The 144,179-nt window shown below is 30.3% G+C and overlaps 1 protein-coding gene and 1 long non-coding RNA gene across 4 annotated transcripts; one reads left to right on the top strand and one right to left on the bottom strand.

The window, feature by feature from the left end:
* Positions 1-65,945: 65,945 nt before the first annotated feature.
* LOC132717368 (vesicular glutamate transporter 1-like) lies at positions 65,946-137,373 on the bottom strand. 3 transcript variants are annotated; one of them, XM_060700819.1, is made up of 15 exons: positions 137,231-137,373; positions 98,434-98,920; positions 81,109-81,126; positions 77,953-78,100; positions 77,043-77,210; positions 76,336-76,454; positions 75,292-75,406; positions 74,662-74,749; positions 74,355-74,441; positions 72,986-73,122; positions 72,240-72,389; positions 71,327-71,459; positions 70,753-70,863; positions 68,611-68,738; positions 65,946-68,249 (listed from the first exon to the last, which is right to left on the bottom strand). In XM_060700819.1, exons 2-15 carry the CDS (start codon positions 98,517-98,519, stop codon positions 67,779-67,781), a joined length of 1,959 nt encoding a protein of 652 aa, XP_060556802.1. In that variant the 5' UTR covers positions 98,520-98,920; positions 137,231-137,373; the 3' UTR covers positions 65,946-67,778. The 3 variants fall into 3 exon arrangements, with proteins under 3 accessions (XP_060556802.1, XP_060556801.1, XP_060556803.1); XM_060700818.1 differs by lacking the exon at positions 137,231-137,373 and adding an exon at positions 99,825-99,977; XM_060700820.1 differs by lacking the exons at positions 81,109-81,126; positions 137,231-137,373 and adding an exon at positions 99,825-99,977.
* On the top strand, positions 86,008-91,114 carry LOC132717367 (uncharacterized). The gene is made up of 3 exons (XR_009623950.1): positions 86,008-87,150; positions 88,173-88,242; positions 90,761-91,114. It is a non-coding gene; the product is annotated as an uncharacterized LOC132717367 (long non-coding RNA).
* Positions 137,374-144,179: the final 6,806 nt, after the last annotated feature.

Raw genomic sequence — 144,179 nt, 5'->3', positions numbered from 1 at the left:
CGCCAAACAAGTAAGAACCTTTAGGTAATTTATGTTAAAAATCTAAACGTATGACAGACCTTTTCTTGGTCATTTTTGAAAATGTCATCGATTGCACTGTGTGTAAGTGATATGTTTTAAGGAATCTAGCGAATTCTAGAGTATGCTGCACCTTCATGAAGATGCATGCCAACTAGTATTTTCTACTATGTATGTCATATATCCTTAAATAATGCTTTGCAACTGGCATCTGCCTGTGTAACACACTTTGAAATATTTGGGAATTGTGTTTCTGGCCACACTGAACTATACAATTGTTCAATTTTAGGTCCCCTGCCCCCAAAAGTAAACAACTATGAGAAACAAAACAGCAGCGCCCACATTGGTAACCTGATTCAAGTGTCTTGCCAATATAAAAGGCAAGACTATTCTTAACGAGCAAAGTGCACAATAGTAATATTTTTTTCTAGAATTAATTCACCAAACGTCGTATAGAACGAGCGTTTTTATCGGTTTTAATCGCGTAATCGTGAGGCAACCAATAAAAAGCTGTATTTGACACACGTCATATCGACTGGATATCGGCGAAAACTCCCTCTGCTGATCAATGTTAATTGTTCGGCCGTGGGTATCCGACGATGGCAATTACCTTGAAGTTCAAATAACTAGGAATCATGTGAATACGTTTGCTTGTTATTGTTTCGTTTAGAATAGTTCTGCCATATTTTACTTACAAATGCTTAAAACAGAAAGTTGAAAATTGTATTTTATTGTAAAAAAAAAGCTTCAAATGTAAATTTAGCGGTTTAGCTTAGACATTCGACAGAATATTTCATACAAAAATTAGATAAACAATTGAACATATCACTTGCTTTAAGGTAGACAGACCATAGGTAATGGGCACTAAAAGGAACTGTAAAATTGACAACATAGGACAGTTGTATGTCTTCAAGGTCACCTGTATGCAAATTTTAAATAAGATTTACCGTTCGGTTTATGAGTTATGGATATATTTCTGAACTAAGACTTTGCCATTAGAAGGGCTTATTTTCAGAAATGAGGAAACTCTAAATAATCTATAATACCATCATTATGAAAAGTGTTTTCATTGTTAAGAAACAAATAATTACATTCAGGTTACAAATTACACAAGCAAAATGTTTGTTTCTAAACAAAATGTTCCTAATATGTATAAAAATGAAATCCTACCCCACTCACTTTAAACACTAATTTGACCATTTCCCTATATAGAAAAATTCTAAAGTGATCCCTCGGAAGCATTAATCACAACAAAATAACATAAGAATTGCAGACTCGGAAAGCCATATTCAAAATATCCCTACAATTTACCACAATAAGGGGCTGTTTTCAAAGTTTCCCTAAATTTTCTCAAAGGTACATTGGTTGATCATGCAAAATATAAAATACTTTTACCATGCAGTTTTTATTTTATTGAACTTTATAAATATCTGGTATCATATTTGCTATAAATTTTGGCATTATCTAGCAAATAAATACCTACAATAATTATATAATTTAAATCAAACACTTTTTTCTTCCATAAGGGATCAGAGAGGGATGCATAAATAATGTTAAAAAGAAAAAAAGAAAGAAAAAAAGTTGCCCCTTTTGAGGTTTAAACCAACGCCCCTCAATTTCACTGTAGTTGGCAAGTGATTCTAGCCTATTTGAATACTCTTCAAAGTGGAGGTAATGCATTACCCATGGTCTACCTTAAGTCAATGTGTGACTGTTGTGAAAATATAGCTTTGACGCCATACAGGTATTAGAATTTTAGCTCATCCGGTGTCAGTTGTGATATGTTAAGCTTTTAAACTTATAATTTTTGTTAGTTTTTGTTTGGTTTTACAGCGCATCAAGGTCATATGGCACCTAAACAGGAATGGCTAACCCCGGATACAAGCTTAAGCAAAACCAAAGGTTGAAACTACCTCACCTGCTGTAGGTAAGATATACTTAAAAAGATGGCTTCAATCCTGCTGCCTAAATCCGTAAAGGCAAACCCTCCGCCATAAGGTGCTGAACTATTCGATACAGTACTAAAGTGACCGATGGGTAGAAGGAAGAACGGAGCTTAAAAATAATATCGTAAAGAGAATCTTATTCCCTTTGGGGCAATAAAGGCAAAGTGTCTAGATACATTGTGCAAACGTCTTAAACATTACTGTTGAACAGGGAACGATTAAGCTATATTCAGGATTAAGTAGATTGAAACAGACGGCGTGATACGGAATACATATTCCCCACTTTTTGTTTTGTTTTACCGACTTGCCGTAAACATATTGATTAACAGAACACTTACCATAATAAAACATTGTTTTCAGTATCAGTAAAAGAGTAACCCCCTTGTACTCCTTTTATATTATGTAAGCGCCTTATTAGTTGCAGTAGTGTTGGGATTAATTAATCACAAAAAGATGCATAGAACAATTAAATGTATATTGTCAAATTGCCGCCGGTTTCATTTTGACAAATTCAACATATATTTTACGCATCATATAAATCTAAATAATATCTTAAACTCAATTGTAAACGAATATCTTTCAAAGATTAAGTGTTCCGTTATTTAACTTTGCTATAGAATGTTTAAATATATTAGTATGTTAGTGTTTGCGATTGCTAATCATTGTAAGTACTTGTTTCTATAACATATTTTTACTCTATTGATCGAATATAATCACACTAGGTTTATACATTCATATTTAATAAACAAGATAAATTTCTGTGAGAAAGAATTGTTTTCACAACATAATTATCTTTGACAAAATGAAGTTACGTTTACCTGATCTAATTATCAAATTGATTTTTATCAAATTGATTAAAGTTACATCTTTATTGTTGACCTTATGACATAGAGTAAAATGGAATCTCTAAAGAACGCCCAAAACGACAAATTTGAAATTGTTGCAGACTCGGCTTGATTGAGCCCGTTCATGAACGGTGGTTGTAACTGTAAGCTACTGTCCACTCCCACAAGCATAACTGCAAATGAAACACATTATCATTAAATATTTAGGGAAAATGATAAAATGTCTCGAAATACATTTAGAAATAAGATTGAACTAATATTATTTCCGTTGTGTGAACTTCTTTACTCGTCGATTAACGCTTACGTTGGGAAACGATGGAATTTCAGTCTCTCCAGATGACATCTGTAAGCGCCTTATGCATAATAAATAAGAATTAGGCCATTAGACTGCTTGACATTTGTAGAAAAGATCAAATAAAACAGAGAATGGAACAAACAGGCAAATGTTATTATTATTACAACAAGTTTTTATGTCACTATTCACGTGTTAGTAAGGGTAAATTTACCACTTTAGATTAAATCAATGAATGTGAAAAATATTGGATAAAAATGTCATGCTTGTAAACAATCTTAGATTAAAAGCTATGCATTTGCACATCGTCGTTCAATTTAAACGTTAACTGAACACCTTAAATACCGTGCAATACCGCCGATTACTAGTATAAAATCTCTAAAAGTCTCGTAAAAAATAAAGTACATGTACTAGCAAACTATAATATTATGGCTGCTATATATTTGTTATTAAGATTTGATATGGCTTATGTAAAATGAAAATTTATAGTACTGAAATTATTGAAGTGCGATTGCCATACAATTTAGATAATATCATATGATTTTCTTATTATTTATTTGTCATATAATTCCTTGATAATTAGATGAGAACATGTCGAAACAAGGCCGAATAAGACAAATAGTTGTTGACTGCATGAGGGGTGTTGTTTTTTTATTTCTATAAACATATGTAAACGTCTGCTAGTTTACTGCCGTTTTAGAATTATATTTTCTTTACATAATAAAAAGATTGCTTTAAGAAAACGATAATATCATATCGTATGCACTAAAACAAGAGAATAGAGAAATACGGAATCTCTAAAGAACGGCCAAAACGACAAAATTGAAAATGTTGCAGGCGCAATTTATTTGACAAAGAATTGTTTAAAATATGATAAAATCTTAATTGTTTAGCAATTTTAATTGTGTAATTTAAAAACTGCGTCGTTTTACTTTAGCAATATCAATTCACATTATATATATTTTGTTTGACATTTCTCGCAAAGATTAAAAAAGAAAGAAAAGAATAAAATACAACATCATTAGCACGAAAAGCTTTTAAATAAAAGTTTACGTGTTATTAAAGTTATTTGATATGAAAGCTTTCAAAAATAAAAATAAACTGATTGTGTAGGAGGGACCATGAAGTTGAACTTATTAATTTGCAATGTACATAAGTAAATAGAATTGGTTCCCTAGACGTTGTGAGTCAACCAAAAAAGATGAAACTATTGTATGTGCGATTGTTCCAGAACTTTCATGTAAAACTTTCATACACTCGTTTGAAAATTAGCATGAATAACATTTAGAGTTGATTCAGCTTTTGCACATGTTTGGACTTCTCTGTATGTTCATATTATAGTGTCTAAGAACATTTATATTTAATTTTAAGTAATGATTATCAAGTTGCATACAAATTATCAGAATTTATTCATATGAATTTGACCGCAAGAATAAAACATTTACAAAGTTTGTATAATGAGAGATATAAATCAGCACGAACAAAGTATGTTCAATATCAGAGGTATTTCTGATGGCAAATAGTAGTTTATAGTTGTATACGTGTTTCATTTGTATTAATTCTGAATAATTGTATTCTTAGACTAATGAAAGTCCATGAAAAGGTGAGATTTAATTGTGACGTTTTAAGACAAATTGTTAATTCGAGATTATCCTTATATTTATAAGAATTATGCCTCGTGTTTCAATAAAAAAATGTTTAGTGTACCGTTGGGGATACTAGGTTTTACATGTTTTAACCAGCTAATGGCTAACACTGTTAATTTTGCGTGTAGGAAAATTATTGCAAAGTAAATAAAAACATTCATATACAATTTTAAACATTTCTGTGCCACTTCTCTGTTTTTCAATTTATTGCAAAACATTGAATATTTACAGTGTTGTTCATTTGACGAAAAATATGTTCTTATCTAGTAAACAATAGTGGGTTTATTTCCTATAATGAGGTAGCTTTTTGAGTCTTAATAATATTGAACCAGACTGAAAAATCACAGCAAATGATGACGCATCGAATTAAAGATCCTGTATGTGTGATCAAAGTGGTAAACCACACTAAGTGAAATTATATATATCTACATAATTATGCAAAGAAAACAATTTTCAAACATCGAAGAATATGTTAAATATGTACTGCAAATATTTGTGCATATTATATGTAATCATTAAAACATATGCATTCATTTCTTATTTTTAAAATTTGACATAAACCTTATAGAAAACTTTTTTTATTACCTCCCTTTATTTACATGAAATGTTAAATTCGGTAATATCTTTATAAATAATGCTTTTTGGAACCTACAATATTGATAAGTCTTAATTTGAGCATCATATTTATGATTTAAAACCATAAGAAATATTGTGTTACAGGAACTTTAAGCTTCTATTTAAAGGGGGTACTATTTTGCACTGGACAAAACTGCAACAGCGCAGGGACCTTATGCATATGGAACTTGAAGAAGTGATTGGATAGTCGAGATAACTTGACAGTCCAGGAATGAAACATTTTTTTTCATATGATTTCCTAAAAATAAATGCACTGCTGGTAAAAAAAGTAAATTAATGCACCATATTTTGCCGATGATTTTAGGTGCCTAATCTAATATTTTGAACAGATTTCAAATACTACTATCGCATTTTGCTACTTTTATGACAAATCATTTTTCATTCATCACAACCTTCTTCAGGTAATCTTTCCATATAACCAATTTCTTCGTAGCTATTTTACGTTTGCGTAAAACCTCGCTTGTTAATCTCATTCGCTCTTATTTTCATGTATGTTAATTAATAACGATTTACTGAAACAGAATTTAAAGAGAACATTATATGAGAACCGTTGATATGTATACTCATTAATTTGTAAGACTACTGGCGATTATATAGACAGGTAAACGTCGTAAAGAAAATAAACTATACCTCTTCTTACCTGTTCATCAGATATCAAATAATCAAAATAGAAGCGTGCAGCCTACTACTTAACAAGCAAACGAATATTTGTATGTTTTTAGACGTAAGGATCTTTAACATAATTGTGAATTAAGATCCTAAATATGTATTATTTGAATCCCGTTCGTCCATGAAAAAAAAACAACACAAACGGAATGACACCCGTGGTTCACCCTTACCATAATGCTTGTAAGTAGCCATATGACCTATACTTTTTTAGTAAGACGTAAAAGCAAAAATATTATTTCGATCCAAAAATTTAATGATAATCACATTTTTCAAACTTTATTGATGAATACGTGTCTTTATACATAAATATTGTATGATAACTATTATAAAAAACAATCGTCTCAAACATTTTTCCCCGAGATCAATTAGTTAACGACGCATAAGCGATTTGTCCCGTCAAGTATATGTTTTATAAGTGATCTGAAAAGAAATGATAGCTAGAGTATTTTAACAATTGATGATAGATGGCTAATGGTCAATCATTTTTACAAAATCTCTCTGCAATGGCCTCGATGTATAAGCAGTTATTTCGCAACTATACGAGGAGCTATCCAAAAATTCGTGGACTTTCTTTGTTGCGTAAAATATATTTGGGATATTGATTTGAAATTCTTACACTGCTTAGAAGAATAAATAACAAATAAACAAAGAAAAATTCATGTTAGTAGCTTCTTATATTACAACAATATTTAATTTTACATAAACACATGTCAGCGACAGCGGCGCACTCCAAAAAGTTATTGTCGTCAACGTCATAATATTTAACGTACAATTTATGCTTCAACGTTACGCAGTCAATAACTATTACTGCTTCACAAAGTAATGTCAACCACTAAATTTTTTATGACACTTAAACATTAATGATAGTGAAATTTTATTTTCTCTGTTCGCCTGCTGTTTTTTTTTCAAATGTTTTTGTTGGTGTCATTCCCAAATCACAACAAAATTTTATGATCACGCTATTTTCTAATTTCTGCGTGTCCGTCATTTTCCCGTTGTACACAATATCGTCCTCTGGCGTTTCTGGCGATTACAACAAAAATTAACGGAAATGACGTCCATAATTTTAAAGAATTACTTAAATGACATCTTAGAAGAAATATGCGTTGTTAACCGAGTTTTCTACGTTAATTAGTAGTTTTTTAGCAAAAAATATATGATGACTAACTGTGCTTTCCTACCGTGAGCCGGGTGCCGTGTATGTGCTTATTTAAAAGCAATATAAAATCATTATTTATTAAAGCAGTTAACTGTTTGTTTTAAAACGTGTTGATAATATTCTACAATGTATGCTGATAAAATTTCATTACAATACACGTTGACGTTCAAAAGATATTTAAAAAGTCCACGAATTTTTGGATAACCCCTCGTACGTTTACCTTGGGATCTGTATGATTGAAGGAAATATGTTTGTTATCACTCGTCCGTACATTGTTTCATACAAGTGGAAATATCGCGTCAGTTATATTATAAAAAAAGATTTCTTTAAATTTTATTCAAATGTAACACGATTTCAAGTAATAAGAATGCTTTTGTTGTTGTTGTTGTTGTTGTTATTGTTGTTGTTTCTTTTGTTGCTGTTGTTTTGTTTAGATTTTAGTTTGACTGTGTAAATATATTAAAAAAGATGACATATCATTAAATAATACGTAGATTGGAAAAAGGTATTTAAAACATCTAATAACTTTCCTTCAATTAACCTTTTGTTCCTGAAATGATAAAGTACTCTTTGGCATTTTTAAGTTCCAAAAGAAAACTGCATTTCATACAGGGTTAAATGTCGACAACGTATTCTCAGCCAAAAGACGTAGGCTGACAGTGGTAAGCATCTTTTGAATAATGAATAAGAAATAAGTCATAAGGCTTCATAACATTTCAACATCAAACAAAACATAGAATCAATAAAACAGTAAAATAGTTTAGTTCAATCGAGAATTAAACTGCAGTTTTATTTCAAGTCAATACATGTGACAATTATATCAGATTTTTTCATAATATAAAACAGGTCGAAATATTATTACGATCAATTATATTCATCACTTTTTTGTGAATTAAAGTTGTATTTTAATAAATAAAAAACGTGTGATACAACGTAATGATCATGTACCCTAGCAAGATATGCATCATAGACTGAAGTGTTTTGTCCGTTTGAAAGGGGTGCAAAACGCAATTGATAATCACGAGCATAAACCATTACAAAAGAAATTAAATTGGAAAACATGAAATGAATCGCATTTATAAATAAAGAACACAGAGACATTGCAAATTGGTATTGCAGTTTCATTTTGCATTCTCCATTTTATTGTGATTCTGATAAAAACGACTTGCTCCTTTCCATTTTGAGTTTAGATCCCATTATATTGTGTTGGTGCGACGGAAAAGTTCACATAAAGATTTCTCGATTCAACCCGAATGCTCATATTTGATCTCACATAAATTGTATTTTGTGTGTGTGAAATAGAAATGTTATTATTATAGCTTCAGTTTATGTTTTTGGTTAGTTCTTTTGTTCATTTCGCATTTTTATTTCTTTTTTGCTTATCTATTTCAATTTCCTTATAAATTATAAATCCTCTTAATTTAATCGAGTTATATTAACTGCATTCTATTTTCGTTATAGTATCAATTTACGTACTTACATAGCTGTTGTTTTTTCTTTTATATTTTATATGTATTTAAAAAGTATTCAAGTGCATGCATCAATTGTAAAACATAGTATTTAACCCTTTATTTCAATGTACACCAAAGCTATAATCGTGTTCACAGTTTATATATTTTAGTTTGCATACTTAATTTTTCAATCAATTGTTTTCTTGAAGATAACTTTTGCTATTTTCTTCAATCAACAACTTCAGTACCATTAGACGATATGAATACATACACCTGTAATTTTCATCATTTGACAGTAAGCTATTTTAATGTGTTTACCTCTACCTTACTATTATCATTATAAATAGTCTGTCAGTCCCATTTCGTCACAAATTAACAAACGCCTGAATCTCTGTCTTCAGTCAATTTATTTCAGATAACAATACAAATCGTCTTATCGTCTATTATCTGAAATCAATTTCCTTAAAGAAGTCTAAGCACAGAAAAACTGTCATCCAAAGTGTTATTCCTTGATTGATGGGATTATAAATAAATGAAAGTTGTCAAGTTGTGTTTTGTTTGATATAAGTTTTCACGGAATTACAAAGTAAACAGGAATTTGTTATGTTTAATCGATATTCTGCAAGCGTCTAGAGGTACTGCTCCAATCCTGTATTGAGTTAAATCCTTATAAATAAATGAAAGTTGTCAATTTGTGTTTTGTTTGTATGACGTACCGATATAAGTTTTCACGGAATTACAAAGTGAACAGGAGTTTGTTATGTTTATTCGATATTGTACTAACATATACAAATTAATGTACTTTCATATAACAGTATACGTGCACATTGTTTTGTGATAGATCAAGCTAAACAATAATGGCGGAAAATTAAGCTTTTTGATTAATCTTACTAATTGATCTATTTTCCTTTACATCCTATAGTCCTTCATGAAAAAAAGAAAACCATAACAATAAGACCATGATACAACCCCTGAAAATGTTTAAGTTTAGAAACCATTGAATGTTTAAGTAGAAAATACATTTAACTGGTATTATAAAAAAACTACATGCTAAAATTGCACTTTTAACAAATCATCTATATTAATTAGTATGCTAAAATCATAAATTTATATATTAAACCTTTATGCTTGGTTGTTCGCAGTACGATTTGAACATTTGATGATTAATTGTCTTAAGTTATACTAAAATGATGCCTACTTATATTTAGCTGTGTTGAAATTTAGACATAAAGTTAAAAATATTAAGAATCTGATATACTGTTTAACAGAAAAAATTGTTTAATTTTACATACAGACCGAGATACAGACCACAAAAGAAACTGTGTCAATTTCCAAACTTATGTCCGAGGTAGGGTGGGAATCCCTCGAATCTCGTCGTAACCAACACAAACTTGTTCTTTTTTATAAAATGACCAAAAATCTTGCCCCTCCTTATCTTTCTGAAATGCTTCAAGTTTCCACCAATGAACAATCATATAACTTACGAAATCAAAACTATTACAGGGCTCCTAGAGCTCGTACCACGCTATATTATAATTCCTTTTTGCCATCCACAACTCGAGCCTTTAACAGTCTTCAAAGTGACGTTCGCAACTCTCCAACATTATCGTCATTTAAAAAGAGTATATCTCCTAACATTCAAAAGCCACCGAAATATTTTTACTATGGCAAAAGAAAACTCCAGATTTTCCACACACGTCTGAGGACCAACTGTAGCTCTTTGGCTGAAGACCTTTTTTCTAAGAATATCATACCTTCGCCTCTTTGCGTCTGTGGACAAAGGGAAACAACTCGTCATTTTTTTCTCGACTGTCCTCTTTATAAAAACATAAGACCTCAGTTGATAAACTGTATAAGCACATACTGTCATGTTTCACTAAAAACCATCCTGTTTGGTAACACGACACTTACAGACTCAGATAATGAGAAAATATTCCCTGCAGTTCATAAATATATTGAAAAATCGAATCGCTTTGACTCTCCAATAATTTTCAACTATCATTAAGGGTTAAATCACAGGTCATTTTTTCTGTTGTTTATTTTCTCCTTCTTTTTCTATCTCATTCTTCTTTCTATCTGAACTTATCAAACTATTATCATTATTAGTCTTATTTTGCTTTTCTTTAAATAATTGATATATCTTATATTTATTTATTCATTTTCGATGCAAGTTGTAACACATCAGCCTTCTAAGTCAACAAACGACAATTTATTTCGCCTTATTTAGCACATATATTTATTGTACATTGGGAAAAGACTTCAATAAGCATTATGTTGCTTCCAGTCTAATCCTTTTCTTGTTTTAATTGTAAATTATGTATGTAAATATGCTTATGTGAGAAAGAATAAAATATGTTTAAACCAAAAGAAACTCTTTAACCGGCCATTCTAATTGAAACTTCAGAATCCTGCAAACTTTTAATAAAGTATTGGTGCCAAATTACGCATCAGTTTATGAAGACTTGAAACATATGCCTTGACGTGAACGAAAGATTTAATATGTATGAAATCATCATTAGTATCACATTTCTGACATTTTACAAGACACGAAAGAAATTGATTTGGAAGCCAAATGAATGTCTGTTCTATTACATCTTGATCTATAATGTCTTTTCATGTCGTACTATGGTTTGATATCGGACTGCAAATGCATTTAGTTTTTAATCATATTATAAAAATTAAATATCAATTTACATTTTCAGTACCTCTTACTTGACTTTTGTGATTTCTTATATCAAACAAGAATAGTTTGTGATGGAAATTATAGTTATATTAAATTGGGGGTGGGGGTGGCAATCTGACCGACGGATAGACTGGCATAAATGTAAATATTCAAATGCTGCCTGATCGTGACATGACATTATTCAGATTATTTTGTTTAGAATGTTGCGTGAAGATTTCGGTGTATTTGGTTAGATCCTTGCACAAAATAAGTAGAAAGACAAAAAATGTAGATAATGAATTGTGTACATTTTGTATCGGTAAACACACACTTGAATCTATTCAACCTATTTACGTTATTAAAATTCTGAATTTTACTGAAAAGAAATAGTGAATTGTTTGTTTCTCTGGCTTACATAGTTCCAAATGATTACTTTAGTTATAAGAATTCATGCAATGTGTTTAAAACGAAACAGACTTTGCTTTTTAATGTACTATTTATTCGAACTTAACAATGTAACATTACTTTAACATTAATTGTACAACTTACATCAATATATTATCGTCTAGTCAATAAATTTGAAATGCTAATAATATTTGTATTACTTTTGTTTTACATTAGGTTTATATTATATATTGCTATCAATTTTTGTACTGGTAACATATAATTGTAGTTTTATTTTGTCTCGGCTATTTTAGAAATTTATGGGTGCCTGTCCGTAAAAAGGAATATTGTGGCATAAAATGTAGCAGTATGCGCAAACAGTAAGTAAAAGTCATAGACATAGTTTGTGGTTGGAAAACTTGATGATAAATACACAATTTTCAAAAACTTTTCAGTCATTTTATTTACCTTCAAATAAAGTCATTTAGTGTAACATTATAATGGTATTGTAAGAGTGACCAAAATCATTTGGTCAGTTTTATCAATCTTATTTGCTTTAATTTCATACTAAGTAAATCTATTCTTTTGAATACATGGTCTCCAGACCTGAACTTTACTTTTGTACGTTTAACCCTTATAAATATTTATTTGTATCCATGACCAATCATTCAACATTCGACATTAAAAAAATGCACAGTAATACAAAACTTATGACGTCCCTGTTATTCAAGATCACAGTATTTAATTAAGTTTATGCAGAATTAATTTTACTTTGATTGGATAAGAAGCTATAAGCTTATATACAATCTCTCGAATCCGTTCCTTGGAACAAACAGTTATAACCAATGAGTGTATTTGTTTTGTTTTGTTTTTTTGTTCATGGGAACAACGGCTTACGTTTAAACCCACGCAGCTTTTTTATCAAGACAATTATATTTCAGATTTTACAAGGATTCGAGAGCCAGTGTATCGCAAACTTGTTTGTTTGTTGCAGTTTGCTTATATTTGAGAAAAAAATGAGTTTGTTTTACATTGTTGAGTACAATAGTTAACTCCTCCATCATACGAGGTTATAAAACCTATACCTGACGAGGTTTCAGTCGAGTTCAATATCGGTTTTACAGTTATGTGCCAGGTCTATGGAAATGTATCTTTATATATATTTTTACAACAATTAGTTTTTGTCGTATCAAGAAAGGAAAGATATCAGAAAATTATATTCCTCTTTCTCGGTATATTATTATTCCCTAATGAACGATTATGTTTAAGATGCATATGTAATATAGAAACTTCAATATTATAGTGTTCCCAAGACTGAACCATCAACTCATTTTGTCTAGGCAATGTATATACGAAATGAATAATAGTAGGGCATTACTTATTTGTTAAATAAACACATTTGATAATATTCATTAGGCTTCAAAGTTATACATCCTAGTTTTTGTTTGAAATTTTTTCCTAGTCTACTATTTGTTCTTTTTTCTGCAGATGGTCCAATGTTCCTGTTCGTTTTAATCCTCGTAACAAACTGTTGCCTGAATTTATTTTTTCCTTTTGACACACAACTGTCAGTGACACGCCTACTTCTTAAGCTCAATTACCTTTTCATAATTATTTTTTACTAAGCACTATCTATTCGTTTTCGATTAGAACATCAAAAATATTTTTCACCGAACAAAATTGTAACGCTGAAGGTTCCGTGATAACAGTCGAGCAACCACTTATATTGATATTGAACCGGTTTTGTAATTGACTTTCACTGGTACTAAGTAGTCTCTCTGCGTCTATTAGTGTGCTCAATAAATTAACTTTGCATATATTTAAGTGTACTGCAGTAAGGTGTTGCGCGAATAAAAGATTCAATACAGTTTATGTTAATCTAAATTTTAAAACCCTAATGGTTACTGAATGATGTGTAAGAAATAAGCAATTAAAATCAAAGAGAGCAGTGAGTCTTATAAATATAATTTTAAGAATATAATCCTGTCAATACTTTAAAGCTGTTAGACAGTACACTATCGACTAGACCGTTCCTCATTGTATTTGACTTTTTCCTCTATACACATTTATGCCTTAAGTCATATTATTATGCATATTGCATCGCTTTTAAAACATTAATTATAGTTTGTCTTTGCAGCGCTTATACTATTTGTCAGAGAAAAAAAAATATTTTGATTTGAGTCAGACGGTGGTTGATTCCGTAATAAGATAGTTAAAGTACTCTAACCGATGCTATTGCAAGAAAGTAAAATCAAATGAAATATGTAAAATAGAAATATGAATTAAAGTGCCTTTGCATAAAATTTGATATTTTTGTCTAGTAAAACAATATTTCCATATTGATCCAAAACAACAATGAAATATTAGACGCTTACATATGTTTGATATTGCCCCTTGACGAAAAAATATGAAGAGTTATGTCGAAACAGTAGACATTCAATGCTTTTCTTAAATATTTACTGGCAAAGTGTTTCAAGATATCCATTAATTTTTGTCTTAAGATCTCTATCTGTCTGGACGTTTATGTGATTTATGATTCTTGCAATATTCTAGATATTTAGATTGCTAGTATAAAATGTTAAATCATGTAAATGAAATGTTTATAAATAAAATATTGTTTAAGTTTCACGCCGCTTGTCTGCATTAGTACTCACAGGCACATTATTCCTTTTTAAATGTCAGATATTTAAAACTAAGAAGAAAATTAATTAGAAATAACTGAAATTTGTTACTGCACCTATATTATGTGCAAGGTATCTTAATATATTACATATTGAGACAATAAGATATATTACTAACATTGACTTTGAAAGTTATTTATCTTTTTATAAATGAAATTCGCACGTTTGAGATAATATATTTTGAGAACCAAACTTGTTAACCCTTTTTATTTACCTCGTAATAGGTTTGAGAGAGATTGGTTCGTACCAATCATATCTTTATCATACCATTCATTGTTTATATACAATGTACAAATAAATAAGTTGATAAGAGTTCATCCAAATAATTCCCAACACAAAGAAACCACCTTCAAGTTGATTAATTGAAAGTTTTATATAATTTATATATTCCTATGTTACACTATTACACTGGAATACAATATTATTCATGCATCCATTATTTCATATTATGAATTCTGATTCATTCAGTATACTGTTTTAAAAGATATATGTTATATTGAAAGGTCAACAGAAGGCATTGTGATGTGTGAGGATTTCTATGTGAATGAAAAACAAACGGAACGTCTGAGATTATATTATAAACCAGAAATATATCGGGTTTTACGTTACACTAACAAAATAGAGATCATATGGTAGATTTCAACTTTACTGGTGGAGAAAGACTTCATGTGCCCCTCAGAATATCATTTCAGACAGAAACGACACTGGGGTATATCCACTATTTTGCCATTTTCGTATTTAAATCTTGGATACTGCTTATGCCGGTGATAGAATATGTGTGTGTGTGTGTAGGGGGGGGGGAGGTTTTTAATTTCCAGTGCCGTATATGAACCGGCTAAACCAAACCGAGCCTGCAACCTTTTTAAAGTTTCTATTTTTCGGCGTCTCCTTTAGGCATTCTGTTTTTCTCTCTCTCTAATTTTCTATCTCAATATAACTAATTCTTAATCATTGATATTAAATCATTTTGCGATAACTATACTATCTGACTGTTTTATCAATTTTATGTTTTATATGACTTGTTTGATGTTTTCATCAACTGTCAAGAAGCCTAATGGCTAAATGTAAAGGAGTTCAATTATTTGAAATGTAATTTCTCAATCTCTCCTACACAATAAGTGAATTATAAATTGGAAAGATTTCATATCACTTGAGATAACCAAAGCATATGTCTGTTTGTTCCATTCTTTATTTGATTTTTTGTTAAGAAATGCCAAGCAGTATTTATATTCAGGTGTGATATGGCAAAAGTTGAATGAAAATTTGCAGTTCTTAAATAACGTTAAAAAATTGCTTTACCATTAGATTTATCATATTTTAATTCATTTTTGTTGTCAAATTACACTGCTTTTTGCCATAAGATATATACCTATAGAATAACGACAGGGTCCATTGATCTCATATAAATGCTTCAACTAATTTGGATTTTCTTTTTGTGTGTACGTTATGTTAACTGAATAGTTATTTACTCGAGAAAGGAATACTTCCCTAAGAAACTCAGTTTCCTTCCATATAATGATTTCCTGAATTTTTATATGAAAAGATAACATTTTATGAAGTCTGTATATTTATTGATTTGAACATCATCAATTTATTCAACCTTCCTTTATCTACTGAAACTTCCCAATAGACCAACAAAGCTAAAGACGCTTACATAATACACAGACATAAATTGTACATTTTTATTGTCTTCCAAGACGAATGTATATAACAAGTTGTGTCTAGAAAATAAATATCAAATGTTAATAATGGTATTACTTTTGTTAACATGATATTTTGTTATATTGTCAATCGTATATCTGTCATTTTATTTTTTCTTGAATATTTTAAGAATTGATGTGTCCGTATATGAGAAGAGTGTCGGGATATGTTGGCATAAAAAGAAACAGTATGCGCCAATATTATATTTAAGAGATAGACATTACATTTGGTAGGAGAACGCTGTCGGCGTCATGCAGTATGTCCAAGTGAAAATAAAATAATGTTTCAAAAAAATTTGCTTATCGTTATGTTTACTTTTTGATCAATCAAATATTTGTTAATATCATTCATTTATTACAAACAAGAAATGATTTTGTTATTTAAAAGATAACAAGAATCATCTCAATGTATATATGATTGTTAAAGCAGCAATAACTTCTTCTCTTCATATTATTTGAACAATTATTATAAAGACGTGAGTTCCAAGACCTCAAATTCTAACTTTACAAAATTGATATAGATCCTTGTCATATAATTTCAGATTTGGCCTCAATAACACGCAATAATAATACCCAAACGCCCCAAAGGTCTGAGATTCTAGATACAATCACGTCAATTTAATTAAAGGAAGGAATTGCAATAATTCTTTTACGAAAACAATAAAAGTTTAAAAGAGGAGTAAACTGCTCAAAACCTATATAAGACAAGGCTAGCCGAGTTCGAGTTAAGTTTTGCATCTGTGTATGAGTTTCTTCATTAGTTAAGAATTGTACCCATCAATGTATTATGACCTTTCTAATTGACACAATTTTTTCACCTGTCAAAAACACTTTTTAACTTTGTCTGACCTTCATCATAACAGTTTCACATCCTCTCTCTCCATCGTAAGAGGTACGTATTGTACACATATAAATATATATAGAATCCAAATGGGCTTTTATCACTGGTTTAGCATGACGGCAATATTAAAATTATTCTATCTGTTATCTTGTTGTATCAAGGAAGAAAAGAATATCATAAAAGTTTTATCACGTGATCTGGACATATAATTCCCCAAACAATGATAATGTTTAAGATGCGTATTTAATGTAGAATGAATATATATTATTGCCCCCAAGAATGGTCAATCAATTGATTTGTCTAGCAAGTAAATACGAAATAAATAATATGAAATTCCTTATGTTCTTAACAAATACAACAATCATGATAATATGCATTAGATACCGTATATGTGTTGCTTAAACATTGCAAATAAGCTATTTGTTGTATCAACTTTTGTACGGATTTTCCGCAGGCACAGTTTCTTTTCGAAGATATGTTGCTTGTTTTTAATGATGTCTTTTGACAGCTGTTGGTGACACGATTACTTCCTAACCTCTAGTTCCCTTTTACAAATTATATTTGCACCATCTCTGAACACACCTGTAAATCTTTCCATAAGCAAAGTATCTTAAAGATCCTGTAACACAATATGTTTATGGTTTTATATTATAAATATAATGCTCAAATGAAGATTTATATATATTATAAGTTCCAAAAAAGCATATTTTGTACAGATATTACCGAATTAATATTTCTTGTTAATAAAGGGGGGTACTTAAAATTTATTTTCTATAAAGTCTAAGTCAAATCTTTCAAGAAGAAATGAATGGATATATTTTAATGACTACAATTCATAATGTGGACAAGTATTTGCATTACATACTTTACATATTCTGATTTGCGACATTATATCTTGTATTGGACAACAGAATTTATAACTAACACATTAACCGACACAGACATCGTTCAATAGTGACTGCCTTACGATTTGATAATCAGTTACCTGTGAAAGATAATAGTTTTAATAAACAGGGAGGCGCAATATAATGAAACACTTAATGTAGTATATTACAAGAATAACGCCAAGTAACATGTACGTCAAATAAATGTAACCCATGTAAAAGGTGTAAACCTTACTCCCATACTTATATATGTTATGAAAGCAATTGTAACAATTAAGTACAAAATAATCGTTCCATTCCCATTCGCATTACATGTGTAACAATGCTGTCACTACTATGTAGTAATATCTCGAAACAAAGTGATCCCTCGGAAGCATTAAAAATTACATGAGAATTGCTGACTCGGTTTGATTGAGTCTGTAATCAATAGTAATGTGTTTATCTATGTAACCCTACTGATGCCGATTTCTGACCATTTCAAGGGCTTGTGATGTAACACTTGTAACATATGTTACATCTGTAACAATTAATAGGAAATTTTCATTTCACCTCTAACTCTCGTAACATAGCTAAGATCGGAGCCAACGTAAATTATAGTCCGCACTTAATTAAATTGATATTTATAAAATAATCAAACCATTGAAGAAGTCTCCGTGATTTGTAACAAAAGTTGATTTTGTTTTTGTTTGTATGTTGTTGTTGTTTGCTTTTGTTGTTTTTATCAAAAGAAATTAAAAAAGTTGATATCATTTTCGGAATCTTTAACAATTCAAATGTTGCTTGTTGTTTTAACAGGTGACCTAGATCTATCGGCAATCTTTCACACAATTACCTCTCTATTTCTATCTTTAATTGGTTCATATTTTATTTACAAATTTATTAAGGTAAAGTCATATGTAAAAATAAGCAGTAGATATAAACTACTTTAAAATACGAGAAATGTTCTACTTAGAAGAAACACTAACATAATGAGTATGTTTGAAGTCTGCAAAGTAGATTTTCTTCAGAATTTGCTAAAAAATGTTTTTAAAGAAGCATTTCGTAAATCTATTGATGTATCAAAACACCGAAATTAAAATTGCTCGGCCATGTATCTTTTGTTTTAGAATAAACTTTTTGTAATGAGTTGAAGGAAAGGTTGTAACACCTCACTGAAGATGTGCATAATCTATCACAGTGTTACGCCTTTAGACAAAACATCAGCATGATATTTTATCAGTTATATACATTCTAGCAATTTGTTAACATTTCTTGCCTGAATCTAAAGTGCCATATTTGTTCAATCGACTGGGCTAACCCGTAATTGTTTATATGAAAGCTTTTTGTGATAATGAAAATACTTGTCTGTTTGTTCCATTCTCTGTTTTATTTGAACTTTTCAAGAAAATGCCAAGCACTCTAATGGCTTAATTCTTATTTATTATGCATAAAACGCTTACAGTTGTCATCTTACATGAAGACGTTGACATTTTAACCCACAATAGCATTAAAAAGATCCATAAACAAGTTAATTCACAGCAATACGTCAGCATCTAATAAATACAATACGGTAAATTGTGAGACCAAAATGATAATAAATTTACTGATAAGAAATGATAACTATGTAGACTAAGGCTTAGAATGATGAACCTGTCTTTACTAAAATTACATTTAAATTCTAAATTTCCTTATATGTATTATTATGTTTTCAGCTTTGCACCACCATTACAGTAACGAATTTAAATGTGTAACTGAAATGATACTTTTAACTATGCAAAAAAGTAAGCAAAATAATTTATATGTTCTCATATAAACAAATCAATAAAATTTCAAGATGATGTATGCTTGATACAAGTTTTACAAAAAGAAAAATATTACAGACATCCAACATATTAAGGCTGATAATTTTATAGTAAAATAAAATGTTACAGAAACTTTCCTTTATTATCTTAATGTCAAATCCTATAAAAATAAATGAGAACATTTAATATGCAATTATTTCATGTTTTCCGAAGTTTTACTGTAATTTATCAAATGATTATATTCTGATAAACCATCAGTGAAATTTAAAAAAATAAGTTTGATAAGTTTGATAAGTTTATTTCAATATTCCATTGGACCAAATGGTCCATGAGGATAAACAGATACATGATACATGACAAGACAGTGTAAAGCATATACATAACATGTGTAAGTGGAGAAGGTATACACAAAATTGTATATCATCAATTAAAATGAACATCAGAACAAAAGGACATTCAACTTAACCTAATGTTAAATAAATTACCAAGTCTGGCAAAACTTACAGAGGAGTGAACTTCATACATTGTATTGAATTAATTTGATAAGATACATGTATATATATAATGCATCATATAAATTTATATTCATATTTGCTTGAGTATGTGTATGCCGTTCTTGTCGAATCAAAATACAAGAACAACATAACCATTTGTCGGTAAATTTAGATATAGAACGTGAATCAATTTAAAAAGTTAAATGAATTTGACAAAAACTCAGATGTATATACTGTATCATATAAAATTATATTTATACTTGTTCGAGTACGTGTATGTTGTTCTTGCCGAAACAAAACACAAGGACAACATAACCATTAGACAGTAAATTTAGCTATAGAGAGTGGTTCGATTTAAAAAGGACGCACAATCTTAAGTATCATTTAGCTATACATTTACAAATATATATCCTTGACATGAATATCTTCTATACTAAAGCATTCACTAATTCAAAATTATTAAGCATAATAATTTAATTATGCATTTACATATATATTATTGACGTAATTATCCATTTCACAAAAGTTTCACTTATTCAAAACAAAATAAATATTATTATTTGTACAGATATTACCGAATTAATATTTCTTGTTAATAAAGGGAGGTTATTTAAAATCTATTTTCTATAAAGTCTAAGTCAAATCTTTCAATAAGAAATGAATGGATATAATTTAATGACTACAAGTCATAATGTGGACAACAAGTATTTGCATTACATATTGTACATATTCTGATTTGCGACATTATATCTTGTATTGGACAACAAAATTTATAACTAACATATTAACCGACAAAATAATTTTAACTGTTTTCATATAAACAAATAAATAAAATTTCAAGATGATGTATGTTTGATGCATTTTTTACAAAAATAAAAATATTACAGACATCCATCATATTAAGGCTGATAATTAGCATACATATTTTACAGTAAAATAAAATGTTACAGAAACTGTTCTTTATTATCTAAATGTCAAATCCTATACAAATAAATGAGGACATTTAATATGCATTTATTTAATGCTTTCCTAAGTTTTACTGTAATATATCAAATGATTATAGTCTGATAAACCATCAGTGAAATTTATAAAATTTAGTTCTCACTGTAGCCGGACTATTTCTGAAAGCGGTTGAAAATACTATCATAACTAAATGGAATATCAGTCAAAAATATATACCGTCATACGTAAATTTTGCTTCTTTAGAAAAAGGAAGTTGATGTCATCATTTATCATGTAAAAAATGTAACAAAATAAGAGAAATTTAACAGAACTATATTGTGCTTAATTCAAGAGGATGGTTTATTTTGTAAGAATTTGGTATCAACTGTGAAATGATTATGATGATTGAAACTATTCAAATTTTGTCAATTTTGTTAATGTTAGTATAAGAAAATATGGCTACATTATATTATATTTTAATATAAAACTTGCACATTGTGTACGTACAGTAGCACATGACGAGTTTGTTTCAATTTAATTTGCATCTAATGCAGGCGGCGTGTAAATTTAACATTAATTTTATAACGGCAAACTTAATATCTAGAATATTGCTGGAATCATAAATCTCATAAACGTCGAGACAGATGGAGATTTTAAGACAAAATGTAATGAATATCATGTAACACTTTGCCATTAAATATTTAAGAAAAACATTGTCTACATTTTCGACATAACCCTTTCTTCAAAGTGACAATAAGACATATGTAAGCGTCTGATATTTTATTGCAGTTTTTTGGATTGATAAGGATGGTTTGCTTAACTAGATAAACTATCATATTTTATGATAGGAGATATACGTTACATAGTTATATCGTTGAATCTTCGTTGACTAGCAATTGTATCAGTTGGAATTGTTTGATTTCAAAACAAATTTTCTATTCTTTGCAGGGAATAAAATTGGCTTTTAATGCCTTAATTGGAATTTCTTGTATTTCTTAACAAAAAAGGGATTTATTAAAAAATGAAAATACAAACATTTCCAATTAGTACAAGTTAAATTATCAATGAAATATTAAGAAACGTTGCTTATAGAAGAATCTAGATGTGTTCAGATATGGTGAAAATATAATTTCTGAAAGGGAACTAGAGGGAGGTTATGTTGTGATCATGTTTTGATCATGTCATCGACGGCTGTCAAAAGACAACATTAAAGACAAGCAACATATCTTGGATAAAGGAACGGTGCCGATGGATAATTCGTACAAAAGTTGATACTGTAACAACAAAAAAAGCCTATTTGCAATAAACAAAACATATACGATATCTAATGCATAGTATCAATGTTGCATTTGTTAAAAGAATAAGTAATGCCATATTATTTGTTTCGTATTTACTTGCTAGACAAATCAATTGATAGACCCGTCTTGGGGGCAATAATATAAAGAACACTCTACATTATATAAGCATCTTAAACATTATCATTGTTTAGGGAATTATATGTCCGGATTACGTGATTAAACATTTTTTGATATTTTTCTTTCTTCCTTGATACAACAAGATTGTAGAAAATAATGTTAATATTGCCGTCATGCTAGACCAGTGATAAAAGCCAATTTGTATTCTATATATATTTATATGTGTACAATACTTACCTCTTACGATGGAGAGAGATGATGTGAAACTGTTATGATGAAAGTCAGACAAAGTAAAAAAAAAAGTGTTTTGACAGGTAAAAAATGTGTGAGTTAGAAATGTCATAATACGTTGATAGGTACAATTCTTAACTAATGAAACTCGTACACAGCTGCACAACTTTACCCGAACTCGGCTAGCTTTGTCATATGTAGGTTTGGAGCTGTTTCCTCCTCTTTTAAACTTAAATTGCCTTTGTAAAAGAAGTATTGCAATACACCCATAAACACTTTTCATATGAACTACGTAAATAACCGAGGTATATCGAGTGAAAAAATACGAGTTGTTTCCCTTATCTTCGAGTAAAATCGATATCTCTTATGCAAAAACAATACAAATTAAGCCATTTTTAAACCGCTAGATTGTTGTGATTAAATGTCCGATTTTAAAAAATATTACATCAATGGAAAGCTTGGGATCTTAGCTTTGCCACAGTATATAAATTTAACATATTTTTTGTCATCAAAGTATTTAAATTAACTCTTAAACCTACCATAAGTCACACCATTTTACATACGATTTATACAGTGAGATACGCAACCGGTTATCTTTACTCGAAAACCTACTGATAAGAATAGCCTGTCGTCTGCTAGTTGGGGAAAGTGTTTATTGGTGTATTCCTTCCTCTAATTGAAATGACGTGGTTGTATCGTGAACCTAAGAACTTCTGGGCGTTGGGTAGTACTTTAAATAAAGGCCGATTCTGACATTTTGTGACAAGGACATATATCAATTTTGTAAAGTTAGAATTTGAGGTCTTGGAACTCATGTCTTTATAATAATAGTTTAACGGTGTGAAGAGCAGAAATGATAGCTGCTTTAACAATCATACATACATTTGAAGCGGACAAAATGATTCTGAAACTTTTTTAAATTACAGAATTATTTCTTTGTTTGTAATATTTATCAAAGGTAAATAGGACGATTAGCAAACTCTTTGAAACATTAATTTGAACAAGCACGTATTGAGACATACCGTGTGGACTCCGGACAGTTTTCTCCTATCAAATGCAATGTCTAAGACTTAAATTAAATATTGGTGCATATGTTACATTGTATGCAAAATATCTCGACACTTTCTTATATGTGGACACATCAATTCTTAAAATAGTCCAGACAAAATAAAATGACAGATATACGAATGTTGATTGACAAAATAACAAACAATATTATGTTAACAAAAGTAATACCATTATTAACATTTGATATTTATATGCTAGACACAACTTGTTATATACATTCGCCTTAGAAGACAATAAAAATGTACAATTTATGTCTGTGTATTATGTAAGCGTCTTAAGCTTTGTTGGTCTATGGAGAATGTTCAGTAGATAAAGGAATGTAAAAAATTGATGATGTTCAAATCAATAAATATACAGACTTCATAAACATTTATCTTTTCCTGTAAAAATTCAGGAAATCATTATTTGGAAGGAAACTGAGTTTCTTATGGAATAATTCCTTTCTCGAGTAAATAACTATTCAGTTAACATAACGTACACAACAAAAATCCCAATTAGTTGAAGCATTTATATATAAGATCAATGGTTGAATTGATAGAACCCTAAAATCGTTATTCTTAAAGTATATATCTGATGGCAAATAGTAATCAACAAAAATGAATAAAAATAAGATAAATCTTAATTGCATAGCTATTTTATGATTGTCATTTAAGAACTTAACATTTTCATAAAAATAGATCCAATAATATAAAGAATGGAACAAACAGACATACGCGTTAGATATCTCAAGTGTAAGGAAGCTTTCAAATTAATAAATTACTTATTGTGTAGGAGGGATTTAGGAATTACATATAATCAATTGAACTCATTACTCATTAAGCCATTAGGTCTCTTGACATTTTATAAAAACTTCATACAAATCATATAAAACATAGAATTGATGAAACAGTCAAATAGTATAGTCATCATCGCAAAATGAATTATTGTCAATTATTAAAAATTAGTTCTATTCAGAAAGAAAAATAGAAAGTAAAAATCAGAATGCCTAAAGGACGCTGAAAAATGGAAAATTACAGGCTCGGTTTGATTTAGCCGGTTCATGGACAGTGCTTGAAATTGCAAGCTGCCGTCCACGTTCTCTATCACCGACTCAAGCAAAATTCAACATTTTAATACGAAAATGGCGAAATGGTGGTTCTATCCTTGTGTCGTTTCTGTCTCAAATTATATTCAGAGGGGCGCATGAAGTCTTCCTCCACCAGTAAAGTTGGAAATCTGCCATATGATCTCTACTTTGTTAGTGTAACGTAAAGCCGAACCAAAATACTCGATATATTTCTGTTTTGTAATAAAATCTAAAATATGATAAACAAGCTCAACAAGGAAAGACATCGTTCAATGAACTCAACCCAAACACGACCAGGAACAAGAACGCAGCAGCAAGGAGCCTTTAACACCTAAACAATAACCGGAAAGGGACACAGGCAGAGCACGGACAGGCTTAATCACTAAAATGAACATAAGAAATTATAAAAACGTTCCGTTTTTCATTCACATAGAAATCCTCCACATATCACAGGGCCTCGAATGAAGCGCTTTTGTTTAACCTTTCAACTGTAACAGGTATTCGTTTTTAAAACAGCATACACTGATCCGACATCACAATTCATAAAAATAAAAAATAGGTCCATGAAAAATCATTATATTCCAGTGTAACAGTATTACAAAGAATATATATAAAGCTATCACTCAATCAAGGTTGTATCTTCGTGTTGTAATTTTGGAATTTCTTCATAGGGTTGATAGATCTCACTCAGGAGGTGTGCGGTGCACAAGAATGATAACTCTATCCTTCATATTTTTTGAGTTATTGCCCTTTGTTATTTTTTTTACTTAATTTTTTCCCAAGTGGAGCTAACTCAAAAAATCGTTGAGATGTCAACATGAACTTTATAGGTGGATAGATCTTTATTGAGGGAGGAATGATGTGCACAAAATGATAACTCCACCCTTTATAATTTTTGAGTTATTGCCTTATATATTTTTTATACTTTTTCTCCGGAGGTTTATCTCAAAAAGTATACAGGTTTATCAACTTTAAATTTCATAGGTGGATAGATCTTATTCCGGAGGAGTGCGCGCACAAGAATTGATAAGCTACTGTGCATATTTTTTCAGTTAATTGCCCTTTGTTATTTTTTCATGCTTATTTTTTTGTCCAGACAGTAACTCATTAAGTATATACTATATAAGTGTATTCACTTGAAACTCAATAATATAATTTGGACTCTCTGTCCGTCGTTACATCTGTCCTGTCGTCCGTCCGTCATTCCGGTCCCACATTTTTGTCCGGGAGCAGTATCTCAAAAAGTATTTGAGGGACCCAACTTCAAACTTCACAGGTGCATAGCTCATATTGAGGAGGATGCAGTGCATAAGCATGATAACTCTAAGCCTAGCAAATTTTTCAGTTATTGGGCCTTTGTTATTTTTCAAACTTATTTTTTGTCCAGAATATAACTCAAAAAGCTTAAGTTTGAGATAAGTGAACTTCAGTAGGTGGATAGATCTACTCAGGACTAACAGTGTATAGAATGATAATCTTCCCTATATCTTTTGAGTATATTGCCCTTCTTAGATATTGTCATCTTAATTTTCCCACCTGAGTGGAGCATGATCCAAACGTGTTGAGGATTCAAATGAAACTTCATAGGTCGATTACGTTATTGAGGGGAATGTTGTGAGAAGATTATATACTCTAGCCTCTTTTGAATAGAAGTTTTGAAAAATTGCACTTGTTTATTTTTCATAGCTTTTTGTCCCGGAGCTTTATTCTCAAAAAGTGTTAAAGGTCTCAACAGAAACTTCATAGTGATGGATCTCATGAGGAGGAGTTGCACACAAGAATGATCAACTCACCTTGCATTATTTTTCAATTATTGCCCTTTGTTATTTTTAGCCATCAAGTAATTTCACATCAGGTTTACAATCTGTAATCACTTCAGGCCATCAGTTTTCATTACTAAGAAACCGTTACAATCAGGGGGGGGGTGACTCTAATTACATATACATTCTTCCAATGAGCAAACACAATCGGCGGGGGATGGCCATGTTAATATGTCTCTTGTTATTTCTTTTTTGCTTATCTATTTTAATTTGCTAATAAATTATAAATCCTCTTAAATTAATCGCGTTTTATAAAATGGAACTGTTTTCGTTATAGTATCAATTAACATTCTTACATAGATTGTTATTTCTTTTAAACTTTAAATGTATTTACAAATATTCAAATGCAATGCAGTCAATTGGTAACATAGGATTTACATTCTTATCCAATTAAACCGGTTATCGTGTACAGTTTTCTTTTATTTTAGTTTTCCCTCTTAATGTTCCAATTTATTGCTATTATTAGATATATTCAATTTTCTTCAATTTTAGTTTCTTTTCAACAACTTCAGACATTCCGACGATTGAATCATACACTTGAAACATGGACCACATATATCCCTGTAGCTTTTCTCAACATTTGACAGTAAGACCATTTAAGATGTTTTCTTAACTTACCATTATATTATAATAGTCTGTCGTCTCATTTCATGACAGAATTAAACAAACGCCAGAATCTCTGGCTGCTTTCAGTCAATTTCTTTCCAGACAGAGGAAAATAACATTCAAATCGTCTTATGTTCGTATTTCTGAAATCAATTTCGCTTAAGAAGTCTTAAGGCAAAGAAAAACTGTCATCTCAAATTGGTTATGTCGTTGAATTGATGGGCATTAAAATAAAGAAAGTTGTCAATTTGCTGTTTTGTTTGTATGACGTACGATATAAGTTACAGAGAATTAGAAAGTGAACAGGAATTCTGTTATGTTATACTCAATATACAAATATGTACCTTTTACTATTAACAGTATACACGTACAATGTTTTTTGATAGATGAAGCTACACAAAAACGAAAATTAGCATTTTGATAATCCTTTATAATTGTTCCACTTCATTCTATATTCCTTCATGAAAACACACAACAACAACAAAAAAAACCAATATGACCATTATAAACCCTAGAAAAATGTTACAGTTCAAAAATAAATGGAAATTTAATAGAAAATACATTAAGCGGGTATTTAAGACTCTGTAATAGCTAATTGCTCAACCTTTGCATTGTTTAAGCAATATTATCGTTATCTTCCTTACTGCGGCAAATGAGATTGTTTTATTCGAGAATAACAGTACAATCTTTTCTGGTGAGTTTTGCTGTTATGTATTGGGAAAGGGTAATGCACAACATTAGACTCAATCCAAACAAGAGCTGTCAAATACAATGTACAATAACAACCGATACGTTCACTAACATTCAATTTTTTTAAAATAAATTTGACTGTTAAAATTTAATCTAAGGATTAGACAATTTTTTACTTTTGCTTCTGACAATTTGCGTACCTTGCTTATACTTTGTCAAAATGATCGAATGATTTAATTTCATCATAAATCATTCTACTTATTCAAGGTAGTGAACATAATTTTAAACAAGATATCTATTAAGTTTATTCAAGAAACTCTGACGACTTCAAGACAAGTTTTTATGTTCCGATTTTTAGAACATGAAACAAAAAGAAATCTTACGCACAACACGTATTAAGCCCGTATGGTAATATTGGTTTTAGAATGATATTTAAACGTAATAGGAATCATTAATCTCGGGCCAAAACGTTCTGGTACCGAAACGCAGTTGCGAAAGAAATGAGATCTCCACAAAACTTCTTTTTATTTCATCCTAAGGCAAAAAACCTTAATAACTCTATCAAGCAGTTAAGTAAAGGAAACAAATCGCTTACTTTAGAATTTGAAAGTTAAAACGAAGTAATGCAGTGTCAGAATTCATAAATATATAATGCTTTACTCTGGATGTATAGTCACTAACGACAAGGTAAATTATTTTTAAAAAAGAAATATTCGTTACTTTGAGAGTTATGTTGGGGGCATGGATGCAAAATAAACTAATTGTAGAGTAATATGATTAAACTGTGAATCATGGCAACTATAATCATATCTTTCTGATTTCACCACCTTCTAAATGATCAAGGAGCATTCAAGTTTTTGGCATCAATGTAGATGCTATATACCAGGATCACTATAATGACCAAATCTACAGTGTAGCATCGTTTACATGTCTTGAGTAATAAGTCCATATCACAATCCTTATAGTTAACCCGCATATAGAACAACAAATCTTATCAAGTGGCTTATCGTTCTCTTTATTCCAATTAATATTTTATTTTAGAAAACTGCCAAAAATTCATTATAAAATCCTTAAGTAATTGTAATTAAAAACATAGATGTCAGAAATGTTAACAAACGTGGTGTAAAATAAAGAGATGATTTTACTCCGGTTGGGAAAATAGCTCGATAAATCTTACACAGCTTGAAAAACACAATGTCAGCTAACCAGCTAGACCTTGCACGAAATGTGTAACCCGTCAACATAGATTAGTAGTCTACTCAACATCGTTAATAAACTCGTAATATTAGCAAAAGTAAGTATCAAAGTAACTAGTACATTATGCATAGAGAAATACTCGTTAAAATCATGATTGTACGAGTGGTTGTTTGATAAATTCCGCCTAAATCCGTCTTAATTTTAATTAAATTCAAAGTTTAAAAATTTTTAAAAAGAAATCAATGAAATTCACATATATAAAGTCAATAAAATTTTCTTCATAATTGTTAAGAGTGATATTTAATACACCATGTGACAATGTATCAATACAGTTAATATGATAAATAATGTCATCAATTATTAAAATAATAATAAATATAAAAACAATTTATCTTGGCTTTTATGGTAAAGATTATTAACTATAATTTGGTTTTATCTAGGATTTCAGCCATTATCTTACTTAAAGTCAAGACAGATGTAAAGAGATCTAAAAGCAGAAAGACTGGATATAATAATAACAGAATAAGCTTTTGAGAAGGCTGTTGTCTACATTGGATGTCTACTCTTCAAACTTCGTGAAGAATTCTTTCGTCATGGGGGCAATAAACATATGTAAGCGGTCTGCTTTGTTTATCGGTCGTCTCAGAATTATATTTCTTAACATTAGAATGGTTTGTTTGAAGTAGACGACTATATCAAATAACAATCGTCGGATGCCCAACGGTTGATTAACTGTCATCAACATTGGGTACAATTAAGTCAAATTGCGTCGATATACAGCAATAAGGATGAGTAAAATCATCGACCAATAAATCGTGTTTTATTAATAAGCACAATTGTATATACCTTCGACAGCAAAGGGCCCAGGGGCATATTCGACATTGAAGGCCCCGCGTCAAAGTAATTCATATAGTCTTGACAATTGGTGTTAGGTACTGAAAACTGTTACTATTTCTGTCATTGTAATTCTTTCATGTTATGTGTGAAATTGAGCAAGTATTTTTTGGTTTTTAACCTCAAAAATAGGCAATTTTGGGTAGTTTGTAGTATTTTTGACTCTCCGGAATGGGAATGAAAAATAAAATCAAAGTTTGGACAGTTGGCCGCCAACAAGTAAGAAACCTTTAGGTCATTTATGTCTAAAGAATCTAAACGTCTGAAGACCTTTTCATTGTATTTTTGAACATGTCATCGATTGCACTGTGTGTAAGTGATATGGTTTTTAAGGATCTAGCGACTTCTATTGGTATGCTGCACCTTATGTGAAGAGCATGCCAACTATAATTTTCTACTATGTATGATCATATATTACCTTAAATAAATGCTTTGGCAACTGGCATCTGCCGTGTAACACACTTTGAAATTTTGGGATTGTTTTTCTGGCCAACTCTCGAACTATACAATTGTTCAATTTTTAGGTCCCCTGCCCTCCAAAAGAACCAACTATGAGAAACAAAAACAGCAGCGACCCATTGGTAACGCCTGATGTCAAAGTGTTTGCATTAAAAGGCAGAATATCTTAGACGCAATATGCACAATAGTATATTTTTTTCTAGAATTAATTCACCAAACGTCGGTATAGACGAGCGTTATTATCGGTTTTAATAGCGTAATCGTGAAGGCAGACAATAAAACAGCTGTATTTGACACACGTACCTATCGAAGTGGAGATTATCGGCGAAAACTCCTCTGTGATCAAGTGTTAATTGTTCGGCGGAGCGTGGTGATACCGACGATGGCAATTACCTCTGAAGTTCAAATAAAACTTAGGATCATAGTGAATACGTTTGCTTGTTTTGTTGCGTTTAGATAGTTTCTTGCCATATTTTTACTTACAAATGCTTAAACCAGAAAGTTGAAAAATTGTATTTTTATTGTAAAAGAAAAGTTCAAATGTAAATTAGCGGTTTAGCTTAGACATTCGACAGAATATTTATACAAAAATTAGATAAACAATTGAACATATTCACTTGCTTTAAGGTACCAGACATGAGGTAATGGGCACTAGAAAAGGAACTTGTAAAATTGGACAACATAGGACGAGTTGTGTATGTCTTCAAGGTCACGCTGTATGCAATTTTAAATAAGATTTACCGTTCGGTTTAGTGAAGTTATGGATACTATTCGTTCCTGGAACTAGATTTTGCCATTAAGAAAGGGCTTATTTTCCCGAATATGGGCAAACTCTAAATACTAAATACCTATATCTATGAAAAGTGTCTTTCAATTGTTAAGAAACAAATTATTACTTCAGGTTAAAATTACCAGAAAATGTTTGGTTTCTAAACAAAATGTTCTAATAAGTTATAAAATAACCTATACCAGCACTTTAAACACTAATTTGACCATTTCCTATAATATGGAAAATTCTGGAAACAAAAGTGGATCCCTTCGGAGCTTACTCACAACCAAAATACATAGAGATTTGCAGACTGGAAAAGCCATATTCAAAATATCCTACACCCCGTTTACCACCATACGCGGCCTGTTTTCCAAAGGATTCACTAAATTTTCTTCAAAGGTACATTGCGTTCATTCATCGCAAATATTAACACTACTTTTTACATCAGTCTTTTTATTCGCTTACTTCGAACTTTATACATATATGGTAGATATTTGCATACAATTGGCATTATCTAGCCAAATGAATCACCCTCAATAATTATGGATAACATTTAAATCCAAAACCGTTTTTTTCTCCATTAAGGGATCAGAGGAGGGATGCTAAATAATGTTCAAAAAGAAAAAAAAGAAAGAAGAAAAAAGTTGCCCTTGATGGTTTAAACGCTAACGCCCTCAATTCACTGTCAGTTGGCAAGTGATTCTAATGCCTATTTGAATACTCTTCAAAGTTCGGGTAAGTTGCAGTTACTCATGGTCTACGCTTAAGTCAGATGTGTGCTTGTTGTGAAAATTAAGCTTGACGCATAACCGGTATTAGTTTATAAGTCATCGGTGTCAGTTGGTGATATGTAGCTTTTAAACTTATAATTTTGTTAGTTTTTTTACTTTGTTTTTACACGCATCAAGGGTCATTGGGGCCCGTAAACCAAGGAATGGCTAACCGCCGGACTACAAGCTTAAGCACAAAAGGTTGAAAACTACCTACACTGCTGTACGGTACGATATACTTAAAAAGATGGCTTCAATCCTGTGCCTAATCCGTAAAGGCAAACCCTCGCCATCCAAGGTGCTGAACTATTATACAGTACAAGTGACCGATGCGTAGAAGAGAAGAACGGAGCTTAAAATAATCTCGTATAAGAGAAGTCTTATTCCGCTTTGGGGCAAAAAGGGCAAAGATGTCTAGATACATTGTGCAGAACGTCTTAAAACAATTACTGTTGAACAGGGACGATTAAGCTTATTTAGGAAAATTAGTAGATTGAAACAGACGGGCGTGATACGGAATATCATATTCCCCACTTTGTTGTTTTGTTTTTTCCGCGACTTGCCGTAAACCATATTGATTAACAAGAAATACTTACATATATCACAAACATTGTTTTCAGTATCAAGTAAAGAGTAACCCTTGTACTCCTTATTATATTATGTACGGCTTATTAGTTGCAGTAGTGTTGGGATTGAATTATCACAAAAAGATGCATAGAAGAATTCAAAATGTATAGTTGTAAATTGCGCGGATTCATTTTGACAATTAACATATATTTTACGCATCATATAAATCTTTAATAAATTTAAAACTCAATGTCAACGAATTATCTTATCAAGATTAAGTGTTCCTTATTTAACTTTGCTATAGAATGTTTAAATAATTAGTATGTTAGTGAGTTCGTTGACCCATGGGCTCTCAGTACTTTGCGTTTGGTGCGATTGCTAATCATTGTAAGCTTTGTTTCTATAACATATTTTTACTCCTATTGATCGAATATAATACGATAGGTTTTATACATTCTATATTTAATAACACAAGTAAATTTCTGATGTAGAAAGAATTGTTTTCACAACAGATATTCATCTTGAGCAAATGAAAGTTAACGTTTACCTGATTCTAATTATCAAATTGATTTATTTAATCAATTGATTAAAGTTACATCTTTATTTGTGACCTTATGGATAGAGTAAATGAATGCTCTAAAGAACGCCAAAACGACAATTTGGACATTGGTTCGCAGACTCGCATTGTTGAGCCCGTTCATAAACGGTGTTGTAACTGTAAGCTACTGTCCAACATCCCACAAGCATAAACTGCAATTGAACACTTATAAATTAATAATTTTAGGGAAATGATAAAATAGTCTCGGAATACATTTAGAAATAAGATTGAACTAATAATATTCCGTTGTGTGAACTTCTTTAATCGTCGATTAACTGCTTACGTTGGGAAACGATGAAATCTTAGTCTCTCCAGATGACATCTGTAAGCGTCCTTATCATAATAAATAAGAATTAGGCCATTAGACTGCTTGGACATTTGTGGAAAGATCAAATAATACGATAATGCACAAACAGGAAATGTCGTATCATTTATTTAACAACAAGTTTTTATGTCAATATCACGTGTTAGTAAGACGGTAAATTTACAATTTTGATTAACATCATGAATTGAAAAAATGTTTGGAAAAAATGTGCATGCTTGCTAAACGAATTCTCTTAGTATAAAAGATTTTGCATTTGCACATCGTTGTACAATTAAAACGTTAACTAAACACCTTAAATACCGTGCAATACCGCATATTACTAGTGAAAAATCTCTAAACGTCTTGTAAAAAAAAAACACTAGCAAACTACATGTATATGGCTGCTATATATTTATTATTAAGGTTTGATATGGCTAATGAAAAATGGAAATTTGCAGTACTGAAATTATAGAAGTGCAATTGACATACAATTCAGATAATATTATATGATTTTCTTGTTATTTCTTTGTCATATTATCCGTTAATAATTAAATGAGAACATGTCATTGACATTACCACAAGGCCGAATTATACAAAAAGTCATTGAATGCAGGAGGGAGGGGGTCGCCTAGGCAGTCTCGACTGTATTACAACTTGTTAAGTTATATTTTTAGTTCTATTAAGAATATTCCAAACATCATAAATCGTGACGGACAAGAAAGAGATCTTCAGACAAAATAAGTGGATATTTTTTGACTGAAACTTTTAAGAAATGACTGTTTTCTACATTGAATGTCTACTTTTCGACACAACAGTTCATGATTATTACGTCATGGGGAGTTATAAAATATTTGTAAACATCTGCTAGTTTACTGCCGTTTTAGAATTATATTTTCTTTACATAATAAATATAGATTGCTTTAAGAAGACGATAATATCATATCGTATGCACTAAAACAAGAAAATAGAGAAATACGGAATTTCTATAGAACGTCCAACACGACAGAATTGAAAATGTTGCAGGCGCGATTTGATTGACAAAGAATTCTTTAAATATGATAAAATCTTAATTGTTTAGCAATTTTAGATGTTTAATTTAAAAACTGGAAATTGTCATTTTACTTAGCCATTTCAATTTACATTATATATATTCTGTTTGACATTTCTCGAAAATATTAAAAAAGAGAGAATTTAATAAAAGACAACATCATTAGCACGAAAAGCTTTTATATAAAAGTTTACGTGTAAGCATTAAAGCTTTTAAAATAATAATATACTGATTTGTGTTTGGGGTATCATGGAAGTTGAACTTATTAATTTGCAATGATCATAAGTATAGAATTGGGGTTCCTAGACGTTGTGAGTCAACCAAAAAAGATGAAACTATGGATGTGGCGATTGTCTCCAGAACTTTCATGTAAAATATTTGCCAATCGTTTGAAATTAGCATGAATATTGTTAAGAGTTAATTCAAATCTTTGCAAACGCGTTTCAAACTTCTCCTGTAAGTTCATATTATTTGATGTCTATTTTTAAGTAGATTATCAAGGCTTGCGTACAAATTATCAGAATATTATTGCATATGAATTTTTTGTGAAAAACCGTCAAGAATAAACATTTACAAAGTTTGTCATAAGGGAGATATACAAATCAGCCACGAACAAAGTATGTTCAAATATAAGAGGTATATTCTGATGGCACATAAGTAGTTTATGAGTTGTATCGTGTTTATTGTGACGACGTTCGTGAATTCATTGTATTTTATCGAAAGTCCATGAAAAGGTGATGGATTTAATTGTGACGTCTTAAGAAAATTGTAATATCGCAGATGTAATTCCGACACCATTATAATTTATATTTATAAGAATTGCCTCGCGTTTCAACAAAAATATTGTTGGTAGCGTTGGGGATATCTAGGTTTTTATTGATACCTGCTCTTGATGGTATACATAGGTATTGCGAGTAGGTATATAAGTCAAAGTAATTATTTATATCTTTTATTATTATATTATTATATTTTTTCTTCTGTTTTCAATCATATGGATATTTACAGTTTTGTTCATTTGACGAAAATATGTTTTTGTCCCCGTAAACAAATAATGGGTTGATTTCCTATAATGAGGTAACTTTTTGAGTCTTAATTATATGGATCAGACTAAAAAATCACAGCAAATGATGACGCATCAAATTAAGCTTAAAACACTTTGTCCATCTATTAAAAGGGGGTAATATTTTGAATTTGGAAAAACAGCAACAGTGCAGGGACCGTATGTGGTAACAGTTTATTTTAGATCGGTATAATTAATTGATTTATTTATTTTTTTTCACGCCATTACCTGCACGTATTTCCGAATTCACACTCGCGTAACAGCGAATAAAGAAATAAAACGACGAAACCACTGCGCGACGTTACAGAATTTTGCTATTTGTGAGAACGCATCCCCTTTTATCAACTTCAGCTAACATATCCGAAAAAAAGATTTTACCCAATCGCCACTGCGTCAACTTTCTTCAGATAACCTTTCCATATAACCAATTCCTTCGTAGCCATTTAACGTTTGCGTAAAACCTCGCTTGTTATTTTCATTCGCTCTTATTTTCATGTCTCTTAATTAATAACGATCTACTGAAGCAGATTTAAAAGAAAACATTATATGAGAACCGTTGATATTTATACTTATATATTTGTAAGACTACATGCGATTTTATAGACAGGTTAACGTCGTAAAGAAAATAAATATACCTCTTTTTACCTGTCATCTGATATCAAATAATGAAGCTAGAGGCGTGCAACTACCTAACAAGCAAACGAATATTTGTTCCTTGTAAGCCTAAGACGTAATGATATTAAAGATAATTGTGAATTAAGATCTTAAATATATATCAATTTGAATCCCGTTCGTCCCTGAAAAAACAAACAAACGGAATGACACCCGTGGTTCACCCTTACCATTTTGCTTGTAAGTCGCCATCTGACCTATACTTTGTTGATAAGACGTAAAAACAAAAATATCTCTTCGATCCATCAATTTAATGAAAATCACAATTTCAAACTTTATTGATGAATACGTGTCTTTATACGTAAAAACAATCGTCTTAAAGATTTTTCCCGAGATCAATTAGTTAACGACGCTAAAGCGATTTGTCCCGTCAAGTGTATGTTTTATCATTGATGTGAAAAGAATTGATAGCTAGAGTATTGATGATAGATGGCTAATGGACAATCATATTTACAAAATCTCTCTGCAATAACCTCGATGTATAAGCAGTTATTTTGCAACTATACGTTTAGGATAAGATATTCAAATTATGTTTTATGCCACCTCGGGATCTGTATGATTGAAGGCATTATGTTTGCTATCACTCGTCGGTACATTCTTTCATACAAGTAGAAATATCGCGCCAGATTTATATAATATTAAATTTAAAATAAAAATATAATATAAAAAAAATATTTTCATTTTATTCAAATGTAAGAAGATTTCTAGTAAAGTAAATGCTTTTTTGTTGTTGTTGTTTCCTTTATTGTTGTTTTGTTTAAGATTTCAGTATGTGTAAATATATTTAAAAAAAAGGAAATATCATTAAAATTAAAAATACGTTGGTTGGAAAAGTAATTCAAAACATCTAATAATTTTCCTTCAATTTACTTTCTTTTGTTCCTGAAATGATCTAGTACTCTTTGATATTTCTGAGTTCCAAAACAAAAACTGCATTTCATACAGGCTGACGTAGGCTGACAGTGGTAAGCATCTTATGAATAACGAATAAGAAATAAGTCATAAGGCTTCATTGACATTTCAACATCAAACAAAACATAGAATCAACAAAACAGTAAAATAGTTTAGTTCAATCGAGAATTAAACTGCAGTTTTATTTCAAGTCAATACATGTGACTATTATATCAGATTTTTTCATAATATAAAACAATATAAAATAGAACAAATAAGATTCCCCAAAGAATGCCCAACAAGGTAAAATTGACAATGTTGCAGGCTTAGTTTGATTGAGCCAGTTTATGGACGGTACTGTCAAGAGCAAACTACCGTCCACGCCCCCTAGCACCGGCTTAAGCAGAATTCAACATTTAAACATGAAATGGTAAAATTTTGAATTAAGAAACATCCACAGATGTGTTCATACGACGGTTATCATGGAACCTTCAATGTGACACTTCCGTGCAATTCCATAAAAGCGGCGTATGGTTCCCAAGTAATAGAAAGAGTGTGTCCTATAGAAACCAATGGGCGGAACTAAATTATCCGGTTGAAATATTATTACGATCAATTATATTCATCACTTTTTGTGAATTAAAATTGTATTTTAATAAATAAAAAACGTGTGATACAACGTAATGATCGTGTACCCAAGCAAGATATGCATCATAGACTGAAGTGTTTTGTCCGTTTGAAAGGGGTGCAAAACGCAATTGATAATCACGATTATAAACCATTACAAAAGAAATTAAATTGGAAAACATGAAATGAATTGCATTTGTAAATAAAGAACACAGAGACATTGCATATTTGTATTGCAGTTTCATTTTGCATTCTCCATTTTATTGTGATTTTGATAAACGACTTGTCCTTTCTATTTTGAGTTTAGATCCCAATTATATTGTGTTGGTGCGACGGAAAAGTTCACATAAAGATTTCTCGATTCAACCCAAATGGTCCTTTTTGATCTCACATAAATTGTATTTTGTGTGTGTGAAATAAAAATGTTATTATTATAGCTTCAATTTATGTTTTTGGTTAGTTCTTTTGTTCATATTGCATTTTTATTTCTTTTTTTCTTATCTATTTCAATTTCCTTATAAATTATAAATCCTCTTAATTTAATCGAGGTATATTAAATAGAACTGCATTCTATTATCGTTATAGTATCAATTTACGTACTTACATAGCTGTTGTTTTTTCTTTTAGATTTTATATGTATTTAAATAGTATTCAAGTGCATGCATCAATTGTAAAACATAGTAAAAGGTAAAGGTAAAGGTCTTGTTTATTATAGTGTCACCCCTACTGAAAGGGCCAGCCATTTTGACTTATGAGACACCTTTTGGTTGCATACCATGTACCTCCAAATTCCTACCACTATGCTAGGCGCCAGGCGGATAGAAATCGGTAACCATTCATTTTAACTACCTCGCGGCTCACGAAGCGGCCATTTCGGAACGATTCCCACGAGAAACATTCATCCTTCAATTAACGCTCCCCGTGGGGCTCGAACCTTCGACCTACCGATCCAAAGGCGGACGCCTTAACCACTAGGCCAACGGTACCGGTTTAACCCTTTAGTATTTAACCCTTTATTCCAATGTAAACCAAAGCTATAATCGTGTTCACAGTTTATATATTTTAGTTTTCATACTTCATTTTTCAATCAATTGTTTTCTTGAAGATAGCTTTTGCTATTTTCTTCAATCAACAACTTCACTACCATAAGACGATATGAATACATACACCTGTAATTTTCATCATTTGACAGTAAGCTTCCTCTAACTTACTATTATCATTATAAATAGTCTGTCAGTCCCATTTCATCACAAATTAACAAACGCCAGAATCTCTGCTTTCAGTCAATTTATTTCAGACAAGACGCGAAAATAACAATACAAATCGTCTTATCGTCTATTATCTGAAATCAATTTCCTTGAAGAAGTCTAAGCACAGAAAAACTGTCATTCAAAGTGTTATTCCTTGATTGATGTGATAATAAATAAATGAAAGATGTCAATTTGTGTTTTGTTTGTATGACGTTCCGATATAAGTTTACAAGGAATTAAAAGTGAACAGGAATTTGTTATGTTTATTCGATATTGTACTCACATATACAAATTAATGTACTTTCATATAACAGTATACGTGCACATTGTTTTGTTATAGATCAAGCTAAACAATAATGACGGAAAATTAAGCTTTTTGATTAATCTTACTAATTGATCTATTTTCCTTTACATCCTATATTCCTTCATGAAAAAAACGAAAAAAGGAAAACCATAACAATAAGACCATGATACAACCCCGGAAAATGTTTAAGTTTAGAAACCATTGAATGTTTAAGTAGAAAATACATTTAACTGGTATTATAAAAAAAACTCTGTAAAAAAACTACATGCTAAAATTGCACTTTTAACAAATCATCTATATTAATAAGTATACTAAAATCATAAATTTATATATTAAACCTTTATGCTTGGTTGTTCGCAGTACGATTTGAACATTTGTGATTAATTGTCTCAAGTTATACTAAAATAATGAATACTTATATTTAGCTGTGTTGAAATTTAGGCATAAAGTTAAAAATATTAAGAATCTGATATACTGTTTAACAGAAATAATTGTTTAATTTGACATACAGACCGAGATACAGACCACAAAAGAAACTCTTTAACCGGCCTTTCTAATTGAAACTTCAGAATCCTGCAAACTTTTAATAAAATATTGGTGCCAAATTACGCATTAGTTTATGAAGACTTGAAACATATACCTTGACGTGAACGAAAAATTTAAGATGTATGAAATCATCATTAGTATGACATTTCTGACATTTTACAAGACACGAAAGAAATTGATTGGGAAGCCAACTGAATGTCTGTTCTATTACAACTTGATCTATAATGTCTTTTCATGTCGTACTATTGTTTGATATCGGACTGCAAATGCATTGAGTTTTTAATCATATTATAAAAAATTAAATATCAATTTACATTTTCGGTACCTCTAACTTATCTTTTGTGATTACTTATATCAAACAAGAATAGTTTGTGATATAAATTATAGTTATATTAATTTTTTTTTTTTTGGGGGGGGGGGGAATCGGACCTACGGATAGACTGGCATAAATGTAAATATTCAAATGCTGCCTGATCGTGACATACCATTATTCAGATTTTATTGTTTGGAATGTTGCGTGAAGATTTCGATGTATTTGGTTAGATCCTTGCACAAAATAAGTAGAAATACAAAAAAATGTAGATAATGAGTCGTGTACATTTTGTATCGGTAAACACACACTTTAATCTATTCAACCTATTTACGTTATTAAAATTCTGAATTTTACTGAAAAGAAATAGTGTATTGTTTGTTTCTCTGGCTTACATAGTTCCAAAATATTACTTTATTTATAAGAATTCATGAAATGTGTTTAAAACGAAACAGAGTTTGCTTTTTAATGTACTATTTATTCTAACTTAACAAACTTAACAATGTAACATTACTTTAACATTAATTGTACAACTTACATCAATATATTATGGTCTAGTCAATAAATTTGAAATGCTAATAATATTTGTATTACTTTTGTTTTACATTAGGTTTATATTATATATTGCTATCAATTTTTTTTACTGGTAACATATAATTGTAGTTAAATTTTGTCTCGGCTATTTTAGAAATTTATGGGTGCCTGTCCGTAAATAGGAATATTGTGGCATAAAATGTAACAGTATGCGCAAACAGTAAGTTAAAATCATGGACATAGTTTGTGGTTGGAAAACTTGATGATAAATACAAAATGTCCAAAAACTTTTCAGTCATTTTATTTTCCTTCAAATATCATGTTTAAATATAATTCATTTAGTACAACAATATAATGGTATTGTAAGAGTAACCAAAATCATTTGGTCAGTGTTATCAATCTTATTTGCTTTAATTTCATACTAAGTAAATCTATTCTTTTGAATACATGGTCTCCAGACCTGAACTTTACTTTTATACGTATAACCCTTATAAAGATTGAATTGTATACATGACCAATCATTCAACATTCGGCATTAAAAATGCACAGTAATACAAAACGTCTGACGTCCCTGTTGTTCAAGATATAATAACAGTATTTAATTAAGTTTATGCAGAATTAATTTTACTTTGATTGGATAGGAAGCAGTAAGCTTATATACAATCTCTCGAATCCGTTCATTGGATCAAACGATAATAACAAATGAGTGTATTTGTTGTTTCTTTCGTTCATCGGAACAACGGCTTGTCCCTGACGTAATTTAAACCCACGCAGCCGTTTATATCTAGACAATGATATTTCAGATTTTTCAAGAATTCGAGAGCCAGTGTATCGCAAACATGTTTGTTTGTAACAGTTTGTTTCTATTTGAGAAAGGAACGAGTTTGTTTTACATTGTTGAGTACAATACCTTTAACTCCATGATACGAGTTTATAAAACCTATATCTGACGAGGTTTCAGTCGAGTTAAATATAAGTTTTATAGTTATGTACCAGGTCTAAGGAAATGTATCTTTATATATATTTTTACAACAATTAGTTTTTGTTGCATCAAGAAAGGAAAGATATCAGAAAATTGTATTACTCTTTCTCGGTATATTATTATTCCCTAATGAACGATAATGTTCAAGATGCTTATATAATATAGAAACTTCAATATTATAGTGTTCCCAAGACTGAAACATCAACTGATTTGTCTAGGCAATATAAATACGAAATGCATAATAATAGGGAATTACTTATATGTTAAATAAGCACATATTGGATAATATCCATTAGGCTCCAAAGTTATACATCCTAGCTTTTCTTTGAACATTTTTCCTAGTCTACTATTTGTTCTTTCAATTTTTCTGCAGATTGTCTACAGTTCCTGTTCATTTTAATCGTCGTAACAAAATGTTGCCTGAATTTAATTTTACCTTTTGACAGACAACTGTCAGTGACACACCTACTTTTTAAACTCTATCACCCTTTCATAATTCTTTTTTACTTTGCACTATCTATTCGTTTTTGATAAGAACACCAACAACCGTTTCACCGAACAAAATTGTAACGCTGAAGGTTCCGTGATAACAGTCGAGCAACCACTTATATTGATATTGAATCGGTTTTGTAATTGACTTTAACTGGTACTAAGTAGTCTCTCTGCGTCTATTAGGGTGCTCAATAAATTAACTTTGCATATATTTAAGTGTAAGGTGTTGCGCGAATAAAAGCTTCAATACAGTTTATGTTAATCTAAATTTTAAACTGAAAGATGTGTAAGAAATAGGCAATTAAAATCGAAGAGAGCAGTGAGTCTTATAAATATAATTTTAAGAATATAATCTTGTGAATATTTTAAAGCTGTTAGATAGTACAAGATCGCCTAGACCGTTCCTCGTTGTATTTGACTTTTTTCTCTATACACATTTATGCCTTAAGTCATATTATTATGCATATTGCATCACTTTAAAAACATTTATTATATTATGCCTTTTGCAGCACTTATACTATTTTTCAGAGAAAACAAATGTTTTGTTTTGAGCCAGACGGAAATTGACTCCGTACTAAGATAGTAAAATTACTCTAACCGATGCTATTCCAAGAAAGTAAAATCAAATGATATATGTAAAACTAAAATATGAATTAAAGTGCCTTTGCATAAAATATGATATCTTCGTCTAGTAATACAATATTTCCATATTGATCCAAAAAACAACAATGAAATATTAGACGCTTACATATGTTTGATATTGCCCCTTGACGAAAAAAATATGAAGAGTTATGTCGAAACAGTAGACATTCAATGCTTTTCTTAAATATTTACTGGCATAGTGTTTCAAGATATCCATTAATTTTTGTCTTAAGATCTCTATCTGTCTGGACGTTTATGTGATTTATGATTCTTGCAATATTCTAGATATTTAGATTGCTAGTATAAAAATGTTAAATCATGTAAATGAAATGTTTTATAAATAAAATATTGTTTAAGTTTCACGCCGCTTGTCTGCATTAGTACTCACAGGCACATTATTCCTTTTTAAATGTCAAATATTTAAAACTAAGAAGAAAATTAATTAGAAATAACTGAAATGTGTTACTGCACCTATATTATGTGCAAGGTATCTTTAATATATTACATTATTGAGACAATAAGCTATATTACTAACTTGACTTTGAAAGTTATTTATCTTTTATAAATGAAATTCGCACGTTTGGGATTATATATTTTGAGAACCAAACTTGTTAACCTTTTTTATTGACCTTGTAATAGGTTTGAGAGAGATTGGTTCGTACCAATCATATCTTTATAATACCATTCATTGTTTATATACAATGTACAAATAAATAAGTTGATACGAGTTCATCCAAATAATTCCCAACACAAAGGAACCACCTTTAAGTTGATTAATTGAAAGTTTTATATAATTTATATATTCCTATGTTACACTATTACACTGGAATACAATATTATTCATGCATCCATTATTTGATATTATGAATTCTGATTCATTCAGTATACTGTTTTAAAAGATATATGTTATATTGAAAGGTCAACAGAAGGCATTGTGATGTGTGAGGATTTCTATGTGAATGAAAAACAAACGGAACGTCTGATATTATATTATAAACCAGAAATATATCGGGTTTTACGTTACACTAACAAAATAGAGATCATATGGTAGATTTCAACTTTACTGGTGGAGAAAGACTTTCATGTGCCCCTCAGAATATCATTTCAGACAGAAACGACACTGGGTATATCCACTATTTTTGCCATTTTCGTATTTAAATCTTGGATACTGCTTATGCCGGTGATAGAATATGTGTGTGTGTGTGTAGGGGGGGGGGAGGTTTTTAATTTCCAGTGCCGTATATGAACCGTCTATACCAAACCGAGCCTGCAACCTTTTTAAAGTTTCTATTTTTCGGCGTCTCCTTTAGGCATTCTGTTTTTCTCTCTCTCTAATTTTCTATCTCAATATGACTAATTTTTAATCATTGATATTAAATCATTTTGCGATAACTATACTATCTGACTGTTTTATCAATTTTATGTTTTATATGACTTGTTTGATGTTTTCATCAACTGTCAAGAAGCCTAATGGCTAAATGTAAAGGAGTTCAATTATTTGAAATGTAATTTCACAATAAGTGAATTATAAATTGGAAAGATTTCATATCACTTGAGATAACCAAAGCATATGTCTGTTTGTTCCATTCTTTATTTGATTTTTTGTTAAGAAATGCCAATCAGTATCTAATTCAGGTGTGATATGGCAAAAGTTGAATGAAAATTTGCAGTTCTTAAATAACGTTAAAAAATTGCTTAACCATTAGATTTATCATATTTTAATTCATTTTTGTTGTCAAATAACACTGCTTTTTGCCATAAGATATATACAAGAAAAGCATTGATGCAAAGCATCAAAGGGCGTCCAAGCAAGAAATGCAGCAGGTGCAGATGAACTAGTAGATATATGATGACAAGATATTCTTATAAACTGTTCAATGGTTAATTGGTTTTTACCAGAATTGTATATCACTTATGAATGAACGAACGAAAGACATTGTTCATTACTTATAACTTTGATTGGCATGCTAGAAATTAGAATATTACTTGTTATTTCTTTATGATCGTGGTTATTAATAGCAACATGTATACAATCATTTATAATCCATATTAGTAACGCATGATCAACACCACACTTGTGTAATTGTCCCTTATTATGTTGTCGCTATTAGCGAAATCCCCCCTCTTAAGGTATCTGTTCACACTTAGTAACAATATGACACTTGTTATATTACCATGTTGATCATGTTGAGCATAAATGTTTATTATACACTAATTGTAATATCTTTTTTAATAAAAAAAGATTTTATGAATATTGTTTTCTTTTATTTTTTGTGTTTGATACACTATTTTAATACTGAGTTTTTACGTTTACTACTATTTTAAGAATTCAATTGTCATAATGACCGACGATTATAAGTCATATTAATGCCATAAAAATGTACATTTTTTCTCAATTATTGTACATATTCATTGTTTTTATCTCATATAGATAAAATAAAACATGCGATTTGTGTTGTTGGTTTTTTTTTCCGAATTGTATGTTTATGTATAATAATAATCAATAAATTTGAGAGTTGATCTGTGTTTATTAATTATTGTAACCAAACTAAGTGACAAACATTGATTTTGAAAAAAAGCTTATTTATCTGTAAAATATTTGTTCTGTTCTGTAACGATATCAAACATCTACTCCAAAAGCGGGAGAGACTGGACAATAAACGTGTGGTACTATTCGCCGGTGGTCCAAATAGACCAAGAGAGACCGGGAATTACCCACAGGAGTACATCCCTCTATAAATAGATTTTCGGAATATTTAGGTCATCAACTCATCATTCTATTTACAGCTTTCGGAATAACATACCATAATAACCCACTGTGTACTACAAAATGATAAATAAAAATATCCCGAAGAGCGCGATTTATTGACGGAAAAGGTTATTTAATTTGAAAATGTTTGCATTGCGAAATTCTCCAGTTCGCTATTCATTGTACATATCGCGACTAATTAATAATCAAGCACCCTAATACCGATCGGAATGATCGGCTTTTATTATGAACAACTATAAATGGCTCGAGAAGTTGCTGTCGCCCTTTCACAAAATCTGATTTCATTCCATAAAAGGCGCCGCGCTTCGGCGCGGACGCCAACATATAGAATAACGACAGGGTCCATTGATCTTATATAAATGCTTCAACTAATTTGGATTTTCTTTTTGTGTGAACGTTATGTTAACTGAATAGTTATTTACTCGAGAAAGGAATACTTCCCTAAGAAACTCAGTTTCCTTCTATATATCGATTCTCTGAACTTTTATATGCAAAAATAACATTTTATGAAGTCTGTATATTTATTGCTTTAAACATCATCAATTTATACAACCTTCCTTTATCTACTGAACATTCCCCATATACCAACAAAGCTTAAGACGCTTACATAATACACAGACCTAAATTGTACATTTTTATTGTCTTCCAAGACGAATGTATGTAACAAATTGTGTCTAGCAAATAAATATCAAATGTTAATAATGGTATCTTTTGTTAACATGATATTTTGTTATATTGTCAATCGTATATCTGTCATTTTATTTTTTCTTGAATATTTTAAGAATTGATGTGTCCGTATATGAGAAGAGTGTCGGGATATGTTGGCATAAAAAGAAACAGTATGCGCCAATATTATATTTAAGAGATAGACATTACATTTGGTAGGAGAACGCTGTCGGCGTCATGCAGTATGTCCAAGTGAAAATAAAATAATGTTTCAAAAAAATTTGCTAATCGATATGTTTACTTTTTGATCAATCAAATATTTGTTAAATTAAATATCATTCATTTATTACAAACAAGAAATGATTTTGTTATTTAAAAGATAACAAGAATCATATTGCCCGCCTCAATGTATATATGATTGTTAAAGCAGCAATAATTTCTGCTCTTCATATTATTTGAACAATTATTATAAAGACGTGAGTTCTAAGACCTCAAATTCTAACTTTACAAAATTGATATAGATCCTTGTCACATAATTTCAGATCTTGCCTCAATAATACCCAATAATAATACCCAAACGCCCCAAAAGTCTGAGGTTCACGATACAATCACGTCATTTCAATTAGAGGTAGGAATTGCAATAATTATTTTACGAAGACAATTTAAGTTTAAAAGAGGAGTTAACTGCTCCAAATATATATATATATATATATATATATATATATATATATATATATATATATATATATATATATATATATATATTATATATATATATATATATATATATATATATATGACAAGGCTAGCCGAGTTCGAGTTAAGTTTTGCAGGTGTATGAGTTTCTTCATTAGTTAAGAATTGTACCCGTCAATGCTTTATCTACTGAACATTCCCCATAGACCAACAAAGCTTAAGACGCTTACATAATACACAGACATAAATTGTACATTTTTATTGTCTTCCAAGATGAATGTATATAACAAATGTTGTCTAGCAAATAAATATCAAATGTTAATAATGGTATTACTTTTGTTAACATGATAGTTTTGTTATTTTGTCAATCAACATTCGTATATCTGTCATTTTATTTTGTCTCGACTATTTTAAGAATTAATGTGTTCGTATAAAAGAAAAGTGTCGGGATACGTTGGCATAAAATGTAACTGTATGCGCCAATATTTCATTTAAGACATAGACATTGCATTTGAAAGGGGAAAACTGTCGGAGTCATACAGTATGTACAAATACGTGCTTGTTCAAAATAATGTTTCAAAAACGTTTGCTAATCGTTCTGTTTACCTTTTGATTAATGAAATATTTGTTTTGTTAATATTATTCATTTATTACAAACAAGAAATGACTTTGTAATTTAAAAAGTAACCAGAATCATCTTGTCCAGCAATCATTTCTGCTCTTCACGTTGTTAAACTATTATTATAAAGACGCGAGTTCCAAGACCTCAAATTCTAACTTCACAAAATTGATATGCATCCTTGTCATTTAATTTCAGATTCAGCCTTGAAAGTGCATAATAATACCAACGCCCAAACATTCGGAGGTTTACAATACAATCACGTCATTTCAATTAGAGGTAGGAATTGCACTAACGAAGGCAATAAAAGTTTATTAGAGGAGTATAAGCTCCACACCTATATCTCACAATCGCTAGCCGAGTTCGAGTTAAGTTATGCAGCTGTGTACATGTACGAGGTTCATTATAACAATTGTACTCATCAATGTATTATGATCTTTCAAATTCACACATACCTGTCAAAAACACTTTTTTTTTATCTTTGTCTGTCCTTCGTCTTAACAGTTTCACATCACACACACGCACGCACGCACGCACACACGTAAATATATATATATTTAGCATGACGACAATATCAACTTTATTTTCTACAATCTTGTTGTATCAAGGAAGAAAAAAATATCAAAAATGCTTTATCACGTGATCTGGACATATAATTCCTTGAACAATGAAAATGTTTAAGATGCTTATATAATGTAGAATGTTCTTTATATTATTGCCCCCAAGACGGGTCAATCAATTGATGTGTCTAGCAAGTAAATACGAAATATGGCAATACGTATTCTTTTATCAAATGCAACAATGAAAATATGTGTTAGATTCCGTATATGTTTTTGTTTAAACATTGCATATTATTTATGTGTTGTATCATCTTTGGTACGGATTATCCGCAAACACAGTTTCTTTTCGAAGATATGTTGCTTATCTTTAATGTTGTCTTTTGGCAGCTGTGGGTGACACGATTACTTTAAAACCTCTAGTTCCCTGTCAGTAATTATATTTTCACCATCTCTGAACACATCTGTCTACAGATCTTTTTTGAGCAAAGTATCTTAATATTTAATTATGCTTAACTGGTGCTGATAGTCGAGACTTATAGGTTGTATCTGTCAGCGGGCTCGGTCAATTCAAGTTTGCGTAGTTTCAATTTCGCTGTGCTTGAGCGAGCTTAAGGGTTTAATATATTTTAATTTGCTAGAATTAGGCATGTAAAAAGAAGGTACTCAGGAAATAATGAGAATAAATGTGTGTTATATTTGTCACATTTTATGCCGAAAATCAATTTATATACTCAACGCATGCTGAAACAATCACATAACTTTAAACCTTCGCATTTCGCAAGAATAACATAATTTCCTAGGGCAAATGTTTCTATGTAAGGTTAAATGCCAGACAGGAATTTTTGTATTTTTGTATTTTTTTAATAAATGTTAAGAATTACAATAAATTCCAATAATGGGCATTAAAAACCCAATTTTATTCCGTGGAAAGAATAGAACGTTTTTTTAAACAGATACAATTGCTAGTAAACTACGATATAGCGGTATACGTAAAACATAACTTCTTAGCATAAAATATGGAAGTTTTATCTAGTTATAAAGTCCCCAAAGAAAGCCCAACACGGCAAAATTGAAAATGTTGCAGGCTCGGTTTGATTGAGCCTGTTCATGGACGGTACTGTCAAGTGTAAACTACCATCCCCGACCCCTTGCACCGGCTTAAGCAGAATTCAACATTTAACATGAACTGGTAAAATTTTGAATTTTGAAACATCCGCAGATGTGTTCATATTGCGGTAATCATTGAACTTTCAATGTGACACGTAAGTGCCATTCCATGAAAAGTGGCATATGGTCCCCCTTATCCGTCCTTATCGATAAAAAACTGCAAAAAAATATCAGACGCTTACATAAGTTCGATTGTCACTTTGACGAAAGGGTTATGTCGAAAATGTAGACAATGCTTTTCTTAAATTTTATTGGCAAAGTATGACATGATATCCATTAATTTTTGTCTTCAGATCTCTTTCTGTCTCGTTGTTATGAGATCTATGATTCTAGCAGTACTATAGATGTCAAGACTGTCGGTATAAAATGTTAAATTTATACGCCGCCTACATTTGATGAAAGTCACAGACAAATTATTTTTATTAGAAGTCAGATACTTAAAATTCAGATGCAAACTGAATTGAAACAAACTGAAATTTGAACTCAACTGTGTCACGAGTTAATATCGTGCACAATGTGCAAGTTTTATATTAAAATATAATATATTGTTGGCCTTATTTTCTATTACTAACATTAACAATATTGACAGTTTTGTATATTTTTCATCATTATGATTATTCAACAGTTTATTCCAAATCCTTAGACAATAAACCATCCTCTTGAATTAAGGACACTTACAATCATATTTTAAACTTTACCCCTGAATACAATATTATCTCTATTTATCTTTTGTTTGCAGTGTATTCTGACTCGATAAGCATACGTTTTAAAGGAATAGTTTTCATACAAAATGATAACCAAGGCTTTTTTTCTTTTTCAGACATTGCGATGTGTTAGAATTTCTATGTGTAATTAACAGCAAACGGAACATTTGAAATTATCTTATAAAAAAGAGATACCAATATTTTTTGGTTTGGCTTCAACCTTTCCGACGCACCAACACAGTTTAAATGGCGACTCTCCAACTTAACTGCTGGAAGAAGACGTCTGTGTATTATATGTTCCGTGTAATTAAGTCAGGAACGGCATCTGAGTAGCCAATTTGATGGAATCCAAAGTTCTGTTTGGAATCTAAACTCAAAATTGAAAGGAGCAAGTCGTTTGTATCAAAATCACAATAAAATTGAGAATGCGAAATTAAACTGCAATATTAATATGCAATGTCTCTGTGCACTTTATTTACAAATGCAATTCATTTCATGTTTTCCAATCTAATTTCTTAACGTAATGGTTTACACTCGAAGTTGAATATATTGCGTTGTGCACCCCTTTCAAACGGACAAAAACACTTCAGTCTATGATATATATTTTGCTTAGGTACATTATCAACACATGGTATCATTTGTTTTTATTTATTCAAATACAACCTTTATTCATAAAAATGATGAATATAATTGATCGTAATAATATTTCAACCGGATAACTGAAAATTGTTTTATAATATGGAAAAGTCTGATACAAGTGTCACAATGAATTGACTTGAAGCAAAACTACTGTTTTTCTCGACAGAGCTAATACTTGATGATTAACAATAAAACATTTGGCGATGCCTATTACTTTTTTAATGTTTATAATTCTATGTTTTGTTTGATGTTTTAATGACATGTCATGAAGCCTAATGATTTAATTCTTATTCATAATTCATAAGACGCTTACCGCTGTCAGCCTACGTGTTGTGGATGAGAACACGTTGTTGACATTTAACCCTGTATGAAACGCAGTTTTCAAATGTCAAAGAGCAATATATCATTTCAGGAACAGAAGGAAGTTAATTGTAGAAAAATTATTATATGCTTTGAATAACTTTTTCCAACCTTTATATTATTTTATGATATGTCATCTTTTTAATATATTAACACATACTGAAATCTAAAACAAAACAATAACAACAAATGAAACAACAACAACAACATAACAACATTCTTTTCACTAAAAATCTTCTTATATTTGAATAAAATGAAAAGAAATTAATTTTTTATATTATAAAAAATATAATGTTATATAAATCTGACGCTATATTTCTGCTTGTATGAAAAGTTGTACCGACAAGTGATGCAAACAAAATTCCTTCAATCATACATAGCCCAAGGTGGCATAAAACATCATTTAAATATCTTATTCTAAACGTATAGGTATGAAATAACTGCTTATACACCGAGGCTATTGCAAGTGATTTTGTATATATGATTGACCATAAGCCATCTATCATCAATGGATAAAATACTCTAACTATCAATTCGTTTCACATCAAATACACTTGACGGGACAAATCGCGTATGCGTCGTTAACCAATTGATATCGGGTAAAAATCTTTAAGACGATTGTTTTTTTATAATAATTATCTTACCTCTATTTATGTACAAGACATTTATTCATCAATAAAAATTTAAAATGTAATTATCTCGAAGAGATATTTTTGTTTTTTGTCTTATCAACAAAGTAAAGGTCATTGCGACTTTCAAGCATTATTAGTAAGGGTTGACCTCGGGGTCATTCGTTTTGTGTTTCTTTTAAGGAACGTATCGGATTGACAAGATACATATTTAAGATCTAAATTCACAATAATGTTAAATATCTTTACGGCTAAGGCTTACAAGGTACTAGTATATTGTGTTTTTCTTCCCGGTTAAAAAAAGAGAAAACAACAAACACACACAACAAAAAACATCAAAACAACAACAGCATATAAATACTGTACTATAAATAATAATTGTGTTTTACTTTAAAAGACATGGAACTTTACAGCTGGTTTGAAATATTTTGCAAAAACATACAAAACCTAGTATCCCCAAAGATACCCGAAACATTTTTTGTTGAAACACGAGGCATAATTCTTATAAATATAATGATTATCACGAATTTACTTTTTGTCTTAATACGCCACAATCAAATCTTTACCTTTTCCAACTTGTTAACAGTACCGATGACTTACTAAGATGTTTTGTTCATGGACTTTCTATAGAATACAATGATTCTTAACAAATGAAACACGTATTAACTGTAACTATTAACTACTTTTTGCCATCAGATATAAAGACGAATACCTCTGATATTGAACACACTTTGTTGCTGCTGATTTATATCTCTCATTATACAGACTTTATAAAATCAAATACATCTGACTAAATTCCAATTATTTGTATGTAACTTTACAATTATTATTTAAATTGTATATAAATGTTTTAAGACGGTACTATAATATGAACATATAGAGAAGTCCAAACGGTGTGCGAAATTTGAATCAACTCTAAATGATATTCATGCTAATTATCGAACGAATGCCCGAACATTTTATATGAAAGTCCTGGAACAATCAAGCATACAATTGTTTCATATTTCGGGTTGTCTCACAACGTCTAGGGAACCAATTCTGTTTACTCATAGACATCTGAAATATATAATCCCTCCTACACAATCAGTAAATTATTCATTTGAAAGCTTTAATATCAAATGACTTTACTAACACGTAAACTTTTATATAAAAGCTTTTTCGTGCTTATGATGCTATTTGTCTTTTATTCAATTCTCTCCTTTTTAATCTTTTCGAAAAATGTAAAACAGAATATAATAATTGAATTGATATGGCTAAAGTAAAATGACAATTTGCAGTTTTTAACTAACACAACTAAAATTGCTAAACAATTAAGAATTTATCATATTTAAACAATTCTTTGTCAATTAAATCGCGCCTGCAACATTTTCAATTTTGTCGTGTTGGACGTTCTTTAGAGATTCCGTATTTCTCTATTTTCTTGTTTTATTGCATACGATATGATATTATTGTCTTCTTAAAGCAATTTATTTGTTACGTAAAGAAAATATAATTCTAAGACGGCTGTAAACTAGCAGACATTAACAAATGTTTATTGCCCCCCATAATGTAATAATCATGAACTGTTGTGTCGAAAAGTAGATTCAATGTAGAAAACAGTCATGTCTTAAATAGTTTCAGTCACAAATATCCACTAATATGTCTGAAGATCACTTTACTGTCCGTCACGATTTATGATGTTTGGAATATGCTTAATATAAAACAAAAATAACTTAACCATAAGAGCAATATTAGTTGTAATATAGCCTTGGCGACCGCTCTCTCCTTCAGTCAACAACTAGTTGTCTTATTCGGCCTTGTTTCGGTTTTATCAATGAAATGTTCTCATCTCATTATCAATGAATTAAATGACAAAGAAATAAAAAAAGATCATATGATATTATCTGAACTGAATGGCAATTGCACTTCTATGATTTCAGTACTGAGAATTTTCATTTTATATATTAAGCCATATCAAATCTTGATAATAAATATATAGCAGCCATACTGGCATGCGAGCAGTTCCCGTACAGAAGCAGTACCCGTATTTTTCATTTAACGGCTTGATTTTTACATGCATTCTTCAAAAATTCATATCAAATCAAGCAGATACATAAACGAGACAAAATCTAAGTGTCAGTTCGGCAGTACGTATAAAAAGTCTCATTTTAAATCAATTTCACCTGTGCGTTGTCAAAACGTGACCTTGTTTTATCGGGGGAGATTCCGTCCTTGCGCGCATGCGCAACATACTTACACGTGAGGCATGTTAAAGGGTTTTCCACTAATACCACCTGTTTACAGATAAGAAGGCAATGTGATGAAAACTTGTTTAATTATCAGAATTTTGACCAATATTACTATATAAAATAATTTTATGGCTTTGATGCGTAAAATATTGTGCATACAAGCATGCCATCGCATGTGAATGCGTTGGGGGTAACGGTACCGGGTAATAGATACACGCGTTTAGTCTACTTTCTATTTCCTGAATTACATCTATTTATCTCTTAGAAAATGGTCTGTTCAACAATTATAAATGAAAAAAAGGTCCGATATAATAAAATTGTATAATTATAATGGGTTAAATTTTATGTACGGGAACTACTTCTCTTCATACAAAATAATGGATAATTTCTGTACCCCATATGAGGCCTCATAACTAAGGGTTATTCTATATTTAGAACATGATGGAATTTCCATGATTTATGTGACGAGCCGAATATTGATGTGTAACATTCAAATTTTGGTGAGTGAGCGTAATAAAAAATAATGTTTAAGTAACTACGATTTTTGTACGGGAACTGCTCGCATGCCAGTATAGTTTGCTAGTATTTTATTTTTTTACAAGACCTTTAGAGATTTATACCAATAATCGGCGGTATTGCACGGTATTGAAGGTGTTTAGTTAACGTTTAAATTGTAAGACGATGTGCACAATGGTGTCAAATGCAAAGTATTTTCTGCCCAACTTTTAATCTAAGATTGTTTACAAGCATGACACTTTTATCAGGAACTTTCCCTTTAGCATTTTTCACATACATTGATTTTATCCAAAGTGGCAAATTTACCCTTACTAATACGAAAATATTGACATGAAAGCTTTTTTGTGATAATGATAACATTTGTCTGTTTGTTCCATTCTCTGTTTATTTGATCTTTTCCACAAATGTCAAGCAGTCTAATGGCTTAATTCTTATTTATTATGCATAAGGCGCTTACAGATGTCATCTGGAGAGACTGTAATTCCACCGTTACACAAAGCAAGCGTTAATCGACGAGTAAAGAGGGTCACACTACTTGAATTATTTTAGTTCAATCTAATTTCTAAATGCACTTCGAGACATTTTTACATTCTCACTCAATATTATTTATTGATAATGTGTTCAATCTTCAATCAAATTTAAGAATTTATGCTAGGGGGCGTGGACAGTAGCCTACAGTTACCACCACCGTCCATTGGCTCAACCAAGCCGAGGCGTTCTTGAGGGATTCTGTTTTATTCTATGTTATATGATCAACAATAATTAGCAATTGCAAACACTAACATTCTAATGTATGTGAACACATTATAGCTACAATTATGGATGAATTAATCTTTGACACATATTCTTTAATAATTGAGTTTAAGATATTACTTAGATTTATATGATGCGTAAAATATGTGTTGAATTTATCAAAATGATACCGGCGGTAATTTGATAATATACATTTATATAATTATTCCATGCATCAATAATGTGATTAATTAATCCTAACACTACTGCAATGAATACGGCGCTTACATAATATACAAGGGGTAAACTTAATTACTGATACTCTTCTCTTAATCAATATGTTTCCGGCGATTTGTTCAGTTAAATCGGTAAAACAAAACAACAAGCGGGAAATATTAATTCCGTATCATGTAGTGTTTTAATCCTCTTAATCTTGATTCCCTGTATAATAGTAATGTTTAAGACGCTTGTAAAATGTATAGACATTTTGCCTTTATTGCCCCAGAGTGAATAGGATTGTCTTTACGAAATTACTTTTAAGATCCAATCTTCCTTCTACCTATCAGTCACTTTAGTGTTGTACCGAATACTTTAGCCCCTTATGGCGGAGGTTTTGCCTTTACGGGTTGAGGCATAAGCCTTTTTTCTATGTATTTCTTACCTCTAGCAGGTGAGGTGGTTTCAACCCTTGGCTTTGCTTAAGTTTATATCCAGGGTAAGCCAATCCTGGTTCGTCCCCATATGACCTAAACTATCTAGGTGCGCCGTAAAACCAAACAAACAAACAAAATTTGAAAGCTAGACATATAACAACTGACGACAAATGAACACAAATTATAATATATGTATGACGTACAAGCTATATTTTCGCAGCTGTCACACATTGTCTTTAAGCAAGTGAAATGTTAAATTGTGTACCTAATTTTTGTATGAAATATTCTTTCGATTGTCTAAAATGACCGCTAAATTTACATTTTAGGCTTTTTACAATAAAATAAAATATCTAATTTATTATCATTAAGTCAAACAAGGCAAAAATATTTTAAACGATACAATCATAAGCAAACGTATTCACACGATTAAAAATTACTTGAACGGAAATATATTATGCGGACTTCAAGTTAATTGCGTAAGATATGATATTATTTTCGATATTATCGTCTGCTTAAAACAAACAATGTGTATTGGAAGAAGACAACAATAAACTAGCAGACGCTTACATATGTTTTATTGCCCCCGTGACGAAATAATCATCATCAAGTTGTGTCGAAAAGTAGACATTCAATGTAGACAGCCTTTTCTCAAAATGTTACTTGCAAATATATATATCTATTTTTTTGTCTTTTAGATCTCTTTACAGTCTGTATTGACTTTTAGTAAAATTTATGATGCTTGGAATATCCTTGATAAAAACAAAATAAAGTTGAAAACTTTAAAGTTATCAAAATAAAGTTGATAACTTCGGGATCATTGATGCCAGCACTATTAATTGTTGAGAATTGAGTACCGCTCAATCCGGTGCTAGGGGGCGTGATTTTTTACCATAAGAGCAAGATGAAATAACATTCCCAGACAAGAATTTATAGTCCTTTTCAAAAAAATAAATGGAGTAACACACTATCACTATTGTCAACCCCGTTAAGCAAACAATCTGTCATGTGACCTCACAAGTTGTTTTTTTTGGTATTATTCGCTGTATGCTCACATGCTTGTTATCATTGCTTGAGCTAAATAAAGTTTATGTTGTTGTTGTTGTTGTTGTTGTTGTTGTTAATATAAACGAACATTAATTTGTATATGTTAGTACAATATCGAATAAACATAACAAATTCCTGTTCACTTTGTAATTCCGTGTAAACTTATATCGGTACGTCATACAAACAAAACACAAATGGACAACTTTCATTTATTTATAATCCCATCAGTCAAGGAATAACACTTTGGATGACAGTTTTTCTGTGCTTAGACTTCTTTAAGGAAATGGATTTCAGATAATAGACGATAAGACGATTTGTATTGTTATTTTCGCGTCTTGTCTGAAATAAATTGACTGAAAGCAGATTCTGGCGTTTGTTAATTTGTGATGAAATGGGACTGACAGACTATTTATAATGATAATGGTAAGTTAGAGGAAAACACCTTAAGAATGACTTACTGTCAAATGATGAAAAATTACAGGAAATGAAATCAATGTGGTCAAATGTTCAAGTGTATATATTCATATCCTCTAATGGTTCTGAAGTTGTTGAAAAGGAAACTGAAATTGAAGAAAATAGAAATAGTTATCTTCAAGAAAACAATTGATTGAAAAATTATGTATGAAAACTAAAATATATATACTTTGAACACGATTATAGCTTTGGTTTACATTGGTGAAAAGTGTAAAATACTATGTTTTACAATTGATGCATGCATTTGAATATTTTTTTAAATACATATAAAATCTAAAAGAAAAAATCAGTTATGTAGAATGTAAATTGATACTATAATGAAAACAATTTTATTTTATAAAATGCGATTAAATTAAGAAGATTAATAATTTATAAGCAGTTGAAACATATAGGCAAAGAGGAAAAAACACGATATGCACAAAAAAACTATTATAGTTTAACCAAGAACGTAAATTGATGCAATAATAAAAACCTTTCTATTCCACAGAAAACAATTTATTTTAGAACAAAAATTACGATTTGGGTTGAATCGTGAAATATTTATGTGAACTCACATAGCCCTTAAATAATTCTAATATTTGTTAACTCGCCCAAAATAATTCAGTATTACATAACAACTGTTAGAAATTCACTGTCCCGTTCATAGTAACATGGTGGGGCTAAGAGTGAGGTGTGGTGCAACATTAACCGGTTTAAACTCCCTAGTTGTACTTATGCTGCTGACCCTTCCAAGGTGGCGCCCCTCTGTGTTCCTCTGGTGTATGTCATGTTTCTTCATACTGTTTTGGTGACACATTTTTGTGTCTCTTGTTGTTTTCTCGTCTACGGTAAGTATCTTTCCGTTTGTCCCTAGTTTTATTTCTTTAATTTTGCTCCCCTCCCCTTTAGCGAATGTCCTATCCCCTTCCCCTGTTGCCTTTTGATAAGTCAATCATTTAATTGTTTTCTTTGATTTTAATTTCCTTGTCGGTTACTATTATTTCTTCTTATGTATCATTTTCGTGCCTTGCGCCCTGTCCTGTTTTTGTTTGTAGTCCTCCTGGGCTCCTTGCAATAGTTCTTGTTGCTGGGTCGTGTGGGAGTTGCGTTCATTGAACGTCGCTTTTCCTTGTTGATCTTGTTTATCATATTTTATACTCAACAATGTATCCTCATTATACATATAAGATTGTTTTCAAATTGCTACATTTGTGATGTTTCTTAGTATAATAAAGCACTGCTTTGTTGCTCTCACTTTTGAGTAATGTCACAATATAATAGTTTTATTCTAATTTATTATATATAAGACAATTTCAGTGGTCACCGTACTCGAAAAGGCATTATTCTCTCTAGCAAAGATAGTAATATGCATACTGTATCGGATTCGTACACAAAACACGAAATTTATTAGAATTTGTAATCGCTCTTCGTATTTGTATTACTCTCCGAAGTACACTTATATTTTAAGATACAATCCATTCTTCTTATTATTTCTTTTGGCTATGTTTTATTTCTTTTTAGATTCCGTAAATTGACATTGATCTTCACTCGATTGTCGTTATGTTGTTGGCAGCATAAGCATATTGTGAGCGTTTAATTTGTTGCGTATTGTCGTATGAGAGATTACTTTTTGAACATGTACCAGAACACCGAGAATTGTACTTCTAAACAATAAACAGTTGTAAACCCGAAGAACGTTTTCAGCAATAATTTGACAGATTTTTCAATTAGGAAAAGTAACAGTCAAAACACTTATAAAACCGTTGTTATAAAATTCTGATCTTTGAACATCGTGCGAAATGATTTCTCCGTTTAGATGAACTACGAATAATTTCATATTAAAGGCATGAAAGACTTTCTTAATTTCTAGTAATTCATAAACTGTTTGATAACTCTCTTTTACCACAATGATCAAGATATTGACTATAAATTGGTTTTAAATGAGAGTTTGAACCTGAAACTAAAGTCAACAACAAAGATATAGAAAGCAAATTAGAACCAATAGTCTTGTTTAAATTAATATCTGTTAATTATACAGCTAGTGTTCGTTGCTTAATAGGGGCCTAATAGGAATACCACTAAATAGAGGGTGTTTTATCTCCACGGTCGGTCATCCAAACCGGCTCTCATGAAATACTTACCAAGAATCAATTATTTCTCCGCATTAGACTACTAAATAAAAATATCCTTTCTGAATCAGCGGTGAGAGACTGATAACCATGAGACTCAATGTTTATGATCAGTTGTCATGGAGAAAATACGCCTCAACAAGCATTTTTTGAATTACAAATCAAATGCTCTCTTTCTGTTGAGCTATGTGGGCTGATGATATATTAATAAAACAATTAATAAATTAAAGCACATATTAAATCTGTCCAACAACTTTGCAATTTAGGAAATTTTCACAAACTAAGATTAGACTATTAAAATTTGCTACAATTTACTAATATGATTGGTATTTGCATTATCACGTTCACTTTGTATTTAATCGGTCTTTATATTGTCAAACCTACCGGAAATTAGCTCTGTCTTTTTTCTGTATAAAGCTAAGACATTTAAGTAACGATACGAGTTTCAATTTCCCAAATTGTAAGGTATCAGGCTATTTTGTTGTATTGCTTTTGTGTGTTTATCTTGTGTTTTTTGGAGGAAATTATTCCAAAACTGATATCTATGTTTTTAACTAGTTTTGACACATAAAGTTCAATTATTATTTTTCTTCTCATAAGTAAGATACATGTACATGTTTATTACATTAAGCATAGCTAAAACCTTTTGATTCTAATTTCATCGAATAGCTTTAAATATGCTTTATAAAATGATATATTAATGTACATGCCACTACGAATTAAATTTACTTAAACGTTAAACTATTAAAAAAAGAAAGCGTTCAGCGCGATATGACCAGTGTTGTGTTAATGTGACGTTAAACCCAAACAACAGAGATACACACATTGACAAGAGTGTAACATTATTTACGGGGAACGCTTTTTTTCTATAGCAAAAACTCTCTAATACATTTACAACGAAATTGTTCCTAAAAAATATTTGTACGACTATTCTGTTGGCTTTCATAATCATAACTTCAAATATTGGCGAAACTATTTTTAAACTTTGATTTTGAAAATAATACATAATAAATATTCATATAATTTAACTATCTCGTGCATGTATGTATAACACTTATTTTCTTGCCTGTGTTAAACGTAATCGAAATGATAAGATTTTATGATTCCTATCAAAATTTACACTTTCAAAAGAAAGGCATTGGTGATAACGTATGGGGAAAAATAATTTGAAAGTTAATGCCTTTTTCTCAGATATATATATAATGGTGTCTCTACATACGGAGTATAACGTAACATAACATGGAATGTTTGAATTCCTCTATTATACACATGTGTATATTCATATACATGTAAATGTATATGCGCAAAGAACGGTGCAAAATAAAACATATGCAATCAATAGTACATCACATTTGAAGTAGAAAAAACAACAAATCATTATGCTGTCCTACAATTTTATTCCTTTGTATACCATACTCTGTTCTACTATGTTTTAATTCTTATTTATTACGAATAAGGCGGTTCCAACTGTCACTTACGCGAATTTTAGTTTCCTTGTTTTTGCTGATAATTCCGCGGGATACCAAAATATGCTTATGCAAACATAGATGAAGTATTGTCAAAACAGACGGACAGTCATGTAAATTTATATATATATTCATAAATAAACCATTTACAATTTCATCCTCACCAACATATCTGTCATTAACTTAATTATACTTTTATTAAAGTGCATATTACCTACATCCTTCTGTTTTATGTTTCGTATGTTTTATATAATTATATAAAATAGTTTGATAAAGTAGGGCCCATACATTATAATTGCTGAACATTTTTTCTTGATGATTACAGTAACACATTTTACATACAGTTGTCATCGCGTTAATTACGTGGTTATGAAAATTGCTGTTTGTTGCATTTTGTAGCAGAGATTACGTAACCGAGTTTTTCAAAAACTGATAAGCCTGATATGGAATATTTTCACAAAATGGTGCAACAAATTATTAATTTGATCTCAAAAGATCTACAAAAGATTTTTGACATTATAAGATGAAATACTGGAACTACTTTCAGTCACATGGTACAATGGCGGCCTCCATGTGCAACCTTTGTGATAAAACCGATAAAGATATTTCCTTTGTACAGTAAAGGTAAGACTGACAGTGATACATTGACAAAAGTCAATTTCCTTTCTAAATAAGGCATAAACAATTTTTGCAGTACCTTACTTTCTCGAGAACGAATAGTGTCCTATAATTAGGGCAAATGTTTCCAGAAATATTTGAGCATATTTTCAATAACTCTTAAAAATCAAATGAAAGGCAAATGGCAATACCTGCATTTTTAAGAATGCATGTTAACTTAATTAGATATAAATCACTATCAATCTAGCAGCGAATACATGTATTACGTCTTGGTTGCTATTTTTGAATTTGTTTGTTGAGAAAAGGATATTTTTCCTTGTACTTGACTGCAGTATCAACGACCTTATGTTCTAGAAAAAGATATTTTCTTGTCATCAACGAAAAATTCTTTGTTAAACCTTTAATATGTTGGGTTTCTTAAAGAAACTTGTATAACTCCAATATTTAGAATTGTAGAATTATAGAATTGGTCATTATCGCAGTATAAGCAAGATCACAAGGGCCCGATGACAACAAAATAATTGCATTTGAATAAATAGCTTAAGTATTTTAAGAATTTGGTATTTCAATTCCGAGAACAGAGCAGTGCTACCATAATGTCATTGAACAGAAAGGGATCGATTATATCTTTACACAACTGACTAAACAAAGGTAGAACATTTGAATGATGTGTAAAAGATTCCGCCTTCTTTGTTAATTTTCACCGTTATGCACGGCTTGTCTTCAAAAGCCGAATGCGCTTCATATTGCTATTCTTGCTTTAGAACAAATTCAATGAAATCAGGATTGGAAACAGCCAAAAAAGTACTATATATGTGTAGGAATACAAATTTCACGATTTCTTTAAAGACTGGATTTATCGTCAGTCTTATATCAATACATAACGTGATTATTAATAATAGGAATGTTTTAATAAAACTTAACATGTATCAACAACCAGTAAGGGCCTTGTCAAATTGCACGTTTGTTAGCCTAGCCTGACCAAATCCAAATAAATTTCTGTTCCAGAACATTGAAAGAAAAAGAAACAAGAAAATGAATAAAAACATTTTGTCAATATTGTTACAATGTAGCTTGCTTAAATATTAAATAGACGTAGTATCAGTTACAAATCTTAGAATTCGATATTCTACATGTACATGGCTACTTAATTTAAAATGCAATCCGTTTTATATCACTTACATTTAAAGGTACACGGTAAGTATTAATGAAAGATTTTTCAAAACGCTTAACTTATAAAACGAGATTACATGTGTATCTTGACGATAACATAAAAAAAGAAACTATATTTGACAAACCGCTAATAACTCTGTAACGTGTTGCTTGATTATAAAGTCTGTGAAAATGATCTTAACGATAGGTGAAAACATTTGGTCTAATTTATTACTGGAACCGACAGTTTCCAGAAGAAATGTCAATGTATTTCGATGTATTTCACTTCTTGTTTTTATAAAAAATAAACATCAAGGTTTTTGAAAGAATATAGTGTCACAACATTTCATGTATATAATCGCTTTAAGTACTATAAATTACATATATAGTCAAACGTTAGGTTGAAGGCAATATAAATAAAAATAAATCATACATGACCTTTATAGACAAGTGGTCATTATTCGGAGTTCACTCTGTTGTTTTTTATGAATGAAGGTTTGTGAAATATTAGTCTTTATTTACACGGTGGTCTTTAATCGGAGCTGGTCTTTAACACAAATTTTACTGTAATGGCCTGTAGTTTATCTCATGCTAAAATACGTTTTATGAATTTCAGCATGGAAGTAACTGTCAAGCAGTGAAAAAATAACATTAACATTACTGCTACATTTTATTTTGTTCTTGCATATCATTCATAACACTTGAGGAAATAAAAAATCAACAGTTACATTTTTATATACAATATCATTTCTTTAAAATAAATATACCACAACGAAATAAAATGACTAAAATCACACTTCTGTAAATATCTATGACATTTTACACACAGAATGGGAATGTTGAACATTGGTTCGTAACACCATGTATAAAATATATATAAATAAACACACAATAATTTGATAACAACAAGACTGAATAAAACAACATAATCATATGATATAAATACGTAAACTTCCTGTATAACAAATGAATGTAACGGAATTTACAATAGCATACTATAACAATTGATATCACAAACTTATAAATAAGAAATAGCATATGTTCATCTTTATTTCCCATTCAATCTTAACAGTATTGTTTTAGCTTTGCAATTGTATTCATCCACAGTTAAAACATTGATAAGCCCTTTGCCTACTGTTTGCTAAAGGGTTTTGCCTTGCAATGTTTTTGATACAGTCCAAAGTTCAAACAGTTCAAATTTAAAAGAATTGATATATAAAAATACAGTAGAACACGAATTACCAAATAGCATAGCCAGAGTGTACAGACGTGCAGGCTGGCTTAGGTCTTCACATCTGAGAAACGCAAGGTTCCAGTTGATAAAGCGTTAACAGTTAACTTGTTTTTATATCATAAAATAGTATACACTGTACTTGTCATTCACGAAGGAGAATAAAGTAATACATATCCAGAGCTGAGGCATTGAATTATCTGGATAATGAGATAGATAGATAGATATATTGAATATGATACTTTAACCACAATGATCTAAAAGCACACACTCTCAAACATTCTGTTTTTCATTTGTTTCGTTACTCTATACAAATACATGTATCATGAATAAGATATATGTGAAACCTATATCGATATATTAAGAGTAAAATAATAAAAATAACTTCCAATTCATTTGCTAATTCTTGAGCACGATTCAGTGCACAACCATAGATAAAGTTTATACCCCGGTCACATATTCACGGAATACGCCCACGGAAGAGCCACGGATTAATTCCGGCATCGTCCGTAGCTACCCGTACTGGTCAGTAGCTCTCCGTATTGTAACCGTAATCAATCGTAGTTGTCCTTGTATATCCGTAGCGATCCTTGACAATTTTTGAACATGCACAAAAATTTGCTACGGAAAAATCAACCGTAGCGTATCCGTACTAGTCCGTATTAATCCGTACTGATACGTACTGGTCCGTACGAAAACCGTACTAGTCCGTATTGATTCGTAGTCCACCAACTTGTCAAGGATTTCCACGGTTTTGTACGGAGAACTACGTATTTGTACGGTTACCCTACGTATAAGCTACGGTTTTAATACGGATTAATACGGCATTGTCACGGAAAGCCACGATCGTAATACGTTGTACTACGGAGAGGCAAGGATTAGCACGGTCTTATACGGTTTATTGCGTTGCAACACGAAACGGTACGGAATGGTACGGTCCACCACTGTTTAGTACGGATGAATTAAGTATCATGTACTTTTTCAAGGGTATAAATACTACCTTCTTGTTAAAAAACAGACATATTTGCGGAAACATTTAATAAATGATAATTGCCATTTACTGGCTGCAACTTTATATTGAAATGGCTCAGAATGCGGAGGCAGTGGTCGAGCTGCTTGATGACATACATAGAAGTAAATTTATATTAATATCGTACTACAATTCATAAGTAATAGAATAACATTTAATGTTACATATTTTACAAACATTGGATCGTGAAATAAGAGTAAATATGTACATAAAACGAAGTGTCTCATAAGCCTCGGAAGCTGGCCCTTGAGTGATAATAAGATTAATTAACAAGCTTTTTACATATTTCTAAAACATAAACATCACGATAATTATTGTAATTGTAAGATGAACAGCAAATCTTAAAATTAAAAGAGAAGCAGTATTGATCAACATTTTTCATTAATGATTACTAGTCCATATCTAATCAGGTAAGAGAAGACAGACGAGATGGTGGACTAGAGATGGGCTTTTACGAAGACCGCTTCATGTTGTAGTATGAGGCTCTCATGGCCGAACTTGTTGAGGATCCAGGGTCCTTCAAGAAATTCACTTTAATCGGACCTGATGTGTCTCGGGGGTCGGACTCGATTAGGCCGAGTCCTCTCCTACAAATCATTGAACTCTGCAATTCGTTTTATATGTGTTCTTTTCTTTTGAGGCATTTTGAAAATGAGCAAGCAAGAGGTTGTGGACGGATGTATTAGGTCCGTATAGATCCGTGGCAATTCGTTCTTCTCCGTATCAATACGTTCTTCTCCGTATCAGACCGTACTTATTCGTACTAACCCGTGCTTATACCGTAGCAGACCGTAGTGTATCCGTAGTGCGTCCGTCCTGATTCGTGTCGCTCCGTATCGAACCGTGTCGGTCCGTAACAATCCGTGTCTCTCCGGGGGCTTTTGGTGGTAAATCCGTCGGACTCCGTACTCATACCGTTGTGTGTCCGTACTGGAACCGTAGCGGACTACGAAATTTCACATTTCCGTAGTAATCCGTGAACGATTAGACCGTAGCTCTTCCGTGGCATTATCCGTGAATATGTGACCGGGGCATTACAAACCCTTTATGTTTTATGTCATTTATCTAATATATTCTACCAGAAAGGCTTAACACTCAGATATGAAAAAGAAAAACGAAAAGCAGTAATCTAAAAATAGCTACCTTACATATGTCTATCTATAAGCATACCTTGCATTTGCATGAAAATTAAATTAGATATATTTGTAAATAAATATGAGGTGCTTTAAACATGTTAAACAACAAAAATGTACGGAAAATGCAGCCATTGCCTGTAAACCTCCTTAATTTCATTTTTTTTAAATAAAGTAGTCTCAATTTTTTATTTTGGTTGGGTCTTAACGTTGCTCAGGTGCCCCATTTGTGCATTTTTGTCATGCACTAGTGGACATCTAAGTAGAACAACCGATATTACGTAAGCTAGCTTGACAAAATCAGTCTCGAATAAAACAGATGTGAATAAGTCTCGAATAAAATAGATGTGAGTCAATCTTGAATAAAATAGCTGTGAACCAGTCTTAATAAAACAGCTGTGATTAAAAATAAATGGTACAAAAGCATATCGTGCTGCTTGGTCTGCTACTGTAATATATCGCACTAAATCATTTTGGCATCGTTTTAAAAGAGGCAAAGTTGCAAGACATGCATAATTATCAATTTGAGTTACGTCCCTTGGTTAAGCATGGCATGTTAATTTTGGTGGTGGAAAAGGTTAACTATATTAAGTACAAAGCATTTGGAGGTTTCGTGTTGCTGTATTGTCACAACAATTCAAGGACAATTTAAGGACAGAAAGTATCTTTTTTTGCAATTTCATAAATTTTTTTGCAGGTATACTTGCTTAAGGAGATGTAGTGGGATAAAAATATGCCCTTCAATAACAGTAAGAGATGTAATTGGGCTTCCGAGATCAAACAAATGTTATTTGAGAACGGCTTTGAGGGGAAATAGGTAATTCATATGTAATTCGTTAAGATATCCTCAAAGCAAACTCAAAACACAGTAATATCGCCAGAAAACAACGTTTTTGTACTTATTATTTAAAGAATAAAATCATGTTATTAATTAAATGCGCTCAGCGTGCACTTTTCCGCTGTTGTAGATATAATGATGTGTGTCAACAATATTTTGTTCAATTGGAATGATGGAAGAAAAAATTTGAGTGACCTATCCCAATTATGGGGAACGTAAATGATCCGTTCCACGTGATGCATTGAATATAATTAGCCACTGGCCTTATAAATGAATTAATATGTTGTTGTAATCATGACTTCATAATTATCGATTAGAGTTAAAGAAAAAAGAATTGTTTTTATTCTTTATATTAAAAAAACCAACATATTATTTTTGAATAAATGACATTTGTGCAACGTTTTGCTTGAAACCTAAAACTTAATGTACTGATCATCAGCATGTTCATAACCAGGTTATTTTGGGAAATTGAAACATTTATTTTGATATAAATTTCAAGGTGAACTGAAATAAGAAGCACAAATCGTAGGCTTATTCCAGTTTTGATTTCTTTAACTATAAATTAATGTAAAATTATCTTACAACATGTTATGCATAACATCAAAGACTAGAAAAATGTATCACAAAGATATTGTGCGCTTGTTTAGAGTCCATATTACTTGGACGAGCGGCTTGTCAATGTCTACGTTCATTTTATACATGACTTTAAAGACTTTGTTCTTGTTTTTGTTACACTACGTATCAAGAAAGCAGCTTACTAAAATGAACAAAGGACATTAAGACATTAACCATTGCACTGTTACATTATATCATAACTGTATTAAATACTTAATGTTGACTCAATAAACGATGTCCATGATTTCAATGAGTTAAATATATTTCCTAGTTAATATTGTACAATATCATATATCCTTTTCATCATCAGAGAAATACACGTGCTCTCGTGCTTGTTTCTGGACAAATTCCTCTTTTGTTTCATAAGTGGGTTGTGCATATTGCGTAAAGTAGTCAGTATTGAAATTGACAGGGGCGTCGTATCCGTACCCGCTGTCATTTACTACGCTACCATTTTGCTGCACTGTCCCATTTTGATTTCCATAATTATAATGGTCGTCATAATTCCCATAGCCATAATCATCCGTTTTGCTCTGTATGGTGCCGTTCTGTTGTGAAAAGCTTTCTTTGTTTAAGCTCCCGTACGAATTGAATTTATCCTCTCCTTTAAGCGTATCTTCCGGTTTCCACGCGTTGTCTTCCGGTGGTGGATCAGCCCACTCCTGTTTATCACCGGAAGCGAACACAGCATAGAACGCAACCCCAGCAAAATGGACACAGCTGGCTATGATAAAGACGCGCTCCCAGTCGTCTGCAGTCTGTATTATAAATCAATTTATAGATTATTTTTATTGTGGTGAATGACAGAAATTTAGACAATCTGAGATTATCAATTTTATACGGTGTTCTATTATTATTTTTATAACATGATATTTTCGAATTACTTGCTGTTTATTTTTTAAAACGAAAATAAAAGATTACTTTTCATACACATGTCAACTTTATTTAGTAATAGGATTTTATTACATGAAATGAATTTATTTTCAAGCAATGTTCGTACATATTTTTCTTAAGAATAATTATAGTATATTTCAGATATATACACCAAAGGGAAATAAATCGTATTCAGCATATCTTCAACCTTTTTATTTGTTTGATGTGTTTTAGATGTTAACTAACCTCGTGTTTGGTCAACTGTTCTGTGACAATAGGGCACAGCATTCCGGCAATTGTTCCAAACCCATTACTAAAGCCCATCAATATACTAGCATAACGAGGGGCTATATCTAAGTGGTTTACATTGAATCCTGAAAAATATCACAAAACAAAAATCTTCCATATCAAGTGTTGTTGATGGTATTGTTTAAATCAAACACGAAAATGAAGTAAAAACAGCTGCATGCATTACAGAAACAAGAACCGGTTGAACCGGGTGATGCTCCCCGAGAAGTTTTTGGACACAGGAGAGTATAAAAAAATGAAAATTGCAAAAACTCCAAAATTAGGCAAGGCGGAGTTATGTTTTTTTGCACTGCACTTCTATTCAATGAGATCTATCTATCTATAAAGTTTCCTGATGATATCTCTTATAGTTTTAGAGTTATGTCCCGGGTACAATTCAAAGTGTAAAAATGAACAAAGGGCAATAACTCCAAAATTAGACAAGGCTTTGTTTAGGTTCTTTAAGCATTGCAGTTCTATCAAATGATTTCTAGCTACCTACACAGTTTCATGTTGATATATCTAATAGTTTTAGAGTTATGTCCCGGACAAAAGTAAAAAAGTAAAAATAAACAAAGGGCAATAACTTCAAAATAAGGCAAGGTAGAGTAATGATTCTTTAGCACTGCATTTCTACCCAATGAGACCTATCTATCTACAAGGTTTCATGTTGATATCTCTTATAATTTTAGAGAAATGTCCCGGACAAAGTTCAAAGTGTCAAAATGAACAAAGGACAATTACTCCAAAAGTAGGCAAGACCGTCTTGTGTTCTGCAAACCTACTTAATGAGATCTATCTACCTACAAAGTTTCATGTTGATACCTCTTATAGTTTTAGAGTTATGTCCTGGACAAAGTTCAAAGTGTGAAAATAAACAAAGGGGAATAATTAAAAGCATAGGCAGGGCAGAGTGACGGTTCTTGTGCACTGCACACCTACTCAATGAGATCTATCTACCTACAAAGTTTCATGTTGATACCTCTTATAGTTTTAGAGTTATGTCCTAGACAAAGTTCAAAGTGTAAAAATAAACAAAGGGGAATAATTCAAAAATAAGGCAAGGCAGAGTTACATTCCTTGTGCACTGCACACCTACTCAATGAGATCTATCTACCTACAAAGTTTCATGCTGATACCTCTTATACTTTTAGAGTTATGTCCCGGACAATGTTCAAAGTGTAAAATAAACAAAGGGGGATAATTCAAAAATTAGGCAAGGCAGAGTTACGGTTCTTGTGCACTGCACACCTACTCAATGAGATATATCTACCTACAATGTTTCATGTTGATACCTCTTATACTTTTAGAGTTATGACCCGGACAAAGTTCAAAGTGTAAAATAAACAAAGGGGAATAATTCAAAAATTAGGCAAGGCAGAGTTACGGTTCTTGTGCACTGCACACCTACTCAATGAGATCTATCTACCTACAAAGTTTCATGTTGATACCTTTTATACTTTTAGAGTTATGTCCCGGACAAAGTTTAAAGTGTAAAAATAAACAAAGGGGAATTATTCAAAAATTAGGCAAGGCAGAGTTACGGTTCTTGTACACTGCACAGCTTCTCAATGAGATCTATCTACCTACAAAGTTTCATGTTGATACCTTTTGTTGTTTCAAAGTTATGTCTCGGACAAGAAAAGCGGACGGACGGACGGAAAGACGGACGGACGGACAAGGCGGCGACTATATGCTCCCCCGAATTTTGCGGGCAGCATAAAAAATAATTCAATTAACAAATGACCTTTTCATAAAATTTATAAGTTTCTTAAAACCATTTATTGTTAACTCTAAGAAAATTCTTATTATCGGAGATGAACTAGAGATTAAAATCATTATATTTTAAACAGGAACCAAGACCTGGTTAATATCATGGCCGCCTAAGCCAAGTGGTTAGGTTCGTCAAGTTTAAATCACTCGGCTATCACCTCAGCGGGTTCGAATCTCGTCACGGACTTTGGAGTCTTTCATGTAACGATGCTATCCAGCTAGCTTGCGGTATGGCGAGCGATTTGCACTAAAGAATTGAAGATTTGGGAAGGAAGGTAGTATTATAAAATAGAAATGAATAATCAAAAGATAAATATATGAAAATACCTGATATTGCAAACCCACTGAATCCAACAGCAAGTGTGAGACACACAATGGCAGTGGTTGTGTTACGTGTAAAACCTACACCTAACAGGAAAACGGCCTCCATACCGAAACCTTTAATAATGTAAAAAAATAATATTTCCCAGAATTATGATACATAGGTCGTTTGTACTTTTACAAAATTAATCGTATTTTGCCAATTAATTTGAATTACTCTGAAATTTCATCGTGTGCATAAAACAGGTCAATGAAGTGGCTAATTCAGAGGTTACCTATCCCAACACACAATCATTATCAACGTAACGTTATATAACAAAACAACTAATAAATACATTTTTATTAGACTAAGGCGCATTGCTGGAAGTTGAATCTTGTTCTGCGCTTAGTACTCTTGCGAATCCCAGATGCTGTAATTTACTTGTTTCCTAATTTTGAGAAATATACTAACTACAATGAAATAAATGCCGACATGTCTATATAAATAATCGCTGAATACTGGTACAGGTAGTCCCTATCAATCCCTGTTATAATAATAATATACAAAAGTTTCTACACTATGAGAAAACTAACATTTTACCTCCACAGTTGAAGATTTTCCTAACAACTGTTGTAGAAAGTATACCTCGGCGGCGCAGGTAGTCAGCTATAAAACCTCCTATCGGAACAATAATCGCCATTATAAGATGTGGTAGGGCGGACAGAATACCACTCTATAAATAGAAATAAAGTCAAGCATTGTCAGAATAAACTTGATGAAACGTGTTTTTATTCCCGTCTTGATATGAAAGTTTAAATACTTAGCTTGTGTTTGTTTGGTCTTAACCCTTAATTTAAAGATCCTGAATGTTGTAATTAAGGTTGTTTCACATTTAAGTGAAAATTTATATATGTATATAATTATGCTTCTAAAACAATTTTCAAACATCGAGAACAGGTAAAATATGTACTGCAAATATTTGTCCACATTATATATAATCATTAAAATATATGCATTCATTTCCTATTGAAAAGTATGACTTAGACTTTATAGAAAATAAATTTCTAATTACCTCATTTTATTAAGTAAACATGAAATGTAAATTCGGTAATACCTTTACAAATAGTGCTCTTTGGAACTTACAATATTGATAACTTTTCATTTTAGCATTATATTTATGATATAAAACCATAAAAAAATAAGTTGTAGGATCTTTAACACTTTTTTGTCATATACATGTGTATATCGGCGGTCCGTGTATCTTTACCTGCTTTAATGGATAACTAACCAGTAATTATTTATTTCTTCACATGTGACCGACTGCTAATACCATAAAATTATGATGATGAAGCAGACGACCAATAGGATTAATGACCGAGATTGAGAAAGTTTAGCTCCATTTTACTATGAATTATTTCTACAACCGTTCAACATAATCTTATTACAATTTGATACAAACTTTGTGGAGAGTTGTTGGTATAAATAACTTGAAAAGTGATCTATATATGTTTACCTTTGACAAATCGAAGTCAAATACTTCATTAAAATAAGTAGGTTGTTCTATAATTAGCAGGTAAAATGTCCAACTTCTACAAAAATTTGCCACCATAATAGCAATTACTGGCATGGATTTGAAAAACTTTAACCATGGTGTCTTCATTTCCTGCAATAAAAAAATGAAATCGTCATTTATGCGTCAAAGATAAGATTTAATTGTCTTAAAGAGACATTATGCCTTCGAAATGAATACACTTTTCTCCTTTCAAAAGGACAACCGTTACATTTAGGTTTTGGAGTGTGTTTATCACCTGCCGAAAGTAGCGCTGTATGTAAATATATTTGTTATAAATTTTATAAAGGTAGCTAAATGTATACATATCTATAAATATACCTGATCACTATAACATAAAAACAAACATGTAATTGCTAATCGCAACTGAAGTGAAGGATTATTCATCTTGTTAACTTATGAGTAACCTCTTATAAACTATAATAGGACATCAACAATTAAACAGATTTCGAAATATAAAAAATGAAAATATTTCTAGGGCATAATGGGCCTTTTATTACTGAAACAATTTTGCCGCATATATTTAACATTATTTTCAGTTTATCACCTGTTTACCTTTTATAAGGTACAGTTCTTACACATTTTCTTTACAATTGATGTCTTCATTCAATGCAGAATTTCGATATACAACAGATAAGGTTATTAAAGAGGTATGAAGTTTCTCTGAAAAAGACACTTTGTTTACGTACCTTGCTCAACACAGATGTGTTCTCCCCAATACAAGTTTCAATATAAACGCGCTCATGTTCAGTTATGTAAGGATGATGGCCTGGTGTGTCAAATGCTAGAAACCACCACACGACTGCCCAAACTATACCCATAGCACCTGTCAACAAAGTTTAAAAAATGATATATTTTTTCTTTACGTCAGGATGTATTTAAAAATTTCGTTGTTTGTTATTGTTTTTTTGTTTTTGTTTTTTTTTGCTGTTTGTTTTTTTATTATGACATGTCTATAATATAAACAAAAGATATAAAACTGAACATGAAATGTTCAATATATCAAATAAAGGAACATACAATGCAATAATTAGTATTTCTTTTATTATATTATACTGATAAAAAGTATACTCCGTATACTACAGGTTTTGAGTATTCTATGCATGAATATATCTTACAAAAGTGCTATAAATTTCGTAGTCTAACTGAATACTGATACCCGGTTATGTTATACCCTAAAGATCTAGTTTTTTTTCTTATATGGTATTTTTCAAGGAGCTTCAAAAATTGTCCGAACACTTTCATAAGCAAATAAATATCAACATTTATCTAATTGTTGCATATCATTACATATATGTTGTAAATTATGAATTGGTTAAAACTTACTTTTTTGACCATCTTTTTTCCGATATTTTATGAAAATACGGGATTACAAGTATTAAAAGTCAATACTAATCGCAAATTGTTCAATGATAGGAAACAAATTTGACACACAAGTCTTGACTGTATTAATGTCGTGTTTTTATTGGCATTTGATAGAAGCAGAGCTATTGTTTATTGCTTTATAGGAGTTTTATTTGACAGAGGGTGCCTACAATACTGCGGTATAACAGACAGTGAGAAGAAGATTATTGAAAACAATGGAATTCATCAGTTTCTAAGAGACAGCGATCTAGAGACGTAATTGAAACTATCGAGTGCTCTCATCCCACAGAAACAGGACTAATATGATACTTGTTGAAGGCCCTTCCAGATTTAATTAAGACAACGAGACTTTGCATAACAACGATGATTCCAATAAACAACTTTGGGAATGCCACTGAACACATTCCTTTATCATTTTATTTGTAAAGAAAAAACATCATGTCATGTTACAAAATTAAAAAAACTAATTTAAAATTTAATGAAAAAAAAAACAGTTAATATTTAATGTAAAAAAATGTGTGATCCCTCGGAAGCATTACTCACATCAAAGTGACATGAAATTTGCAGACTCGGTTTGCTTGAGTCTGTGCATGAGGGATAATGAATGAGTGCAACACCCCCCCACCCCCCAGCACCGCGTTATAATTTTTTTACTCACCACCTTTAAAAGTGTTAATAACATTTACTACTTACCAAAGACATAGAATCCTGACTGCCAGCCAAAACTTTTGGTAAGTATACCAGACAATGGCATTCCTATAACAGCACCGGCATAGGATCCTGTAACAACAATTGTGCAAGATTCAAAATACAAATCATCCGTTACTTTATATTGTATTGCAGATTGTATCATAAATATCACGATGCTCAAGTAAAATCAATTTAAACTTAAATTTGAATGAGAAATTTAGATTTAGTTAAAAAACAAAGTGTAAATTTTTAAACAAAATATTACAAAGAATATTCAACATCACAATTCAATCATTAAATTAAAGTTTACCACAAAAAGCAGTCGTTGCTAGTTTGGATCTTTCAAGGGGTGGGGCCCAGTGACTCCAAATACCGTGACAGGCTGGATATGTTACACCCTAAAAACAAACATAAAAATATATCACATAATTTTTGGATTTTTTAAAGAAAAATTACGACATCGTCAAAGGTTCTTCAAAGTCTGCTTTTTTTCAAATGTTCATAATGTATTGGTCCACTAACTAACTATACTATATTTGATTTACTGTGCAACATTCTAAAATCAACTTGACAAAACACTAGTCGAATGCATTTAGCCACAAAATATAACTAAAGGTAAAATCCATTTTACATGAGATCTATGTTCTTTCAAATCGTCCCTTGAAAATCTGGCAAATAAATGAAAAGTAGATATACAGTCAAACCAGTGTTAAAAACAAACTTCGAATAAAGACTACCCTGCAAATAAAGACCACTCGATAACACCTTCATTGATAAAAATACAATAAACTCCGAATAAAGACCACTTGTTTATAAAGACATTGCATGGTCTCTCCTTAAAGTGACCTTAATTCACTGTTTGACTGTATTGTATAGGCTATCACCGTTAAATTAAAAGCTAAAAGTATATGAAACATTCTTGTAGTTATAATAAACTCACCTCAACTAGACCTTGAAGAATTCTTACACCCATCACTAAGCCATAATGAACTTGGGCGGCTCCGGGAATAAAGAGATTTAAGCATGCTGATATCCCGATGGCTAGACCAAAAATTCTGAAATAATATCACAAAAGCAATAAACAAAATTTTGTTTGAAGGCATATTTATACCCTAAAATGGTTTCTCAAACGTGTTTTCAAAGAAACTAAATATTACCTAAAAGTATCACATTCTTATCAAGCTTAATGTACTTGACAGTCCTACCGAAAGCTTAATTCTTAAATAATAGGATTTCTCACGATTTCCCTTTCATCCTGAAACATCCAAAAGCGCCATATTCAATGTTAACTGATAAAAGCAGGCTTGAATCAGAAATATGTCATTCTAGATTAATCTGAAGAAAACCTCCAGGAAATTGTCATTAAATGATTTAGACAGGTCTTATCGTTAATGCAGACTATGTTAATATGCCCATCATTTTCCCTAGACTGACTTTTATATTTGTTGAATAGAAAACTATAATAATATAACATGTACATATCAGGAAAATGTTTCATAAAGGCAGAGAATACTGTGTAATATGTATATGTCAAACGGTATTTATAAGCGGAGACTTTTATTGTCGACAAAAAAGGAAATATGGTGAAACTGAACGTTGTATTAGGAGGAACAATGAGCATGTCATGAAAAATATTGTTTTGGTAAATTATTCGTGTAGGTCAATTTGATTACATTCCGCAACGGGCACTGATCTTATACTAACAAAAATACAATATAATCTAGAAATGCCGTACAAAACTTAATCGCTTTCAAACATATATTTTCGCAGTGTTGGCCCAAATGACAAACGTATAATAAAATCAAGACATGTAATTGGTGTCGATTTGTTCCCTATAAAATATTTAGATATTCATACAAATTTGATAGGCAAAACTGGCAAAACCTTCTTCAATACATGTTTAATTGTAATACCGTTAAAACCAAACAAAAACTAGTCAATTCTAACAGCAGAATGAATTAAATCTGACATGGTTAGTACTTACCTCGAGGCTGGTAGTCTTGAGGCTAGGTAACCTCCGGGGACTTGTGTTATTATATAACCCCAGAAGAAAGAACTGTCTACAACGCCTATAGTCTCCGGAGTCCACGTAAATTCAGGTTGCTGATAAAAATCAATATAAAAATAATATACATGTATATACATAATATGTGAATTGTGAATATACGGTTTCAAAATATACTATTTCAAACGCAATCTATCTTACAACTTGTGATGTTAGATGTAATCCTTTATTACTAGTCGCCTTTGTTTACTGTGTGTATATGCTTAATCTTTTTTTCCTCGAAATTATAAGTAAATAATGCAAAATTTCTATGAAAGTGAAGACTAAAATTATATGTCATATGTTGCGATTCGGATTGGAATATCCGTCCAAAGGGGGACCCGCCTATTTGTTGGTATGAGGCTTGCCGTATTTTCTCTGGTTATCTACCACAATCCATTATATTTTGAATTCTTTACCTTGAAAAAACAATTTTCCATGGAAATTTAAGTCATTACACCCGTAACTATTTTCTTACAACAGCGTATGAAATTAAACCTTCATTCATAACTGTGAAATAACGTCATCCTCAGCATTCTCCAAACCAATGCTAGATGAAATTTCCGGCATGGGTAAACAAAATGGAAATGCTAGTCTGATATGCAAGATATAACATGTGGTCATGATAAATTGATAATGATACATACATTTAGTAGTCCGTCACCATTCTCGTCGTATGTCTCATTCTTTGTCATTCTTACAATAGCTACACCCATATTGCATCTTATACCGAATGAGATCATAAAACCAATGCTGCTGAGAATTGCCATCTGATATCTTCTTGCACAGAAATCACATCTGCATAACCATGACACCTGCAGACAAGATATATAATATGACTTATGAATGTTTCATTTCATAATACTCTAAATGCAATTACACGTTTATATTTCATATTTAGGCGTTTTTTTTTTGTTTTTGTAGCGATACATTGCATCTCTACGTATATTTGAAGTCCTAAATTAATCGGTTATGCTCGTTTTGTACATAAGTTGCAAATTTTAATTCAGAAAAGGCTGGCATAGACTGAAACCAATTTAGCAACAAATCGCTTAAGATTAACTGAAAAACGAATTCAAGAAAATATGTGTTCATTTTAGAAGCAGTTCATTACTTTCCTGGTTTAATCTTACTAATGTGTCCAATTAAACTAAAATAAAAAAATAAAAGCAGGAGCAACATGCAAATGCTAACCGGCACCCAGGTATAAAAGCTCTTATCATTTCCAATATTTCTGTATACATACAAATTTTTCGTAAAATCGATCCAACTGAAATACAAAATAATCATATTTCTTCACATCGAATTCCTCTCAAAAATTAATTAGAACTTCTGCAAAATGTTCACCAGTGATTCAAACAAAGAGTTTACTGACTGTTAAATATTTGGATCAGTTTATCCTCCAAATTAATTATTTTAAGATGTTCAGCGGTAAAGGTCTATATTTTGATAAAAGACCACTATATCATCGATATTCATAAATTTGTCTTGAAACATGAAGAATTAATTCAACCGTTATTTTTTGACTTGCCGTCAAGAAAACAAAACAATACTTACATTATCAAATGGGCATCTTGTACACCATCTCGGACAGTTTCCACTTGGTTTATCGTCTCTGATCTCTTCTTCGTCAACCTCTCCATAAGCTTCGTCCAGTTCATCATATTTAGCAAACCCCTTTTCTTCAAACCCCTTTTTGAATGGACTGAAAGAGAGAAGTTATACTAAATAAGAAAAATAATCAAGAAACTATTTACCCTACTGTTATTTATTACCGGTATTTAAACTAAGATGAAAAAAATGTTAAATGTATTTCATGAAATAATTTATAACCTCAATGAATAAAAGAGCAAAATTAATGCACACTATTTTAATTTCGTTATAACATATTTAATTTATGAAAGAGCATTTAGCAAGTACTGTTAAACAATTAAAGTAGGAGTCAACGACCACCAATCGATCAAAAACAGATATTAAACAATTTAGGCATTCAAAATATTTCGTCAACAAATATAAGATCATTGGAATGCGCTTTAATTTCCTGACCAGATAAAGGCCAGCTTTGTTACATATCTTGTAGCTTTGATTTGTCTGAATATCATCTAGTCTACCGGAAATAAGCTTCTGAAGTTTGTGTAGCTAGTTTGCCATAGAAATCGGCAATTCATAGGATTATCCCTGCTAAATTTTAAGCACAATTTTAAATATAAAGTGGTATTGTTGCATTTTGCATTTTACAAATAAAAACTTGATGATTATCATCTCACAGGTTCATATAGTTACACATTTACTTCGCATACACAAGTATTCCGAATTACCTCAACTAGTGAAAGTATTTTCATTCTGATAGTTATCGGTGATATATTTTGATCTGTATATCTTTTATTATATTATTGTGGTGTTTGAAATCATGAAAAAGGAAAGAGCATGGTAGTTTCCTGCAGATAAACGTTGGATATACTTAAAACTGGGAAATGTCATTTTTGCAAAAAGTCGAATGAGTGGCTGAAGAAAAATTGTGACCGGACGCACTTCTCCCAAAATTGTTTTTTTTATTTCTCAGTTTTACGCGTGGTAAAATTTATTATTCCGCCTCCTTTTAACAAGGCAATGATATGTTACTTTATTTGACAACTGTTATCATTTTCATTCATTCTTTTGAAAATAATTATCCCTATCGATAAAAACGGTAACATCAAAACATTGTGTCATTAGGTCTGAAGGTCTAACAAAATAGAATATTTTTTAAATCTAGAAAAAAATTGTAACCTAGTATACAAATCTAATAAGAATATTCATATTTCATCGAAAAAGAAATAAATCATGTTAATACATGTTTGTAATCTTTAATTAATTTAAGTATTTGTTGTTTTTTATATTGTTTTTTGAACATGTTAACCTTATGTTACAGAAATCCAATTCAAATACATTTTTCACAAGATTATTTGACTTTCATAACAGTTATCTTCAAATAGAAACAAATTGATGAAATTGAGCGAGTTGCCTTTATTCATTATCCCATCAATCAAGGACTGAACATTTTGATGACAAACTATATATGCTTAGACTTCTACAACGAAATTGATTTCAGATAATAGACCTTAAGAAGATTTATATGCTTACTTTGGCGGCTTGTCAAAATTAAGTGAATGAAAGCAGAGCTTCTGACGTTTGTTAATTTGTAATAAAATAGGCTTAATAGAGCATTTGTAGTGAAAATGATTAAAATTGAGAGAAAAAAAAAAGAATCCGTAAAGAACGCTAAAAACGACAAAATTGAAAATGTTTCAGTCTTGCTTTGATTAAACTTCTTCATGGACTGTACTGGAAAGTGCGAGCTAACTTCCACACCCTCTATCATGGCTTACGAAGAATCCAATATTTAAAAGGAAAATATAAAAAAAATAAAAATTTAGTAAGCAAGCTAATTTCTACGCCCTCTATAATGTCTTATGCATAATCTTATATTTAAAAGGTAAATATGAACATTTAAATTTTGAAAAATTTAAACAAAAGAGCAATACAATTTGCATGTTTTACTGTCAAAGGAAGACGAAAATATTATTCTTGAAGCCGAATGTATTCGAAAAACGAATTTAAATATGTGTACTAAATAACTAGACTTGTTAAAATGTTTGCATCTCACTTGTTAACAAGCATTTTATATATATATATATCGCAATTAAACCATAATCTTAAATATGTCTAAGTTTAGAAGACATATGAAATATATTTGAAGAATTAAACCTAACAAATGTAAAGACAAGCATGAGCATATATACATAGTCATATATACAATTATAATAAAAATTGCATGTGAAAACATTTGTTATAATCATGCCATAGCGCAAAATATGCCATAGTTGTATTTTAATTTTTTAGCAAGAAGATTAAAGAACTTAACAGCAATAAATAGGCAACGGTAAAGAGATTATCATTTAATATGATTTGTTACAAATTTTTATCTTCTAAATTATAAATGAGCCGTGTCACGACAAAACCAACATAATGGGTTTGCGACCAGCATGGATCTAGCCATGAGTGAAGTGTTATAACAATAGACCCTTACAAAGCTACATATCTTAAATGTACTTGATAAAAAAGATTAATAATGAAGACTGTATTAAGAATATTGACGGACAAAAAAGGCAAGATGTACCAAATAGAGATTAGCATGAAGAAGGGTTAGCAAAAAATATGACCGGTTCAAATTTCGATTCACAGTGCCATTGATTACATAATCATAACTTTGTTGTATTTACAATTCTATTGTAATAATCAGTGAGAAGTTTCCTACCAACACAAATTATTTTGTCATTTTTACATTCAGAAATCCCCATAAATATATGAAATTTTGTACTTATAATAACTGCTAAATAATAATTGAAATAATGTTACTTTTAATTATTTTCTTGCATTATTTTTTCTATAATAGCAACCATAATATAAAACTGTAAAATAAATAAGAGTGCGCTATGTTTATGAGTAAAAAATGGAAAGTATTTTAAAAATTGTGTAAACATGCAGATTCCCTGTATAGTAGACTTTAAAGTAAGCTAATTTATTGAAAATAAAACCAGTTTTGAAAGCATGTTAATGTACGAGAAAATTAAAAAAGTCGAGTAAAAAAGAAAATTTAAATAAATATACTTGATCCAATATAATAATTAAAAAGTTAATATAGCACGTGATTTACTAAATTATGATACATACGCTAAGGCATCATCTCCGCTGAAACATAGTCGTGTACAAAATGAAATCGTTAAATAAGTTGTAAGTTAAGTACTTGACGATCGGATCCCTATCAAACAGTGGTAAAATTTGTCATTTAATACAATTTTCACTTTTGCGTAATAAAGTTGGATAATTATGTTATCTCTACATCCTAAACTTAATTTTCTTTTCTACAAATCAATGTTGTCCCATTTTTTCTTAAAAAGGCAAACGGTATAATGTTAGATAACAAGATAGATTCTGTATCGTTTTGTTCATTAGAATTTTTGTGTAACTTTTCTTTCTGTTTTAACTTTTGAGTAGTGGCGGCATGACCGAGTGGTTAACGCGTCGGACTAGTAATCTAATAATCGCTAAAGCATATTGGTCTTTACTGAATAAATACTCGGGAGAAAGAAATAAAATTATGTCTAATATTAGTGCAGAGGCTTTTTATGAACATTTCAGTAAATTGAATGAAAATAATGAGGGAGAGAATGTTGATTTTGATATAACCAATATATCAGATTATAAATTTGAATTGAACTCCACTATAACTAACAGTGAAATATTGAATGCAATTAATGGTTTAAGTAATAATAAAGCTTGTTCTTTACATGACAATATATTGAATGAGTATATCAAGTACTCTAAAGATATTATGCTGCCTGTTCTAAATAAATTGTTTAATATCATTTTTGAATCAGCATGTGTCCCAGAAGTCTGGTGCAAAGGAGTTATTTTTCCTATTTATAAAAAAAGGGTGATGTAAATAACCCAGACAACTACAGAGGAATCACTATTTTAAGTTGTTTAGGAAAATTATTCACAAGTATTCTTAATAACAGACTTAATACTTTTCTAGAAAATTCAGGACTGTTATGTGAAGAGCAGGCTGGTTTTCGTAAAGATTATGGAACTGTAGATCATATATTTACTTTGAAACTGTTAGTTGATTTTTATCTAAGTAAGAATAAGAAATTATATTGTGCATTTGTGGATTATAAAAAAGCTTTCGATTCTGTAAATAGAACTTTTTTATGGATGAAACTTTTAAAGCACAATGTAGATGGTAAAATGCTAAGGGTAATTTATAGTATTTACGACAAAGCTAAATCCTGTGTAAAAAGCACTCAGGGTTTATCAACATATTTTACAAGTGCAACAGGTGTCCGTCAAGGTGAAAACCTATCACCCATTCTTTTTTCTGTCTTCCTGAATGATCTTGTAGAACATATCTCAAATACGTATAATGGTTTAGATTTACTTTCGCAGTCTATTAAAAATGTACTAAGTGATGGTATAGTAGAGGTTTACTTTAAATTGTTTTTACTGCTTTATGCTGATGATACTGTAATTTTTGCAGAATCTGCATCTGATTTTCAATTAGCACTAGATGCTATGTCTACTTATTGCGAGTTATGGAAACTTCAAGTAAATACAGCCAAAACTAAAGTGGTGATTTTTTCAAAAGGGAAATGTAGAAATACTCCTTCTTGTTAATTTAACAATGCCATACTTGATATTGTTGAGGATTTTAGCTACTTAGGTGTTAAGTTTAATTATAATGGTAAGTTCAATAAAACTACTAAATACCTGTGTGACCAAGCTAGAAAAGCTATGTTTGCTGTACTTAAAAAATCCAGAACTCTTTGTCTTGATATAGATTTACAGTTACAACTTTTTGACTCCATGGTCACTCCTATTTTGTTATTGTTATATGGTGTAGAAGTGTGGGGTGTAGGTAACATTGATATTGTAAAGCAATTTCAGTTGAAATATCTTAAACTCATAATGAGTGTCAAAAAGTCCACTCCTAGTGTTATGATATTTGGGGAGCTTGGTACTCTTCCAATTGATTGTGTCATAAAATGTAGAGTCCTAAATTTTTGGTGCAAAATCATTAATTCGAAACCTGATAAAGTATGTAATATTATGTACAAACTAATGTTTGAATTGGACCGTCAAAACGTATATCTCTCCCCATGGATAGTTTATGTTAAAAAGTCATTGCAAGAGCTTGGTTTTGCTGAATACTGGATAAACCAATCTGTGTTATCACCTTCTTATTTTAAAAATATTGTCAAATCTAGAATCAAAGACCAATATGTTCAAATGTAGCATGAACAAGTGTTTAACTCTAGCAAATGTATCACTTACAGAATTTTTAAATCCTCATTTGAGTTAGAAGCCTATTTTAAACTTTTACCTAGAAATCTAGCCTTATCGCTGTGTAGGTTTAGATGTAGTAACCATAAACTCCCTATTGAAAAGGGTCGTTATATAGGTTTGGATCATGATTTAAGATATTGCCATCTCTGTCCAAATAACTCTTTATTAGGTGGTGAGTTTTATTATATTTTTCAATGTCCTTATTTTAACATTTATCGTAGAAAGTACTTGCCCATTAATTTACGAAGAGGTAACATGTTTAATTTACAGCAATTATTTCAAAATACTGATAGAACTGTATTAATCAAACTGTCTGTTTTTACACAAAGAATAATGTCTATTGTGAAATAATGTTTACCACCTTCTAGTCAGTATCTATTGCCAAATATTGTCTTTATTTTCATTATTTACTTTTATCTATTTTTATGTATTTTATTTATTTTTTTGTTATTTTTTCATCTTTAAGGTCTCATGACATTTGTAATCGCATTGTGACACTTCCTATTTAATTTTTGTGGAACTAATTGTACCGGCGTGGTGTGGTTGCAGTGTGGGGCTTTATGGGCCCCATGTTGTGGTTACACCATGTCGCTGCATCACTTCATTTGCGTTTTGGTCAGGAACTTTCATTGTGCGGTTGCATTATGTATCATTCTAGTCACTCATTTGTAAAGTCATTCATAATTTAAGAATCTCTAGTCTTATTTTTGTATTTATCATGCAAATTATTTTGTCTCAAGCTTTATTTACACATCTGTATTATTTTGTTAATGCTCATTTGTTTGTGAAATTTTACTGTTTATAAAACTGATGCCCATATGGGCCTAGTTGAAATAAAAAACTTGAAACTTGAAGCTAGTCGCATGGGTTTAAACCCCGTCAGGGGCCAGTCGTTGTTCTTTACACTCATTGTTCAGAACTGGTTGGTTCGAGGAACGGATTCGAAAGTGTGTCTATAAGCTTATAGCTTCCTACACGATCGAACTAAAATAAATTCTGTATAAACCAAGTCTCGTGTAATCTTCCTTTCCAGAGCTGTAAAAATATTGTTCTTATTCAGAAAAAAATGTTTAATAGAAGGTGGAAAAGTATAACTTGCCGCAAGAAGTAAATATATTAAATTAAAAATACTAAACGTGCATGGATCATTAAATGACCAAAACATTATTTTTAAGACTGACACATTAAATAAAATATTTGATTACATCTTTTTATTCATGGATGAGTACAAAGACGAATAAGAAACCTTTACCGAAATGCAACCGAAACAAAATCAAGCCCCAAGGCATCACCGAAAAGGGAACTTATCATGGTACCGAACATGAGAACAAAAATAAGTATAAAAATGACGAAGCAGGAGGAGGGGGCTTAACTCAATGTTCAGAAAGCATTGTTGAATGAAATATAAAGTTATCGATATAAAACAAAATCTTTAAAATGATAATATTTCGCTTGATGATTATGCAAGTCATTGGACGACAAGACATGTTTACTATGAGAGTATAACCTTCACAGTTAACAGAGGTCATTGATTGGTGTCTAATTATAGCCTATCGGAATAACTTTAAAGCAATAGTAAAAATGCTTAAAGCACTCAATTATTTACTGAGTATTCCCACATGAATGATTTCAAAAGAATACATTATTGATCTATCTTCACTCTTGTTTTCTAAATATAAATTTATTCTGGAATTGTTTTGAGTTTAAACGACGAAATTTACCAAACATCTCTTAACTGACTAATAAAGCTAGTCAAAAACATTAATGGGTAGCCACTATATGACATTTTATATTTGATCATGTAAAAGCGTCTTTCTTTACCACCATATTGTGTGTGGGGGGCTATGTTGATTAAACTCATCATGACCGAAAAGAACTTAAACATCGGAACTACTAAAACTGTTAGTCATTACCTAATACTGTAGACCCTCTCTTTGCGTCGAACGGCTTACAGAGCAATGTTGCAACATTTAAATTGCATCAAAGATTGTAAATCTTTGCCGTTACTTAGAAAAATGTAGGCCTCAAATTGTTGGTATTCTATGACATTTAAACCTAAAATACTCTCATTGTCTGTGATAATATTTTCAAATTTGACACCATTGTTGCTAACTGATGGACTTCATAAAGGTGATTCCAAATTACTACGGGTGTTCCTTTTACAAAGCATCTTGGCCAATATCATGGTAAACTGATTAGTATCATTGACAGCACAAGTTTTTTTCCTATGGTATACATTACTGGTGTGAATGCAATCATTCAAAATCACATGTATACATTTAGCTGTGACAAAACAAAAACGTTTTCGCGATTCAGTAAGAGCATTGTCTTGAGTAATCCATTGTTTGGTTCTGCTAATGGTTAATTCTGATTTATTATGAACAAATCGATTTGTGTTGCCACCTGCGAGAAGAAGCAGATTCCTTTAAGTTAATATTACTCAAAAACACTATCGCAAGATAAAGAATGACTTGTATTTCTGTTTAATAATATACTTTCAGCACAAAATTGTGTTTTTGTTTTGATGGGGCTTAGGTCAGTGTTTTGTAAGCGTTGTTAAATGGAATACAAAGTACAAATCTAAAAATACTAGGGGCGTTGGCGGTAGCTGGCAAATACCACTGCAATCTGTCGTATAACGGAGAAAGAACTCACGGATGTTACATACTTTTAATATACAAATACAAACACACATGTGAACGAGTGGAATACCAAAGCCGACTCCCACTCTGACATTTGAGAATAGTATATATAATATCAACCTGTCCTAAGGACATTTTATAATGTATATAAATACACACGTTTTAGAGTTACATATATAAATCATCCTGACATAAGGTCAGTCCGTATGCATCTCCTGCACTATAATACTCATAAATCATGTCATGTTCCATAGTGCACATTAAGAAATAAAAACCTTATTATATGTATATACATGTTGACTTGTCATTCTTTTTGAATATAGCGTGTATGACTCATTAGCCTGTGCAACCAGCTATACGACAATTCCTCCATTACTTATAAAAAAAAATATTTAAAAAAAAAAGTATTGAACAAGTTATTATTTAATATCAAACATTTCAAACTCGTTCTAACAAATTATAAAAATCTAAAATCAACTTGACATCTGTTTTACCCTTAAGGTAATATCCGGTCAGAGATGTCCGGTCAGAGATGTTATCTAACGACTTTTGTTACTTTATTTTGAAAAAAGAAAAACGCCTTAGGAAACAATATTCGGAAATATTCGCTCAATATATTTTCTTGTCACTTTTTAAAAAGTTTTCGGATACTGCAGTCGGGTAAGTTATAATTTACTTCAACAATTTTGTAATGTTTTTAATAAGTAAAAAAAATAATTATTGTTAAATGTAAAGATAATCTTTTCGAAATTTTTAATCAGTTAATATAACTGTTATTCTACAAATAATATTAAAGTGACATAAGGTAAATATTATAGCTTTATAAGTTTTTCAATAAATATTAAATTTCCTTTATTTCATCATAAAAAAAAAGAAAAAAAAGTTAATTTCTAGAGATCAAGAAAACATAAAAAAACAAACAAATAAGTTAACAATTTTCAAAGAACAAATTATTTTAAGAATATTAATTAGAAAAACTTTAAGGTATAAAATTTAACAGAATTATATGTATGATAAGAGTAGAAAAGATATTTATATACGAAAAAGTTTAAAAAATATTATAAACAATTGATAATTGATAAAATGTCCAGGTGTTTCATTTCCTGTAAAACGTGTATTGTGCATGCGCATTGAACACTTCCTGTGACAGGTATATTTTTTTGTAACAGGTACTTGCTGACATCGTATGGCTTGGTGGTCGTGACGTGTCGGGAATTTCAAATCGTTGGTATGTAGCTTTCTAAAGAATAATTTTAAATTGACACTCATAATTGTTCATAAATGGTTGATGTTGTTGAAGATTCTTTAAAATTTATATATATGTATTTGATATGTGTAAACGTAGACTTTATACACAAGTTGATAAAGTTATATTCGAATATTTATTGGCACATCTGTAAACGCTATTCTTGTTTCGTCGTTGTAAAATGTCTTGTATTGAACAATACAACAAAGTGATGATAGATCTATAATTCTTCATTTATGTAGCAATGTTTTTGAGTAAAAGATAATTAAATTAACAGTTTGCTGTTGCACGATTCTTGCAAATGTTTATGTGATATTTATTTTGGATATCTCTGTCGCGCACAAATAATTATTTTGATAAGAAGTTGTCATCAGTATTTCTCTGGGTTTTTGTTTTTAAGTTTATATAACACATAGAAAAACACATTCTATTGATAAACGGAAGTTTTCGGCTTCTCTGGTTGAAGACAGGAACAAAAGTTTATTTGATTCCACAATTTTGTTGTTGTTGTTGTTGTTGTTGTTGTTGTTGTTGTTGTTGTTGACGGCTGTGTCAGCATAGTTATATATTTTAAACATCGTAGACGCTTATTTCATATAATTTTACATCGAAGAAGGTGTTTATGGTTATATCTGCATGGTTTTACATCGAAGAAGGTGTTTATGGTTATATCTGCATGGTTGTACATCGAAGAAGGTGTTTATGGTTATATCTGCATGGTTTTACATCGAAGAAGGTGTTTATGGTTATATCTGCATGGTTTTACATCGAAGAAGGTGTTTATGGTTATATCTGCATGGTTTTTTTTTGTTGTACATAGATGACATCGTAGAGGCTGACTGTAATATTTCTAGTCAGGCGGTGTTTTACTGTACCGGCGAATTCGCTCGCACCTCTCTGTCTTGGCTGGACGACAAGTGATCGTTAGACCAATATTTTGCATTTTCGTCCGGTGTCAGATCGGTTAATAGATATTATATACAATAAACATAATTTTGTTTCAGATATATGAACAACAAGACAACTGTCATAAAATGCATAGGATAAGAATTCCAATGAAAGATGTTCTCTAGTGTAAGTATCTTATTTATGTAATACTTGATATTTAAAAAAAAAATTTACTTTTCTAGACATATTTTGTTAGTTTTTAACTAAGCTATTAACTTTAGTTTTATTTCGACAATAAGACTTATCCCAATTTAAACTTTATTTAATGATTGTGCGTTGACAGTTGAAACATGTATGTATACACATGTTATTCTAATATGAAATAAAGTAAATAATCAATTTGAAACTCATGATTAAGTGCTGTCATTTACTTTGAAATGCATTTTAATTAACCGATCTATTTATAAACATATAGCGAATAACGATCATTTTAAGCAATAATAAAAAATCAAAGATATATTTCTAATAAAAGCAAGTTGAAAATTGATATTAATGAATACAACCACCAAAAATATAAAGATATATGATTAAATAATGTAATTTTCTGTTTTGTTTTATTATCGTTTCTTGTAACATATATATTTTTTTCTATAATAACTATTTACAATGCCTGAGGTCAATTTACCGAAAATTAGTATAGCACATAACACGGAATATAACTTTCTATAGCATACTGGCTAATCCTGTAAAAACATTTTAACATTCGGTTTCAAGCGTTTATTATTATTATGTACCTTTGTGTTTACCTTACCAGATACTTTATATCGTGGTTTTACAATACTTTTCTTTTTAGTAGAAACAGAGTTTATAAACATTTCATTATCTGAATCATTATCCTCAGCCATTGAATCTGTCTGAATAGCATTATATGCTGCTAGTGACTGAGGATTGCTATTTAATTCTGAATCAGTCTGCGATTGCATTTCTTCTGAATGTGCATTACTTTGAACATTTTCATTATTTGAAATTTGTTGTTGTTGTCGAAGATGTTTCTGTAATTCGGCTAATGGAATATCATCTTCACTATCAGAATTTGATCTTTCTTTTTCTTACATTCTTAGCAACTTGGGGTAATACTGATTCTGGTATTTCTGAAGCATCATCAGTATCGCTATTTTCAGGTGTTACTACAAATGTGGCATTTCTTTTTGGTCGGCCAGTTTCATCTGCTTTTGGTATTGACCAGTCATTAATATTTGCGAGCCTAATTTGTTCTGCATGGACTTTAACTGTTGAATTGTCAAACTGATTTTTTATTATATAAGTTAATGGTGACCTTTTCTCCATAATTCTATAAAATGGCTTCCAATTCACATCTAGTTTGCTTCTCTTACGAAAATTCTTATAAAATACGGGATCGCCTATTTCAAATTTGATATCTTTTGCGGTCTTATCTGCATAGCTAGCTTGTTCTCGTTTTGCTTTTTTAAGGTTCTTATAAACAGATAGAAAAGTATTATGTTGTTCTTGTAATGCAATTTTGTGATATTCTTCGCCATGATAGCGCTGCCTTGGTTGTAGCAACAGGTCCACCGGGAGAATTGGATCACGGTTATATAACAAATAAAATGGACTATGCTTTGAAGTCCTAGAGACATTGAATCTATTTTGGTATTTTATCGTTCCTGTCAATGACCCCTTTGTGACAGGAACTTGCTAGTTTTCCTGAAAATTTATTTTGTTTCTGTCGTAAAAATTTTGTTTACGACATTCACGCATAATATGACCAAAATTATTACATTTCCAGCACTTAATCTTTGATTTCAAACTATTATTGCTATTATTTTTCTTAAATCGTGAAAAATTTTGTCGGTGAAATACAAAATATATTTCATTTTTCCTAAATCTACAACTACGCACATGGTGACCTGGTCTCTTACAGTACACGCAAAAATTTCTTGTATAATAATGATTAAAATTATTTGCTTTGTAATTCATGTATTTTGCGTGATTTTGAGCATTAGAAAATTTTACTCTGGCAGAAAATCTAGCTCTGAAATTCTGTTCATTCATTGCGCAAGTAATTGCTTCTTGTAAAGTTTTTGGCTTTTCTCTCATAAGTTTAAGTTTTAAATAATTATGCGCTAAATTATCCGTAAACAATTCTACTAACTGAAGTTCAATTAAACTATTATCTCCTAGTTTTATAATTTTCATAAGCGGTTTCAGCACAATTAATAAATTTTTCCCCAAAAAAATTTGAACACTTTCTCCCAAATCTTGTTTTAAATTTCTCAAAAGATAAAATTCATGATGTAAATCTTTAATTTCCCCAAATCTAGTACTTATTTCTTCTTTTAATTGTTCCCACGAATTACGGTGATTATCACGCAAATATCTACATATAAAATCGCTTACAGTCCCTTTACTTGATTGAAATGCGACTAATTTTATTTTATTATCATCCAAACCTTTTAAAATAGCATATTTTTCTATAGATTTTATCCAGTCATTAAAATATTTAGAATTTCCATCAAAATTTTGTACTATTTCTGATAAATCCTGTGTACCTATGATAGTTGAAATATTGTTCAATTTATCTGACAAATTTTCAAAAATTGTAGCTATATCTTGATCTGACATCTTCAAAATTAGCAAGTTACAGGTATATAAACGATCACTCACCTTTAATTTTCTGTTTCAGGTACTTCGTTGTGTCCCGCTGTCCAAAATCGTCGCTTCGACATCGCTGGTCTTAGGCGCCAAATCAACCGTTGTCGTATAACGGAGAAAGAACTCACGGATGTTACATACTTTTAATATACAAATACAAACACACATGTGAACGAGTGGAATACCAAAGTTGAACTCCCACTCTGACATTTGAGAATAGTATATATAATATCAACCTGTCCTAAGGACATTTTATAATGTATATAAATACACACGTTTTAGAGTTACATATATAAATCATCCTGACATAAGGTCAGTCCGTATGCATCTCCTGCACTATAATACTCATAAATCATGTCATGTTCCATAGTGCACATTAAGAAATAAAAACCTTATTATATGTATATACATGTTGACTTGTCATTCTTTTTGAATATAGCGTGTATGACTCATTAGCCTGTGCAACCAGCTATACGACAAATCCATCAACAGGATCAATCAAAACGGACCTGCAATATTTTCATTTGCCGTTTTGGGTGTTCTTTAGAGATTCTATCAATCTCTCTTTTTTAGTTATTTTTTTTCTTTCAGTTAGAACGTCTATAGTTCGAGGGCATCTTGTTAACAAATTACAGGCTTAAAATCCCCTAACGTTCTTTCAAAATTTATTCACTGGGCTTCTATCATGCGACATTTCGTTGTTTTTATTTATTCCTTTTTTCTAATTTAAGTGATACTAACTCCTTTGACTTGTACCTTTGCCCAGCAAATTTTCACTTCCACATGGATTCTTAGGCGGAATTTCTATAAGGCTTGACTGAACGATGATTAAACGATGATAATCATTGCTTAAACCGGCGCCAGGTGGCATGTACAGTAAAATTGTCTGTTTGCTAGTACATCTGAACTAACATCGCTCACAGTTTTTGTCACAGATCATTCAGATAAAAACCACACTTGAAAACTGGATGTTTCCAATCGCAACTGGTAAATAGAAATAAAGTCTCTGTGAGCGATAATGATATTGCATCATCGTTAAACCCCCCCCCCCCCCCCCCCTCTATTGCACCAGCTTAATCGGTATCCATTTCAAAAGAGTCTATATAAGTAATCACTGACTCAATCTGTTTTTACTTTATAATCATTTATTTACATTAATCAAATATGCTTTAGGTTCAGGTTTGATAAATATGTGATATAACTGACATTCCATCTGGTGATTACCTTTTCGTCATTTACTGCTGCACTTTTGTCTGCAGGTAAATTTGAAATGACGCATGTTGCATATTGAAGCAAACATGACAGATGAGTGACCGAGAAGTACTAGTAACGCACTGAAACAGTGTGTCTGAAATCAGGAACTAGAATTCAACACGAATTTAATTAGTTCTGCTGTTTGATTGCGATATTTTCCATTCACATACAAAAAGTACCGTAGGATAAAATGACATTGTTCGTCCTCCTGGGCTCCTGACCGCTGGACTTTGTTGCTATGCGTTTATTGAACCCCACCTTTCCTTGTTGGTCTTGTTTACCATATTTTGAATTTAAATCAACCCTTATTACGCTAAAGATCTTAAATGAATGTGTCCATTTTTTAAACTAGAATAAGCTATTCATCAGTGTAAGATAAGAATTGAAAAAAAAAGTGTCGAAAGAATTTTGTAAAGTGTAGGCCACGGTCAAACGGCACATATGTTCAAAATAGTAAAACACAGAATACCCAAAGAAAGCCCAATAAGGCAAAAAAGAAAGTTTTGCAGGCTCGGTTTCATTGAGCCTGTCCAAACTGATCTTTGTCTGCGCTGGTCGCATTAGTAGAAACAATTGCCACATCACTTTTCCGCAACAAAACTGTCAAGTATGTGTAACTGTTGGTAATGAATACCATCACCGAGAAAAAAAACCAAAACAAAAAAAAACCGTGATATTACTTAAATTTGAATAAAAATATCAAATTTGAATAAAAATATAAAACAAATATTCAAATCTAACATTTTCCAATCTGCACAAGGGAAAATTTGAAATTGCAAGTATTGTATGTGTTTCTTTTATACTTCATTGAAATTATCATATGTTACACTATTCTATCCCTGCACGTAATGAAGAAAAATAACATATCAGTAAATGGTTATATTATGTTGATATGTGAAACATTAGTACCAATAAGAAATAACTAATGGCATCTGTTGCTTCAAATTACTTTTTATTCTGTCATTTGATCAATATTCTTAACATGAAACAGACTGGAATGTGAAATATGCCTTTATTGTTTTCTGTTTATTTATAACATTATGAATTACGGATACCTGATTGCATGTTTAGAGAATGAACCTGAAAGTGGTATTTACACATGCAAGACAGACACCTTATAAAGTATGAAGAGTGAAGGCAATATTTTAAATAAGAGCAAAGGTGTACAATGAAAATATGATAAAGTCTTTTAATACACTTGTTACTATATATAGTAACAAAATTGCATATGATTTCAATTGATTATGTGTGTCACGTGACCTATTATGAGTTTGCGGCCCGGGGCCGAGAACTAGTTATCAGCCCGCAGAACATGTGCACGTGCACAAACTGAACCAATGACGTCAAATTTTACGTCATCAAACAGTTAACTGTAAAAGTGAAAGTAGGTTGTCAGCACGAATCGCTTTATTTTTATTATGAGAGCTTAAGCGTATTTAGTACAAACACATTTTTGTTACTATTGAAATTTGAAGAAATAATACGACAAATGAATTCCGAAATAAAATGAAAATAAAACTTGCTTCTAGTAGATTCTACTGCTTTGAACACACAAACAGTTAACATATCTGTACAGAACAGTAGAAGAGTAGACAAAGAACTTTGTTGTTGTTTTGTTGTTTTTTTTTTGTTTTTTTTTAAATGCTACTAGACTCTATTAGATCTACCAAGTGTATTAAAGACATTAATACACGTCAGAGTAGGGCTGGAAGGTGATAATCGGCCCTGAATGAATAATGGCCCTCGGGCTAAAGCCCTCGGGTCCATTATTCATTTTGCGGGCCGATTATCACCTTCCGGCCCTCTCCTGCCGTGTATTAACCTCTTATGGTCATTTGAGTTCAGTATTAAATATATAAATATTAGAGGGACTCCGCTGAGGTTGACGTGACAAGACGGGACTGGAAATGATATTCGAGATGTTCCATTTGATGTAGGTATAGACCAAAAACTTTTGTGCAAGATTTCTGACCATTCGCTCTCTCGTTTTTTTATCTTTGTTTTTATTTTTTATTTTTCCAGAATAATTATCTTAATCAAGAAAATATAACCGACAAATGAAAAGCGTTGTAACGCTTTTCACTTAAAATGGGTTATGGAGAGTTCAAAATAGGATTTTCGACTTATATCTGAGTATCTTCACTATGACTTATAACTGAGTATCTTTGCTACCAGGCTTATCTATGTAAAAATCATATTTAATTTTTTTAGTCTTTTGCTCCTCAGTGAAGTGAAAAATACTCCTTTAATTTAAATAATTCAAATACTCTACTGGCGTCATAAGTGCACAATAGAGTCAATAGTTTATTTTTGTAAATATTCGTCATTTAAACTTAACTTGGAAATTTCAGTGATGCATAAGAGTTTAATGAAAAACATATGCTAGGGCCGTGTGTTTCAGCGAGTTTTCTCTTGTTTACCGTGAGATGGTATTTTATACATATATGATAATCATATGTTTGAATTGGAGTTATTTCATAAATTGATCGTCCTTGACCTTTGTTACAAGAACATTATTCCATCACTTGTTTGCTGATTCAGCTGGGAATATCTGTCTCCATGGCAACGTTACATTGATGTGTCAAATATAATATAACTTTAGTGAATCTCTCGCAAACGTGTGTGCATTTAATACATTACATTATACAAGAGTCATGCCCCGTGAGATTTGTAAAGTGGTTTTCTAAAAGATTTACATTTAAAACTTTAAATCAAGCCAAATGAAGACGGAAACTTCATTTCTGATAAGATACTGTTCTTTTCCCGTTAGATGGTGGGAAACGTTCATTATTCACTTGAAAGCACAATATAATTTGAATTTACACTGATTTATTAATGTGTACTTTTCGAACAATAATTCTTATAGATATTAATGATTTTGGTTTTGGTTGGGATTTACGTCACACCAAAAGAGTAAAGGTCATATGGCGACTTTCCAGCTTAACTCGTAGTAGAGGACCTCGGGTGCACCCCCTTCCCCAATACATCATTGCACTCACAAACGGGCTCCTGAGTAGAACTACGGACGTTCCGTAAATTGTAGCGAATAATAAGGACTCTCCATTTCATGCAGAATATTCATGGCTTGGCAATTATATTTTAGTTGTAAACTATTACATTAGTTTATATAATGTATGTCACGCCTACTCAGACAGTATGTGATATATTACAATAATCATATTCTAAAAATGGAAACATTAAAAACTTTGTAAAATTGATTACTTGGCTACAGTTCTGGCGAGGTTAATTACTTTTGCGAATTGCTGACTACTTTGCTGAAAATATTGTTGCATAATTGATTGAAGAAGTTTTTTCCTGGGTGTTTTATGATGGCGAGGATGGGTTTTTTATTGTAACAGTTTAGTGTGTGCACCAGTACGTGATGGTAGATTACTAGTTTGGAAGAACATATAGGATGTTAAAACGGGTTTGGGTAGTATGTATGTACATGTAAGAATTCTAGGCTTAATGAAGGTACATCCGCCCTTTCAGACACTAAGAGTACGGACCCCGAACATGTCATCAATCATGTCCTTAAATGTTATAATCTACTACAAGATGACCTGTTAATTTTGAATTCAGTAATTCACTGATAGTTTATGCCGATTTGTTGTAATGATACTACATGTATTTTGATGCACGGGAGACCAATGAGGCCATAATATGCATCATGGAGAAAAATAAGGTGTTGCTGTCAAAATAAATAATCATATCTTTTGGACGAGTTTGACTGATTGGTAAGGTTATGCAACTCGGTCTGGTACCTGACATATATTTTACGTATGCATGGCCGACATGCACGAGCATTCGTTCCAGTTTTACAAACGACTTTGGAATGAAATCTTAACCAAAAAAGCGGTTTCTTTTTCAATTTAGTATAATATTTGTAAGGAGAATACGCCAAACCGGTGAAATATAAAATACGTCATTAACAGCACACAGTAAGTTTCAGCAAATGGTATAGAACAAATAATTTTATTTTGATTTATCTTTTCATTGAGGGTAGAAAATTAAATTGGACGAGCCCCTTCTTATCTTTCAGTACCTCACTTACTGAGTAAGCGATTTAAAGTGACATAATTCCTACCCAAGGGTATATAGTCAGTGAACATGTGAATATATAAATAAGTTTTCATTTTGCAATAATTCCTTATGATTTAATAATTCACTTCGCAAAAACTATAAATAACTATTCTAAACATTTTCAAATATCACCTGTTGGTCAAACACCATTTTAACAGTCAATCTTTTGAATTATAAAGTCAATGCAGCTCAACTTGACTATGAAAATATGAGCCTATTGTCCTTTACCTTCATACTCAAATTATTCATCAAGTATTTATATATTTTAGATAGTCCAGTGAAATAAATCGTTGTAACCATAAAAACATGAAACATTTAGTTTTACACTCAATGGGTATTTGTTATCCCTTCTTTGCCTTTAGAAAAAACTGCATCAAATCTGACATTATTTTGGTATTAACAAAACATGTTATAATAATTTATACATCATATTTCGAGTAAATAAATGTGTGTTTAGCTTAAGTTTGAATAATTTGTTCGCGGGATTATTTAGCCTTTTATCCCGTTTCCTTTCACGTTTTATTCAAAGGAATAAAATAGTAAATATATATTCATACATTACTGACAAATAATTTAAAAATGTGAAATAAATGATTAGTTGTGAGATGATATCAGTTATCAGTTTTTGCTTAAATTAATGGGTCAGAAAATACAAAAATAAGAATCTCTTAAGAAAGTCTTAAACGCCAAAATTGAAAATGTTGCAAGCTCGGTTTGACTGAGCCTGTTCATGGACGATACTGTCAAGTGCAAACTACCGTCGACGCTCCATAGCACCGGCTTAAGCAGAATTTAACATTTAAACATAAAAATGGTTTAAGAATATGAAGATGGCTATAATTTGTCAAAGAATGTAACATAACTTGTTTTATGATACTAAAAGAGAATATTTCCTGTTTCTTAAATTGACATTTACTTAAAATTAAACAATTAAGACACGATTTTTATCTTTGAGATAAAATTATTTCTCCTGTGTGTGTCAGGGATGAAAAAGAAAATAGCTTCGTCTTAGATTTAATAATAAATTACATAATTATATTGTACTTACATTTGATAGTTCGGATGAGAATAAATGACTATGTGTATATTTACCGGTTGCTCCGATTAATAACGATAATTATAATAATAATAATATAAAGAACTAATATTACCTCTATTTTTGATGCACACGAATTGTTGGCTTTCTATTTTAGATATAACATGCCTTGTTTTATCTAACAATATTACATAAAGAAAAAATAAGTTTAAATATTCATATTATAAATATAATATGGTAAGCTATTTTTGGCCTTGAATATTCCATTACAACTGACATTTATGGATGTTATTAAAACTTGTTGATTCAATTTCGTTCTACATATGTCTTTCAAACTTTATAGTGTATAAGAAGGGTTTAGGAAGTATTTTCGTCCTTTTTTTAATGAACTTGTCTGCATTTACTACTGTCACATGTACAAAAGCTCTAAGATAAATAACAAAGAGGAACTGTCACATGTGGAGATAAAATGTCGCACCGTTCTGTTGGATACAGACGCTTTTACATTAACTCCCTGTAATTAAATTTCCTTAGAAATGAAAGACAACTTTATGGCGGAATTTTCCGGAGCATTTTCATGTAGTAACTTGTAAGTACATGCACTGACAGATAGTGATTTTATATTCATGAGCTTACACAATAATCAAATAGATTGATTTCACTTCAAACTGTGGTTTCTTTTGTCTGTTCTTTTACAGAAAAATACAGTGTGGTTTCTGCGAAGTATATGCTTCAAGTTGGAACCAAAATATCTCAAATTGAACACCATTTTTTTTAAAATTATCAACGTAATGTTTTTATCAGCATAATTATTAAAGATTTCAGTATCGAAAGTTACCGTAATAAGTTACCATTATATTTCTTTTTTCTTAATCACTTGACACACGTTTTTTACTATAGTTGCAGAACTTCCAAAAGTGTTTCATGGCTTATATCTACTATTATCACACGAAAAGAAGTGGAACTTTAAAAACAAACGCCGAACTTTTAATAAAACTTTACTGTAGGATGAGTGTTTAATTAAATTTTTTATCTCATTGGCATCCAGTATTTCGTTTTAATACTACATGTATATCTCATTGTTATTCATTTCATAACACAAGTATTATTCTTACACAAATTTGGAGCACAAATGGAAATTATAAGTCTTTAAATGTGAGTTGAAATGTTTGTAAATAAATCTAATAAGAACGAGTTATTAACTGTCATTTCCGAGACAAAGAATAGTTTCCCCAATGAATCAAAATAATGTTTTATGTAAAAGTTTTACTCACAAGAAAAAAAAAAGAAAACATACAAATTTATACATGTAAAAGGCATTTAATACTTACTTTGTAGGTCTGAAATTTTTTAGTTTCATCATTTTTTCATCCTTCACGTCTTTTAATTCCACTATCTTTCTCTGTAAATCCTTCATATTTGTACTTTTCGTTCTTTTTTATTGAACAATATTCCTGGAACGTGATGACACAAAGCAGACCCCTCCGCGGCTTTAGAAAATATCTGCGGCCGCTTGATTGTAAAACTTGATATCTAAATCCGAGAAGAAATTCTCCCTGAATATACACACTATTTTTCTATCACAAATAGAAAACGATACATGTTTTCCTTTCTAAAATATGTTGACAGGAAACGTCTCTGAATCTTTGAAACGTGCTGCGCTGCCTTGTTGCGTTTTTCGGATCCCCTTGGGTATTTTCCAAAGTTAGAAATGTGTCGTCTGCCGTGGAACAGGAAACTTTTGATTAAATAAAAGCTTTCCAATCTAACGTACTTGTCACCGTATCATGTCGGAGATAGTGTGAACCACTTCTTTTCCTGAAATTGAAATGGGTTGGTTTTAAGTTAATACAATTTTGATATCTGATACAAACGCTCACGAGCCTAGCACGTGCACCGGCTGAGAAACATAAAAACGATTTAATTTATTTAGCGGAACATAACCGTGTGCAATTTACGCTGAAACGATGTGCTCTATAAGTTTCCGTCGATGCAATAGGAATTTGACACCTTTCGTTCCTCTAAATAATTTATTTGGCTAGCTTTTACGACCACTTTTTGAAGCTAGGAAAGTAATGAAAAGATTAATTCCAGTGCTCGAACAGCTGATGTCAACAAGTAGACAGAGTTAGTAAGAATGTCGAACTTATATACCTCTAACATTAAAAACAAAATAAAAGAACGTATCTCAAGTATGTCATGACCGCTAAGGTATATTTCATATGCACCCGCCTGTTACGATCGCAAAATTAATTGTTTATAATGGAACAAAATATGATTCATTTACCTGACGTTTTTTTTTCTATTTGTCAAATGATTAAATTTTTATCTTGAATTCACAAACTGTCAACACGTTATGACTTTAAATCTCGTATTTATACTTATATAAAATAAAAAGTAGTACATCAAAAACTGAAATTGATACATGGTTTTAATTTGTTTTCATTATATATACATGTATACAAAAATTATCAATAAGAAATAAGAATAAAATGTCAATTGATTAGTTATAAATCGGTCCGAAAGAAAAAAATAAAATTAATAAAATTGTGAAGGTTACATATGAAAGTTACAATATATATAAACATTTTATTGAAATGCGCTTGTCCTGGAAAATGTTTCCGTTCTATTAAAAAACACATTCAAAAGCCGTCAAAAATTTATGTCATTATGTTTTTTCTCCTGTCAGTTCCAATTTATGACGCTTAACAAAAAATCCTACCCTGGCGCTGCATTAATTCCTGCAGAATAATATTAATCCTTCTATTTCCCGAAATGTTAACGATCCTTTTCCCGAAAAGTTAACGACGCGGACTGAGCTGCTATCCGATAGTGTATTCTAGACTATGGTAAATGGTTTACAGAAGTCCCAAAGGGATGGGGGTACATATTGGGAAGCTGTGGAGAGTTAGTCAATATCGGGTGTGCTTCATCCATTCAATATTTAATGAACCAATTGTTCCTCGCTCGCGTTATTTTGGAATAAAAGTGGTTTACATTCAGATGCTACATTGTTGAATATCGATCTAAAGCTATAAAAATGAATGTGCTTCTATTACGTACACTATATCCACAACAATTTCAATCTCTTTTAACACTTAATTGTTAATATAAATCCATAAACTATATTCCACAGGGATGGTGCTGGGACATTAAAAATTACAAAAGCTGTAAAATTATGATGTAAAATGTCACAATATCGTTCGTCCACATCACTTATTCTGACGATATCATCAGGTGTATTAATCGGTCATGTTGCCCCCTTTTCTCTTGATCGTGGACGTACTATTCATTTCATCATTTGTTGTTGTTGTTTCTTTCAATAGCTCGTCGGGTACAACTACTTTAAAACATTAAACACCTTTGTTCTTTAAGTCAAGGATGATATGATAAAAATTTGTTATTTTGAAATTATGATTATTTCGATTAATTTCTTTATAACTGACCCCTTAAAGTAAAGCAATAATTTTAAGTCATAAAAAGAGCATTTAACGTTTACAGGTATTATAAATATACACAATGAATTTCCTTTAGAACAATTAGAAAATAATGAAAGTACAACACGAAATAATACCAGAAATAAATCTAACAAATTCCACCAACGAATGCCACCAACATAATCAAAATATTGAAAACACTATAACAGAAAACTACACATTCATGTGCCACGAATGAATTAAATATACATTGAACTAAAATACCCCGAGTTTCAGTCACATGCGATGATCAAAGAAACACTCCATAATATATGAGAAACAACACACCTGATTCACTAGTAGCGTTAGTTTCAAATGTACAAAGAGACCGATATCTGTTGCAGCATTCTCGCTCGTTGGTTTTATTTCTATATTTATAGAGCAGATAGAATGAGCTCGCTACTAGTATTTGATAGAATCTGAATTCAGTATCCGTAATAAAAGGAGTGTATCAACCTGACCTCAGATGACCAAGAACATGCTTATTTGTTTTTTAGTTTAAATACTTTAAGCATATGATAATAAGAGAACGTCATTAATATGTTGACTTATTATACATGTAGTAACACGTACGCATGTAACTTAAAGCATATATAGTAACAATAATTTTTGCTGATATTTTGTCATAGTGAGTTTAGAATGACTTTAACCAGAGCGCAATAATCATCAAAAAACTTTATCACATTTTCTGCGAGCCTGTGAAAGTTGCGCAATCATTAGCGATGATTAAGATACACAAATTGTGTGATGCTCGTTCTAATTATTGAACGATTTTACCTTTTAGTTAATCAATGATGATAATGTAATGGTGAGTTATTTCTACCTAACTAATTGCTACGTTGGCCACGCGTTGATTTCGTTTGAACAACATAATGGTATCACTTGAAAAAATCACGGCGACTTTTCAACAAAGAGAAGTGATATGTAAATATATAAGACAGTCTCTGAAATGTCTACTGGTCGATTGTTCCGTTAGAACGAGCTTTCAATAGGGCTGCTCATAATGGAGTCTCCCCTCTGATTGTGTTTACTTAATGTAAACAAATATAATATTGCTGATTTGCCGATAGCGTCACAGACAAAACACACACAGATTGATGAAAAATAACGAAGATCTTTCTTATAAAGAAATGGAAAAAAAATGTGTAGATTTTGGCCGGTTTTTTTTAAATAAGAAGGATATTTTTGTACAATTATTTTATTATACAATACGTAGCAATACTAATTGAAGAGATAAGATAAGATAAAAGAAGAAAGATAAGTTGAGATAAAAGATAAGATAAGATTAAAGAGATAAGATAGATTAATATTTTTAATTATATTGTGAATTATAATACTATATTAATATGTTGCATGGAATAATTTAATCACGCAAAAGATTTTAGACATATTACTATTCAACATTTAGCTGTATATGTTGCTCAAATTCTACGGAACATCCCAATTTAATTTGTTATTAATCGAAGCAGGGAATAGGTTAAACAGAACACAGTTACGATTTCTGGTTGCGTAAATTAACATAATCGGTTTTGCTTCACTTTTTAGTATTACGTTATGAAATTCGCATCAAACATTTAATACATTTAGACTTACAAATGCGTGTTAGTTCCTAGACAATATAATATGATCACATAATGCTATGTTTCAATTCCATAATTAATTTCGGCTCTAAATTGTAAACAATATACTAAATCGGAATATTTCGTTAGAGTTAGAGTTTGTATATGTTCGAATATGCATGGAGACTTATATTAGATATAACATAATGAAATAATGTATGTTCCAAAAAATTCGATGTATCAGAAAACTTTTTTAACCATTTAGTAATTAACTCTTGAAGTGTATATTCTTTTTCTTTTATTTCTCATGCACCCTTATAGCTTATAACTATATCATACCGACGTGTCCGTGTCGTTACTTATGTAATGCTCATATAATAGTAAGCTTACGATTCAATTATTATTAATCTTATATGAGCGACCGGACCAGCGGGAGTACGGTCTAGTAAACAATAACCGTGTAACAGCCGAACGAACACATGCAGGAATACATAATGTAAAGATGAACAAATACCAAACAAAAAGGATCGACCAACTATAACAGCAAGTCTGAACGGATGGACGCAGTTGTGACGCACGCTCCAAACTCACGAAAGTACAAATCAACTATTGTTTATTATTTATACAATGTGTGTAACGCTAAATTTTCCTCCTTTAAATCAATGATATCAATGTTACATTCATCTGAAAACAACAGACTTAAAATAGACGTAAAATGTAAAAACAAAGGGCATTGTTGAACAACATAATAAATATTTGACTAAGTTGTGGGGGAGTTTGATTTCCAACCTTTTAACTTGTCCTATGTAAACATCAAATCTCTACAGTCAATCATTCTCATTTAAAAGCATTGAAACCTACGACAAATGAAAATCAATAGAATTCTATAGTTTTTAAAACAACACTTATATACGCTTCAGCTCGTGTACACAACAACGCCACCCGATTTTTAAAACAATCATTTGATGGTGGGTGAATCACGTGATACGTACGTAACTTATATTGCTCAGTTTTAAAAGCGGTTATGTCTTTATTATTTTATTACTACACAGCGTCTGCCGAGTAACATGAGTTGACTTAAACAAGATAATTATATATAAAATATTTCATGATTTGTCATAGGTTTTGATTAAAACTGTTTTTATTTATTATTTGTCTGGAAAAAAGGCGAAATGTCAATAATTAATATACCTTGTCTATTTGTAGATAAACAAGTATATTTTAACTAGAAACAACTACAAATCAACCCTGAACTTACTTATAATGTGGCACTTTTTTCAGACCATTCCCTATCATTTTGTCATTCTGTATAATAAAGGCCGGCTAAAGGTATATCGAACAGGTACATATCAATTTGTACGAAAGAAAAGTATTAAAATTGAGAGAAAGCAATACTATAAAAATATAATATTATAAAATTTCGGAGCTAGTGCTTGAATGTTCTAAATGTCAATTAAATATTAAAATGATTACATCACAATATTTCCAACGGCCTTGTTCATGTTCATAAATGTATATGTGTTTACATATTTCGAAGTACAATGTTTATATTTGTATTATATATATACACGTTAAAACTTATGTAATCATCTCTACCCAGTTTAAGATTTTTTACTATATTTAGAAAAAAAGAACACTAGTTTAGTTTACTTGTTTGTACTATAACGATACACAGTAACTTGGATTTATACAGCAGTCTGAAATATTGTGGAAAGCGGACGCTATAAATGATTAACCATGCCAGCTTTTAAATTGGTATACCGACGACAGAAGACAGAAAATCCCTTAGGATTTCTGGGTACGTCACACGTTAATTCATTGGCTCATTAGTTGATTGAACCATTGTTATATAGTGTATTTGTATCACACATTTTTATGACTCTGGGCTTTTTATATAATGTTATATTATATCGCGACATATGGCGAATCAATAGTTATGGTAGGTGTGAAATCTACATATATAATGTAATAGAATATCATTTATAGAAAAAATTAGTGTATTTGTGACTGTCTATTTAGCACAAAATACCAAATGTTGTCAAGTAAGTGAAAAACAAGTATATCAATATTAATCAAGTAAAAAATTTTTAGTATGAAATTATTCATGTTTTTTTTATAGAAAAAAAGTGTTTTCTAATAGACTGGAATGTTGACGGAATGTCTGCTTTAAAATCATCTTGTCCCATATCTAGATCCGGATATACATTGTACATATTTACTAGAAAAAAACACATCTAAACCCTGAACTTATATATAACGTGGCACTGTTTCAGACTATTTCGCCTCCTCTTCATTTTGCATAATTGGAAGAAACAAAGGCCTGCTAATGTACTATCAATAATAACTTGGCAGTGAAGCGGTGTGCCCCTGGGGACCGTTCGTACCGTTAATGCCCGTTTAAGTATAGCCAGAAACAATTTACAATATTCTAGATCAATAACGTTAAAAGCTAAAGAGTTCTTACAAATGTTTCATGTTTATATTGATGAGTAATGAGAAATTAATAACATGACGTAATCAATTTTAAGTGAATTTAAACAGATACTGCTGCATTGGCAAACTCATACTTTTTCAATCATTTTGCTTATTTAAAAAAGAAAAATGTCCTATCATTTTTTAATAAGCGGTGTGACACGGCATATCATTTCATACGCAATATACACAAAAATCTACAAAAATAATATATAGACATACATGTACACATGTTTATAAACGATACTTATAATATTAAGATAATGATATAAGAAATGGTAAGCATTAGTATATTTCACAGACTTCCCGAAAATGTATTTATTAAATTTTAATCTCATATAAATCTAGTCTTTAATTGTTGTGAAGGAAATAAGTAACAAATCTTCTAATAATATTGCATTTGAAAATAAACATAGGTGACGCTCACAAAAGCTGCACGCCTCCAGATGACCAAAATGTTTTCAAGAAATCAGACTCGAGAAAATGTAATAAGATTTTATGAAAAGTAAAAAGATTGAAGATTCAACTAATGTTTTTTGTTGTCTTTTTTTCATTTTTTTGTGTGGTAATTTACGTGGAGTGCTGATGTGTAAATTAATTCCTTTGTTCACAATATTTTACTTTTAATTTAATTTTTAAAATTTCGATAGGGATCCATGCTGTTCGCTTACAAACCCTATTACAAGTAGAGAAACTAATAGCGAACAGCATGGATCAAACCCATTATGTTGGTGTTGTTGTGACACGGCTCAATTATGTGTGTGCCTGCCGAACAAACGTTGGAAAATAAAAAAAAGAAATGTCAGAAATCCGGATCAATCAAATTGTATACGGTCTGCCATAAGTGTGATACAGTTGAAACAAGAACTTAGGTTCCATTTTGGAGTTTTGTAAAGTTAGCGCGCATTTCATTGTATATCATGATTCCTGTTCGAAGAAAACATAAAAAGGGGATATATTTGTACTGCGGAGGGCATATTGAAATATAAATAACAATACTTTAACTGGCGTAATTAAACTGACTCAAGTCTACAGGTCTTTTATTATCATCCCCGGATATATTTCTCAGAATTGAAGTACTATTCAAAACTAACTAGAATCAATATCTCGCCCTATGATATATTTTCAATTACTATTTTGCATTAACTTACGGTCTTAAGGGACTACTTTCATTATGATTATATCTGATAAAAATGTTTAGGGAAATCATAAAATATAGACGATTAGTTATGAATTGCTGAAAGTTAACCCACACATCGATTTTAATACTTTATTTCTGCGCAATTTAATAAAGAACTCCTTAAAAGAAAAAAAAAGCTTAATGTAGAAAATGTTTTTGTTCTTTCTTAAAACAATGCAGTTATCATTATCATTCGATTTTTATTAGATTTTTTTTTTTGCTTACGGTAGTAGTAACTTTGCTCCACGTATTGATATCGTCTTCATTAGTATACAATTTCGTGCAGGCCTACGTTTTTAAAGAAAATCGCTAAATAAAAATTTGATTTTTCATCACACTCGCTTAAAGATGTAACAATCAGTGCAAACTACATTTACAAAACACAATATGACAAAGTGTTAATAAGCTTGGAATGGAACATGCATGATCTGTAGAGAAACATCAAAGAACCATGGGCATTCTGGGTTTATTCTAAACTGTTGACAAATAAATTAGCCGCATGGTCGAGTGGTTAACGCGCCCGACTAGTGTTATGCGCTGAATTATGGGTTCTACTTAAGGTGGATTGAATCTCAACACAATGTTCCGTTTTATATTTTAATGTTTCTTTCTTAGTGGAATACCACAGATAATATATAACATATACATAGGTTATCCTGATGTTAACAAATTGATATTAAAAACAGTAACGATTATTTTTTGTGGAAAGCCACAATACAATGTTATCACTTGGAAATCCAAAATCTAACTGACTCTAAATTTTCTACATATATCTTTACAATAATTCTAAAATTGATTTCGTTTTAACTGACCAATAGAATTTTAACCTTTTTGTGTCTTAAATAACAAAATGACCAATCAGGTTTCAATACAAAATAATGTAACATAGCAACATAGAATTTATAACAACAATCATCACCTGGATATTTTATCAGTCATAAGGTTTAACAACATGATAAGTACAGACAGCTTAATTGACCTTATCACCTATACATTATAAAACTTTTAGCACAGTTGATTGGACAAAGAGGAAAAGCCGCATTTTAATCTTCCAGTTACATAATTTTAAATTTGACATCTGTTATTGAAACACATACAATTTGTAACTTAACATATTTGAAATTTCACAAATTTTGTTTTAAAAATATGACCTTTTAGAAAATGATTATATATATAAATATTTGTGTTTAAAAGAAAATCATCATGCATATTTATTCTTTTTTTTTTTAAATGAATTTTATCATTTTTCGGCTGCACAACACTTCTCCCTCCTTTAAGACTATTTCACTCCTGTGAAATGAAGCATAAATACTATTTAACAAAAATAAATATCATTAAATCAGAATACTGTTTACATAAGATATTCAGTTACAGAAATATATACTTGAATATAAAGCACCGATTTTGCTGAAAAGCGTAAGTACCATTCACTAATAATAAATATCCTAATCACTGTCTTATTGTAAACAACACAGTTTTAATGACGTCTATTTCTGTTGTATTGTCCCCTCTGTCCTTGTTGTCTTCCATGATGATATTGACCTCTCCATTCATGTGGGAACCCGGTTTCGCATGTACTTGAAAGATCTTGATTTCTGTTTCCTCTTTTTCGACATAGATATTTAGTTTTGTCTTTCAACTGGGCAATTTCATCTTTCAAGGTGTGGTTTTCATCTTTCAAGTCATCTATTTGATTGTTTTTTCTTGATTCCATCATCATAATTTCATAGGCTTTCTGGTTGTGCTTCAATCTCAGTTGTTCATAGTCGTCATTTAGTTTCTTAAATTCTAATATAAGTTTGTCCATTATCTCTAGTTTTGAAGAGTCAGTCCGAATTTTTTTCTTTAGCGAGTTGTTGTTTTGAAAAAATGTTTCTTTAAGTTGACTTATTTCTAATTTCTTTATGGAAACCTCATCCTGTAGTTTTTCATTAAAATCCTTAAGTCTTTGATTTTTAAAAACAAGGGCAGTATTTTCTGCTTTTAAACCGTAAATAGTTTTAGTCATTGAATCGGTCAAAGATTTCAACTTCTGAAATTCTGCTGTTGAAACATTACTTACAGAATTGTTTGTTTGGTTCTTCTTAAAGTAGGCATCGTCTTCATTGTAAAACGGAAATGTGTATTCAGCTGTCTTGCGTCTGATGAAAGTTGTCATGCGTTCCTGATCGCGTAGTTTTGAGTGGTTTGACTTTTGCCTAACTGCTGGACGTAGACAAACTCGTGCAAAATGTCCAATTCTATTACATTTGTTGCATCTTGCCATTTTTGCACAACACTTCTCCTGTCTGTTATTATGATAAAGTCCACATTGTCCACATGATTTTTCACTTCTGAATGGTATTCCATATGTGAAACTCATTGTTGTTCTTCTTGGGGAATTTGAATTCGTAGTCTCGCTTGCTAAATTGAGAGGTTGGGAAAGACACTGATTCCCGCCACGTGTTATGCGCTGAATTATGGGTTCTACTTAAGGTGGATTGAATCTCAACACAATGTTCCGTTTTATATTTTAATGTTTCTTTCTTAGTGGAATACCACAGATAATATATAACATATACACAGGTTATCCTGATGTTAACAAATTGATATTAAAAACAGTAACGATTATTTTTTGTGGAAAGCCACAATACAATGTTATCACTTGGAAATCCAAAATCTAACTGACTCTAAATTTTCTACATATATCTTTACAATAATTCTAAAATTGATTTCGTTTTAACTGACCAATAGAATTTTAACCTTTTTGTGTCTTAAATAACAAAATGACCAATCAGGTTTCAATACAAAATAATGTAACATAGCAACATAGAATTTATAACAACAATCATCACCTGGATATTTTATCAGTCATAAGGTTTAACAACATGATAAGTACAGACAGCTTAATTGACCTTATCACCTATACATTATAAAACTTTTAGCACAGTTGATTGGACAAAGAGGAAAAGCCGCATTTTAATCTTCCAGTTACATAATTTTAAATTTGACATCTGTTATTGAAACACATACAATTTGTAACTTAACATATTTGAAATTTCACAAATTTTGTTTTAAAAATATGACCTTTTAGAAAATGATTATATATATAAATATTTGTGTTTAAAAGAAAATCATCATGCATATTTATTCTTTTTTTTTTTAAATGAATTTTATCATTTTTCGGCTGCACAACACTAGTCAGGAGCGAGCCGTTGTATTCTAAAGCAAGAAAGTTTACACATTGCCCAGTACTGTTTGGTTCCAGGAACGGATTCAAAAGTGTGTCTATATGTAACTAGATACCTACATAATTGAAGTAAAATTACTTCTGTATAAACCAATAAAATTTAAAGTCATCAGCTCTTCACGTTTAATATCATATAGAAAAACTCCTACCGATATCTTTAAATTATAAACAGCAGTTATTATTAGAATACTTAATATTTAACTTGATTATCTATTTCGTGCAAATATATTTAAAATTGAATAGTTAATAGTGAATAGTTAATTCTTCTTTAATGAAAACAAATAAACTATATTTTAGTTATTTATGATTATTTTTCATACGCGTGGGAAGTGTTTATCAGCTATCCTATGGAAATAGCAGAATAATTTTAATATGCACTAAGCCCATGAATTTACTTTAATGCCCTTATAAATTGAATGGTTTATTTTCAAACGCAGATATAGCTGAATCAGAATTACATGCGTAATATGAATTAGATTAATACATTCATTTCATTTCCGACTTTGCCAAAAGCTGTCATTCAATCTGTCTGTAATGTAATTAAGCATAGAGTTTACTAAATATGGAATTCTGAAGTTTTTATGGTGAAATGAAATCGAAGAGTTCATAATAATAATTACGTGCTCATCTTTTAAAGTTGAGAAAAATGTTTTGTACATGTATTATGGTTGAATTTTTATTTAATTTCAAACATAGTCAAACAAAATCAGCGCATTTTTGTGCTTATAAGATTGGTTTACCATAGCAGTAAAATATGTATATGCATTAAACATGTATACTGTCACTTGATTAATAACGCGTTGTGAAAAAAAAACCCTAAGAACTAATTCAATAGCATTGTTAGTATTTTATTTCCTTTGATGGTGAGCAATATTGTAAGTAATCTTACATGGACATGTAGAATAAATCATCAAACTTATCCCCGTCTACAAAATAGGAGCAATCAAAGTATTGTAGTTTTGTATTCGCGAACTAACAGGATTTAAGATGATTTAAAATAATATGTGACCGGGAGCGTATACGCGCTTTTAAGTGAAACGCTAAACTGGTAACGATTTCCCTGATATGATAGGGTATTTTAAATCAAATATTATTATTAATAGCACCAATATGGAAAAGATTTGTATCAGTTTTCTTGAAGATGATATAATTATTAGAGATTTTTTAAAGATTATCTACGTGGATATCTAATATTCTTCTACATCTAAATGTATCAATCAATGTAATTTAACAAGCATTTTCCGAAATTTTAGAATCATCGGGTCTTGCTCCTTGTAACTCCTACTGCGGTACCGGTATTAACACATAATCGTTATTCTACTGAGAAATTAAACATTTATCCCGTTTTTCTATATATTATATATTCTAATTACATGGCAGCTAGCTAGGTTTTTTGCTGCAAGGTATCAACTACTTCCGGTGATTTAAATTTCACCAACCCTGAGATAAAACTATACCATATGTAATAAATTATTTATTGTCTCCAACTTATTTAATGTTTCGTAGACAAACATTCACAAACAATGTTGTCACAATAATTGACAACAATAAAAGTAAGTTTTGAACAAGTTTAAGTATTTTAGTGATAATTTTTTAAGGAAAATTCCATAAAATGAGGTTAATGATAATTGTTCTCAAAATATAGATCTATTTTATCGTGCTTTTTTAGTTTACATTTTTTCTCATTTATATCCTTAGAAAGCTGATTCGCAGATTTAGTATCGTAAGCTTTATTAAACGCACTAAATATTCGCTAATGATGAAACACATTATTTTATGACTAAATCAATAACAATTTTAAACACATTATGACCAAATGATTAACATAAACAAGTTTGCTTATAAACATTGTACACATTTACAAGTATATCAATTTTCTGCAATCGAATACATCGTTAATTTCACTTTTTAAGCATATTTTATAAAATACTGAACAATACATAACCATAAATTTATATATATTGCACTTCATCGATATATATATTTCATTTAGCCATAATATATACCACCAGGGCAACTATATAAATGAATATTTAGTCGACAAGGAGATAGTTTATTCATGAGTTGCCACGTCTTTAGACGTGCTCCTATCATATTCAATTTGCATAATCAGAAACTAAGATCCGTTAATGTAATATCAATAATAACTTGGCAGTGAAGCCGGTGTCCCATGGGTAATATATATGTACAGAAGAAAACAGCGTACTTGTATACTGTCAAAAACTAATCGTATCCTTCATAGTCAATTACGTAAAGGGTATAAAGCTATATCGTATAATTGTATCATAGTTTGGAGACTTTTCGATTGAAAACGTGTCAGAGTTAAATCATATACCCATACATGCCCCCCCCCCCCCCTCGTACAAATCATATAGCCTCGTGTTTCGATGCTCTATTAGATCGTTTTGTTTTAATCTATACAAGTTGCAAACAATAAAGATATGTTGTTTCCATAATATTTCTTTCACTAAGGATAATTATATCTCTACATGTTGACACACATGAATTTAGGACGTAATCAGAATACAAATTGTCCGGATTACTATTTTAAGTTGTTGTTTTTTTAATCCTTTAGCAATTATTTTGAGGATACGCCATTCGCTTTTAGACCAAACGCAACTGACACACACTTTTAAATTGCGGTAAATTATAAAAGTGTAGTTAGCGGACTAATATCTAGCTTCAAGCAGCTTTTCGGAAATAAATGTGGAAAATAAATGTACTCATGTCCTATGCATAGATTGTTGTTTTTTTTTTTATTTAAATAAAAATCCACTCTAAAAAATCAGACATTTTAATTAATTGATATCTGATAACGTCTTTAGAACTACATGTATATATTTGTTATCTAAATTTGTTTCTTTTATTTCAACAAAACATTTTTCAAACTTTCATCCATGTCTCTCTGTCACGAATTATTCTTAAAATAAAGTCTGATTAGTGTAAGGAGGGGAATAAATGTCAAAGCGCTGAGAGAACGAAGTAATAACACTGTTGAAACGTTCCACTGAAGTCCAAGTGAAATGTCTCTGCGTAATTAAACGTCACAGTGGTATTGTTTTCTTGTATAAACAAATGGACATGCGCTGTCAATTACATGTCTAATCGACTGGTGAAAACGTCATCGTACGAATCATGTTACAGGAAGAACAGATATCGTTCAACATTGTGGAAGGGTTTCTTAATTACGTTTTTCTAAATGGACCGGATTGGGCCCTTCGTAACAATTAATTGAATATTAAAATGTTTACCAATTTCAGATCGTTGAAAATAGACTGTTATTAAATCAATTAGATTAAGTTGAGATAAAGACATTGTGAGAACAACAATATTGAATACACGAATCCAGGCAAATCAAAGTTTAACATCTGAATATTAGAGCATGGTATATTTTCTATGCCCTCGTGCTGTTTTTATATAATGTGTCATAATTTAAGGTGTACAAATCGTGTTACAAAATAAAAATAAATAAATATAATAATACTGAATGATATCAACTCAAAATTAAACGTTACTCGTGAACACTTAAGTGAATGGAGAAGAGATAATGAGCTCATATTAATCTGGGCAATAACCTTTCAAACAATACAACAGAAAAAATGCAGTCGTTTATCAGGTAATTAAGTACAGTTTAACAACAAAGGATACTCTCTAATTACATTCTAATTTCCTCGATTGATAATAGACATACTGAGGTAACTGATTTTATCTAAATGTAGCATTTTCTATTTTTAGAATATTTAGAAGAATTAAGAAATTAGAAGATACTTAAACGGAATTAAACTCTTGCTAAAGAAAATAGTTAACACATTAATATGTGTACCAATATAGAACTGTTTACTTATATTGGAGAAGATTTGTAAGCGACCAGGGTATAGCCCAGTTAGGATCCGGGGTTTGAGTTATGTTCCTTTCAGGCAGCAAATGAGAACTATTTCAAGACAAATTGTTATATGTGTCACGAGAATTGGGTCAATAAGTTACGTAGATAACGCAAACCCTTTTAGAAGTATTTGTAATATAAAAATAAAAATTGTCAATTAAAAAACAAAATTACTTTGCATAATTCAAACGCCCTTGGAAAAATTTGTTTTGGACTCCAATTTGTTTTACAATAGCAAGAAAAATGGAAAAGAATCATAGATGCTTTAATGAAAATGAACAATACTGTTTTAAATAGTGAAAACTACTTGTTTTTGTCGTCAAATTATTATTTTTCTGACTTAAACATGATAATACTTAAATCAAATATTCATTTTACCTTTAGAACTATAAATGTGGTAAAACTATACATTTTGAGGAAATATATAGTTTCTTTAATTTTAACTTACGGAATAAATAAGTTTATTATTACAGTATTATATTCGCCACTGATATGTTTTTTTCCAAACTCAATTTTGGTCATTTTTTATCGCTTTTAATCATCCACAAGTGAACTTTCGAATAAATGTTATAGATACTTATGCCTGTATTATGTACATGTATGCTAGATTGTCAACGAAATAGATGCCTACATTTCTGATGTGACATTTGTCAATGCAAAAAAAGAAAAAAAAAAATACATAGTTCTTACATTTTTTTTTTAGAAAATACTTTCATTGCTTTTTATAGACATGGTAAAGTATCAATGCGAGATGTTGTGCATGTCATTTCGCATTATTGGTTTTGGCATCCAATTTTTACAAAACTTGTTGATAAATTGATTTCCGTTAAGTACACGATGTAGCAGCTCATTTTGAGAGTATTAATTACAAGTGCCGGTGTATTTGCCGGTGTATTTACCTGGAAATATCAATAATTGTACACCATTTTCTTATCTTAACGTTAATTATTGCTCGTGTAATGTATCAGGACTAAGTTTATGGTGATAAGACATATAATACAGTGTACAAATAACCGTAGCAAACCGCAAACATAAGCCACAATTTAATAAAAAAAATAGAATGTTTTCCTTAATCATAAATGTAACACAGATTACTTAAGATATTTTATATGCATGTATATTAGCTTTTTTTTGTTTATTTTCAAAAAGTTTTGTTTTCCATATTTATACTCATCTTGATACTGTATATTTTAGTAATTGTTCTGTGATATATTATACAATTATTGACTAGTGAGCCATTGAATATGATGTGATATTCACCGGCAGATGACATATTGACCGAGGCGATAGCCGAGGTCAATATGACTTTCTGCCGGTGAATATCACATCATATTCAATGGCTCACTAGTCAATAATTGTTTTATTATATGAATAGGCTAAGGAATAAAAAAAATCACAAAAAGTGCAACCTTATATACATGTACAAATTTTGCCTTGTTGAAGCGTGGGAAAAAACACGCACGTGTTAGGCGTGCAACGACTACGCAACGCTGCGCATACAAAAATAATTCAAGTTTATACTCATCATTACGGTGTAGTCTTTGAGCATAATAGTAAAGTAATGATATTTTAATCGAGAAATATGCCAAAAAGAACAAAAAGCAACAATTATTTTTCAATTAACACGTGTAATTACACAGTCTACGGTGTAGGATCATTGAATACGAGTCGCAATCTATTTTTAGACTGGGAAAATCCAATTCAGCCAGTTAATATGATACTACACCCAGTGAATATGATTTTATAAAAAGTTCTGTTGACTACTGTTTGGACCAATGAGATTGCAGCTATATTTAGATCATATAATAATATTGCTTACAACGGTGTATATCAAATGTCAGGGTTTTTTTTAAATCTCAATTGGAGCTAAAATCAAACATCGTCATCACATGTAATATGGGTTACAAAATTGCAACATAATACTAGAATATTTACTTTTTCACGGCATGGCACCGCCTATATTTAGAGTAAGAATAAATTAAAATAATCAATTTTATTTGAATATTGGTTTATTCACATCATATAAACACATTTTTCAGTAAAACTGATGAAACTATCCAAGAAGTAATATCACGCTTCTGTTGAATAATCAAAATCTGATTTAGTTCCCTTCACTGACACATTCATCTTTGAAGAACCTCATTTTTAGTAGTCCCTTGAAATAGCAATGAATTTAATACCATGTCCTGATATAGTGAATAATGTGTTTTACAGACGCAGATATAGCTTAATCAGAATTAAGTGTTCAATAGGAATTAGATTAATACCTTCATTTCATTTCCGACTTTGGGAAAAGCTGTCATTTAATCTATCTGTAATGTAATTAAGCATGGAGTTTACTGAAACAGAATTTTGTAACCTGCTTGAGAGACATACATAACTTCTTTTTTTGTTTTGTCAGATTTTAGGAGATTGAGCATGTAAGAAAAGGCGAACATGGAGATAAACATTTTTCTGACTGGGGAAATAAATTTTCAAGATATGTCAGCTACGACAAAAATACATTTATCTTTCGTTACCAAATCTAATATAAAATGGCATGATGGTTTTGATGCTATATTTCAGATACCGGTATACTGGTTTTAGTTGTGGTCAATAGATTGCGCCAATCTCTCGGAGGTAGATTTATTTCAGATATAAATAATTACAATGTTTAAGTTCTGCCTTGTTTTATTTAAAAAATCGTCCGGTAGCACCCAGGTGAAATGTTAATATGTAAATTCACGATAACTTAAAAGATATCCGGTCAGTTAAGATATTAGTGGTATTATGATAAATTACATTTGATCAATTTCTTTTATGAAGTATTGTTGTATTTCAATGTAATAATAATTATACAACAGTTTAATACCAATTGACTTTTTACCGCATTATCACCTTAAAATGACCGTTTCATTAAATTTAACATAAATTTAGAAATAAAGACGCCATTTACATTTTTTTACAATATTTTTATGAATGATTGGTAAAAATTATAATGTAATAAATTCTCAAACGATTAGAACCAGCATTATTCTAAGTTGTATGACACCACCACCCACCACCACCACAACAACAACAACAACAAAATAATAATTAATAAATAATATAATAATAATAATAATAATAATAATAATATAATAATAATAATAATAATAATAACATCTACAACCATGTTTGTTACTGAATGACTTTTAATTTGTATAAATCACCGTAAATAAAAATAAATTGGTCGTTTACAATATTGGACATATTCGACACTTTGACTGATTTATCTTGTTATATTTCAAATAAGTCTAAACGCGACTGAAGACGGACAGTCCCCTGGGTTTTAGTGTATGTCACATAATAATTCATTAGCTCATTTGTTGACTTCCTATAATTATAGATTGCGTGCATACCTCTATATCATAGCTTTTCACTTTTATGTAAAATGTTTCATTACATGACAAGATGAAAGATCAATATATATTAAAAACTATGTTACTGACAGCAAATTACATTTTATTAATAATTATGAAGACTGATACTTCATTAATTTCAGAAAAAGAGAATTCACAAAATGTTTAGCGCATGTACAGAGAACTTTATGCGCAACCTATATCTCTATTCACCTTTTGTTGAAATAAAAGCGTTTTATGCCTTGTTTAAGGAATATTATGCTACTGTTAAGTAGTATTATTATCATCATCATCATTAATATTAAGTAAAATTATGTATCTCTTCTTTCTTATCGACATTGAGTTTATTTTTATATTAAATTTTATATAATCAAACCCATGCATTTAATTTACATCAGATATAATTGAAACTGACTCTTTTTACATGTTTAATAAAAATTTCTTATGATTTAGTTTCAACATATTTATTTCAATATTTTACATAGATTACATTTTATATATATATATAATTGTTACATAAATTGAAAGGGATTAGAACGAAAGAAAACTTATATAGTTCCTCTCCCTAGATAACAAATGATATTTACACAAACATATATGGCAGGATAGTTATTTCATTTAAATTATTAAGTAAGAATATTGCAAGATTAAGTTTAAACATAAAATGAAAAAAAAAATAAATAAAAAGAAATTAGAAATGCAACTAAATAAGACAATTTTCAGATAAGTACTAAGCAAAAGAAAAACAGACAAAAATAAGTATTTTTACATTTAAACTGGCGCTTAAAGCACATTTAGCAAGAGTCTAGAAAAAAAAAACTTGTTCAAGCTAACCAGAAAAATATTATATGTATATTATATATATATTAAAAGAAGAGAAAAAATATTGGAAAGACCAGACTAACGAACAAAGGTCAAATTGGAGATATAGCAGTATTTTAAATGTTGGCAGTATAAAAATACATCTAGTGGAAACGTCCGCTGCTATTTATAAATTCAAATACTGCATCTAATATCCATGTGTTTGTTTGATAATCATTTGACGGATCTCCATATAGAAGGGTTCGAAGATCAATGGGACATATTTGAGTCAATGTTTAAAAAAGTGCATTTCTTATTTGTGTGTAATTCTTGCAAATAAAGAAAAAACGGTGGTTGTCTTCAATTAGGCCACAACTACATAATGGAGATGATACTATATTTTTTAAGAACAGATGGTGGTTAAGAGAGCTGCATTTCGTTCTAAGTCTTGTATGAAGAATTTGTGACCGTCTATCTCCATAATAGAAGTGTCGGGGAGTTTTAATTTTGTCTACGTTCAAAGAGCTTTTGAAAGAATTCAATGACTGTAGCTGACGGGTTTCAATTGGTAAGGAATTCCATTCACGAAGTGCCGTTGGTAGAAAGGAATTATAGTATAGAGTTGTTCTTGTACGAATTGTATCGATATTTTGAGAATTACGTAAGTTATATGTAGTGTTCAGACCAACAAGATCTGGTACAATAGACGATAGATAGGATGGAGTGAGACAATTTTTCATTTTATAAAGTTGAATAAGCTTATGCTTCCTTCTTCTGTCAGAAAGTGATTCCCAATTTACATCATTGTATAAATCAGCTAACGATATCAGCTTTGTTGCACCCGTCACAATACGTGCTGCTTCATTTTGAATTTTGTCTAATTCTTGTTTTTCGTAGGATGTACAATTGTCCCATATTATATCAGCATATTCAATAATAGGACGAATGAAGGATGTATATATGATTTCTAAAGCCCTGCGGTCTAGTTTGAATTTAAGTTTACGCATTATGTTTATTCTATTCCATGCCTTTTCTTTTATATAATTGATATGGGAATGCCAAGAGCCATCATCAGAAAAAAACACTCCTAGATGTTTGTGATCAGAAACCTGGGGGATTTGTTGGCCATTGGTGAAAGGTGTGTGATGTGGTTTATTAATTCTTCTTGATATAATCATTGACTCGGATTTGGATGGATTAAAATGAACAAGCCATTTATCTGCCCAAAGACAAATTTTTTGTATGTCATTTTGCATGGTATCATGTGTTTCTGTAGGTGTTTCAACTATCAGATGGAGACTAGTGTCATCTGCAAAAAGATTGATGTTGGAACCAATATCTTGAACAATATCGTTGATATAAACAAGAAATAGAGGAGGCCCAAGTATTGATCCTTGGGGGACTCCAGATGCAATTGTAACACAGTCCGACATGGTACCAGGAAGAACAACTTGTTGTCTACGATTTGTTAAATAATCAGAAAGCCATTGATGTACATTTCCACGAATTCCAGATTCATGAAGTTTCACTAACAAACCTTGGTGCCAAACTTTATCAAATGCTTTACTGATATCAAAAAATACGACCTCACCTCCAGGCCATCATCTAAAGCCTTGCAAAAATTATTGTAAAGATACGCAAGTTGGTTTACAGTTGAAAGTCACCTGGCAAGAATCCCGACTGAGATGGAGTGAAGAATGAAATGTCTCTGTAAAAGTTAAAGATATGTTTAAAGACTACTCGTTCAATATACTTTTTCAATAGTGTTGAGTAAAGATATAGGTCTATAATTGTTTACAAACAGCAGGATCACCTTTTTTATATACAGCACAGACATTTGACAACTTCCAGGATGTCGGCATTTTCTTGGATCTTAGTGAGAAGTTGAAGAGCTGGTGAAAGGGATAAGAAAGTTGTTGGTAGGCCTCATATAAAACTCGATAACTGATAGTGTCAGGTCCAGATGCTTTATCGGTGTTTAAAGATTTCAGTACATCCTCAATTTCAGAAGGAGATATATAAATAATTTCTAAGGTCTGTTGATTGTCAGTGTTTGAGGGTTTCTTATGATTTGCAATCATAGAAGTATGTATGACAAGACGCAAGTGAAATAATATAGCAATTAAAATTTTACAATGTACAAGATATTAAAATCTGAACTTATTCAAAAGATTTCCTTTTCATTTTAGTTGTAAGAAACAATGCTCAGCTAATATATCTTAATAAAAGTTTTAGCAGTAAAGCCATACGTCCCGTGGAACTATTCCTACCGTTTATACCGTTAATGACTTTTTTATAAGTATAGCATGAACCAATTTACAATTTGTAGACCAATAATATCATTATGCTTAACTCAACTTACAAATGCTCGATCTTACTGACTAAACGATAAAGGCCATGAACAGTTTTAAAGCAAAATGGAAAAACGTCATTTGTGAAATTACTATTGAGTCCTATTAAATAGAATGTTTTGGTTGAGTTATACGTCATTATCAATTATTGATCCATTATCATTATAAAGTCAATTTTTCAAACACTAATAGTGAAAAATGAACATAATATCGTTTTAACAAAATAAATGAAATGTATAATTCTAGCATAACGATTATGACACAATGGAAATTTTATATCAATAATTAAGTTAAGTAATTAATAATTTATTCATAAATTTACCATTTTAATAAATGTTTTGAAAGCGATGTTGATGATAGATTAATTTAAGCCATGCTATATGAAAAGGTCATTACGTAACTACCGAAAATATAGAACATATAATTGTTCCTTTATGTCATTGGTCGTAAATTAGTCAGTAATAAAACGTTATTTATTAAACATAAAGTTTATATATTATATACTATGTCAGTTACTTAAAATGTCATTTCAGAAAAATACTTTAAATTAGTAAAGTATAAACAAAACTATTATTCAATTTTTACCATTGTTTTATAAGCTTTGGTTAACAGTATAGTATCATCAGCCATATACTACTTTTATTAAAAAAGCAAGACATAATGGAATCACTTAAAAATAACTGCCCGATCCAAAACACGTAAAAGTGGAATGTCAACAGCAATGACTGTCTTTGTTAAGAATACCGATCGAATGTTCCGTCAGACTGCACTTTCAATACAGCTATTCATAATACAGTATGTTCCAGATTGTGTAACCTATGTCAACAAACACAGTAACAAGTGTTCTGTCGATACATTTAAAAGCAACCGATGCAATATTTGAAGTGGATTTTCTTCTGGAAATACAATTCCATATTTTTGTGAATTTTTAACTGGTAAATGAAAAATGTTAAGGTTTTTGTTCATTTGGTATGTTATTACGGTTGATGAAGCAAAAATGTCCTGCAACATTTTCAATTGTGTCGCTTTGTGCGTTATTTCTAAGGGATGCTTTATTTCTCTCTATTTTACTAAAACCTTCTTAAACACATTGTAATTTCAAATATTGGTTAATTTAAATAAATTGCCTTTGATGACGTAACAATTCATAAATATTATCAGAAAATAATTCAGAATCGGTAGGCAATTCAATACGTTGCAATTTCCCAATTATTTCATGTTTATTAACGTTCTAATCCTGTTATTTATAAAGCTAAGTATGACTATGGAAGCAATTCAGAAACAATTCATAATGTGATAGTATTTTAGTCTAGATTTTAATTAATTTAGTTTGTATCATTAATATAACACGTGTTGCAATTAAGTATTATTAAATGATTTAGAATATAATGTTATAAAATTTCGCAAATTTGATATCATGCTGAGACATTGTTTTTGCGTCATTGTGCTATTGTCAAAACGAGGCTTTCTTCCATTTGTCTGTTATCGGTATACAATGGCCTTTTTTATAAATATTGCCAAAATAAAGCTGTATGCAGCTAAGCGATCACTGTGCTTGATTCCAGTACTCTTAGTGCTTTGGTTGTTATATTCTCAACAAGTAATTAAGTACACTTTTAATACACATAATAGGAGCTCTAATTTAATTACTATCTCCTTTAGAAGCATGTGATAATAACTTTCAATTAGATCTAAAAGAAGCAGTTTCCTATTTTGAAACTGAAGTTAAATTGCAGCAATTAAATGTTGGCGAAACACTTTATTTTGGAGATAAGTGCTCATTAAAACAAATATAGCAAAAGTGAGAATTTATTATGTATCGAGTCAATACTAGATTTAACACAAGGAACTAAATTCTATTATTTTTGCCTAGAGATTCAGATATTGCAATAATAATAGCAAAATTTAAACATTTTGATTACTTTAATTAAGAAAAGAAATGTCAATAATAAAATGAAACTTATTAAATTGTTCATTCATTTATACACATGTTGTAATCTATCATTACCAAACAATACCTTTTTTCTTCAAAATTATCATTTTCTGGAAAATAAGATATTGTGGTTAAATTAAAATTACCAATGAATCTCGTAAGAAACACCTGTCCAATAATTTACCCTCGCGACTATGTCGCGTAGTCAAATACAATCATAACAAAATTTTCACCAGTACCATTCCGCATCATCAATCGTCATAGTAATTAATTGATAAATGAATCAACAGCATAGGTAATGACAAATAATAACAGCAAATTGATGTTTATTTTAATCATGAGCTTAATTGTAAATACTTGTAAAATATCCACGGACGTCGAAAGGAGTGAACAAACACCAATTTCAGCTTTTATCATGGAATCACACTGTGTTATGATATCCATCTTGTTACTAAAATTCTATTTATAAATCCTTAGTTATTAGATCGTTTCGTTGTGAATAATGTTTTGTGTGTGTGTGTTTTGTGTTTGTTTTGTGTTGTTTTGTGTGTGTGTGTGTGTGTTTTTTGTGTGTGTGTTTTGTGTTGTTTTTTGTGTGTGTTTGGGTTTTTGTTGGTCTTTTTGTGTGTGTGTTTGGGTTTTTATTTTATTTTTGTTTTTGTTTTGTTTTGTTTTGTTATCTGTACAGAGCTAGAAGCAAAATAGAAATTGAACTACTTCCATACAAACCGATTCTATAAAGTGCAATCTATTGCTAATGTTAAACTTTGAATTACTGTTCTTATTATCGATATTTTGATCAACGAACATTACTTCAAATTAATATTTTGCACTAACATTTTATCTTTTGGGAATTAAATCCGTATCATTCTCATAGATAACATGTTCAGGGGAAATCATAAAATGCTCGATCAATAATTAATATATTTGTAATAATATCAAAGCAGTTGCTTTTACTGAATGAACATCATTTTTTACATTAAATTATTGAAACAAAAAGTACTTTGCTAATGACATTGGGGGTTGTTAAAATTAACCAATTTCAAATTTAAAGTTAAAAATATGCAAATATATGAAAAAATATATTAAAAAATGTTATGTTTAATATTTTGGCTTTAATTTTTTTTGTTTATTTTCTTTTTAATATTTCTTTACAAACTATACGCTTTCAAAAACAATTACGTAGAATATGTATAATGATATAGTTTATACAAAAAATACAATACATCTATACGACCTGTATCATATTCCACTTACTTCAACACATTCATAAACCATGCTCGGTAGAATTTATAATAAAATATTGTACTTAAAGGCTTCTGTAAAAGTAATCTAAAACTAGTTAATAAATTCTAAAGGATCTATTTATCGCGACGGAAACACATTTCAAGCTGTCCTCTGAAACATACTGTTGAAGCTAAATGCTGAATAAAGTTGACTACAGCAATAAATCAAATGTACTGTAGTTATTAAATGGATAATATGTTTTCAATCAAATATTCAGCTTGATCGGTATTAAATATTCAATAGGAAGTAGATTAATAACTTCAATTCATTTCCGAGTTTCCTAGAAGCCGTCAATTAATCAGTATCTGTGTGTAATTAAGCATCAAAGGTTTTAAAAACCCAATAGGGCAAATCATATCTATTTCTAGTTAATTGAAGACGAATGTGCACTATAATGCAATAAAAGTACTAAAATATTAAAATATCATTTAATTTATTATATACATCTATAAGATCAAATTCATCCTTTTCTATAGTATTGTATTTTTTATTATTTTATTATCGAAATGGAACAAAAACAAATATTCTCAGAAAATGTTTTTATATTAACACTCCCCTTTAAGAAAATCGTGCGGTTATATTGTCGCCAGTAATGTTAGGGAAAGTAATAATGACAAATAAATTTAATTAAGAAAGAATTCTTTAAATGCTCCAATATCTTAATTCATGATTCTGACTAATAATAAATATTAATTTTACATTTTTTCTTCCTGCAAAATGACACTTGTCTAGTGTTTTCAAATGACACGCTGATCAAATAAAGGACATAGCGCACCTGATTCACATGACGACAGCGGACTGAGAAACAGGCCGATATTTGTTCCAGCATTTTTGCGTTTCTAGGAAATTTAGTTTTAATAAAGTACAATTGTTTTGTCTGTAGAACACGTTGTTTGGAAAATGTCACAACCTGAATAGAAAAATACATGTTTAATTTTAATCAAACTTGTCAGAAAATGTTAAAAGTTACATATACTGTTGATTTTTTTTATTCGAAACCAAACTGATTTTAAAAGTAAAGAAGGTAGTTGTTAATCAGATTTCAGCGTCCGTTATTGTATTAAACAATAAAATACGGACGACTGGATTGCATAAATGTATTTAAAGGTAGTCTGATTTGAGTACACAAAGATATAGTCATGTTCTAGTAAATAATTTTATAAACCTAACTCGCACTGCGATGTATTCATCACAAACTCTAGATAATTATACGTGTAGGCAAGTTAAAAAAATTAAATATTTATTCTGTTAATGTAATACAAATATATTTCGTACTTTAAATACTGACGAATAGATGATACAGTTTAACCATTGGTTATTTGTAATAAATAAACAATACATGAAGGGAAGATGTATCTTATTACAATCACTCCCCGACCTGTGTCAATGCAAAGTGGTTTGTATGTACACAATTTTATTGGCAGAGAAATGTTTGTTCCGTCAGAATATACTTTCGATAGAGCTTTTGTAATGGACTCATTCCAGATTGTATTTACTTAATGTCAACTAATTTAGCACAAGCGTTTCATCGATATTTTTAAAATGATAACATAAAAACATATCTTTATTGAAAGGTTATTTCGAAATTTCGTTGTTTTGCAAAATAATAATGTTAATCCATTGGTCTGTTTAGATATTGTTAACTCTTGCAAAAAATACTAAATCTCTATTCCTAAGAGTTAAAATATTATGATACATGTAGAGCAATTTCTGTACCCTTTTCCGTTTTGAATTGTTATTTACTAATAACCGCTAGATAAGAGACCATATCTACATTTTTAATAAACTTATACAGCAAATAGAGAAAAACATAATGATCCCTAAAAAAAGCCCAAAACGACATCATTGAAAATGTTGCAGGCTCGGTTTGATTGATCTAAACTGATTTTATCTAAATGTAGCATTTTCTAGTTTTAGAATATTTAGAAGAATTAAGAAATAAGAAGAAATTAAACTCTTGCTGGAAGAATACAACAAAGAAAATAGTCTACACATTGCTATGTGTACCGATATAGAACTGTTTACTTATATTGGCAAGTGAGCATCCGCGGTTTGAGTTCTGTCCCGTTCAGGCAGCACATGGGAACTATTTTAAGACAAATTGTTAAATAGTTATATGTGTCATAAGAATTGGGTCAATAAGTTACGTAGATAACACAAACACTTTCAGAAGTATTTGAAATATAAAAATAAAAATTGTCAATAAAAACAAAATTACTTTTCATAATTCAAACACCCTTGCAAAAATTTGTTTTGGACCCCAATTTGTGATACAATAGGAAGAAAAATGGAAAAGAATCATAGATGCTTTAATGAAAATGAACAATACTGTTTTAAATAGTGAAAACAACTAGTGTTTTTGTTGTCAAATTATTATTTTCTGATTAGAAAATAATAATACTTAAATCAAATATTCATTTTTCCTTTTGATCTATAAATGGGGTAAAACAATACATTTTTGAGGTAATATATAGTTTCTTTAATTTTAACTTACGGAATAAATAAGTTTATTATTACAGTATTATATTCGCCACTAATATGTTTTCGCCTAACTTAATTTTGGTCATTTCTATTCTATCACAAGTGAACTGTTTAATAAATATTATAGATACTTAAAACATATCCCTGTACATGTGTATGCTAGGTTGTAAACGAAATATATGCCTACATTTCTGTTGTGACATATGTCAATGCGAAAAAAAAATATAAACAAAAAAAAAAAAAAAAAAACACCAAAAAATAAGTAAATAAAATTGATAAATAAATAACTAAAAAATGATTATAAAACAATAAAAAAACACAGTCTGGTTCTTACAAAAACACTATGATTGCTTTTTATAGACATGCTAAAGTATTCCGTTAAGTACACGATGTAGCAGTTCATTTTGAGAGTATTAATTACAAGTGCCGGTGTATTTGCCGGTGTATTTACCTGGAAATATCAATAATTGTACACCATTTTCTTATCGTAACGTTAATTATTGCTCGTGTAATGTATAAGGACTAATGTTATGGTGATAAGACATATAAGACAGTGTACAAATTACCGTAGCAAACCGCAAACATTAGCCAGGATTTGATCCCAAAAATAGAATGTTTTCATTAATCATAAATGTAACACAGATAACTTAAGATATATTATTTACATGTATATTAGCTTTTTTTTTTGTTTATTTTCAAAAAGCTTTGTTTTCCACAACTATACTCATCTTGATACTGTATATTTTAGTACCTGTTCTGTGATATATTATTACCTACCACGGTGCAGTCACGAAGTCATTTCTACCGCTGAAGCCGATGCTAGGGGGGGGGGGGGGCGTGAGAGATATTGCACCTTACATCATCTGTCAGAAACAGGTACGATCTAACATTTCATAGCTTCGGAGCGGTAGTCTCTTTGACAGATATTTCAATTGCATGTATCTATACACTTGTAAACATATATTTTTATTAAATTTTACTAATAGATAAAACAGAATAAAGTGACGAAAAAGTTAAAAACGTACACTGTTTTTTTACAAATGTTTCTTAAATTGATATTTTAATATTTAAAAAACTATTTTGTTCATATTACTTGTGTATCAAACGATATGTTTGTTTGAATCTCAGTTAGAGCTAAAATCACTCATCGTCCATTCACATGTAACATAATTAACAAAATTGCAACTGATTATAAGAATATTTACTTTTTCAAGGTATGGCCTCAATTTCATTTAGAGTAAAAATAAAAAAACTAATCAATTTTCATGATTATGGTTTATTTACATCATAAAAAAACATTTTTCAGTAAATTGATGAAACTATCCAAGAAGAAATATAACGCTTCTGTTGAATAATCAAAATCTGATTTAGTTCCCTTCACTGACACATTCATCTTTGTAGAACCTCATTTCTAGTAGTCCATTGAAACAGCATTGAATTTAATATCATGTCCTGATATAGTGAATGATGTGTTTTACAGACGCAGATATAGCTTAATCAGAATTAAGTGTTCAATAGGAATTAGATTAATACCTTCATTTCATTTCCGACTTTGGGAAAAGCTGTCATTCAATCTGTCTGTAATGTAATTAAGCATGGAGTTTACTGAAACAGAATTTTGTTCCCTGCTTGAGAGACTTACATACATCTTTTTATGTTTTGTCAGATTTTAGGAAATTGAGCATGTAAGAAAAGGCGACCAAATACTTGTTACAACATGGAGATTAACATTTTTTCTGACTGGGGAAATAAATTTTAAAGGTTTGCCAGCTATACAACAAAAATACATTTATCTTTCGTTACCAAATCTTATGTAAAATGACATGATTGTTTTGATGCTACATTTAAGACATACTGGTTTTAGTTGTGGTCAATAGATTGCGCCAATCACTCGGAGGTAGATTTATTTCAGATATAAATAATTACAATGTTTAAGTTCTGGCGTGTTTTATTTTAAATAATCGTCCGGTAGCACCTAGGTGAAATGTTAATATGTAAATTCACGATAACTTAAAAGATATCCGGTCGGTTAAAATATTAGTTGTATTATGATAAATTACATTTGATCAATTTCTTTTATGAAGTTATCACGTTAAAAAATGACCGTTTCATTAAATTTACCATAAATTTAGAATGAATTTAAATTAAGAAATACACCGATGTGTAAAATACAATTTTACGATAGAGGTAAAACTCATTTTCAGAAATAAAGACGCCATTTACATTTTTATCAACAATATTTTTTATGAATGATTGGTAACAATTAACAGTAAGAGTCCATAATGTAATCAATTCTCAAACGATTAGAATCAGCATATTCTAAGTTGTATGACACCACCACCACCACCACCACCAACAACAACAACAACAGCAGCAAAAACGACGACGATGATAATAATAATAATAATAATAATAATAATAATAATAATAATAATAATAATAATAATAATAATAATAATAATAACATCTGCAACCACGTTTGTTACTGAATGACTTTTAATTTGTATAAATCACCGTAAATAAAAATAAATTGGTCGTTTACAATATTGGACACATCCGACATTTTGACTGATTTATCTTGTTATATTTCAAATTAGTCTAAACGCGACTGAAGACGGACAGTCCCCTGGGTTTTAGAGTATGTCACATAATAATTCATTAGCTCATTAGTTGACTTCATATAATAATAGATTGCGTGCATACTTCTATGTCATAGCTTTTCACTTTAATGTAATGTTTCATTACATGATGAGATGGAAGATCAATATAAATATACATTAAAATGACAGAAAATTACATTTTATCAATAATTATGAAAACTGATACTTCATTAATTTCAGAAAAAGAGAATGCACAAAATGTTTAGAAATTTATGCTCAACCTATATCTCTATTCACCTTTTGTTGAAATAAAAGCGTTTTATACAAAGTAGTAAACTCCATTAATCATAATATCTGTTAAGGCAATGCTGATTTTTCTGCCTTCTTTAAGGAATATAATGCTTCTGGTAAGTTATATTATTATTATCATCATCATCATCATCATTAATATTTCTGTTATAGACAGATAGGTTTTAAAGTATAATTATGTATCTCTTCTTTCTTATCGACATTGAGTTTATTGTTATATTAAATTTTATATAATCAAACTCATGCACTTAATTTACATCAGATATAATTGAAACTATCTCTTTTAACATGTTTAATAATAATGTCTTATGATTTGCAATCATAGAAGTATGTATGACAAGAGCAATTAAAATTCTCCTATGTACAAGATATTAAAATCTGAACTTATTCAAAAGGTTTCTTTTTCATTTTAGTTGTAAGAAACAATGCTAAGCTAATATTTAGCAATAATCTAGCAGTAAAGCAGTACGTAATGTTGAACTATTCCTTCAGTTTATACGATTAATGGCTTTTATAAGTATAGCATGAAACAATTTACAATTTGTAGACCAATAATATTTTTATGCTTAAAGCAACTTACAAATGCTCGATCTTACTGACTAAACTGATAAAGGCCATGAACAGTTTTAAAGCAAAACGGAAAAACGTCATTTGTGAAATTACGATTGAGTCCTATCAAATAGAATGTTTTGGTTGAGTTATACGTCATTATCAATTATTGATCCATTGTCATTATAAAGTCAATTTTTCAAACACTAATAGTGAAAGATGAACATAATATCGCTTTAACAAAATAAATGAATTGTATAATTCTAGCATAACGAGTATGACACAAATGAAATTTTATATCAATAATTAAGTTAAGTAATTAATACTTAATTGATTTACCATTTTAATAAATGTGTTGAAAGCGATGTTGGTGACTGATTAATTTAAGCCATGCTATATGAAAAGGTCATTACGTAACTACCGACAAGTATAGAACATATAAACATATAATTGTTCCTATATGTCATTGGTCGTAAAGTCAGTAATATAACATTATTTATTAAATATAAAGTTTATATATTGGCACTTTGTCAGTTACTTAAAATGTCATTTAAGAAAAATACTTTAAATTAATAAAGTATAAACAAAACTATTATTCAATTTTAACCATTGTTTTATTAGCTTTGGTTAACAGTATAGTATCATATCTCAGCCATATACTACTTTTATTAAAAAAGCAAGACATAATGGAATCACTTAAAAATCACTGCCCGATCCAAAACACTTTAAAGTGGAATGTAAACAGCAATGACTGTCTTTGTTAAGAATACCGATCGAATGTTCCGTCAGAATGCACTTTCAATACAGCTATTCATAATAAAGTATGTTTAAGATTGTGTAACCCAATGTCAACAAACACATAACAAGTGTTCTGTCGATACATTTAAAAGCAACCGATGCAATATTTGAAGAGGGTTTTTCTTCTGGTAATACAATTCCATGGATTTGTAACTGGTAAATTAATAATGTTAAGGTTTTTGTTCATCTGGTATGTTATCACGGTTGATGAAGCAAAAATGTCCTGCAACATTTTTTTTAATTTTGTCGCTTTCTTTATTTCTCTCTATTTTACTAAAACCTTCTTAAACACATTGTAATTTCAAATATTGGTTAATTTAAATAAATTGCCTTTGATGACGTAACAATTCATAAATATTATCAGAAAATAATTCAGAATCGGTAGGCAATTCAATACGTTGCAATTTCCCAATTATTTCATGTTTATTAACGTTCTAATTCTGTTATTTATAAAGCTGAGTATGACTATGGAAGCAAAAAGAAACAATTCATAATTTGATAGTATTTAGTCTAGATTTTAATTTATTTAGTTTGTATCATTAATATAACACGTGTTGCGATTAAGTATTATAAAATGATTTAGAATATAATGTTATAAAATTTAGCAAATTTGATATCATGCTGAGACATTTATTTGCGTCATTGTGCTATTGTCAAAACGAGGCTTTCTTCCATTTGTCTGTTATCGGTATACAATGGCCTTTTTATGAATATTGCCAAAATTAAGCTGTATACAGCTAATCGACCACTGTGCTTGATTCCAGTACTCTTAGTGCTTTGGTTGTTATATTCTCAACAAGTAATTAAGTACACTTTTACTACACACTATAGGAGCTCTAATTTAATTACTATCCCCTTTAGAAGCATGTGATAATAACTTTCAATTAAATCTAAAAGAAGCAGTTTCCTATTTTGAAACTGAAGTTAAATTGCAGCAATTAAATGTTGGTGAAACACTTTATTTTGGAGCTAAGTGCTCGTTAAAACAAATATAGCAAAAGTGAGAATTTATTATGCATAAAGACAATACTACATTTAACATAAGGAAGTAAATGTTATTTTTGCCAAGAGATTCAGATAATTATATCAATAAAAGTAGCAATATCTAAGCATTTTGCTTACTTAAGCTGTAATGTATCATTACAATACACTGTCGTTTGTTTTTATATTTATTGAAAAAAAAAAACACGACCGACAAAACCAATATTTTGAAGTAGATTTAAGTATTATGGTTAATTTAAATTACCAATGAATCTAATAAGAAACACCAATAAGTAAAAGAACACTTTTTTATTCTATATACTCACTCGACTTTGTCGCGTTGTCAATTACAAACATAACATAACTTTTCACCAGTACGAAACGTCATAGTAACTTATGGATAAAGAATCATCAGCATAGTTAATTAAAAATAATAACAGCAAATAAACGTTTATTTTGATCATTAACTATATTGTATATACCTGCAAAATATCTCATTGGCTTCGAAAGCAGTGACACCACTTTGTGCTTTCATATATAGAATCATACTTTGTTATGATATTTATCTTTTCTCTAAAGTACTATTTATAAAATCCTTGACTATTCTACTATCAACATCCAATTATTATAAATTGTACCATATGAGAATCCAATATATTGCCATATTGGACACTGAAGTCCAATATAATTATTCGATATTGGCCAGTTAGGTGCGATTGACCTTTCTGGTTAACGAAAGAGCTACCTCTTTCGGAGGTATACTGTAAATCGCTCTATCGCTACTTCCGAGCTAGTGCAAGTCGCTAAAATCAGGTGTGTTATATATTATTCGGAGAATGCTGTGACATGTAGATTTGATTAAGATTTCAAGAAAACGTAAAGTTGTTATAATTGTGTTTGTTATTTGTTTTAACAGTTGTTCAATGAATTTACCACAGTTTTTATGTACTGATTATGTCTAGCTTAGAGTTAAACCTTGTCCATTTAAAAACGCGGGACATACATTTGAATGACTTCATCGTTTTCCAACTTGCTTTTTGACCTTTCATGATTAAACATTGGCTATAAAGTCAGTTAAATCGTTTTCAATTTACATTTATTTTGTTGCAAATATATTTTTTCTGTACAGTGCTAGAAGCAAACTAGTTGAACTCAATCTAACCGATTCTATAAAGTGCAATCTACTGCTAATGTTAAACTTAAAATTACTGTTCTTATTATCGATATTTTGATCAACGAACATTACTTCAAATTAATATTTTGCACTAACATTTTATCTTTTGGGAATTACATCTATATCATTCTCATAGATAACGTGTTCAGGGGAAATCATAAAATGCTCGATCAATAATTAATATATTGTAATAATATCAAATCAGTTGCTTTTGCTGAATGAACATTATTTTTACATTAAATTATTGAAACAAAAAGTACACTGCTAATGACATTGGGGATTGTTAAAATAAACCAATTGCAAGGTAAAAGTTAAAGATATGCAAATATATGATAAAAATATATTTAAAAAGTGTTATGATTAATATTTTGGCTTTAATTTTTTTTCGTTTATTTTCTTTTTAATATTTCTTTACAAACCATACTACGGAAGAGTATACTGACCCTCCTTATATATTTTATATGCCTGTTTAAAATACGACGATACATGATAACAACATAGTTCGTAATGTTTTTTTAAAAATTATATAATTATATAGTTCATATTGATCTTTTCTGTTTTTTGGCTACTATACTGTTAAGGATACGTATTATAAACTTAAGTCTTTCTTAAGACCTTACTTTTTTTTTCTTCTTTTCATTGAAATTCTACCTCAAGAAGCAGACGTTTTCTTCGAGAAAACGCTTTTATTTATTTATTTGAAAACAGTATGTTTTCGAGGCATTGTTTGTGTGACATATATAGAGATGATATAATCATATGTAATATATATATTCTTTACCTGAGTTTTTAGCTTAGATGATGTTTTATATGTTTCCTAAAATAAGTTGATCGTTATGATAACACGCTTGCGGTACACGAGTATTATATAAAATATTATAATTTATCTGATATATATTATAAATATATAAATGGTATTGAAACTTTGAGTAACTTATACTATAACTATTTCTTACATCTTTTTCAATGATTATACATGTTTTTTTTTTATATCAAAATAATAATTTAATTTATAAATTCATACATATTTTTTCATGAGATTCATATGATAAAGGCTAAAGTGTACATCTACTGTATGTTAAGAAGAACATTCTGTTCTCTTAAATTTCCAAATATCATCGACGAAACAATGCGTATTTGTGTTTTATGGTGTATAATAACAGATAAAACTCTGCAAGATCTATTTCAGATATCATATAACTTGTCAATTTTTTAAAGATATGTTTTATACAAAGGTTTTTTTTTCTTGAAGGCATAAAAAATATATAAGGGGGGTCAGTATACTTTTCCGTACCATACGCTTTGAAAAACAATTACGTAGAATATGTATAATGATATAGTTTTTTTCAAGAAATACAATACATCTATACGACCTGTTTCATATTCCACTTACTTCAACACATTCATAACACAATGCTTGGTAGAATTTATAATAAAAAATTGTACTTAAAGGCTTTTGTAAAAGAAATCGAAAACTAGTTAATATATTCTAAAGGATCTATTTATCACGGCGGAAACACATTTCAAGCTGTCCTCTGAAACATACTGTTGAAGCTAAATACACTGAATAAAGTTGACTACAGCAATAAATCAAATGTACTGTAGTTATTAAATGGATAATATGTTTTCAATCAAATATTCAGCTTGATCGGAATTAAGTGTTCAATAGGAAGTAGATTAATAACTTCAATTCATTTCCGACTTTCTGAGAAGCCGTCAATTAATCAGTATCTGTGTGTAATTAGTTTTAAAAACCAAAATGGGCAAATCATATCTATTTCTAGTTAATTGAAGATGAATGTGTACTTTTATGAAATAAAGGTACTTAAAAATTAAGATATCAGTTAATTTATTATATACATCTTTAAGATCAAATTCATCATTTTCTATAGTATTGTTTTTTTATTATTTTATTATCGAAATTGAACAAAAACAAATATTCTAAGAAAATGTTTTTATAATAACACTCCCCTTCAAGAAAATCGTGCGGTTTTATTGTCGCCAGTAATGTTAGGGAAAGTAATAATGACAATATAGATTTAATTAAGAAAGACTTCTTTAAATGCTCCAATATCTTAATTCATATTTCGGACTAATAATAAATATTAATTTTACATTTTTTCTTCCTGCAAACTGACACTTGTCTAGTGTTTTCAAATGACAAGCTGATCAAATAAAGGACATAGCGCACCTGATTAACATGACGATAGCGTACTGAGAAACAGGCCGATAGTTGTTCCAGCATTTTTGCGTTTCTAGGAAATTTAGTTTCAATAAAGTACAATTGTTTTGTCTGTAGATCACGTGTTTGGAAAATGTCGCAACCTGAATAGAAACATACATATGTAGTTTTAATCAAACATGTCAGAAAATGTTTATATTGCATATCCTGTTGTTTTCTTTATTCAATACTAAACTGATTTTAAAGGTAAAGAAGGTAGTTGTTAATCAGATTCCAGCGTGCATGATTGTATTTACAATGAAATCCGGACGTAAATTTGACACGACTGGATTGAATAAATTCAATTAAAGGTTACTCTATTTTTGTACACAAAGATAGTTTTATGTTCTAGTAAATAATTTTATAAACCTAACTCATAATTCGATTTATTCAACACAAATTCTAGATTATATGATATGTAAGCAAGATCAAAATTAAATGTTTATTCTGTCAATGTAATACAACAAAATGTCGTACTTTAGATACTGACGAATAGATGATAAAATTTAACCATTGGTCTTTTGTAATTAACAAAACAATACATCAATGTGTATCTTATTTCAATCACTGCCCGACCTGTGTCAAGGCAAAGTGGTCTGTATACAACAGTATTGGCAGAGAAATGTTTGTTCCGTCAGAATATACTTTCAATAGAGCTTTTGTAATGGACTCATTCCAGATCGTATTTACTTAATGTCAACAAATTTAGCACAAGCGTTTCATCGATAATTTCAAAATGCTAACATAAAAATATTCATATCTTTATTGCAAGGTAATTTCGAAATATCGTTGTTGTGCGAATAATGTAATCTATTGTTCTACATATATATTGTTTACTCCTGGAAAAAATAATAAATTTCTCTATTCCTATGAGTTAAAATAGCATAATACATGTAAAGCAAGTTTTGTTCTCTTTGTAAATTTATTCATCAATAAGAAAACAAGTTTTCATTTTGAAATGTTATTTATAAAAAACCATTTGATAAAGAGAACACATATCGTTTTAATGAATTTATACAGCAAGTTGTTTGCTCTTAATGGTTGAAAATACAGGATCAGATGTTTTACAAATGAAAATGTATACACGTGTTTTATATGATGCTCCTTTCGTTCAGATTACCTTCTTTTGGTTCAAGGTTATATGTACGTCATCCGATTTCAACATCAACAATTGATACAGTTGATACATTGTATCTTATTTTTTTGAGTTGATTTCAGCTCAGTATCCAATAAAACTTTCGCCCCCTCAATTTCGACAACAAAGTAATTAAAAGCATGTTCCCGATCAGCAAACATAGTTTCGTATTTCCCTAATGTGCGATTAAAGCTTACGAACTGTATCACGATTGGAATCACAAATAAGAAAATGATTACATTATCAGAATGGTTGTCAATCACAAAAACTGTAAATCACTTTTATTATTTACACCACTTGTTTTGTAATATAAAGACTTTTTCACAACTTGTGTCTTAGTCATCATCAATTCTTTATATTTCTATGAATTAAATCATGATGAATTATTCTCGATACATTTAATAAAATAATTATTTGAAGAAAAAAATGGAGTCATTTTGTTAACCTTTGGCATTTTTGCTTTTGCCACAACTTTACTGCATTTAAACAACACATTCCATAGTAAAAGGTATAAAATAGCAGCACAAAAAACATGATTACAGAAAATGACACACTTTTACATTCTAATCTTGTAACATTTAAAAAAGTTGTTTCACAAATTGCATAATATATATTCTTCTATAAATATAAATTGTTTCTTTTTGATTTCGCATAAATAAGGTTACAGACTTAGTGTTTAGTTGGCCATATTTAATAATATCTCTTAATATATATTATATTAACATTTTATAGTTTGAACATATTAATACAAAATGATATTCGTTATAAGACTGACATCACAATTTCTTTAATTTTTTGGTTGGTTTCTTTCTGTGTCGTCCACGTTTAACTGGATGCCCGAAATTTAGATAACGCCACCCTGAATTTTGGTCCAGATATCTTTCAAATTACAAAATATTGTTTGAAGAAACAAAATGTATCTGTTATAGAATAATTATTTTGTGCGGAGAAAGCAAATTTCGTTCTGTATTAAAAAAGAACAAACATAACTAAAGCTAATTACATTAATTTATCTTCATATACTAATCTTTGTCCATATCGTTGCTAATTGTTTTCGATATCTCAAGCTTGTATTGTTAGATTGTTGCACATGGATTAAATCAATACATTACTCTCTGATATATTTTCAATTTATCAGTTTTTATTAACTCATTGTCTTTAGAGACTTCTGTCTTTATGGCAAAACCGATGATAATATTTTATGAACCTACTGATAATATGATTAAAAATTAATTGTTTTCAAAATACACATTGATCGATTAATTATATATATTTACGCACTGAATGTTTGAACCTAGAATATGGATCCCATAGAAGTTAAAAGTTAAGGTAGACTAACTTGTATAGTATGAACTACCGAAAGCCTGCAAACAATTATTCAATTGAGCACTGTCTCATGATTTAATGTACACTTTGATTAGACATTTTTCATTAGCTTTAGCTTAATCAATTCCTCAAGGAATAAACCTCGACAGGTAATATAAATTCATTTTGTTGCTTTAACTGTCATTGCAATAGGTATAGGTAACTAATATCACGTACATATTTTACCTGATTTAATATACACTCGCTAGCAAGTGATTTCACAATTTGCGTCTTAAAATATCTTCATGGCGGTTTGATTCCGTATTGCCACATATAAAACAACAGCCAAATTAAAATCAAACTTAAGAACACTTTTTAAAAAGTAATCTTACTAATAAACTGATTTTATTAAAAAGTGCTTACATGAATTTTAATGGAAACAATTTAGTGTCATCTATGGTTCTGTAGCATTGCAACAAACAATCGGTACTAGAAAGCAATCTATAGTGTCTTAATAGGTCGGATCATGAATTGTCCGACAAATATACAATTCAGTCGGAATAAAGAGCTAAAGAGAAATTATATGGTTGCATTCGTTTTATTTCCGATTTTCCTAATGTCCTTCATTCATTTACTTTGTAATTCGTTCTATTAAGCACAAAAATGTGAAGTCCTTGTAGCGATTCATTTTCCCTGAACTAAGAATAAAATGTTATCAAAGACTACAGTTTATTTCAAACAATTTTATAATCAAACTTACTTATGTTGAAACGGTTACTGGATGAACAATCAAATGAAGTGTTTTATACTTACTTTAAAAAGGTTATTGGATGAACAACGAAATGAAGTGTTTCATACTAACTTTAAAAAAGGTTATTGGATATACAATGAAAACGTTTATTGATAGTTTAATGAATGATCAAAGTCAGCAAAAACAATATTACCCTACCACTTATCTAAACAATCTACTGAATGAATTGAAAATTTCATTTGTAATCTAGCTATGAATTAAAATAAAACTCACATGACAATACACGAGTAAGTTTACATCCTTTATCCAATTTTATGACTATTACCAATCACAAAAACGCAATGTCATTTAATTTTTTAACAGCGAACTTTCATCTCTCAGGTTTCAGTTATATATGACACTAGCAGAGTGTTTTCAAATGGATCACTTAATTGATTATGAGAATGACGCACCTGCTTCAATGATGGTGTATTGCAAACGTGGAATAAAGCCGATATTTGTTTCAGCACTTTTGCGTTTCTGGGCAATTTGAATTTACATTATTGCTACTATTATAACCTTCATATTTTCGCATCTTGAATATGAACTTTTACTCTAAAGCATTTAGCAGACATGACAGTTAGATCAATGTTTATAACAGAACTATAGTTATGAAAATAGTCTTATTTAAAGATATACTATCCTTATCTCCTTGGAAGGTACTTGTATTAGGTAATTTTAATTTATTTATATATAGATATCTATGAAATTCTTATTGGATGTGTTGAATAACAAAATATACAAACTATGGTTTTGGAAGTGGCATTTCCGATTACTCGTCAAGTTAATTAACCTATAGTGTGTAGAGTTTAAAAACCAACATATCTTCCCTGTGTGCACACAAAACATGTATACATTATATTTCAAAAGAGACTGATTAGCGAATAACAGTATTATCAAATATTAAATTTGGTCATTATACATATATTATAACATTTAATAATCAATAAAAATTAAAGAATGGAAAAAATATAAACAAACACACAAACAAACGTTGGAATGATCTTATTTACCAAATAATTTATCAAATTTAATTTAGAAATCAAATTGACAACAAAGCTACAAAAACAGAACCTGTGAAGCAAAGAATAACGCATTTTTATTGTAGAAGGAAACCATATGCAATCAATATGTTCAATATGTTCATCCTTAACAAAAATGGTTCACATGGCAATAAAAATGTGATTAATATAATAGTATGATTAAACGTTAGTCCTGTTAATAATCAGTAAATTACCAAATTACGTACTTATATGATGTGCCTGCCTTTGTTTGCAAATGGTCAATTAAATGCAAAATCCAAAGAGAGCCTAAAAGTACACGTATATAACACATTGGAGGAACTCGAGTAAATTATATATATATACAATAGCGTTATCATATGTCTGCAAATACATGTAAAAATAAAGTATTACCTTTAGTAACTTAAGAATCCATTTTGGAAGTGAATAAGTTCAACCTTTATATTTTTTTAATCTGTCATTTTTATAAATATAATGACCTTTGTGAAGATGTCAACGAATAAAATGCCAGTGTTAGACTGAAATATATTCAATAAACTTGAATTTTAATTTAAGACTATAGTCAATTACTATCTTAGATCTGATCAGCCTGACGGCGCATTTATTTGAACAAAGCAAAATGGTATCATTTGAAAATCACTGGCCGACTCGTAACAAGGCAGAGTGGTATGTAAACATTAATGACAGACTCTGAAAGACTGGCGGTCGATAGTTACATTAGAATACACTTTCAATGAAGCTATTCAAGGAGGAGTATGTATTAGATTTTGTTTACATAAGGTCAACAAACCTTTCACAAGTGTTTTTGTCAATGCTTTCATATTCAGAAATTTAATACAGGCTGATAAATTCATCAAATTTCAAAATAATGATATAGTAATAATTAAATTTTATACGTCTTTATTTAAGGAAAAGCTTACAATAAGCACATTTCATAAAATGATATTTGTTTCTTAACTATTTGGCTTTGTATGAATTTAATTCAATTTCTATTTATGCTTCTTGAATATATAATTTGACCTCCAAATAAAAAACAACAACATTTTTTACAAAATAATACATGTCTGACATAACAGACATAGTTCATATTTCAGCTTTACATATAAAATTATATAGAAATCCTAAAGATTTCTCAAAACAGAAAATTGTAATTGATTGATAATGTTCAGGAGCTATAGAGGTAAGTCCTTGCTGCCGTTCATGTTTTTAAATTTTATTTAATGCAACATTGATTATAGTCTTTTTATCCTGTACTGCAATCTACATAATGTAGCTTTCGATATTCTCATAAAAAGGATGCATTGGAAATGAAGATTTTTATTCCCTATTTGACAGAAGATAAATCATCATAAACAACACATCAATTATTTGTTATGCAAAAACAATTCAAAGTAAGCGTAAATTATGGTCAGACCTTTGTTCAATTTAACACATGATAATACAAATCAATGCATATCATAATGCTTTAAAGGGGCAAGTATTAGGTAGTTAACCAGCATTCCAGAACTTTAACTATTAACTTATATAATTATGGTCATACAAGGAAAGAAGAAAATAAAACATATCAGAACTACTTTGCCTCTTTTGAGATAATGTAAGTAAAATATTATTTCCAATCAAATGCGATACTGTTTTAATCAATCATTCAGTCTTACATATAAAATGAATAAAGTCTTATGTAAGTCACTGAATATTGTTTTAAATATTTAACTATCGTATACAAAATTTTATCCGAGAAGAGTATGCAGCGAATATGAAGAAATTAATTATAATCATGCAGGATTATCGTATACAACTTTGATCATTTATTTATTTGTATGTAGCAATACACTTATGTAAACCTGTACACTTGTTTGATTGAATTATTGTTTTACGATACATTCGTTAGGACAAACGTTAGTGGTATCACATAAAAATCACCGACTGAATCGTGTAGCAAGTCAAAGTTGAATGTACACAGTATTGGCAATCTCTGAAACGATTGTTCCGACAGAATGCAGTTTCAATAGAGTCATTTACGAACGACATAAAAGACTCTTTTCTAGAGTATGTTTGCTTAATGTCAACAAATATAGCGCATGTATTTCGTCATAAAATTTGAATAAGTGCATGAACGGCTTAATCATATTGTAGGAGGTTCCTTTTTGTAAATTCTGCCTCTAAAGACATCTTTTGTTTTCATTACAATATTAATGATACTACTTCAAAATACATTCTTCTTTTTTTAATATGTGTAAAATCGTCATGTTACTGATATTTTATTTTTGAAAACACGGACTTTTCTACATTAAATTATTTAGTTATCATCACCCTTATTTCATAACATTTCAAAATTTGTATTAACTTCTGAACAATAATTTAATTATATCTCCATTTAGTGCAAATATCCATGAGACATTTTCAGTTGCATGTACGTTAAATTAATATTCAGGACACACAAACAAGATACAAAATAAGGTACCAGATGATTATATGACTTTAAGTTACATTATTCAAGTGAAATGAAAATAAATTTAAGTTTATAGAATTAGGATGTACTAATATGTGCAAGTTGGTACACACACACCGATTGTCTAAGGTAACTCGATCTCAATTTGACAACCTCTCAGTTTTACAAGCCCTCATAACTTTAAAGAAATGCTTTCTGATGTAGAACCCTTTGAAAAGCATAAGACAGGTTTCTTTTGTTGAAAAAGGTAATATATATAAAAACTATTAAAACTGTGATTTAATTCTAACAACAGCAAGAAATAAGTGACGTTGTGCAATAACAAGCCATTGTTGTGTAAATAAAATACTTACGAGTACTTATTTATCACTTGTCTTAATTATCCAAATGATATGTTCTGAAGTTAGCACCAAGATTCTTTGACTGCTTGTAAGTAAGGTATGGTATCCAATGTATTACAAATACAAATAAATAAAGAAAGAAAGAAAGAAAGAAAAAGAAAGAAAGAAAGAAAGAAAGAAAAATAAATAAACTTAATAATATATACTAATCACAGCAGCTTTTGTAATAAATGACGAGAATTTATAGACGCGAAACTTCTAATCAAAGTATAAAAATAAACCTTAATCAAGAAAAGGTGAAGTGGTTGCAGTTAAATGGAGAGAATGGCCATATAGACAATAACACAAATTCCTTTTATATAACTGTTTTAAACAATCAATGAATATATGTTATTAAAAGAAATTGCACAAAAAAAATCTGCAGCTTTCATATACCTCCCGATAGATTTCAATATCACGGGATTTAATACAGATATATCTAAACTATATCTTAGGAAAATTTGGTATAATGTTTTTAACTGTTATATAATAATGTTTCCGCAGTACTCTGTCTGTGGACAAAATATCATGCTGCAATATTAAATTTCAAGTGTTTGTCAATGGTTTCTTGAATGTGCCATTTGCTCCAAATCACATTTCTTTTGCCGTATCTTAATTATCTTCCTTCACATTTTACAACTTAAAAGTAATATTGAAGTTTATGTTGTTTGTTGTTTTTTATTGAATTGTGCGAATAGGCAACACTTCGGCAAATTCAATTGATTCTTAAGTACATCCTCTAGCAAAGGCCTAAAAAGATTATTAACTTAGATAGTGAATTAACAGAGATTTATTCTGTTTTTGAAATACAACACTTGATTCATTCAATATAACCATAATTATTAACACATTTAATTAGAATGATACTCAAAATAAGTTATAAAATTTTGAACGAATTGTTTAATAAGATTTCATGAAGAAAAAAATGTTTCATTTCAGTAGACAAAAACATGATCAGGGCTTGAAAGTAATCTAGTGTCTTTAGGCATTGAATCATCTTGTATCCGACATATATACAATTTAATCAACAGGACTTATAGTAATGCCTTATTTTAATGTCCGATTCTCACTGTGGCTTTCATTCAATCAGTTTGTAATTTCATTAAGCATTAACACAAGGATTTGAACACTCCCAAGAGCGAATTACATCTATTTTCTTCTGGATATAAGACGATGAAACCCACGATGGCTTTAAAAATTAGATACAGGCACTTAAAATGTCAAAACAATATCAAATTAGGGAAAAACATTTAAATGATCATGGTGATTATGATATATGTAATCAAAACATGTCATCAATGAAGTTAAACAGCAAAGGTCTGCCTTCATATTCTGAAAATATTATTAAACACACCGCCATTTTAATTAAGTATATACTAGTTTAAATCATGACCCGGCTATCACTTTGGTCATAACTCACATGAAATTTCACGAGACAGGTTACATCATTTATCCTGTAACTCCTTAGTTACTGACGTGTCTTTCCATCGCAATGGCATTTAATTGTTAACAGCGAACTTTCATATCTCAGGTTTCAGTCATAGATATAATGGCTCTAGCCGAGTGTTTTAAATGGATCATTTAATTCATTATAGGAATAACGCACCTGATTCAATGACAGTGTATTGCTCAGCTAACATGAGGCCAATTTTTGTTTAAACATATTTGCTTTTGGTACATTTACCTTTGGAAAACTGTCAATGGAATGCCTCCGTATTGACCAATCTATAATTAAATATTAAATGACCTTTGGCCATTAAAAAACACAAAAAAACACACACACACTTTTCTGCTAAACGCCAATAGTTTTCTGTCATATAAATACTATATCATTATAATATCTTATAAGAAATTATTCTTAGAAAATTTCGTTTTTTTTCCTTGACAGACAAAGTATTTGTCTTACTACTTATATTTACTTTATAATTAAAAATGTATCTATATATGCAGATGTAAACATAGCTACCACTTATGTCTTTAAAATAATTCGGCTTGGCCTGACGACAATACATAGCGTATCATTTAAAAAATCACTGCCAGACTTGTGACAAGGCAGAGTGGTATGTAAACATTAATGACAGGCTCTGAAAGACTGGCGGTCGATAGTTACATTAGAATACACTTTCAATGAAGCTATTCTACTAGATTTTGTTTACATAAGGTCAACAAACATTTCAAGCGTGTTTGCCAATAGTTTCATATAGTTCAATGTCGTGTCAACGAAAGTGTCCACACGTGCTATTTGATACAGAATGAATTTAAATGTTGCATGTTCCTTTAAAAAATGCATTTAATTCTTTTATATTTTTTCTTATTCAAGGATAAGATTTTCTTTTAGAAATCATTTTTATCTGCAGGGAATGGAAATATGAGAATGTATAATAATATGTTTAATTTGTAATTTACGTCTTGGAAATATATGATTATTGAAAGGATATTGTTATTCTTTTATCAAAACGATAAATTTATCGATAGTTACTTCATTGCAAATATATACATAAGATATCAATAAATCATTAGGTTGAACTTTAAAATCTACTTATTGTGTGAAGTAATGAAATGAAATGAAAACAGTAAATAGCTATGTTAAATAAAACACTTTGTAACAGAAAGTGTACAATATTCCATGTCTGAATGTTCTTATTTTATTAACAGCCTTTTTGTCTCTAGGGAGCAGCCATAGCGTAAGACGGTATCGCTGATTATTTGAGACAGCTATCAATTCTTATAAACGAGACATCAAACATGTATATTCCCGCATGTATTACTGTATACACTTTTTTATTGTCCATTCTGTTTATAAGACATTGTCTATTGTTTTTCTTTACATTGTAATTTTATAATTGAATTACTGTCGTTCCGACCACTGTAAACTTCTTCTTGAAATATACTCTTAAAATACGCTGATAAGATTTATTTTAAAATTACTATCAACACAATACATTGTTTCACTATTGGTAGGGTGACAATCAAGCCATTCAGAAACTTGAACCCGGACCCATTTTTTAACAAGGGGTGTCATAATCCAAAATGTTCCAATATATTCGTAGTTTCCAAAACTGCCGGCATAAATTGGCATAAATTATGAAAAGTACCACTTAGTCGTTATTGCTTAATTTTAAGCAGTTAAAACAGATGCTTTTGTTCTTTTATTGCATTTTTGTATCAAATTCATGTCAGGAATGAAGTTTTATTACTTACTTTTAATTCAAAAGTGTTGTTTATAGTACAAAGCAGATAACATGTGACAAAAACGTACAAAAATAATAATTTTTAAAGATGTCCTGTTCATTTTCCCATGTTTTTCGTGCAGTTCAAATATACAAAATGTA

The sequence above is a fragment of the Ruditapes philippinarum genome, unplaced genomic scaffold (genome assembly GCF_026571515.1).
Source record: "Ruditapes philippinarum isolate M1 unplaced genomic scaffold, ASM2657151v2 ctg1257_1_1_1_1, whole genome shotgun sequence".
In the NCBI taxonomy this organism is placed as follows: domain Eukaryota; kingdom Metazoa; phylum Mollusca; class Bivalvia; order Venerida; family Veneridae; genus Ruditapes; species Ruditapes philippinarum.
Note: the sequence above shows the minus strand (reverse complement) of the source record. Positions and strands in the feature narration are given on the sequence as shown.

Excerpts from the sequence above, each read along its gene's own strand:
- LOC132717368 (XM_060700819.1), bottom strand. The coding sequence starts at position 98,519 with ATGAAGGATTTACAGAGAAAGATAGTGGAATTAAAAGACGTGAAGGAT. Across the intron at positions 72,390-72,985 it reads ACACATCTGTGTTGAGCAAG|GAAATGAAGACACCATGGTT; the intron begins GTACGTAAACAA and ends TTTTTATTGCAG. Across the intron at positions 70,864-71,326 it reads GAAAATCTTCAACTGTGGAG|GTTTCGGTATGGAGGCCGTT; the intron begins GTAAAATGTTAG and ends ACATTATTAAAG.